Source organism: Medicago sativa, chromosome 4 (assembly GCF_051527215.1).
Source record: "Medicago sativa cultivar Bolivia chromosome 4, Bolivia_mono, whole genome shotgun sequence".
Classification (NCBI taxonomy): Eukaryota; Viridiplantae; Streptophyta; class Magnoliopsida; order Fabales; family Fabaceae; genus Medicago; species Medicago sativa.
Window position 1 is genome coordinate 85,646,879 of NC_140752.1, and position 141,960 is coordinate 85,788,838.

Here is a 141,960-nt window from a genome sequence, read left to right on the forward strand (position 1 = left end):
ACTAACTTAAAACTTTTAAAAGAACTAAACATGCAATTAAGCCAACTAAACTAACTTATTTTTGGTAATAAATGGAGGACATACTTCATAAATGGAGTATACATTATTTATTCTTTATTGGTATGAATGGAATTCAGACAAAGATTTCAGATTATGTCATCACACATGTTGTAGGTATGGGAAGCATTTTATTAGTATTTGATATTAGTTTGACAAAACTATAATTTAGTCTGTGGGCTGAAATTTTGTTGTGACTCAATGAGGCTACTACTTTCTTCTCCGCCTCGGAAATAAGGTCATTACTTTTCCAACTCTATGAGCTTCTCGTGCGTTCTATTTGGATTTTAAAATTCGAAATATTTCAACGTGTTTTTGGAAGTTTTACGGGGTTTTTATGCAGTTCGGATTCTAAAATCCGAAATACATATAGCGCATGAGAAGTTCATAAGGTGAGAAAAGAAACAGTCCGGAAATAAATAACATGAAAAACTACCGAGTTTTGCATAATTTTATCGCACACTTTCTTACAATTTGTTTCGTTCGAATGTGTACTTTCAATTGAAATACTATCTACATTGTTACAAACATTCCACATTTTACTATTTCATGACCTTTGTATGAACAAATAGTTCTTTGATAACATTCCAACATAAAACATTATTTATGTGACACAATTAACTTAAATTGACCAAGTCTTCTGTGTCAACACTTCACCAGAATCAGAACTTCTCTGCCAAAACTTAAAGTTAAGAGATCTTCTTTCAAGCATATTCTCCACCTCTTCCATAGGAAGTCCTTTAGTTTCTGGTACAAAGATAATAACAAAGACAATTGCAGCAACAGTGATGAAGATAAATATCATAAATGTCCATGAAACTCCAATAGCTTCTGTCAATGATAGAAAGGATTGAGCAACAATAAGATTTGAGACCCAATTGGATGTAGATGCCATTCCTCCACATATTCCTCTATATCTTAAAGGGTAAATCTCAGAGTTAACCACCCATGGCACAGTTCCCATGCCAGGTGAAAAAAATATTATATAAAGTGCAAGACCTATTATTGCAAGCCATCCATATTTACTAGGACACCCCCTTGTGTACCATAGTCTATACTCTTTGTGACACTCATCTTTTGTGGTGTCATTGGAAATTAAACATGCTCCAGGTAGTAGCTGCACAAAATTGTGCCAATAGTGTTATAATAATAAAAAAGACCAAGTCCTTGATTGGCTACCCTTCGTAATCTAATTCACCTAAACTTTTGTTTATTAAGAAAATGTTATAATGCAATTCTAGCCCCATTTTCTAACTGAAACATGTTTTTAGTCCCAGTCTCGCAAGTTTCGGGATTTCAACTCAATTTGATGATGCTCATTGCTAATTTGGTTTAGAAACCTTGTTACATTTGATGTGGAATTACATTAATGAAGTTGGAAACCAAAAGTTGTAAGATGGTTTCTGGTCCAAATTAGAAATGTGATTCCACATCATTAATGAATATGAAATGCATAAAAAATAAGTCTCAAGCTAGGATGAGGGGAAAATGTTGGATTAATTGTTTAATTAATCAATTATGGATTGACAATAATCAATTATTATAAGTCGGTGTCATAATATAAATTATGGTCTATTGTGTTAAGCACTAATTATATGATGAATTTGAGTGATTGGGCTTTTGTAACTAAATGGACCGTGATGGGTTGGACCATTTAGATAAGCCCAATGAGAGGTCCCTGCCCTCAGCCGTTTAGCTATTTAAACGTCATCCCATTAGACGGTTAATTATTCTGAATATTGGTGAAAACCTAGAGCTAGACGGAATGAGGGTAGTTACCCTCTCATAGTTGTCGGCGTTGTCTACGGTTATCCTTCATCAACCTAATTCAAAAGGTACACAATCTCTTGTTCTTTTTTTTTTTTTGTTATTGATGATATGCTATAATTTGTATCTAGTGATTCATGGCTAAACCCTAAAATTTTCATCAATTGGTATCAGAGCCAACTAGATACAATTTATGGCTATTGTTATTTGAATCGTAACTTTGATCAAGAAATTCTTGTGATTGTTTAGCCGTACAGTATAATCATGTTATTGTTAAATTAAGTAATCATAGCATGAATCTATACACTGATCGTCTATTATTTTTTATCATATGCATAAATTGATTCATAAATTGATGGTAAATATAATCTTGCTTTGTTGTTGTTTACATTGTAATATTCATATCCTACAACAAAGTTGATGAATGATCTCAATTGATTTATTTTGCCGTAAACAATTTTGTTTTGTGAAATTATGTGAAAAGCGTATCCTTCATTCTATACAGCATACGAAACTGTTTTCCAAAATTAAGATTTGCCAAGAACCTTAATTTCTCAGCCTCTGGTTGGATCAATAATTCTCAAAATTGATGTGTTCTCCCTTTTGTCTCTCAATCGCGATCAAAACGCCTTTTGAATCGTCGATTTCCGCTGCATAAATCACCAGATCGTATCGGGTTAAACACGGGTCGAAAACGACCCGTTTTCTTTGCTCTCCGGGTGTAGAAGAACCGAATTTTTTCTCATTAAAAAAAAAAAAAAAAAAAAAAAAAAAAAAACTCTCTCTTAAAACCCACACGCGTTAGGTGCTTTCTACTCTCTAAAATTCCAATTTTTGTTTTATGCCAAATAATAATAATTATTAGTATTATTATATTTGATTATTTTGGCATAAATTTTGGTATTATTTTGACAATTATAAATATTTTATATATTATTATTTTGGGAATAAATTGTTTCCTAAAATATTATATTCTCTTATAGTAAAATTTCTTACTTTTATTTGACTCTCTGATAAATCTCACTCTCTCGTTTGAGATTAATGTGTCATTGAGAAATTTTTCATCCCCAATTAATTTGTAAATATTATACTATTTTGGGATATAAATATAATTTATCTTGTACCCAAAATATTCGGAAGATTTGATTTATTTTATACCCTTAAAATTTGGGATTTAAATTACTTTTGAAATCTCTAAATATTTGATTCAAATTGATATGAGTATCATATACTCTTTTAAGTCATATATTCATTAGACTTGAGTCTATAATATCCTATGAGAAAATATTCTTTTATGGTAATAACACTTATGTGAAATAGTTTTAAAGTGTTATGATTGTGAAAATTCTTAGACTCAGACTTATATTCTTGCATCAAATATTCTATATTAATATATATTTTGAGATTTGTTGATACCCTCAAAATTATTTGTCTTGTCAAGAATAACTTGACTATTATACTATATATATTCTTGATTTGTGGGTTTCAAAATTTTGTCAAATCTTGAAAAGATCATATATCAATTAAATTGAGAATAATTTATTTCAAATCATGTATTCTCAATATTTGAGCTTAAACTGTTTTGAAAATTCTCTCTTATATTTACTATTGTGAATTTATAGAAGGCTCAATTTTGTTAATTTTAATGCCAAGTATAATTAATTTATATTTTACGATTTTAAATATTCTTGGCATTATAAATATTCTAATGTAAGATATTCTTGAATTCATATTGTCTTAGCATAAAGATCCAAAGTTCACTAATTGATCATTCTTTTGGCAACATATTTAAACTAAGACACTTGTCTTTGATTCTTGTCACAAATTGTTTTGAAGGGTCCTCATAATATTTTGTTTTCAAAATGAAGTATAGTGAGTTGTATATATATGTCATTTATATTAATTGAATATAATATTGACATATTTCTCTTTAATATACATTATGCTTTCTGCTATACTCTCTAATCTAGACCCGTAATTTATTACTCTAAATTTTGTGATAAATACTATTAGTGTGTCTTGTCGCAATTAAATATTTGGATCACAATTATGTTGAACTATGAATGAGGCGTGGTTGCATTTTTTATGCTAAAATTCTACTGATGAATTAAAATTTGTAAGCCTCTTTGTTGTTTATCTGTTAACTATTATCAGAACAACTTATTAAGAATTGAGGCAATTTTGAAAATATTTATCATCCTTACATCTGAATTCTTATATAAATCATATTCATTTATAATTAGAGTCTCACATATGTTTATTTACAATTGCTTATTCTCCATTGATGAATATTTTGAGATGACTATATTATAAGATATTCTCGTTAAGTCATCAACAGTCATTGGCTCTAAGTATAAGGATGAATGTCACACTCTTCGAGGTATGTTGTGATTTAATTATTTTATCCTCTTGTGACTTATTGCTTATTATTGCATATATGAAGAAATTTAGTCTTTCTTCTCTTTTGTTGAGCAATTATGATATTCTATATAGAAGTGAAATCCTTTTTCAGAATATTCTAAACAGAACTCTGTTGTTATATACTATTTTCTTACTATAATGCTCCATTTTGTATTTATGTTCTTTCTAATTTATAGTGGGAGTATTGAAAATTTTATTCTAAGAGTTCTATTCTGGATAACTTAGAAAACCATTTGACACACTTCTATTCCAAATAATAACTTTTGTTATTATACTACTTCATATAAAAGAAATTCTAAAGTCATATTTATGATGTGCTAATTTAAAATATTGTTAAGCACATTTTTTCTATCATTTGAATATGACCGAAGTTGAGTAAATTTAAGTATAATTGTTTATGCATGATATTATTGTATCATATTCTCTTAAGCATAAACATTATTTATTTGTATAATTGTAATCTCACCCATCGTGGGTACAATTATGCGAATTTTGTTAAATAGATTAGCATTATATTGGTAACAGTCATACCCTATCGGTGTGTTGTTATTAATATAATTGTTATTATTCAATGTACCTAAAATGTTTATACTTATGTCAATTATAATACTCTATCAATGTTTAAATTTTGAGACATAAGAATTGTACATTGTGATGATATAGTTCTTACTTATTATTATCCTTAAGGTTCTTGAATGAGATTACAATAAGTAAGTTACCCTATTAAAGACATGTAGAAAATTGTATAAATTTTTGCAATCCAATATTATTACATTTTGAATTAAATTTCTACCTAAATGTGATTTTTTTTTATATATATAAATATTTTGGATTGCTACTATCCCTTTGTTATGTGAGTGACGGACATACCCTATCGGTGTGGCGTTACTTAACATATCATTTTGTGATAGAGAAATAGTTGAATATTTTATTTAAAATATCTTTGAGATTTTAATTCAACTATCATTGTCTATTCTCTATCAAGTGGAAGAATCATTGCTATGTATTGTGTAACGTGATGGACATACCCTATCGGTATGACATTACTTAACATAATCATCCTTTTGTGGGTAAGATAGTTTAACTATCATTCTCCACCAAGTGGAGAAAATATCATTCTTCAACAAGTGAGAAAAATTCTACATGTCAACTAACTATATCTCATAAACAAATATATTTATTTGTTTTTCATATTTTAGATATGAAATTTTTGTTGAGACTTATATTGAGGATATTAGTTATGCTATTGCTATTCTTTAATACTTATGGAAGCTTATGACTATTTTCTCTTATATCCTCAATAATAATAAAATATAAGTTTTGTGTATTTCCGCTGCTTGTAACCTAATTGTTTCTCAAATTTGTGTAAGTATAATTGTAGCATTTGAGTTTTGAGTGAGTTATTAAAATTGTGAACAGAGTCTTATATCCTATTTTTAGAGACTCATCTCACTCATATGATGATAAATTTTTAATCATCATACTCTGTCATATAACGGTTACTATGTTTATAAAATTTTGTGGAATTTTAATTGTGAAAAGGAGATCTTGTGTTATAAAATTCTTAAATGAAAATTTACGTTCTCCTTAATTCTAAATGCAGAATATGTGGTTAACTACGAAACCCAATTCTTGATAATATCTGCCATTGATAAAATATGTATTTATGGGGTTTCATATTATTCTTGAGTTACCACTTGTGTTAATAATTCTGCTATGCTCATGTGCAAAATATGTGGTTGAGTTCATGAAACTCTATTGGCTAAAATTATATAACCACTTATGTTGATGATCTTGCACTAGTAATTGAGTATCCCACTATTGAATATTACATTATTATAATATTTTGTATCAGTGATCACTAAAGAGAATCTCACTTACTCTTGTTTATATATATGTGGGATCAGTGGGAGTGTGTACACAATATTATATATTATGAGCTCAAATGAGAAATCTCACTCTTGTTTATATATATATGTGAGATCAAGAGAAATGTGTACACAATATTATTGTTGTTATCGCCATATACTCTTGTGCACACTATAAAATATGGCATAGCTTAAGAGACTTTAAACTTTAGTCTCATTCTATTATATTGAGATATATGTTAAAATTCTTTTTATCTCAATAAGCATCATAATTGGATGCTTAAGTCAATTTTGTTGGAATATGCACAATAACCTCGTAGCATGCAAATATATATTGTGCTTCTGTTTTACCAACATTCCACATTTTATGAGGTCATAAATAGTAAGTACAATGTATAATATCAATACTCCTATCGAGTATGATATTGTGTTTTTGTGGTACTTATAATTTGAGATAATCATAAATGTTCTTTTGTTATTGACATTCTAGTGGCCACATTAATCCACATATTTTTTCTTTAAACTAAGTGTCTATGTTAATCCAACTTGGGGATTATTGAATTTCCTATTTTGCTTTTATGGATTTTCATAGTCACGTTTTTTTTATAAAACTTGGATTAATTGAATGTCGTAGAACATTTATTGATCTTGACTATATGTAATTACACTCTCTTAATAGGCTATCCCTATAAGTAATTACTATTCGTGTACCTATGTGGATATATGACTTCTGTAATATTGAAAACTCATTGGCAGAACCACTAACCACAGACTTATATATATGAGTATTGTAACTCATAATGATTTGATTAAGTCTATGTTATTTTGGGTTAGTGGGAGTTTGTTACAGCATTTTTTAAAATGCTTGGGCTATTCTTTAGTGACATATTCTTTTTTAATTCAAACGTGTCACTATAGATTCATCATTTGTTAGAAAAGTGAGTCTTTGATCTGTATGATTTATTTTCCCTATCGGATTCAATTTCTGCAGCATTAAAGCTTACTTCTCTTTTGAATGATTAGTGCTTTGACCATACATGTAATTTTAAATTTTAAATTCTTTATGACAAGTGAATTTTTTATTCTTCCAGTAATTGAGTATTGCCATCCAAGTGGGAGATTGTTGGATTAATTGTTTAATTAATCAATTATGGATTGACAATAATCAATTATTATAAGTCGGTGTCATAATATAAATTATGGTCTATTGTGTTAAGCACTAATTATATGATGAATTTGAGTGATTGGGCTTTTGTAACTAAATGGACCGTGATGGGTTGGACCATTTAGATAAGCCCAATGAGAGGTCCCTGCCCTCAGCCGTTTAGCTATTTAAACGTCATCCCATTAGACGGTTAATTATTCTGAATATTGGTGAAAACCTAGAGCTAGACGGAATGAGGGTAGTTACCCTCTCATAGTTGTCGGCGTTGTCTACGGTTATCCTTCATCAACCTAATTCAAAAGGTACACAATCTCTTGTTCTTTTTTTTTTTTTGTTATTGATGATATGCTATAATTTGTATCTAGTGATTCATGGCTAAACCCTAAAATTTTCATCAGAAAAATCCTGAAACTTGTGAAACAAGGAACTAAAAATCCTTGATATAGAAATTGCAGAGGAGACGAAAATCTTGTTTCAGTTAAAATAGAAGACTAGGAGTACATTTAAGCCCAAGAAAGAGGACTAAGTTGATAGGATAAGGTTACCTTATTAGCTCCAGAAGCACAAAAGCCACATTCTGGAGAAGCCTTAAGGCACTTCATACAATCCCATCCACCAGGGTTTAGAGAAGTACTGTAATCGGCGCAAGTATTATTGAATTGGGAGGTTTCGACCGCACTAATCATCGGCGAGTGAGTCGAACTCTCATGGAACACAACAGTCAAAACAACTAGGGACAAAACAACACCAGACAAACTGAACAACAAAAGCTTTTTCCTTCCTGCCTTATCTATAAAGTATATGCTCAAAATAGATCCAAATGCATTCAAGCCAGATGTGACCAATGACAGAAGAAGTGCTGTTTGATTGGATGCAAAACCAGCTAACTGAATAATGGCTGGACTATAGTACATGACAGTGTTGATCCCTACAAACTGTTGGAAAATTTGAAGTCCCATTCCTGCATATAAACCTCTTCTCACTGTTTTAGTTTTCAGCATTTTGATTATGCTTGCTTTATCAGAAGATTCTGCTTCTTTGATTTCTAGTTCAACTGATTCCTTCAAAGTATTAATTTCTGCTTCAGCTTCTTCGGGTGAATAAATCTTTCTTAATAGTGCTTTAGCTTCTTCTTCTTTTCCCTTTCGAAACAACCATCGTGGCGATTCAGGGAGCATAATCATCAGTGAGAATTGTAATAGAGCTGGTACTGTTGCTACTCCTAACATCCACCTCCATGTTCCTGGTGCCTGAATAAATTACCATAACATACTAGTTTGGAATATGAATAAATCACTTCTCTGATTCTCTATACATTTATCAGAATAAACTCAACAAATTTAACGTGCTATATAAGCTTAAATATGACTATCAACAATGCAAACCAAATTGCAGTACTAAAAGCAGAAATCTCAATATTCACAAAGACTAAACACATCACATGTCGTAATATGAACAAAAGCAGTAAAAAAATGTTGAATTGCTGAAACAAAGTTGCTCACTTTTGTGAAGGCCAAGTTGATGAGGTAGGAAAGAAACTGTCCACCAGTGATGAGAAATCCATTGAGACTAACCAATGCACCTCGAACTCTAGTTGGAGAAGCTTCTGAGATGTATAACGGAGAAGCCATTGAAGCCATTCCAACACCAAGACCAACAAAAACTCGACCGACAATGAGAATAGATGGACTCATTGCAGAAGCCATTATTGCTGAACCAATAAAAAAGAGTGTGTCTGCAATTAAGATCGCTTTTTTCCTTCCGAATCGGTCGTTAATCCATCCACCAACTGCAGCACCTATGATTGCTCCAGCAAGAGCCATACTCACTATTGCTTCCTGTATTATTTACATTTTTTGTGGTGCATTTAGCAAACAAGTTTAAAGTTTTTGAATATTTTGTGTCACTCAATGATGGTAAGTACAGGAACAGTTTTTGTTATATGTTTGAAAATTAAAACAAATGAATAGGTAACTGGTCATAGTCATTACTAATTAGTAAGTCACTATTATATGCAATCTTCTTTAACATACTAACATTGATTTGCTAATGTTCATGAGTCCATTAAGATCTTTTTTCTTTCATAGGAAAAAAATGAAAATCAACACAAAAAGTTTGGTTAAACATCAATACCTTATTCTTGACATGTAAATTTAATTTAAAAATCACACAAATAGATAATATTTACACGCAAAACTAAATCGGTGACCACATAAAAAAAATCTTATAATATGAGACGAGACAGATAAACAATATTTATTTTTGTATAAAAAAAACAATATTAATTTTTTTACTGGTACTTACAGCATTCGATAATATTAATTTTTTTTACTGCCACTTACACCATAATATCATATGTTAAATTATTACCCTTTTTATGGAAGTACGCTGGTTTTAGGAGGACTCCTAGGACCACACAGTTAGTTGGCTAATATTTGGTACTATTCCAATTCCAAACACTTATCCTAGGAATATATGAAGGATAATAAAAGAAAAATATTTTTAAATAAAAATTATATAGTTAGACAACACTACATAGTTATTTAAAAAAAAAAAAAAAAAAAGACAACACTACATAGTATTATGTTCTTATGTGTTGTTTTCTAAAGGAGAACTTCATCATTTATTGTAGTTTTATCTAACTCGAGTGATTAGTGTTTACAGTTGTGTGTAGAGGATATTCGATTCACACAAAAAAAAATTGGCTTAATTGCACTTTTTCCTCTATCTTTTGCCAATTGTGCGATTTTGTACCCCATATTTTTAATTGAGCGATTTTGCACCCCATCTTTTTCCCTCTTTCTAGTTTGAAGGCCCCCATGTGTTTTAGTGATGATGTGTCTGATTTTGATGATGTGTCTTCATTTAATTTTTGACATGTGTGTAAATTATATTTTTAAAAAACAAAATAAATCATAAGAATTAAAATTATTAAAAAGTGGTTAAATTATAAAAAAGAAAAATGGAACCCAGATTTGGGGTTAAATTCCTCCGCCCACACCTCCCACCGCCACCGCATCCTCACTCTCTTCTCCGGCACATTCACCTTCTCCGGCATAGTAACTGATGAGATTGTTTAAGAGGAAGGTTTCAGGGTATGAAAGGGTTTTAATGATGTGAGAATGGAGGGTTTTTGCTTTGGTGAAGTTGCGGGTTTCGCAGTAGAGTTTGAGTAATGCACAGTAATGATTTGAGGAAGAAGAGTGTGAGAGTGACATGGATTTGGAATTGGAGTGTTATGTAGAGTGATTGTGAGGAATGGAAATGGATTGAATTGTTCAACATTCAAAGAACATGAATGAATCCAATGGTTTTGTTTGAGTACAGGAAAGCAACAAGGATAATATGTATGCCACCACCATGAATTCAATGGTGTTCCATGAGGGACATGTATTTCTTTTTTATAATTTAACCACTTTTAATAATTTTAATTGTTTCCTTCAAAAAAAAAAATTAATTGTTATTAATCAAAAAATAATAATTAATTGTTATGATTTATTTTGTTTTTTAAAATATCATTTACACACATGGCAAAAATTAAATGAAGACACGTCATCAAAATTTGACACATCATCACAAAAACACATGAGGGGCCTTCAAATCAGAAAGGGGGAAAATGATGGGGTGCAAAATCGCACAATTGGCAAAAGATATGGGTGAAAAGTGCAATTAAGCCAAAAAAATTATATAAATGTCGGTCTACCTACAAAAGCATGTGACATTTTTTATTCTACTGTTTATTTTAGAGAAATGATATTTATACAATCATTTTCTTACTCTTTTCATGTTTCTCTCTTGATTATTTTTGACTAATAAGAAAAAAGAAAAAGTTGGATGTCACAAAAGTTGTACAAATATCAGTTACCCGAGATTTCTATTCCCCTGTTAAATTGAAGCCATTCCAACACCAAGGCTAACAAAAACTCGACCAACACAAAAATAAATTATCTATATTTAAAAAAATATATATCTAGTGAATTTCATGTGATTGGATAAGAACTTAACACATTTTATAATTATTTTTCCTTTTAGCATAAAAACAAAGTAGTTATTAAAAAAGTATATGATAGAAGTTCTAGTATGTGAATATTATTATTATTCTTTCTTTGATGCAACCCTATCTTTTGTGTGCAAGTTGATGGTTCTTTAATAAATTTGTTAACCTTAATGATTGTTAGGGACATTTCTGTCCAATAAGATGGGCAAGATCCAACTTTGTAAAGATAAAAATGGGGATAGAGGTGCTCGTTCAATAGAGAGAGACTTGCATAAGATATTAACATATAAAAATAATTGTCCATAAAAAGATATTTAAATTATTTAAAACTAGTTCTATCTCCCTCATGTAATATGATGTTTTTTAACAAGATGCAATATGATGTTGTTATTTTAATTTATCTATAATATCAAATCAAAATATATGTCAAAATATAGACAGTCTCTCTAAAGTTATCGCCTCCAAAACCCTAAAAAAAAAAAAAAATTACAAATACACACTTGATGTTAGGGGCATTTCTGTCCAATAAGAATGAACAAGCTTTTGGCGTAAAATACTAAAATGTTAAATAGAGTTATAGGTCTCCGTTCAAGAGAGATAGATATAGATAAGATATTAATATATAAAAAAATTGTCATAAAAAATATTTAAATTATTTAAATTTCGTTCATATGGTCTTGTTAACCAGTAACTTCAAGACATTCTTTAAGTATTTCAAATTAGAAAATCATTCTTTAAAAAAGTCAAATAATTCAATTTCTAATATATTAAATACACAAACTTTTATAAAAAAAAATTACCATTTAAGACAATTAAAAAACGCCCCCCGTTAACATTTCCCTTTGTTTAAACAAAAATCGTATGTTTTTTTATATAGAAATGGAGATGATTTCAATGAGGCAATTTTTGCTAGTTTAGATGATAATGATGGAAATGAAGAGTAAGTAAGTACCTGAAGCCATGTCTTTCTATCCACTTCTTTGAAATCATCTCTGATATATAATAGTGCCCCAGATATGACTCCTACATAAATGAAAAAATTAAATAAAACCAAAGACAGAGGAAAACAGGGTAATAATATGGAACAAAATGAACTAACTAACCAGTGTCATAGCCAAAGAGAAGGCCACCAATACCAGCAGAGAAAGCAAGTCGAAGGACATATGGATTTTTCCATGAAAGAGACAGACATTCTCTAAAAGCTGAGATATCAGCCTCTGGTAAACTACCTTCCATCTTGTTCAATAAATTTTGGTAAAATTGTTGAAGTTGGTGATTGATGAGAGAATCAGGGAAGCATAGCAAAGTGTGATGAGAGGAACATTTATAGAGGGAATTGGTTCTTTCTCAATTTTCTAATGGATATACTGTCCTTATATTAGACTCTATTTTAAAATATTACTAGTTACAAACCCGTGCTTCGCACGGGGTGCATTGCTTTTTTCCGGATAATTTTGTTTGCAAACACGTATTTATTAATACTTAAAATTAAAGTGATTGCGAAGATAGATATTATATGCATAACGATATTCTTACATTGATATAAAACTAAAAAAAGCATAAATCATAGCATACCATGTTCAAGAAGGGTCTATTGTGCTGAATAGCTAAAACAAAAGTTATACAATGCAAATTCCAAAGTAATTGTTCATGACGGATTAGAAATAGAAGCACTTGTTGTGCGTGCTTGCCTACCTAGTTTCTAAGATTGTTTCGGACAATCTCAACAAATAATGACTTCGGAGGATCCTCTAGTTCAAAGAACAATCTATCTCCTTCACATAATTTGCTGTCTTTTAGAAATTTGTTCCAATCCTCTCCTAGATATTTTTCATTAGGACCCCTGTTAGAAGTAATAAGCTTGCATTCATATTGTTTTCGGGTATTCCATTCCACTAATGTGATGTTGTGTTGTGTATCTGGAAGCACGTTGATGGAAATTTTATTGGGGAAGTGCTAAAGAGGGAATAATAATATGAATCAGTTAATGGTTAGAATTAGAAAAATTGAATATAAAAGTAGTAGTGTAGGTGTAACTTACCATCATCTGAGATGTCAGTCTGTTTTCCCAAGGCTTAGTGACCTTTTTTGCGAAGTGATACAAATCAGGATCATAATAGTCTTCATCGTCTTCTGAATCTGAATCAATTTCAATGACTTCCTGCTTAATAGTTTTGTTTTGAGAAGAAGCGTTGTTCTCGTTGACCACAGCTGTCTTGAACCTATTGAATTTACCGGTAAATTCGAATGTAACTTTCGTTGGTTTGTTCCACTGAAATGTTGTTGCAACATTTATACCAGATGTGATGAAATTTTGGTTTTTTGATTGTCCGAACCTTACTCTTATACTTATTTCATTTTCATGTATGAGCCATGCATAAGGATGTTTCTTTAGCTTGTTGAAGTAGTGTTCAAAGAATTCATGGCAGACACGAATTTTTCTCTGAAAATGTTCAGAGATATATAGATATTTTAGAACATAACCCTTGGAAAGAAGTAGAATGTATAAAGTAGTTTATTTCTATAAACACAATTTTTGTTGCCAATAATCTTGTATAAGTACACAGCTGAATCTAATTACCATTCATATCATATAAATATTAGAAGTGCAGCAGATGAAATGATCAATTCATACAAAAAAAATTGAACTATTACAAAAATATTTTGTCATATATAAACAGAGCAGGATCACAGTTTTCAATAATTTTGTGAATTGTCTTTAGTTGATTGCAAAAAGCTAACTCATGACATCATATGACCTCAAACACATGATAATTTTTCTTTTAAATGAGAAACTGATTTACTTAGAGATTCTATTGAGTACCTGGTATGGATAAACAATCGATTCAAAGCATCTCCTGAAAAGAAAGAGACAAAAACTTCTGGTTTTTTATAAATCATATATAGTAACTTAAGAACAAATAAATAGAAACAAAAAAACATTTCTATACCCAAAAATGAGCAAATTAAGGAATATTGCACAAACATTAGAAATATTTATCAAAGCCTAACCAAGTTTTGATTCATGAAAAGAGCATATATTTTGTTCATGAGACCAGGAAAACAACGTAATAATTAAGATGAAATTACTAATTGGAACCAAGTTGAATTATTTTTTAAAAAATTTGCTCTAAAGGAGAGATGTTCAAATTACGGAATATTGTTATTCTTCGTAAATTTGAGAACGAAGGTCGCATGCTTTGCACGGGTTGAATAATGTATTTTTCAAAAATTTGGCTGTGAAGGAGAAATGTGCAAATTTTGGTAAATTGTTGTCCTTCATAAATTGTATTGTGAGAATTATGTGACTGTAATCAAGCGCAATTACCACCGAAATACAAAACCATAGCTCAGACTATCCACAGACCTGCAAAGACTCCACTGAGCACCCAAAAACGAATATTGCACAAATAAGAAGATAAAATCGAATAGCAGCTTGTCGCCCTCTTGTCGGTGATTGTCCCTAACAAATTGGAACCAACTTCCTCCCAAGGATTTTTTAGCCTTGTTACGCTCAGTGGTAATGAGGCGGCAATTGTATTTCTGACCGGTAAGCACATCAAGCAACCACATTGTCTTTCTTGTAGTTGTATTTTTCAAAAAAAATAGCTGCATTTTTCACATTCTAGCAAATCAAGGGAAAGAGCAAAATATGAGTGAAAATGCAAACTTAATATTCATAAAAAAAAAGGTCAAAAAAAAAATGTAATGACAATTATTTTTTAATCTAATATAACAATAAAAAAAGGGTCCTTAAACGCATGGTTATTTGATTTTTTTTCTTTCAAAAATGATATAAAGGATGGAAAAAACCTAGAATAAAAGAAAATTGTCAAAGAATGGATGATAATTACTATAGCCATTTTGAACATCAAAATTTACTTGAATCTTGAAATAAAGGGGAATGGAGAGAAGTTTCTTTGTAACACTCTTTAAGGTTCTCATGCAATTTTTTTTTATGGTTCAAGCAAACGTTATAGTTCAAGTATCCGCTAATAAATACTGTTACAAACCAAGTATATGATATCTCATATAATCCATTAGATATTAAGTTGTTAACTATTAGTTACAACAAAGATGTATGATGACCAAGGTTTTTCTATATGTCCCTGCAGCCAACATCATTTTTTGTTTACCTTAAATAACAGTCCAAATTGTGTACTTTGCATTTTTAAAACTTCAATAGTCTTAGATTAATATCTAAAGAGTGCAATATTAGATGTAGTTAGTTGATTATAAGGAGTATTATCTCATCAATATGCAAGAGTACATGGTTAAACATAATTGAATGCATAGTTTGTTAGTTTAACACTCATCATAGATTCTAAAGTCGTGATACATAGACCAATTAACATTTTTTTGATATGTTGCCCTGCACTCATTTTTAAAACTATATGTGTAATTCCAATTGTACTTTGCATTTTTTCATCCGCGAATATGTCTAGATCGCTTTGTCCCGGTAAATAGTAGGGTTTGAAGTAATCCGGCAATAGTTGGTGCCTTAACCATCCTTTCAATTGCAGCTGAACCTCCACTCCGGCATAACTCGAGCAATGCTGCAACTGCATTCTCCTTACCCGTCGCCACTCCTTACTCGAGCAATGCGGTGTTCCACAACGCATCATTCCTATCAATCCAAACAAAGCAAACAAAAAGATGTAAATACAATGATATAAAATTACGTTATTCAACCCGACTCAATAGTCCTGAACAAAGAAAAAAATTGATGGTTCTAGTTAACGACACATTTATAAGAAGCACAAAAAGTTTATCACTGCAAATTAGGAATTGTCTAATTAAACAATAAGTTAGTTAAGTCCTAATACTGCACTAATGGAACATGTTTTAGAAATCTTGATTGTCTGGTATTATTCCCTCAATCTCAGCTTGCAAAAAACAAAGAGAAGAAACCAGAATACTGATCTAGGAACATAAATCATCAAAAAATTTGCTTCAAAATCAATTATAGGCAATAATGTTAATGTATTAAACCACATTTTATTAAGATCCTCTGAAATTTAAAAATGAAAGTAATTTGCTCTAAAGGAAGTATACATGGCCTTAGGTATCCATTTCGCACTACATTTTAGTGTGTTGAATTGCTATATTGGTTGAATGAATCTATTCCCTTGAAATCCATTTTAGTAACATGACTCTCACATTCATTTCCTTTATTACATCCTCTAGAGCAGAAACCTGAAAAATAGATCATGTGTAAGTCTACTGAAACGAACAGGTCATACATTGAGAAGGACTATTGAAATCTGTACCTCGATGTCACCAGATTTTATTCTATTCAGACAAGCTGCCTCAATTTTCCAAATCCTCCTGTAAAACATTTAAAATTTGAGGAGCGTAAAAATTTAGCTTCATTTATAACTACCTAAAATCAGGTTTCTCAATGCAGGCACATTAACTACACCTTTCTGAAGAGAAGTGGACGATATCTCTTACTCTGGCTCTTCTCGCCACGACGAATTTCCTTCAAACTGTCACACAAAAAAATACACCAAATCTCAATCAAATTAACACCAACAACCATAACACATCACAACAAAATTCGCGTTCACTTACTTCAAAGACCGAAAGCACACCATCACAGACTCACAGTTACATTATCTTTTGTTCTATGAGAATCCAAAGGCACAATTTCTGGATAAATTTCTGGATAAAGTTCTATGAGTATATTTATTGTCCACAAACCAATAGTTATTTTGTTCTCCCAAAGTTGATATTCAATAAAAGAAATGTTAAAATATGAGATATATTCCATGACAACAATGACAAAAATAAGCACACTAATAATAATTATTTGGAATTGTAAGCTCAATTAACTCATTTGGTCTCCAGGATAATGAGGAAAAATTCTATCACTAATAGTTCTCAAACTGTGAAAATGTAGAAAAAAACAATTAGGTTGGATTTCATTGACTATGTCTCTTCAAATATAAATTCCAACGGGAAAATTTCAGAACTAATCAACATTGATACCGAAGGAAGTGATGCATAGCACACGAAGAATGCCAAAGTTTCTGCTGCTAAGAATGAAAATGATGGAAGAAGAAAAACCATATTTGCCTAGCTTGTGATTTAAGGCAAACTCTATATCTCACAATATCAATGTGATTTAAGACAAACTCTATATTTCTCAATATCAATGTTAGCTTGAAATATAAATAAGGAATCATGCAGCAAAATATTTACCTACGATAGAAAAATAGAATGTGATATAACAAAAATAAGATTTGATAAAAAAAAAAAAGAAGGTCCGGCAATAAACTATAAACTACTCAGTCATTAATAATCAACCATGTATCAAATTTCTATGAGAGAAAGATAAGATGTGGTAAATTGTAAACTAACAGTAAACAACACAAATCCATTAAAGTCGCTTGAATATGCTGCAAATAACTACTTGAAAGTTGAACATGCATAGTGGAACTTCCACTTTGAGTCCAGTACAAATTTGAATTCTAAAAGCATTAAAGCCACTTTAATATGTTGCAATTACGTACTTGCAAATGGAATATGCATAGTGGAACTTCCACTTTATAGTTTCTAAACCATTCACTATTAAATAAATTCTAAAAGTATCACGGGTAACAGTTCCAGCAATTGCAGAAAAATGAAGAAAACAAAGCTGATGGAACTTTCAATTGGGCTAGAATATGGTTGTGGCTGCTGCCGCATCAATATTGTGGCTGCAATCGCCGCTGCAGATCACAACTTCTAATCTTATTTAAAGGTTATGTTTCATCTCATAATAATCACATAGACTCTTAATAACAAATGCACATTTAATTTCCAATGAAAATTTCTGGAATCAATTTTAAAATAATAATTTAAATTAAGTCTCACTCATCTCTTATCTGTAACAATAGAAATTTTAAAATATGATGGCTAGAATAATACATAATGTTTTCACAAATGAATGCAAAACAATTTCTAGGTTCTGACTTTCTGATTGAAGCAAGTATTTACCTATTCACTGTCATGCAGCTTCTACTCAACTGGTGCTTCATATAAATCTTAGATCCACAACAGAAACAGATTTTACGTAGTAAATGAACATCTTACTATTTGGAAGCTGGTATTGTCAACATCTGACAAAAATAATATCTCGAAGACTATGAAACACTGACACAAACATAGACACAAAAACCAAAAACGACACTGACACATCGACACCACTAATAATTTGAAAAAATGATATGATTTAATGTAGCCACATCAACATGTGTGGTGTTGACGTGTCGTGTCCGACACTCTTCAATCGGAAGTGTCGGTACTAAATAGCTCAAAGATTTACCATTAACTAATTGGAAGACACCGTGAGCTTTGGAAGCAATGCAGGAAAATTTAATGCTTAAACATATAAACATTTATTTTTGTATAGTTTAAAATTGGAAATTTATTAGGGTCCCATATAGCATATTATCCACAAAAATGAAAATTCTGCATTTCATGAACACGACGCATTTTCACTTCTACACTTGTTTTTGGAAGCTTAAAATACCATTTAAACCATTTTTGCAGAGAAAGCGAAGGAAACCAAATGAACACAGTAATGTCTCTTGACAATTGATAAAAGCAAAGCTTCGAAGAGAATCCAAGGACACAAGCTTATCCTAGAAAGACATATCAAAACACCTACATTCTTCTTCAAGTAAATACACCAGAAAATTGTTAAGACAGCTACTTCCATAATACAGTCTACACCCGAGAAAATACTCATTTCTCACAAACCAAAAAACGAAGAAAATCATATTCAGGACTTACACAAAGAAAACTCCTTTGAGGTATCTAACAAACACTTGTAAATAGAATCTGTTCATCCCAGAAATTAAAAACATTGAAAATCATAAATTCTTGAAAAAACCTTCTACAACATGAAACAAAGAATTTGGTTATTTCCTTTTCTTATACCTTAGACAGATCAATAGCTCTTTTTCTAACCACATTTTCATATCATACGCATCAAATAATTGATTGTATAACTCTAAGGTCTGTTGAAAGCAAAATTTAAAGTTCATGCATACATCACTGTCAAATCTCCACTCTCACAACTTATTAATCAGACATATGATATGATGAAAAAGCTGGTAACTTCCCCTTTTCTTTCTTCCTAAACTAAACATTGCATCAATTAGCATCCTCAATAAAAAGCAATCACTTGTCCCTCATTCCTCAGAAAAGGTCACCAATTAAGTACTATTAAGTAATAATCTCAAAGTGTCTACACTATACATCAAACACTCATAGCAATAAAATCTTACCTATCATTGGTTCCTTTCCAAAAACAGATAAACTATCTAGTAAGATGAAGCAAATTCTCTTCTTCATACTTTTAGTACTCTTCGGTCATATCTTTTTTACCACTACTTTAGCTCATTCACCTGCTGCAGCACCTAAAGCTCCGGCAAAACCTGCCCCTGCCACACCAGCTCCTGCAACAGCACCAACAAAACCATTAGTCCCTTCATTACCTCAATCACCCTCAGTTCATGTTCAACATCAAAGAAGGACTATGCTTAAATTTTGGTGGAGGAATTTAGCACTGATAGAAATAGTGAAGGAGACTTGAATAATCATACAAAATCCTCATCACTTCACAGTTTGCTAGCTGACATATTGCTTCTAAAGAAGGCTACCACAAAATGCCAGATCAAACCTCTCCTCAGGAGGATCACCAATGAAGTCAAATACAGCGTCTGCATTTAAGAAATCTTCATCTGCCGTATACCTGCATAATGCATTTGAGATTAAGAAAAAGTCAAATGAAAAGTCACTACATGTTTAGAAGTCCCACACTACGAAGGCAGCTCGGTTGGTGAGCTAAGGGACATTGAAGGAGTTTAAAGTCAGAGATCTCGGATTTGATCCGGGAAACTAACATAACTTACTATTGTCTGCCTATAAAAAAAACATAAAGCTGCTTTCCATTCAGTAAATAGAAATATACCGGCTCTTTGTTACTATACACTTCATCCCAGCTGCTTTAGCGGCTGCTAGACCTATAGCACTGTCCTCGACCACGACACATCTGTAAATAAGAAATAACAACATTTCATATTCAAAAGTTGCACACTACATGCAGTTCAAAAACAAAATTAAGAAATCATATGATTCTAACTTGCTCTCATCCAAATAAAGTATCTGATTGGTTTATTTGTTTTTGAACTTGCACTCCATACACTTCAAATAGGGTTAATAATAAGTTGCTCTAAAATTTTGGTTCAAATAAATGCCATAAAATTCTACTGTTGGTGAATAGGTTTCAGAATGTATATAACTTTCATATCCTAGAATACTCAGCACAACTAATTAACTAATCTTGCAAACAAAATAGAATGAATTCTATTCTATAATGTCTAAATGACGATGACTTCACAAGCAGACAAGCACTATCTTACAAACTAACAGAGATTTGCCATAATCTATATCCTTCAATTCATTAAAACTATCAAGGTTTAAAATAGTTAAATACCATATCCTGCATGAAGTCCCTTCCTCTTGGCCTCCTTCATGCGCCTAGCACGGGAGAGGGAGTGAATCTTAGTTGGCTTCCTGATAATGAAGCCATCCTTAAACAACTTCCTGATGTTTTGGCCTGCAAAGAGAGAGCCACCAAACCATTTAAATAAATTGAACAAAGTTATTGTATCAAGAAAAAGTTAATGTATCAGAGCTGGAACAGGGTAACCATCATCCTCCAGGAAAGAAAATGAATAGAAAGGATGCAAGAACAAACCATCATCTTGTAGATTGCATCATGTAATGCAGCAATTCTCTGTTATATCACAGACCATGGCGCGGCCACAATTTAAAATGTTACACTACATTAGCTAGATACATGATGTTTCAATATCAAGCAAAACTATACAAAGCCAATATAAACTAAACCGTGCACAATTTTGTTGGTAAGTTACTTCTAAATAACTTCAGTTAAATTAAAAATAGGTTCTCACTTTTTACCAAGGAATTGACCCATTCGAGCTTCCCAACGGCCACATTTGTGCAGTGTTACTCCTCTGTACTTCGAACTCCCTCTTGAGAAAACATTGCTTTGTAGACGAAGTGTTTGCACAAACTCCTCTTTCGATAAATTCTTCGTCTAAGTAACAAAACATCGAAAAATTACATGATATAATCCATCTAGTTTCACATTCATCAAGTATACTTGAAAATTCTCTAACCTGTTAAAGATCATCATCATAATCATTCAAATTGAAATTTATGTCAGCACCAACTCCCCTGAATTTAATCGCAGGTCGATCATAGGCTCTGATATTCAAAATTTGGAATCAACTCAACCATAAAAAAAATTAATTACACAAAAAAATTGAAAATATGTTCAAAGATTTACCTAGCAGCAACATGAGCTGTGTTAAATCCACCTACAAAAATCAAATACAAATTTCAAATTTCGTCAAAAACTAAAACAATGCCTAAAATAGTAAATCATATAATATACTAATTAGTTCCAAAATCAAAGAAATTCAAAAACTCAATCATAAATTACAACCAAAACCATAAAACACATATTCAAAATAACTACCTGCCAGTCTCCGAAAATCAGCAGACCGATTAAACTCATGCGGCCGTCGATTATGATGAGAAGGTGACGGTGAACCTCTCCATCTTCCTACTGATCCTAAAGACTCTGAACTCCCCTGCTTCCTCTCTCTCAATGACGAACTTTTTCGATTCAACGGTATCGGTTCCAACGACATCAATAATCAAATCCAAACAGCATATATCCACTACTGCCACAAACAACAACAACAACAACAAATAGATCAAATACACCTCAATTTCACACCAAATCTACAATCATAAACTCAAAAACCAATGCTCACTAATAATCAAAGTAACCTAGGGTTTTAAAACCAAATTCAAATCAATCTAACACCATCTACTCACTATCACCACCACCAAGGCACTAACAACAACATCAACAATAACAAAACATATGAGGACCCGTTTAAACCTCACCATCGATTAAAAACAAAGAAACTAAAAAGAATATCACAGAATATCACAGAAAAGAAACATGCATGAATTAGGTAAGTATATAATCTCACCTTCTCATTTTCGCCGATCACCTTCAATCCAATCCCACCGCCGTTGAGTTCTTCGCCGATCACTCTTCCCTAAACATGCAAGCTAATAGTTTGATGAATTGGTGACCCGTTAATCGGCGGCGACCCGTTAATCGGCGGTGATTTCTCCCTTCGTCCCTCTCCTCTCCCGTTCTTCCTCCCGTCCCCCCTTCTTCCTCCGTTCCCGTTTCTCTCTCCCTTTTCTTTTGTTTTTTTCTTTTTTTCTTACAGCTTCTTATATATAGTGGGGAGATGTTTATTTACTAATTTACAAAAATACCCCTCTAAGGGCAAAATTGTAAAAAGCACAGCCATGGATTTTCCTATTTGGTTTAGATATATATTATCCTTAAAAGAATATATTTATATCCTATCCTATCTACAAAATTTACAAAGTGGATATAAATATATGGTGTCACTTTTCTCTTCTTTCAATTTTACTATTATGTAAACTACTTTATTTAGAACCACACCGTTTTTTATTGTATTAATTGTATGTTTATTTTATTATACAAAAGACTTAAATTATAGAAAAGATAAAATTATAATTAGAATAGTTTAAATGAATGGTATAATTGGAAGATAAAAAAATTTGTCAAAAATTATGTATCCCTTTTTTATATATAAAATATGTTAAAATTTAATCTTTTTTATTTAAATTATGTATCCCTTTTAATCTTTTTTTATTTAATTAAATAATCAAATTTGGGTAGTGTGTGAATTATCCGGCTGTTGAGGACATGTGGTGTCTTCAATTTGACTCCGTGCAACTCCTCACATGCAACCTCCTCATAATGTGACTTCGTGCTCATAACTACTTCGGTTAGTGGTGCTACAAGCATGGAACATCCATGCTCATAGCTACTTCAACTAGTGGCGCGCTACAAACATGGAACACGAATAAAATGACAAATTGTCAAGTTCTATTAAGTTTTGAGTGATTCTTACATCCCATGACCTTTGTAGACCTAGCAAGACTGACTAACTCACATTTGATTGATTATCAAGTCATCTAACCTTCAATCAATTAAGAAGAACCCACATTACCCTAAATCCTAAATCGGAATATTTGCCTATTTCGGCTAGCAAGTCATTTATTTTGAAGTGTAAACAAAATTATAAAGAGTGTAATTATTACTACAATTCAAAATTCCTTACTTATCTTTCGTTCGAACTTTGAATTAGCAAAGACTTTTTTCCCTTGTGAACCAGAGGTTAATACACACACACATATGATTTTTGTTGGATGAAGTCTTAATTATATAGTGTAGTTTGAGATTGGGAATAGTTGTGGATCATCTAAAAACAAAATGATTGAGCGAAATTCAAAAGTGTCGTCTCTTAAGGTTTCGAGGAAGAAGACCTCAGCATCGCCATGCTATCCACCATTGTCGCGATTCGAATCTCACAATTGGGTTGTGCTCTTGCAATTCGAGTTTCACATTATGTTTTGCGTTTGTTACTCTACTACACTTTGTTTCATCGTTTTGCTTCTATGATTCGTGATTCAAACTCTCTATTGGCTCGTGATTTACGTTTTGTTACTAATCTTTGTGGGTTGTTTTCAATTTTCTTTGGTTCCCAATTTGCCTTTGTATTTTGTGTTACTATGGTCGGAAAAGTTTGTGTGTGCCCTTCTATGAGTTGCGTTTCGTTTTCATGATTGAGTTTGCAGTGTACAAAATGAGCTCTTGTTCTGATGACGTGAATATCCATGGAAAACCACGCCCAAAGCCATATGATGATGGTGACAATGGCAAAAACACCGCCGTGAAAAAGATCTCTTTCAAAGAGAAATTGCTAGGAATGCAAAAGACTCTCCCAAAATGTTTGTATGTGGATCCGTAGTAGAAAATCTTTTCAAGATCGATTTGGTGGAAGGAGACAGATTGAGAATGAACTCATAAATCCATGGAAACATGCCTTCTTTGTCAAGTTTTCGGGAAAATCAATTATTTTCCAACCATGAGAGATAGTAGAAAGTTGTCTCCAAGTAAATTTGTGTGATAAGCACCACGTTGCCTCTAAGTAATATAGGACTATGTTTAGAAAGTTGTCTTCTTCCTTTTTTTTTTATAATGTTTAATTTTTTATTACATCAATTATTTCTCACTACAATCTTTAATTATTTTACATATTTTTTTCTGACTAATAAGTAAGCAAAAAATATTATAAAACATAATTTATTTTGGCTTATTCAATCACCCGGTCCCTTAACTTAATTGATTGTCTCAATTTGGTCCCCTAACTATAATTTGTACCAATTTGGTCCTCTATGTTTTGCTATGTTACTAGTTTTAGTCCTTTCTGTTAGTTTCTCTCAAAAAAAAAACGTGAATAGAAAGGACTAAAACTAGTAACGGAAGAAAACATAAGGGACCAAATTGGTACATAAGTTAACATTTTTTTTGAGAGTAACTACCAGAAAGGACTAAAACTAGTAACGAAGCAAAACATAGGGGACCAAATTGGTACAAATTATAGTTAGGAGACCAAATTGAGACAATCAATTAAGTTAAGGGACCGGGTGATTGAATAAGCCATTTATTTTAAAAACTAATACAAATTCTTTAAAATTCAATATTACTAAACTTATAAAAAAATACTCCCTCCGATACTTATTATAAGAAACAGTTGACTTTTTAGATTTATTGTGTAATTAATGTATGTAATCTACTCCCTCTGTCCCTTAATGTAACCTCCCTTTGCTTTTTTCACATTTCTTAAGAAAAGCTGACAATGTAATTATTATGTCTGTTTTGTGTGTTAATATTACCATATTGTCCTTTATTTGTATATGTATTAAATTTGACTTTTTAAATTTCAAAACAAGTTAGTAGTATTAATTACAGTTATGTTTAAGAAAAAATAATAAATGCATCTAGTAATTTGAAAATGAGTTTAGATTTAGGGACAAAAATAAAGTCAAATGGATGGTTAGATATAGGGATGGAGGGAGTATATTTATAACAAGATACATCAATTAATCAATGAACTTAAAAAATCAAATGTTCCTTATAATAAGGACAAGAGGGAGTATATATATATAATGAAGTGTACAAAAGTTATAAAGTTGAAGCTGCCGACTTGAAATCAGAAAAAACCAATGTATACGAAAATTAAACGACAAACAACATCCTTGGATTTTGATAGAAAAGAAACCACAGTCCAAAATAGCCACCCTAGCTTTGACAGAAAATCATTTTCCGTTATAAAAAGAGTATATATCTTTGGCAGTGCATGTGTATAATGGATACATAAAAAAAAAAAAAATGGATCATTCAACTTTGATGCCTAGCGTTTGTTTTGACATGCGTTTCTAATTGTCTTACTCTTGAAAGCGACATATGGTTGAAAGAGAATGGAAAATGACATACACGTGTTGATTTCAAACGAAGAGAAACTCTTGTGTGAACCAGGACCAAACCTCATTTCTTGGTCACAATCAACGAGAGAAGAGAGAAGAGAGAAGAGAGAGAAAATGGAAACAGTAAAGAAAGAAAAAAAAACTCTATGTGTGACCAAACCTCATTTCTTGGTCCTGGTTCACACAAGAATTTCTCTCAAACGAATTACAAAATTTCTTATAAAAAACTTAAAAATTAATTTATGATTTTTTTTGAAAGGAAAAAATTAATTTATGATTGTTAAGGACAAAAGTTTAACACACACGTCGACAGTCTAAAAAGATATCATAGGTATACATAAATAAAAAACATACTATGTTGACGAATGAACGGGAAAGGTGAAGTTCGACTTTCCAAATGATCACACATGTTTGACTTAAAATGGGGTATTGAATGAGTATTGACTGTTAAAAATTTACTATAAGTGTATAGTTCAAAGTGCTCTATGATCATGATAGCAAATTGGAGCCACCCGGCCCAAAGAGACAGACCCATAAACCATATTGGTTGAAGGACTTCCATTTTTGATTAAGCTAGAATTACTTTATGTTTTTCTTTTGGTTTATTTAGCAAAGAGAGAGTGGCTAAGGCCCATATGCTGTAATTCAGTAAGCCCAATTGTAGGGTAACCCTAAGTATTTAAACATTGTATCTCCCAACAAGTTGGTATGAATGAATCAGACAGCTTCTTATTTTATTCTTTCTTTTTCGCCGTTTTCTTCTTTCTTTTAGTATTATTTGTTGGAACAAAATGTGTTTAACAATGAACCTTAGAAAGTTTTGTTGATAACAAGGTATTAAAAATTGTAAATTGGACTAGCTAATATTTGTTCAAGTGTACAGGACCACAGTTAAAAAGTTACATCATTAATTGGTTCTGAATGAGCAAATAAAGAGCAAAAGAAAATGAAGCTTAGACGATTCTGAAGGCAATACGCTCCTGAAAGTGGAAAGCGCTCCTGAAGTCAAGCTGCTCCTGAAGATAGTAAAAGCGCTCCTGAAGAAATAGTGCTCCTGAAGAATAGTGCTCCTGAAGACAAGAAGTCCAGAAGCCACATTATCAGAAGCTGGATCATCAGAAGCTACATCATCAGAAGCTGAAGAAGCTGCACCATCAGAAGCTGCAGAAGCTGCCTCATCAGAAGTCATTTCACCAGAAGCTAAAGATCAACTGAATTTGCAAAAGATTCAAAGATTGAAGAATCAACATTGCAAAAGCTGTCTATTGGATTCGAAAACACAGCGGAAAATTAGTGGAACATTGCAACGGTCATTTCAAAGGTGTTTGAAGGCATGTGCTTGCAATTTGGACGAAAGCGTTGACATTGTACTATTGTACGAACTGTACAACCACCTTCTCCACTACTCTGTTTTGTGTCCACGCTACAAGACAAGAAAACAGCTCCAGAATACGGCTTCGCCTGCATAGATGTTCCTTTGGATAAGGAATGGATTTCAAATTGGTTCTTCATAGGACAACAACCAAATCAGGCAAAAGATCATTGGTGAAAGATCAAGCTTCAAACAATGACTCTTTGGTGTGCTGGCAATTTCACAACGTCTCTTTCACACCTCTATATAAAGGAGTGAAGACTTAGAGTTTTGGCAATGCAAGAACGCTGAACGAAAGACTCACAACATTTTTACAAGTGCCAAACCTCTGCTGAAATTGTTCTGCATTCACTTAGAATTTCTGTGTCTCAAAGTCATATCTTAGAAATTCTTAAGTTCATTGAGTCTGTATCTGATTTGTATTGTGAGCACCTCTGATTGTATATCAAGTGTTCAACCTTAAACAATTTTATGTGTAATTTTGTTTAGTTAGGAAGTCTCTTGCAGTTGTGCTTGAGCAGGAAGTCTCTTGATTGTGTTCTTGAGCAAAGGAAGTCTCTAGCTTGTGTGCTTGAGCAAAGGAAGTCTCTTGCTTGTGTGCTTGAGCAATTGTAATAAGATATTACTCTTAGTGAAATCTCCTTGGAAGTGCAAGGGGGACTGGACTACTTCCGGATTGTGGAAGGAACCAGTATAATTGCTTTGTGTCGTTCTTCTTCTCTCTCTCTGTTTTATTCCGCTGCATTTAGATTCTGATTATCACTTCAGAAGCTGTCTCACTTAGCTTCTGATCAGTGTGTTCAGTTTTTAGGAGAATTGAAGAATTTTTTAAAACACAATTCAACCCCACCTTCTTGTGTTTTTCTCACCTTCAATTGGTATCTAGAGTCTGGGTCTGTTGTGAAACACTTAAGCGTGCAACAGTCAAAGATCTGAGAAAAACATGTCTACTCCTCCTCCTACTGGTTCTGGTGATACTAGCTATAAAAATGTCTCACATGATTATAGTGATAGTAAGAAATCCAGTGTTGGAAAGATTCCAAAATTCAATGGAGATGCTGAAGAATTCTCTTGGTGGAAGACCAACTTTTACAGTTACATCATGAGCCTAGATGAAGAATTATGGGATATTCTGGAAGATGGTGTTGGTGATTTAGTCCTTGATGAAGAAGGAGCTGCTGTGGATAGAAAGAAACATACTCCAGAACTGAGGAAACTCTACAAGAAGCATCATATTATCAGAGGAGCCCTTGTCACTGCCATACCCAAAGCAGAATACATGAAGATGAGTGACAAATCCACTGCTAAAGCTATGTTTGCTTCTCTCTATTCAAACTATGAAGGGAGCAAGAAGGTCAAGGAAGCAAAGGCTCTCCTGCTTGTACATCAGTATGAGTTATTCAAGATGAAGGATGATGAAACTATTGAGGAGATGTACTCAAGGTTTCAAACCTTAGTTTCTGGGCTACAGATTCTAAACAAGAGCTATGTTGCTTCTGATCATGTAAGCAAGATACTCAGAAGCTTACCTGCCAGATGGAGACCAAAGGTGACTGCCATTGAGGAAGCTAAAGATTTAAACACTTTAAGTGTCGAAGATCTTGTTAGTTCTCTCAAAATTCATGAGTTAAGTCTTAATGAACATGAGTCTACTAAGAAGAGTAAATCAATAGCTCTTCCATCCAAAGGCAAGTCATCAAAATCTCTCAAAGTGGTTGAATCTGAAGAGGAAGAACAGTCAAGTTCAGATTCTGAACCAGATGCTGCTGAAATGGCCATGCTCTCAAACAGACTTCAGTATCTGGCCAAGAAGAACATAAAGTTTCTCGCCAGAAGGGGTAACTCCAGAAGCTCAAGGAAAGAAGATCAGAAGGGATGCTTCAACTGTAAGAAGCCTGGACACTTCATTGCTGAATGCCCTGATCTTCAAAGAGAAAAGTCAAAGGACAAGTCAAAGAAGTCTACATTCAAACCAAGCAAATTCAAGAAGCAGATTAAGCAGAGTTTAATGGCAACCTGGGATGATTTGGGTAGTGAATCTGGATCTGATAAAGAGGAAGCTGATGAAGATGCAAAGGTAGCTGTTGGGTTGGTAGCAACAGCAACTTCAGAAGCTGGATCAGATTCAGGCTCAGAAGATGAAAACGAGGTATATTCCAAAATTCCTAGAGATGAACTTGTTGAGTCACTTAAAGAACTTCTTACACATTTTGAAGTAAGAACCAATGAGTTGAAGGATTTAAAAGAAAAATATGCTGATTTGGTACAACAGCAAAAATCAACTCTATTGGATCTGAAAGCTTCTGAACAAGGACTTAGGGGCTTTGACTTCATCTGTAAAACATATGAAGATCAGCTCAGGTTCTTATGTCAGAAGCTACAAGAAAAGTGTAATGAAAAATCTTTAAGTAACCATGAAATTGCTCTTGAAGATTTTATTATATCTGGCATTGACAGAAGCAGAGTAGCTTCTATGATTTATAGCATTTACAAGAACAATGGCAGAGGAATTGGTTTTCCAGAAGTGAAACTTGAGAAAACCAATCTAAAATCTTGTTGTGAATGCATCAAGGAAGGTCTGAAAACCTTCTTTGTACCAGAAGGGGCTGAGTTGGAAACTGTTGTTCAATCAGAACCTGAAGCTTCTAGTTCTAAGGCTAAGATTACTTCAAAGCCAAAGAACTCTAAGTCAAAGGCTATGATCAAATCTGATTCCAAGACTTCGAAGGTTAGGATCCTGAAAAGATCAGAACCTATTCCTCAGAGTCTGGTGAAACCAAAATCTGAGGCTCTGAAATCTAAGTTTCAGAAGAAGACAGCTACTGCTTCTGAAGTACCAAAACCTAAGGTGATGGTTAATCAGAAGCAACCCAAATCACAGCACAAGGTACAAGAAGTGAAGAGTAAAGCCTTAAGTACTAACCTTCCAGGACCCATAGGACAATGGGTACCTAAATCTAAAAATGTCAATGATGCAGGTATGTCTAAGAGCAGTGCCAAAGCAAAGATCATGGTACTTAGACAGCGGTTGCTCAAGACACATGACAGGAGACAAGTCCATGTTCCTCAGCCTAACAATGAAAGAGGGAGGAAATGTGAAGTTTGGAGGCAACCAGTCGGGCAAGATCATAGGTACAGGAACTATTGGTAATTCCTCTACCTCAATTAATAATGTATGGTTGGTAGATGGTCTTGAACATAACCTTTTGAGCATTAGTCAATTTTGTGATAATGGTTATGATGTGCTTTTTGAAAAACCCAACTGTACAGTAATCAACAAGGAAGACAAATCCATTGTGTTCAAAGGAAAGAGAGTTGACAATGTCTATAAAATCAATTTTTCTGAACTGGCTGATCAGAAGGTGATTTGCCTACTATCAGTGAATGATAAGAAATGGATGTGGCACAGAAGGTTGGGACATGCTAACTGGAGGTTAATCTCTAAGCTTAGTAAGTTACAACTTGTGAAAGGGCTACCAGACATTGACTATCATTCAGATGCACTCTGTGGTGCATGTCAGAGAGGGAAAATTGTGAAATCATCTTTTAAAACCAAAGACATTGTTTCAACCTCAAGACCTTTAGAATTACTCCATATTGATTTATTTGGACCAGTGAGTACTGCATCCTTATATGGAAGTAAATATGGATTAGTCATTGTTGATGATTACAGCAGATGGACTTGGGTGAAATTCCTGAAAAGTAAGGATTATGCATATGAGGTATTCAGTAACTTCTGCACACAAATTCAAACTGAAAAAGAGTCAAAAATTTTGAAAATCAGAAGTGATCAGGGTGGAGACTTTGAAAATGAGCCATTTGAAGCTTTTTGTGAAAAACATGGAATCATCCATGAATTCTCTTCTCCTAGAACTCCACAACAAAATGGGGTTGTAGAGAGAAAGAATAGAACTTTACAAGAAATGGCCAGAACCATGATCCATGAAAACAATTTGGCTAAACATTTTTGGGCAGAAGCAGTGAATACAGCATGTTATGTTCAAAACAGGATTTATATTAGACCTATTTTGGAGAAAACAACATATGAACTCTTTAAAGGAAGAAAACCCAATATCTCTTACTTTCATCAATTTGGATGTACATGTTACATTCTGAACAACAAGCTCTACCTAAAGAAATTTGATGCCAAGGCCCAAAGAGGAATCTTTTTAGGTTACTCTGGAAGGTCAAAGGCATACAGAGTGTATAATTCAGAAACACTCTGTGTTGAAGAATCTATGCACGTTAAATTTGATGACAAGGAGCTTGAAGATAAAACTTCAAAGCAAGATGAAAGTTTTGCAGAGATACAGGTTCCTGAAGTTACTCCAGAACCTGATCAGATAGCTGAATCTGATGATAGTCCAGAAGCTGAACCCACATCAGAAGCGCAAGATGAAGCTGCTTCTGATGAAGCACAAGATGGCTCACATCAAGAAGATCCTCCCAGAAACACATTCAAAGACAAGTCTTCACATCCTGAGGAGCTAATCATTGGAAACAAAGATAGTCCAGGAAGAACAAGATCACATTTCAGACAAGTAGAGTCAATGATTGGACTAATCTCAATGATTGAACCTACAACAGTTGATGAAGCACTTTTAGATGATGGATGGATCCTATCTATGCAAGAAGAGTTGAATCAATTTCAAAGAAATGATGTGTGGGATCTGGTACCCAAACCTCAGCACAAGAACATTATTGGAACAAAATGGGTATTCAGAAACAAGCTGAATGAGCAAGGTGAAGTAACAAGAAACAAAGCCAGGCTTGTTGCACAAGGGTATAGTCAACAAGAAGGCATTGATTACACTGAAACATTTGCTCCAGTTGCAAGATTGGAAGCAATCAGGTTACTTCTTTCCTATGCAGTTAATCATGGCATAATATTATATCAAATGGATGTCAAGAGTGCATTTCTAAATGGTGTCATAGAAGAAGAAGTGTATGTCAAGCAACCTCCTGGATTTGAGGATATTAAATATCCTGACCATGTTTTTAAACTGAAGAAATCACTATATGGCTTGAAACAAGCTCCCAGAGCTTGGTATGATAGACTAAGTAATTTCTTAATCAAGAATGATTTTAAAAGAGGACAGGTTGATACAACACTCTTCAGAAGGACCCTTGGGAAAGATATTCTTGTTGTGCAAATATATGTTGATGATATAATATTTGGTTCTACTAATGCATCTCTTTGCAAGGAATTTTTTGAGTTAATGCAGGATGAATTTGAAATGAGCATGATGGGAGAGCTGAAGTTCTTCCTGGGCATTCAAATTAATCAATGCAAAGATGGAGTCTATGTTCATCAGTCTAAGTATACAAAGGAGCTTCTGAAGAAGTTCAAGCTTGAAGATTGTAAAGTGATGAACACTCCAATGCACCCTACGTGCACCTTAAGCAAAGAAGATGAAGGAGCTAAAGTAGATCAGAAGATGTATAGAGGTATGATTGGTTCTTTGTTATACCTCACTGCATCTAGGCCAGATATTTTATTCAGTGTATGCTTGTGTGCAAGATTCCAATCAGATCCTAGAGAATCTCATATGACTGCTGTCAAGAGAATCTTCAGGTATTTGAAAGGAACAACTAATCTTGGACTCCTTTATAAGAAATCCTTAGATTATAAGCTAATTGGATTCTGTGATGCTGATTATGCTGGTGATAGGATTGAAAGAAAGTCAACCAGTGGCAATTGTCAATTTCTGGGTGATAATCTTATATCCTGGGCTAGCAAAAGACAAACAACTATTGCTATATCTACAGCAGAAACAGAATACATTTCAGCTGCAAGTTGTTGTACACAACTACTTTGAATGAAACATCAGTTGGAAGACTATCAGATAATTGCTAACAGTATTCCCATTTATTGTGATAATACTGCTGCTATTTGTTTGTCTAAAAATCCAATTTTGCATTCAAGAGCCAAGCACATTGAAATCAAACACCATTTTATCAGAGATTATGTTCAAAAAGGAATTTTAGATATACAATTCATTGATACTGAAAATCAATGGGCTGATATATTTACTAAGTCTTTAACTGTTGAAAGATTTGATTTTATAAAGAAAAATTTGAACATGCACTTTGTATCTGATTAAATGCTTGCTTGCTCCTGAATAGGATTTTAGGTTTTGAAGTTAGTTCAGAAGCAGTAGTCCATCAGAAGCTCTTTATTGAGGTTCTGAGGAAAACTCGCTTCTGATAATGATGACGTCAGCATCTGAAGTCCAGAAGCTGGATTTATTGCTTCTGAATAGTTGAATTAGTGGAAACGTTGGGAGTTACTTTTTAAAAGTAACTTCTGGCCCACTAACTTGGTAGTTACTCTGTGAACTTCTGACGTGGCCTGTATGTGTTGGTGTATAACTAAAAGGGCAATGATGATTTAATAGCTTTGAAAGTACTTTTCACGCGCCCCCAATTTGTCATTAATGTTATGTTTGTTTGTCTCTTTTGAATTGCAAACGTTTTTACTCTTAAACACCTTTTCAATTCACACACTACTCACTCACAACAAACACATTTGCTCTCAAACCTCTTGCGAAGTAAGCGCAAAAACCTTAGAACCCTAAATTCTCTAAATCTTCTTCAATCATCATCAAATGGCATCATCAAGCTCGCAACAGGAAGTTTCAGACTCTTCTGCACGAATGGTTCCTGAATATGACTACAGAGGAAGAAGTATGAAACTGGAAGAATGGGAACTACAGGTTCAAATAGAAAATCCGGTGGATTTTGAATCACTCGCCTTCCATGAGTGTTGGATCAGAAGCTACTATGAAAAGCAGGAACTTATGCATTACTTCAAGATGTTGAATGGACCAACATACGAAGCATTGGTTAGACACTTCTGGGTGAGAGCTAAGGTTTATGACAAAGCTGCGTCTATAACTGAAGAAAGTCAAATGGTGTTGATTTATCCCGAACTGGAAGGGAAGACCAGAGAAGTAATGGGACTAGAGTCATTTACAGGTGTTGAAATCAGGTCAAGTATTTGTGGTATTCCAGTGAGAATTGCAGAATGGCAGATAGAACCTGTACTCCATAGAGAAGCCTCTGGAAAATACTCTGGAATTGATCTCTCAAGTACAGCTGAAGAACGCTTCTGGAAAGAGAAAGTAAACTTGGCTCTGTACAACTCCATGCAAGCAGGAAAGTATGCTGATCTGAGCATGGATAAGAAGCTGCTTCTGAAGATTCAGAATGAGGACTTACTTCCATGTGGTGGAAGTGAGAAACCCAATTTTGCTCAGAAGGTCTTTCTCCAGCACTTCATTAAGAAGGAGAAAGTGAACGTGCCAAAATATATGTTCAAGTACTTGATAGAGTGTCTGAAACAGAGTCAGCTGCAGAATAGAACATGGGTACCTTATGGAAGACTCTTGTCAGAAATATTCTATCAAGGAGGAATCTTGGACAAGCTAAGCAGTGATGAAGCCTTCACAGATGAGTTGCTTGATACTAAAACTGGAAAGTTCATAAATGCACAAACCCTCAAGAATATGAAGTTGATCACTGTTGTCACCAAGCTTCAAACTGATTTGAGTGAATCACTTGCTAAGTCTGACCTTAAGAAGGACTTTCCACCCATCTGCAAGAAGGATCCTCTTGAAGTGCAGATGTATTATATCAAGGAACACTTTGAGGCAACCAATGAGAGAATCAGATTGGAAGATGTACCAGAGGAAATGTATGGTGGTGCTCTGCCATGAGCCAGAGGCAGAAAGTCAAAAAGGAAGATGACTGCAGAGCAATACCTAGAGGTTGAAAAATCTGCAAAGAAGTCTAAAGTCACTTATGATAAGCTTAACATTGGTGGTTCTGCAATGCCATCAATTGAAGAAGTGGCTGAAGACATCAACTCTAGCGTGGTCCTGAGTATTGGTATTGCTCTTGATCAACCTGCAATACCAAAGAAGAAAAGGAAGCAAGCAGTAAGGAGGACCAAGGATTTTCCTCTTATTACCAAGAAGGCTGAAGCTGCTACTAATGTGTCAGAAGCTATTGGAAAAGCTATGGAGATTGCGTCTGAACTTCAAGAGAGGGTAATAACAGAAGCATCACAACTTCTTAAAATTCCTGACACTGCTGAAGATGATCAATTAAAGTCAGCTGATTGTTCAGAACCCTCTACAACAGGTAATATCTTCACGCACTCAGAACCAATAGTTCATGAGATATCCAGTGACTCTCCTTCACCCTCTTCAAAATCCTCATCATCATCTTCTGATTCTGATGATGATAAACCTATAAGTCTTCTGTTTCGTAAGCCAGTAAAAAGCCATTCAACATCAACCAAGACCAACAAAAAGTCCTCTCAGTCAAGCACTTTTAAGCCAGTTGGTCATATAATCAATCAGAAGATAGAAAAAATGGCTGAGCAGAGAGACAGAGTCATTGATACTATCCTCCGCCATCACCCTCAACCTCTTAACATTCAACCCCTCAACATGATTGCACCAGTAAATGTTGAGTCAACCTCAGAGAAAGCCTCTGAGACAACCCCAGAAGCAGCTGCTTCTGATAAAGTTGTTTCAGAAGACCCCCCACAACAAAAACCTTCACCAGAAAAAGCCTTTTCACCCCCTACAACTTCATCACCCCCAACTGTTCCTGAACCATCTGTTCTTGAACAAGTCACTCCTCAAAAGACCGTTCTTGAACATATTGTTCCTGAACAACCAGTTACTAAACCCATTCCTGCACCTGTATCTGAAACTGCTGCTCCTGAACACATTGTTCTTGAGCCAACCCCTGCTTCCATAACTCCTTCACCAGTACATGTTATCAAGATCACCCATCATACTGGTGTATGTGATATGGACACAGACTCTGAGGATGATCAAGATGATCATGCCTCTGATATGGTAGTTGACCCCACTTCTGACCAACCATCAACTAGCCAATCCTTAACTACAAATGACCAATCATCATCAAACCTACCCATTGTACACTTAGCCCCTCCAAAACCCTCTAAACAACCTTCACCTCCCGCCATTTTCCTGGATTCTCAAGTACTACAAGATGTGTGGGAAGATATTGCTTCTGAAGTTCTCAGACTGATAGCAGGCAGAAATGACTTGGGTCATATAATAAGCTATCAGAAGCAATGGAAGAGGATAAAAGAAAGGGTCGTCAACCTGATTTCAGCTTTGCATGATTCCTGCATTGAGGCTCAAGAGCAAGCCAAGCAGAAGCTGGAAGATTGGTTGAATGGAATAGAAGAGAATACTGGAGATGTTGAAGTTCTTGGTACTTGGGTGAAGAATCCACTAAGTATCAGAGGCGGAGAACCTGATGAATTCCTGCCTAAGGAGCTGCATCTGATTATTCCTTCTGAGATCCTGGAAAAGATTGATGCACCTAACCTGGCTCTAGCTCAGGAGAACAAGGTGCTCAAAGAAGAAAATGAAAGGCTTGAAACAGAGCTACTAGAGCAGAAGCTGAAGATATCAAAATTGGAAGCTGATATGCAAGAAGCCAAGATCAGAGAAGACAACTACAGAAAAGATATGGACAAGAAGTATGCTGATGTTCAAGAGCTTCTGAAGAAGATTTTAGAGAAATAAGCCAAACCCATAGTTGCACACTTTTAGATTTTTTTTTGTGTCTCTTTAGGCTTTTAATATTCTTTGATCATCTCTGCTTCTGATTTAGTTCTTTTCGCTTCTGATATTATAAGCTTCTGAATTCTTCTTGCTTCTGAATATCATTAACTGTTTATATCATGTGTGTTGTTATTTCCTTTGATAATAATGCTTGCTATGACCTGTTTATTTAATTTTTGAAGATGGTCAAAATGCTTTAAATTTATTTGAATTATGCTCTGAACCTTTAAACTTATGTTTTTCTCATCTCTTCTTTTTGTTTATGTCTTTTTGCTAATGACAAAAGGGGGAGTATATGTGATAGTATTTAAAGGCTCTGAGCCCCCATTAATTAATATTTGAAAATTTTGAAAATTTCTATCCTTTTTTTTGTTTTTAACCTTAAAACGGTGTATCAAAAAGGGGGAGTATCAAATTTCAAATAAAAATTAATTGAACCATTCTTCTTATCTATAAGTCAATTCTTTCAATTTTTTTAAGCTCTGATATTATTGTGCGAAAAATGAATTTAATTAACCTGGATAGAACTTAGGGGGAGCTTACAAACCTCACCTTAAAAACTATCAGACTCAGGGGGAGTTAGAGCTTACAAACCTCAGACTCTGAGCTTACAAACCTCAGAAACCCCAAAGTCAACTCGTTAATTAGATTAACAACAATTGACCAATTTTAAATACTATTGTTTGTCATCATCAAAAAGGGGGAGATTGTTGGAACAAAATGTGTTTAACAATGAACCTTAGAAAGTTTTGTTGATAACAAGGTATTAAAAATTGTAAATTGGACTAGCTAATATTTGTTCAAGTGTACAGGACCACAGTTAAAAAGTTACATCATTAATTGGTTCTGAATGAGCAAATAAAGAGCAAAAGAAAATGAAGCTTAGACGATTATGAAGGCAATACGCTCCTGAAAGTGGAAAGCGCTCCTGAAGTCAAGCTGCTCCTGAAGATAGTAAAAGCGCTCCTGAAGAAATAGTGCTCCTGAAGAATAGTGCTCCTGAAGACAAGAAGTCCAGAAGCCACATTATCAGAAGCTGGATCATCAGAAGCTACATCATCAGAAGCTGAAGAAGCTGCACCAGCAGAAGCTGCAGAAGCTGCATCATCAGAAGCTGCCTCATCAGAAGTCATTTCACCAGAAGCTAAAGATCAACTGAATTTGCAAAAGATTCAAAGATTGAAGAATCAACACTGCAAAAGCTGTCTATTGGATTCAAAAACACAGCAGAAAATTAGTGGAACATTGCAACGGTCATTTCAAAGGTGTTTGAAGGTATGTGCTTGCAATTTGGACGAAAGCGTTGACATTGTACTATTGTACGAACCGTACAACCACCTTCTCCACTACTCTGTTTTGTGTCCACGCTACAAGACAAGAAAACAGCTCCAGAATACGGCTTCGCCTGCATAGATGTTCCTTTGGATAAGGAATGGATTTCAAATTGGTTCTTCATAGGACAACAACCAAATCAGGCAAAAGATCATTGGTGAAAGATCAAGCTTCAAACAACGACTCTTTGGTGTGCTGGCAATTTCACAACGTCTCTTTCACACCTCTATATAAAGGAGTGAAGACTTAGAGTTTTGGCAATGCAAGAACGCTGAACGAAAGACTCACAACATTTTTATAAGTGCCAAACCTCTGCTGAAATTGTTCTGCATTCACTTAGAATTTCTGTGTCTCAAAGTCATATCTTAGAAATTCTTAAGTTCATTGAGTCTGTATCTGATTTGTATTGTGAGCACCTCTGATTGTATATCAAGTGTTCAACCTTAAACAATTTTCTGTGTAATTTTGTTTAGTTAGGAAGTCTCTTGCAGTTGTGCTTGATCAGGAAGTCTCTTGATTGTGTTCTTGAGCAAAGGAAGTCTCTAGCTTGTGTGCTTGAGCAAAGGAAGTCTCTTGCTTGTGTGCTTGAGCAATTGTAATCAGATATTACTCTTAGTGAAATCTCCTTGGAAGTGCAAGGGGGACTGGACTACTACCGGATTTTGGAAGGAACCAGTATAATTGCTTTGTATCGTTCTTCTTCTCTCTCTCTCTCTGTTTTATTCCGCTGCATTTAGATTCTGATTATCACTTCAGAAGTTGTCTCACTTAGCTTCTGATCAGTGCGTTCAGTTTTTAGGAGAATTGAAGAATTTTTCAAAACACAATTCAACCCCCCTTCTTGTGTTTTTCTCACCTTCATTATTCAATTTGATAGATAGCTTCAGAATTGAGCATCATTGGTGCTTTCATCACACATCCCAATGCCTCCCAAACCAACCATACCTACCCCTAAAGACTTAGATGACGCCCACACCTTCAAAACATTCAAGCTGCTATCGGAGTCACTACCCACACCTTCAACACTCGCCTAGACAACCAAGATGCAATCATGGATTCCATATTCACTGCCATCACCAATATGTTGCATGAAAGATTCGCCGCTCTCACCACTAACAACAATCAATCATCCCCCAACACAACCACAACACCATTACCCACTCCAAATCAAGATTCAACCACCACCAACAACCCCAACCTCACAACCATACCTGTATCTCTCCCAATTAACCTCTTCCACTCACGACAAAGCCAACCAACAATTAACCCTACCGGTTACCCCCCAACACCGCCACACTCAATCACAGGCCAGTATTATCAAACCCCACCTCATGGGTATTCGCAAATTCCACCGTATCAACCACAACCCCAAATGTTTTCACCGTTTTTTCAAACCCACCCCTTCCCAAATCCGCCATTCACAGCGCCACAACCAACCTACCGGACTCCGAAAATTGAACTCAGTGGATTTGATGGTACTGACCCACTTGAATGGATCTTTCAGGCAGAGCAATTTTTTCAATTTTACAACATACCAAATGACAACCTCCTCGCTTTTGTATCGTTTTATATGAAAGGAGAAGCCTTGGCTTGGTATAAATGGATGTATCACAACAATCAGCTGACAGATTGGCCGACTTTTTCCCGCGCTTTGGAGCTGCGTTTTGGACCCTCAACGTACGAGAACCACCAAGCACAGCTGTTTAAACTTAAACAAACTGGCATCGTCTCTGAATACCAAGCACAATTTGAGAAGTTAGGTAACCGTGTTTTGGGACTGCCCTCTGAAGCTTTGTTAAATTGTTTCATATATGGTTTATCTTCTGAAATATGCAACGAAATTGCCATTCAACGTCCCTTTACCATAACCCAAGCAATTGGCCTAGCTAAACTCATTGAGGCCAAAGTCAAAGATACTAAGCCCAAATACCCTAAGCCCTTTACACCATCACCATCTACCTACAAACAGCCCACTACTATTTCCACTCCCAATTCCACTTCCAATTCCACTCGACCTACATCATCCACCAACTCCACAACTTCGCCCACACCAACTCGCATACCCATCCGTCGTATCACCCCAGCACAAAGAGATGACCGACGTGCTCAAGGCTTATGTTACAACTGCGATGAAAAGTTTGTTCCCGATCATAAATGTTCAACGGGACGCTTCCTTCTCCTCATGCACGACGAAGGTGACACCGAAACTGTGGAGGAACCATTTGAGACCGAGCCTCCAACCGACAATGAGGAAGTCATTTTCCAGCTGAGCCCCCAAGCTCTCACGGGGAAGTTCTCCCCTCAAACCCTCAGATTCCAAGGCCTACTAGATGGACTTGCTGTGTCCGTTTTGGTAGACACCGGTAGTGATCACAACATTCTCCAAACCCGCATTGCTACTCACTTATGCATACCATCAAAACCTGCCTCAAACTTCTCCGTAATGGTTGGAAATGGTTCTCACCTTCATTGCACAGGGTTTTGTCCGGATGTCCCAATAACAATACAAAACCACCTTTTCCACATTCCATTCTACCTTTTCCCAATTGAAGGAGCTAGCATCGTCCTTGGAATGAAATGGTTGCAAACGTTGGGACCCTTACAAGCAGATTTCTCCATCCCAAAGATATCATTCCACCACAATAACACTGAAATCACCCTTACAGGAAATCCTAAACATTCACCCTCACAATCCACCTTTACTCAATTGTGCCATCTCCTGACATCACACTCAGTAGCATCCCTCCACATCTTGACCTATCAACAGCACCCCAATCTCCACAATCAAAATCCAGCCGACCTACAAACCACCACAACACACAATTCCACCAAAACCTCTCCAGAAATCCAAAACCTTTTAAATTCTTACCCAACTGTCTTTACTGAACCACATGGCTTACCACCAAAATGTCCTCATGATCACCACATCCCTCTCCTTCCCAACACACCACCCGTTAACGTTAAACCTTATCGGTACCCTCATTCACTAAAGGAGGCCATGACCACCATCATACAAGACATGCTACATGATGGCATTATTGTACCCAGCACCAGCCCCTACTCTTCGCCAGTGTTACTTGTCCGCAAAAAAGATGGCTCTTGGCGTTTTTGTGTAGACTACCGAGCCCTTAATGTCGTAACCATCCGTGATCGCTTCCTTATACCTACCATTGATGAATTATTCGATGAACTCGGTTCTTCATCTTTGTTTTCAAAGATCGACCTTCGGTCGGGCTATCATCAAATTCGAGTGGTACCAGAAGATACTCACAAAACGGCATTCCGCACTTTTGATGGTCATTATGAGTTCTTGGTTATGCCATTCGGCTTATCCAACGCTCCTAGTACCTTTCAATCGGCGATGAATGATTTCTTACGGCCTTATTTACAACGGTTTGTTTTAGTATTTTTTGATGATATATTGATTTCTTACGGCCTTATTTACGACGGTTTGTCCTAGATAATAGATAATGTTGACATTTTATTAAGAGTTTCATGTTGACTAAATAAACTATTCAACCAATTGCTTTTTTGTTTTTATATAGTAGACTAATTAAAGAAAGTTGTCATAAAAATTGTCACAAATGATTGTATAAATATCACTGCTCGTTATCTATTGAACTATATGTGTATCCTTCATCCCTTCTTATGTTCTGTAATTTTGGGATAAAGCAATTATGTTTTACTTAAGTTTCTGGTCATACGAATGTATCAACAACAAAATTTATATTACAAGATTACATGTGATTTAAATAAGGTTGTTTTATCATTGAAGTGAAAAGCTCAATACAAATTTAATATAAACCCTCTATTTTGGGGTCCCTATATGGAAGGAAACCCATATTTTTCTCAACAAACTCTCGCCGTCTCTCTTTCTCCCTACCATTTTCCAAGCCTCACAAAATCTATTGAACTAAAAAAACAAATCAAAGGTGATTTTAATGTATCTAACTCCTAAATTAGAAAAATGTACACCCCTTTTCTTTTTCCATCCTCCATAACATGCCAAATTAAAAAAGTTTCACATAATTGAAACAATAAACCAAATTAACATGTCCTCAACTAAATGCAATATCATTTCAATGTCACACGACTTATGTTAAAAAAAAAATGGAAGTAGAGATAGAAGAGCTTGAGATAATTTCACGTTCATCAGGTTCATTAAGAATTCCAAGCAACTCCTCAATAGAAAGAAGAGATTCAGATATCAATGACAACTTACATTACATAAGTTTAAAGGACATTATGTGCAATACACCAACAAGATGTTCATTATATGAAGGAAATGTTTTTGACTCGGACATTGCTATCAGGAACGAATTGGTTAAGCGTGCAGCTTCGGTTTATTTACAATCTACGGCCCTATTGATGACTAGAAACCAAAATTATATTGTAGTTTTCTGGGAAAGGGTAAAGAGCGAAGTTGTTTCATGGTGGAGGCTTTTTGGTGGGAACTCAATCAGGGCTTGTCTTTTGCCTGTTTTTCAGTTTCTTAATCACATTAGGAGGTTTCATTCATTGCCATGAAATTTGGTAAAGGAAATGCTCTATTTGATCATAAAATAATTTCTACGGCTTGACCCTTTGAAGTTTAGATGGCATTGTATATAACATTATAACTATTTGAAGTTTAGATGGCATTGTATATAACATTATAGTTTTTTTTTTTTTTGGTACAATATAAATCAATCGGGGGATTATATAACATTATAGTTATAATATGATAATCATAATTCATAATTAGCGATATAATTTTTTTTTCTTCTAATAAATAGTTAAAATTTATTTAGTTACGCCCTTTTTGATGAAAATATCTCTACTTTTTTTCTTTTCAAATTTTCAACAATTATCATTTCATAACTTATATTTTTATTCATCTCTTCTTTCTTTCCCTTTTTCATCTTCTTGTCTCCCTCTCATTTTTCTCTTTCTTTGTCTTTCTCGTTCTCTTATTTTCGGATTAATTAAAACTCATTTTCTCTTGTCCACTTTTGCGTTTCATATTTTTCGCAAGTTTTATGCGGAAAAAAAAAAATATGCCCTCCATTTCTTTTGTCGTAGTAGGGAAATATTCATGAACTAAGTTCACATACACGACATTAAATGAGTTCACAAAAATGAACTTGAACTGAATTCACGTTAGGTGTGTGTGTGTCTCTCTATATATATATATATATATATATATATATATATATATATATATATATATATATATATATATATATATATATATATATATATATAGGGTGTATCAAGTGAGAGCACTAGTTATAATGAGAGATGAGAGGAGTGAATATTGACCATTGGATTTAATTGCACAGTTCAGATTTAAGTGGTCATTAATCTTCATGCGTCACTGAATTTACACATCTCACAGTCCCACGCGGCTCTTGGCCTTCTCTTGTTTCAGATCTCATCAAGTTCAACCATGATTTGCATTTTAGTTGCCTACAATTTGCATGACATAGATTTCTTAGTTTCAGATCCTCTTGGCCATTTTCTTTCTCTTCTCTCGTCTCAAACCCAATTCCTTTTATCTCATATTTTTTTTCTTTCTCAAACTCATACTATACTCATTTATCTACCCAGTCGCAAGTTAATTGAAAGTGTAGGTCCAGATCACAAAACCCACTTAAAAGAGTAAGGAGACACCAAATTGATATAAAATAGTAGTTAGAGAGGTTAGTTGTTTCTGACTATACATCAGGTTCATATTAAATTGACAAAGAATTGAATGAGGTTAAGTTTAGGGAAAATGGTGAAAATCCATCGTTGTTTCTAATTGATTAAAGAAATCCATGACTTCATCGTTTTTTTAAGGAAGCTTTCTAATTCTTGGGTTGTTTTTGTGCCATATCTGAAGTTGAAAAATAAGGGGAATTTAATGGATATAATGAAAACCATAACAACAATTTATAACATATAAGGATTTTTTGTTGATTCCTGTTAGAGAGAATGAGAAAGAAAGCAGGAAAAAAAATCATTAAAGGGGATGGTTCAAGGCTTCCTTGCGTTTCCGAGAGAGAGAGAGAGAGAGAGAGAGAGATGGGAAGGAGAAGGATGTAGCAAAGATAATCATGTGCAATTACTTTTAAGTTGAGCTTTTGAATCTGAACCGTGCAATTAAATCCAATGGTCAATATTTACTCCTCTCATCTCTCATTATAACTAGTGCTCTCACTTGATACACCCTATATATATATATATATATATATATATATATATATATATATATGGGGGCTGTTAACTTGCACCCACCTAAAAACACTAAGGTGCAAGTTAACAAGCTGCACCTACTAGTTATTTACCAAAACACCCATGTTTTTCTATTATAAACAAATATTATTTATGCTATTTACAAAAATGTCTTTTTAATTAAAATAAAGTTTAATAGAGACAAAATGGTGTTTTAGTAAAGTACAAGTAGGTGCAGCTTGTTAACTTGCACCTTAGTGTTTTTATGTGGGTGCAAGTTAACAGCCCCCACTGTTAACTTGCACCCACCTAAAAACACTAAGGTGCAAGTTAACAAGCTGCACCTACTAGTTATTTACCAAAACACCCATGTTTTTCTATTATAAACAAATATTATTGATGCTATTTACAAAAATGTCCTTTTAATTAAAATAAAGTTTAATAGAGACAAAAGGGTGTTTTAGTAAAGTACAAGTAGGTGCAGCTTGTTACCAAAAAATCATTAAACACTCTTACATTTTTAAGTTGACATTAACTCATTCTTACAAAAGTGATTTTTTTTTTTTAGGGATCTTACAAAACTGACTTGTAAAGTGAAGAATGTTCATTATTTATAAACACTAGACATATTATATCATTATGTAATGTGGGACTAAATACATTATTTCAAATTCAACACAATGAAGGTGTTGAAGGCTAACATGAAGGCAATTCAAATGCTCAATTAGGCGGCTAGGAGCGGACCGCAATCAAAGTGAAATTTCCAATAAATACATCATTTTCTTTCTATCTCTCGCTTTTCATTAGATAACTAATTTATCATCTATCACACCACTTTATTTATTTCTATCTCTCTCAAAATGTATACACCTCTAGAGGTGTACACCAAACATTTTCTATAGCAAATAGCCAATAAATTTTATAATTTGTATGCCTTAATTAATTCAAGGGTTAATAGGCTTTTACCCCCCTGTAATATAGGTGACTTTTGGTTTTGCCCCCTAGGAAATTTTTTTTTTTAGATTCCGTCCTCGTAAAATGAAGATTCTTTGGTTTTGCCCCCTGACCCCAATGAGTCAGCAGAATCTCCTACTTGGCACGTGACGTCAGCAGATTCTGCTGACGTGGCGCGCTGACTGTATAATTATTTTTATTTTTTATTTTTTTTATTGGGATACACGTGGCATTTTTATTTTTTTTTTTAAAAATATTTAAAAAAAAAAAAAATTCTGAAATTGAAAAATTAATAAAAAAAATTAAAAAATTCTGGAAAAATTAAAAATTAATAAAAAAATTGAAAAAAAATATTAAAAAATTCTGGAAAATCGAAAAATTAATTAAAAAATTCTGGAAAATTGAAAAAGTAATAAAAAAATTGAAAAAAATATTAAAAAATTCTGGAAAATTGAAAAATTAATAAAAAAATTTAAAAAAATTAAAAATTCTTGAAAATCGAAAAATTAATAAAAAATCTGGAAAAATGAAAAATTAATAAAAAAACTGTAAAAAATATTAAAAAATTCTGGATTTTTTTTTTAAAGAAATTAAAGAAATCTGGAAAAATTAATCAAAATAAAAAAGTATCTGAAAAAATTTATAATAATAAAAAATGATTAAAAAAATAAAATAATCTAATAAAATGAAAAATAATGAAAAATTTCTGGAAAAAATTTAAAAAAATTCGAAATTTTCAAAAAAAATTAAAAAGATTAATCATTTTTAAAAAAAATGAAATTTTTGAAATTTTCATTCGTATTTTTCGAAATTTTGATTAGTATATATGCATTCATCACTTTAAAATTTAGTTTTGTATGGTTGTATTAGGTCTAGTTTAAATTTGAAGACATGCAATTGAAATAAAACGAACCAACATGTCATAACATTAGTGAATGAGAAAGCTAGATTAATAGAGTTCGATATTGCACCCGATAGAAGAACAACCGGCAAAATTCCAGGAAATACTAATTAGTTGTAATTTTTAAATGGTCGAGAAAAGGGAAAATAATGGGCGATAATAGAACACATGAATCAACGAATGTAGTAGACATTGTTGAAAACAAAATTTCGAAAAATACGAATGAAAAATTCAAAAATTTCATTTTTTTTAAAAATGATTAATCTTTTTAATTTTTTTTGAAAATTTCGATTTTTTTAAATATTTTCAAGAATTTTTTCCATAAATTTTTTATTTTCCAGAATTTTTTCATTATTTTTCATTTTTTTAATATTTTTTACAGTTTTTTTATTAATTTTTCGATTTTCAAGAATTTTAAATTTTTTTATTAATTTTTCAATTTTCCAGAATTTTTTAATATTTTTTTCAATTTTTTTATTAATTTTTCAATTTTCCAGAATTTTTTAATATTTTTTTATTAATTTTTTATTTTTTTTCAATTTTTTATTAATTTTTCATTTTTTCAGAATTTTTTAATTTTTTATTAATTTTTCAATTTCTTTATATTTTTTAAATTTTTTTTATTAATTTTTCAATTTTTTAAATATTTTTTTAAAAAAATAATAAAAAATGCCACGTGTACCCCAATAAAAAATAAAAATAATTATACAGTCAGCGCGCCACGTCAGCAGAATCTGCTGACGCAGCGTGCCACATAGGAGATTTTGCTGACTCAACTGGCTCAGGGGGCAAAACCAAAGAATCTCAATTTTACAAGGACGGAATCTAACAAAAAAATTTCCTAGGGGGCAAAACCAAAAGTGACCTATATTACAGGGGGGTAAAAGCCTATTAACCCTTAATTCAATATATCAAAATTTAGATAACTATTATTTAATAAAGTATTGTTGACAATAGCGATATATAAATATTGATGAGACCCGTTTTTTTTAATCTTTATGATATGTTAGGTTAGAAAGATTGAAATATTTATTAATTAATTATATTAAAAAATTATAAAATGAGTGATGTGTACGTGTGAAATTCACTTAATTAAGTTCTGAATGTTGTTATAGTGGAAATACAAATGGCAAGCAATATTGATACAATTTTAGTAAAACAGTATTCATGCTCTTTGTAATTTTGAATTAATAAAAAAATAAAATAAAGCAACTTTAAAAACTTCACTATGACATTTTTTTCCATCAAATAAAGTTTAGGTGAGTTGAGCTTCGGCGTTCACTAGGGTCAAAACAAATCACAAAACTCAAGGACCGCTTGCAAATATATTTAAAAGTCACCTACCAATGAGCTCCTCACAAGGACAGCGAGAGTTGAACTACGACATTGCAAGTGTGTCAATTTCTTTTCGATTGAGTCAACCTTCATGGATACTCTCACAACTATTTTAAGAAAATAATTATAATTTAGGAATATTATCCTTCATAATATTTTTTTATTTTAAAAAACTAACTGTATATTCCATGATAAATTTGAAGCCTAGCTTTGGAAAATATTTTATATTCCATGATAAATTTGAAGCCTTTGGAAATTATTTACACATAAAATAATACTATTACTTTATTGCATGAATGCCCTATATATACCCCCTCCCCTCTCTCTGGTCCTATCTCTGTATCTAATCATTTGTAACAATGTGGGTTATGAAATCTGGTATGGATATTGAGTCTTCATCAATTTCATCCACAACACCATTCATGAACATGACTCCTCGAGAGATGGTCACCCACCTTGCCTCCTCCAATGCCGTTGTTGTGTTCAGCTCCACCGACTGCTGCTTTTCCACCGTCGCCAAGAACCTCCTCTTCAGCCTTGCTGTAGGCCCCACTATCATCGAGCTTGATCGGCACGCTTCCGGCTCCGCCATCCTTGCTGCCCTCTGCCAGCTTTCTGGTGAAACCCGCCAGCCACTCCCTGCCGTCTTCATCGGCGGAAAGTTTCTTGGAGGTGTGGAGATCCTCTTGGCCAAACACATCAATGGCACACTCATTCCTCTTCTTAAGGAAGCTGGAGCTCTTTGGCTTTGATTAATTTTATTTTATTTCATGTTTTATTGCTTGCTCAAGGAAAAAACATATAAATATATTATATGTAAGCTATGCAACTTTGTTATTTAGGATTTCAGGCAATTAGCATATATGATATATATTTATATATGTAGTTGTGATTGTGTCGATAATGCATGTTACAAAGATTTCATAGAGTACTGGGTATTTTTTAATCCTTATTTGATATAAATTATTAATTAAGTGTATCTTGTTTACTCCTAGATTTCTAATACTTAACCCAAAAATGTTTATCCTTACAACTATTGGAGTTGGATTATTTGTCTCCATTTTCAAATTTTTGCTTTTAATCAGAGTTGGCTGAACACATATGAAGATGTAAGACAAATTTTAATATGAGGTCTTTTTAAAAATTGTAAAAGTATTTTATTAAAATTACTAAATTTTGTTTAAGTTTTATATTTTAGGTATTTTAGAATACAATCATTTATTACTTTTTAATTGATTGTAAAATAGTCAATCGATTTAATATTTGTTTGGAAAATATTAATTTTAGATAAGATTTTATTAATTTTAGTTTAGAAAATTGAAGAATATGAGGTTTTTACTAAATAAAATATTTAGATATGCTTTTTACCATGAATCAGCCTTGATTTTTATGATATATTAAAATTGAGAACAGTTGGTTGTACTAATGGACGATCTTATGTACTTACGTAGTACATTTGTTTTCTTCATAAAGAAATTGCATAACAAATACTATGAATTAATATATAAACACACACATATTATGTATGTCGTAAAGTTTTTTCACTTCTATTCTATTTGTTTTGGGGAAACAAATGAGAAAAAAAAAATATTTGACCGCCGGCATCGGAAAGGTTTAGTTTGGCCAGAAAAGCCATGAAATTAACATGCAGTCCATAAGAGAGAATGTGTGACGCCACATGTACGTATGAGATCATAGTCATAAGTGTGTACAAAAAATTTCTTAAAAGATTTAACGCCGTTGTATTTTCAAGTTGGATTAGAATTCATCACATTTTGTTATGTTAGAAAAAATATCTTACCATCTCATTCAAAATTTCTTGAGTGAGTGTAAATATGCTTGTGTGTGTGACAATTAATGAGTAATGATTGGAATAATTAATCATTTGTGTATACAATGTATGTGATGAACATATGAAGGACATGACATGTTTGTTTACCGTATAGATATGCATATCATGCCATGCGGATTGCAAAGAAAAACCGTTTGGCCTAATCGGGGAGTATCTGTTTTGCTTTTTGTTCTGTTATAAGGCAAAGACTGCACAATGACCTCATTGCATGTTAAAATAACATGACTCACAACAAAATACATAATCGTTCTCTAAGATCCGTACTTCAAATTCATCAAAGAGACACAAAACTAGCTTATATATATTAGAAAATTAATTGTATTAGTGAAAAATATATATTTAAGTATTGGTGTAGAATAAACTACAACAAACATAAAATTGTATTAATACAATTTTATCTCAAAGAAATTGAGGTATATATTGAAGAGAACAAATTATTTGGCATAAGCCATAAAGGATGAATGAGCATCTATGCCATATATAAGAGAAATGATCACGGTCAGTCCGTCACAGCAGTGGAGTATGAAAAACATTTAGACTACTAATAACAACTTTATTTCCTATGTTTGTCCTCATTCGTTTTTGAAATTATCATTGGAGTAATTTCATGTTTCATGCTTTTTCTTTTTTTGTGGTAAATCGTATACTACGTCATGAGTTGGATATGAAATTTGACCGATGACTCTTCAATATTTCATTTCCCATAAATGGAACTAAACCATATAAACCCAACGGAATGCATGTTTGAATAGCTTTGAACAAGTGTAACAATTAACTTTAACATTCCACCCTTTTTTCACTAGTTTAAGTGAATTTTATTTTATGCAATGATATGAGAAGTGAAACATCCAAAATAATCCATAGTATTCCTTTAAAAAAAAAAACATAGTATATTGACTATGACACATGAGATTGGGGGGCATGCATCTCATGTAAATTAGTTTCACGGAAATATATAATAATAAGAATTCATTTTCTAAGTTTATTAAATACTAACTAATGTGTATGTGATATATAATATAGACCAAATACATCAATTATTCAAAGAATTTAAAAATAATTTATTAAATACTAACTAATGTGTATGTGATATATAATATAGACCAAATACATCAATTATTCAATGAATTTAAAAATAAAATTAGAGATCAGAGGTAGTATATATATTTAATTGATTTTAAGATCAGAGGTAGTATAAATACTTAATAGTTTGTGATATGTTTGAATAATGGATATTCTTACTGAAGTGGAGAGGCAAATTTCTACATGAAATTGTGATTATTCTCTCTAAAGTAGTCCAATGATTTTTGCTAATTCGCAAATGCATCCTTAAAATTAAAATGTGTAAATCAAAATGGTTCTTTCCTTAACTTCTGTATATCATCATATGTTGTGATATAATACAATGAACATGTGACATTCTAAGTGATTCGATAATACAATGAACATGTGACATTTTAAGTGATTTGAAAACCATTTAAAATTTTAGAGATGTTTGCACTAATATGTAAAATTCAGAAACTACTTTCAACAATGCTCAAAATTTGAACTACTCAATGTACGAGTTTTCTAATTCTTTCTTATTCAATGAAGATTGTGTACAATTTAGTTTGCACTAACCCTGTACTATTTCCAGTATACAAATGTGACATTGTAATCAAAACCCAGCCACACCAAAGCCTGGTTCTAATCAACGGTTGAAACTTGAAAGTACTGTAATTAGCAACTGCCAACATCGTTGCTGACCACCAACTATATGTTGGTATTGACCGTCAGAACTGGTCACCTCCCAATTGGACATCTACGTGATATCATGATCATCCCATATTATAGTGACATCTACTCCCTCCGTCCCTATATCTAAGCACTCATTTGATTTTACTAGACTTTTGACCTGTGCTATCGCACGGGTCTATTAAAAAACACAAACAAACTTGATATTTCAATAAAAATAATTTTAGTAAGCTATAAATTTACCATTTTCTATTCTCACTCGTCAATTCTTGCCTTGAATATTCCTTTTAAAAAGACACCAAACTATGTTTGTTTGAACAATGCAAATAACCCAAAATCCTTCCCAAACATACAAACTAATTAAAATTATTTAGTCTTGGTGCACAAATTTTTTTTTTTTTTTTGCACTTTCTTACTAATAGGAATTCATAAAACTGATCTACATCCACTGTATTTTCATTTTATAGAAAACATAGTTCAATTGTCCTTAGATTTTTTTCAGTTCAATTGTCGTCTAGCAAAATTTTTATTTTTTCTTTTAATTTACGGCTTGTAGATCATAATGGTTGCTTAGTGGATCATATTTGAGGTTTACTACATCAAGTTCTAAATATCATTTGCTCAATGGCATCAAAAGTCTAGGACATGTGCTCTAAATATCAAGTGCAAGTTATAATGCCAACATCTAAAGCAGGAAGAATATAATCTTTGCATAAAACACAGACATGCAATGGACAAAACATATTTGAGGTTTACTACATCATGAACTAAAATGTCTAAACACTTTGATTTTGCAGATAATCCTTAAGTCTTCTACTTTATTTGCACAGTTCAAAGCAACATATAAATGAGCCTTTATATACATTATGTGCAATAGAAATAAATCAAAAGTAAGCACAACAAAATCATCAAGTGATTCCACGCTATCAGCAGACCGCTTTCCCAAAGATTTGCTAGTTGGAGTCACAGCCGAATCAGCAGCAGCAACTTCGTCTTTGTTACTTGAATCAACCACTTCAATATTTTCTTGCATGAGAAAAGTGATGCATATTTTATTTGCTGCTGCTAACTACAACCTTTATAAACTTTGCTAACTACAACCTTTTTTTAGAGATCCATAGTTAATATACTCTCAAATTACTCCACCATTTAGTATTGAAGACCCAAAGTTGTTAGCCTCAGTTTTTATTACACTGTGACTACTCCTTTCCGATTCTACTACACTGTGACTGCAGAGAAATATTTCACAAACTGTGGTACCTGACAGCAGCCAAGCAGCTTGATCCGATGCCAGGAAATATCAACCTTCCTTACCACTGCAAGAACACTGGTGCAGCAGAACGGAACAGCTGAAGATGACACACCACAAAAAGTCGAGTAGACTATATACCGCATATATCCTAGAATTTCACTCTTCACAGATCCATTCACAATTAGAGGACATGATAATTGATGCAGCTCTAACTCCCTTCACATATGCAAAGACTGGAAACCCCGAACAAATTTACATACAAATTTCTCAATAGTTGTTGAACAAAGCTCAATCCATACTAACAAAACCAGACCATAACTTCTTCGCACACCAAACATATGCATCGGAAATTTATAATTACCTACCAGGACCTAGGCACGTTAAGGATTCAGTCGCAAAATATAATAGAAATCAACTAAAACATATATAATAGAAATCAACTAAGACCCAAGTGGAGATAGTCACAAACAGAATAAACAAAAGATAAATCCAAAACTAAAAAAAGGGATAATAACAGTTTTTCACCATGTTAATTAAATCCAATTTTCCATTCTCAAAAGCAACTTACTGGTGCCTATTTGAACATTACTCAATCAAAATTCAATCTCCATTCATGAATGACAAATTTCAGCCTAAGAGTTTTCCTTGCCCAAGATGTCATTGTTCAAATGCACCAACTATCTCCTTGAACCAATACCTGCACTAAAACAAATTGATTAAACACAGGACCAAAATAATGACACACAAAAGTAATAGTTGCAACAAACAAAACCAATATATTCCATATGCAATCAACAATAATCAATTTAAGAGATAATAGCAAATTAGATAGAAATGCAATTCAAAAACTCATCATATTATAAATAACCAAAAATCAAATTAAACAAATACTCTCACTCTTATTACAACCCCCAATTTGAAAAAACCCTGAACTGTAAAATCAACAAACAAAACTCACAAAATTCTTATGAACAACAATTACCTTAGTTTTAATAGAGGCCAAAAAAGCTATTGCAAGCCACTTTGAACAATAAAGAAATTGACAGGGAAGAAACATATAAGATGAGGAAGCGGAGAAATTTTAAAGACTAAACAGTATATAAGTTTGAAATTAGTTGCATAAAGCATAAATTAAAAAAAAAAAAAAAAACTGACATTGATTTCACCACGATCTCTATCCAAGTAGACATTGGCATTAGAACGATTTCCATGTTCATTGACTTTAACCTCCTCACCGAGCATGGAAAGACATTGATTCCACTCATTCAATTCCTGGAGGCACTGGGCGGCGAGGTAGCGGAAGCGGAGGTCACGGAGGACGATTTTGGAGGCGTTGAGAAGGTAGAAGGTGCGGCGGTAGTGGAGGCCAAGAAATAGAGACTGTGCATGTATATATATGTCTGGGTCGTTAGAGAGAGAGAGAGATGGTTTGTTAAGGGAAAATTGCAAATCGGTTTCCAGAAGAGGAAGAAGAAGCTCTGGTTCTGGCTCTAATTTTGGTTCAGGATATTTTTGGAGTGGGTGACAATTAATGTATCTGACAATAAGCCACTTGAGTCTTGTGTAGACAATTAGGTAGTTATACAATTAATGTGGCATTCCTTGAGCTGTGCAGAGTTTTGAGAGGGAAATTGGGGATTAGGGTTTCAGTTATGCTCATCAGACTGCATAACATTTATATTGGGGAGTAAGATTTTTGTCTCTAAATGTAAATCCCTTTTCAAATTACTAGATGCATTTATTAATACTCCCTCCGGTCCTTAATATAAGAAAAAAAAAAACAACAAAACAGTTAGTTTTTTAAAATAAAAAAATATTATGAAGGATAATATTCCTAAATTATAATTATTTATTTTGTTAAAATAGTTGTGAGAGTACTTTCCATCCTCATCTTTATTCCTTAAAACAAATTGATAACTCCATTTTTATTACTCCCTCCTAATTTTATGTATAAATAATCAAGTAATGTCATCAATTTTAAAAATGTGTATTATATCCCTCTTCAAAGCTATAAGCTAGCTAAAATATTACGAGGGAGGCCAAATTAATTTATGTTATAAGTTAAAAAAATTGAGGGAAAGTTAAAATGTTTGTTGTAGAGATTGAAAGTGTCAAAATAAAATGAAAATAAATCTAACAATCAATTGATAATCTTTTGATTTTATTGTTTCTACTAATATTTGACCCCCAAAAAAAAAACTTATTTGAGATAGCAAAATATATTACTAGGGTGATCAAATATAAATTTTACCTACTTATTAAAACCAAATATTTTTTTTCTACCAAAAAATAAAATAAAATAATTTTTTTGGGTAGCCGAAATCACCCCAATCCTATGCTCCTGACTATAATACTAAGACACCTTCATTGCTATTGTTATTAAAACAAAAACATAAAACAAAAAACAAACAAGCATCATTTCTTTTGAGTCCTCGTGAGCTTAGCTCAGTTGGTAAGAACAATGCATAATGCATAATATATGCAAGGTCCGGGGTTCAAACCTCGGCCACCAAAAAAAAAAAAACATCATTTCTTTTGAGAAATTTGAGCCCTTCATTCCAAAATCTCATTCAACTTTAACAAAGAGGTGGCGACGGCCATAGAATGTTTTTCAGCGAAGATGCTGTGTATTTTTTCTTCATAGAGCAGATATAAATATAGTGTGACCATTCTTGTTGAGAATATAATTTCCAGTTATATCCTTTCAAGAATTATCAAGTGATCATTTTTGTGGTGTCACTCATTTTCCCTACTATAGAAATTAAACTCTCACTACATAGGCTATAATGTGAGGTAGTGCTAACGTATCTCATTACTCCCTCCATTCTTTTTCTTTTGATGTTTTAGAGTTTTAATTATATTCCAAAACTTTTGATGTTTTAGTGAATTTATTATTGTTTTCTCAAGTTTACCCTTGTTGGAAAACACCATAAACTATTAAAGTAGTTGTGACCTTTGGTTTATCACATGTGAATTTAATGATAAATAAAGACATTTTAGTCAAAAACACATAAATATTTATATACTTTAATTACTCCTTTTCTGTTAAAAATGAAAAACGAAAATACAATAATTTGAATGATTTATTTTAAGATTATCCGTCAGCAGATCAAATTCACACAAAAGGAACACTTTCAAGAAAATCTCTCTACACAAACTACTCATTGTGTGTTTGGATACACATTCCATACAGAATTGCTGACCCAGCAGAAGGATTCAAACTTATTCAGCTGATATGCAAAGCTTTATCCCCTTTTGCCAGTAATGCCAACATTATAGTAGGAATATAGGCATAACCTAATTATATGTCTAGCTATAGTATAATTCCATAGAACTTGAGGCCAGCATATGATCAAATAAATTTTTAATTAGGATTTAATAATATTCATATCAAGTAATAACTTGGTCGGAATAAGAAAATTACTTGAAATTCTACTTATAAAAAGTCCATAAATAGAAAATTTAATTTGACCACAAACAAACCAAAAGTTAATGAGATTTAACTATGGATCTTAACTGCCATATCCAAGAGTACATGATCCCCAGAGCACAGTATACAGAGATCAACATAAGGGGAAGAAATGCAAGCTTATCACCCAAAAGCAGAGGGTGTAAAAATTGGCCCCATATCTCTACAACTACAAGACCAACCAGATATATCTTCTCAATCAAGCCAATAACAAAACCATTATTCCTCACATCCGCACTTAAACTACCTTTAGATTCAAATTGGCCAGCTTTTTTCTTTGTGTGAGCAGTTGACACTCTTGTTTCAGCCCTGTCGTAAAACTGTGCTGAAAAGCCAGACCACATCAAAATGGAGTGAAGAAGCAACAACAGAATTTTGATAGGATACTCTTGTGCCTCAAAGAGTAGTGGAAAAAGAGAATAGCAGGATACTGCACACACAAAATATCAAAAAAAATTGATTAGAAACTTCTGCTTCTTTTTTGCATCCATAAACATTCTCACTCATCATAACAAATATTTATCGGCAACTGAAAAGTATAATTGCTTCTTGGTTTTCCTTAATCGTTTATTATGCTTGATCAATCTACTTTACAGACAAGTTCACTCTGATAAAGTTTTATCCAACTAATTTTAAGTTATTATCAGGAATGCAAGATCAGAACCAACTCAAACTCAGACATTACAAAAAGAGATAGTAATTTCACCCTCTTCACAAGACATCAATACCCTTGTGTGAAGATCACTTTAATAAGATCATAAGGAAAGATGGTCACATAGCAACCAAGTAATAAGAATCATCTGATAAAAGTTTAATAGAAAAATGGTCACAGAACAACCCAAAAATAAAAATAAGAATCTAAACCATAAAAATTGTCAAGTTAATCCAAACTTTATTTTAATAATTGGTTATGGACCTCATTTTCGACAAAATTATCAATGGGAATAAGAAAGTTTAGGGCATAAATGACATGCTTTTGTTCATGTTACTTTCATATTAAAGAAAAAAAACGGAAGAAAAAGATAACATTATAGGTTAGCAAACAAATTAACGAGCATTAGTAGCGTACCTATTGACAACAAAAAGTAATGTTTTGCATCCTCCGGGGTTTGTGCTGCAACAAAGGCGAGTGGAATTACAAAATGGAGTGATGCCTTCTCATGCACATGCCACCCAAAAAGAAAACCACAGGTATACGCATATGATATCCATCTAGTAATCCTTTGTGGCCGTGGATTCTTCCAAGCCTTGAAAAGACAAGGAGATAAGGCAAGCAGAACCATTATAAATGTCACGGATGGAGTGATCTGCATATTAGTTTACAAGAAAGTGAATATTTTAACGAAACATTTGAATGACAAAAAGCGAAGTGTTAAAACTAAACACAGACATTAACCAGTTATCAAGCTCAGTTGCGAACGTCAATTGAAAAGATCTCGGAAGTCACAACAGCTGGCCAAAAATGTGTAAAATGTAAAAGATAATATTATGCATTCTACTACCAATTATAACATAATATTTCACAGATATCACTTCTTAACATAAGCCTGGTGCTCATTTTGAGCTACCAAGTTCTGCCTGTACTTGAATGACAAAAAGCGAAGTAGTAAAACTAAACACAAACATTAACCAGTCATCAAGCTCGGTTGCAGACGTCAATTGAATATATCTCGGAAGTTGCAACAGCTGGCCAAAAATGTGTAAAATGTAAAAGATAATATTATGCATTCTACTACCTATTTTTTTTTTTTGAAGAAGCTAAATTAGCGCACCTAAATTGACACCGGTGAGAATCGAACCTGAGACCTCGAGGAGGAGCACACTCCCAGGTCCCAAGCCAATACCACTAGGCCAACCCAAGTGGGTTTTCTACTACCTATTATAACATAATATTTCACAATATCACTTCTTAACATAAGCCTGGTGCCCATTTTGAGCTACCAAGTTCTGCCTGTCATTTGAACATTTATATTTATAACATCTCGATCTTGTTGGGGACAAAATTGAGAGTTTTCTCTTATATTTTTTTTATCAATGTTTCTATTTTTGGTCAATATGAACAACCAAAAATCAAGCTCAGTAACTAACATCAATTGAACAGCAACATCTCAGGCGTTGCAATGGCTAGCTTAGAGTATGTAAAATGAATTAAAATTATGCATTCAACTGCCACCAATTATAATGTTTCACGAATGTCATATTTTGATGTTGAACTGTAGCTATTTTGAGTTACCAACTCTCGGCTGCGATGTGGCAACTTACATTTATAAATCTATATTTCTATTCTTGGAAAATGGGATGAGGATCATTCTGTAAATCAGTTATACTTTTCAACAAGATAAAAAAAATTCAATCTGTATGACTTGGTCATGGTGCATGATTACAAGCTTGAAGTGATTAAATATAACAACAGCGTTCTCCTAATACTAATGAAAAGCAGGCAGTAAATAAGGCATTCTAATCATGTATTCTATTCTTTTGCAAGAAGGGGATCAGTTTAACATAGATGATAATAATCCCTTGTGTGCTTTTTTTTCCTTTCTATTTAGCAATTAACAAATTTATTCAGAGAACAGAAAAACATGAACGTAAAACTTACCCGAGGTAGAACACTAAAAGGGGAGGAATCACCTACTAGCCCTGCAGTGAATGAAGCTGCTGGTGTCTGGATATTAAACCCAAGTTTTCTGAGTAGGAAGGCGAGTCCTTTGTCTGACATGATATAGAACACCCAAAAATTTGGGGCCCAGTATGCATGGCAAAGCCCCCTGCCAAATGGAAACAATCGTTGGATGACTTGTTGTATCTGCAATTCATAATTTGAATAATCCAAAAAAATCAATTATGCGAGGAGCATATGAAATTATTCACTTTTACTGAGTGAAATGAAGTAATACAAGAATCTAACAAGAAGGGATAAATGTCATTCAATCGCACATGAGCATGCAAAGTCGGTAGTTGACAATTGGAAAACTAGTGCAAAGATAGTATAACACTTTGTCATGCAATAATTTTATCTGGATACATAACTCATAAGGTTATTTAATTTAGGTTTGTTGTTATGGCTAATTGTAAGAGCTTACAGTTATGATTTTACCCCAAACAACTTTCATATCTTCGAACATTTATTTCTGTGGTTAGCAATTAAATGTTCTGTTACATCCCACACATTCACAAGAGACCTTAGTGAAAACTGCTGAACTTGCAGGGTTCGATTAGTTTCAATGTAATACAATATCATAAACTAATATTCCTATTTATACTTGAAATCAGGTCAGGCACTAGTACTACTAATTGAGTAACAACATAGTATTTGAACATCAATAAGCCTTATTCCCATAGAGTGTCATGATGTAACTTAATGCTCCTTAACATTCATCTACCATATCATTTCACATAGGGATTCATTTTTAATTTCAAATCTTGCTCATCAGAGCATGTGGAGGTTGTCATCCGACATACCCGATATCCACAAAACAAGGGAGAAAATGGTATGGTAATCAACAAAACTACTAAAACTCCTGTAAAACTTTTTTCAGGAAGTAGAAATCAATTTAGTGCAAGAATTTAGAAATGGGGGAAACAACATCAAATATGGGCAAATTAATGATCAACAATGAATTAGTCTAAAAATCATATTTACCTGTCCAAGATGGAAAAACGGCCCAAATGCGGATGCAAACACTGCTGCAACTAAACCTCCCATAATCAAGAGTCGACTAAAGCCTTTTACAATTCCACCCCAACAATAGTGCCTCAACAAATAAACAAAATACACAGGCGCTGCCACTGCAAATAAATGTTTAAAGCACAGAAGAACAGCAAAAACAAAGCCACCTAACAAATCCCTTCCTTCCTCCAAATACGAAAGTGAAATCAACAAAATCCCAATGAGAAATCCATTGTATTGGAAATGCACATGGTCCACTATTAAAAGCATCGGTGACCAAATAACCAACGACCAAATCAACTTTTGCTTTCTCGAATCCAAATTCCTAGTAAGTCTATAAACCCCATAAAGAAGAGACAAATCAGAAAATATGACAGTAAATCTTTGGAAATAAACCGCCGTATTCGAGCTATAATTCAAACCCTCCTGAAGGTGCACTATTTTAGGATCAACAAAATGAGCAAAAATGGATAGAAAGCGTTCGAAATATGCAAAGAACGGCGGGTAATCTAGAGTCCACGGACTGGTCTCGTCAAAGTACCACTGTGAAAGAGGAAGGGAATGTGTCAATGCCAGCCAATTGCGGTGCACCTCAAAGTCTGTACTACGGTAAGACGGGAAAAGGAGAACTTTTATACAGGCAGCTAAAAGAAAAAACCACCAGAGAGTCGTTTTCGGGCTACTAGACTCGTCGAGTTCTTTGAAGCTTAGTTTCTCTTTTCCCATGCTGGAATGTTGTGTATTTAACGAAGAAGCTCAACGATACCGTTTTTATATAGTTAAAGATGAGTTAACCCAATTTGGTCCTTCAGAATTTTCTCCAGCACGTCCCTGACAAAAATAAAACTCAAACTCAAATTGGTCTGACATTTCGATACGGAGGATAAATTAGTTCTTGATTCATTATAACAGATGAAATATGTTTGCATAAAATAGTTAGGAACCATTGATTGGAATATGTAAAAGTAAGTATATAACATGTATTGAGGATTGATGCATATCTATTAGTAATACAATTAGAACATTGATTCGCGCGCTACAGAAGAAAATGTGAAGGAATTCTTACAGTTTCTGGAGACCGGTGAACAGCTCCGGCGAGATTTCCGGCGGTTGGTTGAGGTTGTCTCCGATCTAACTTTCGTATAGGAAGGGGCTGACCATTAAACCCCAATCTATACCCTGATTCAGAAGATTCTCCGGCGACGGCGAGGGCGATGGATATCAAGAAAGTTGAGAGAGAGAGAGAGTGAGTGGCGATGGATGGTGACGGTGAAGTTCTCTGAGGAGGAGAGGGAAGTGTATGAAAACTGAAAAATGATGCTTAGTTGAAAATTTTAATATTCGCGTAAAATTAAAAAATTATAAAAAAAAACAAGGAAATATCTTTCTAGACACTGAATTTTGAGTTAGTTTTTTAAAAGTTTTATAGCATTCTTACTCTTATGAGTAAAAATAGGGTAGGTCGAACCGGACTTTGTAGGTTTATTATCTATCATAGACTCATTTTTGAGGTTTTGTTTATCCTTTTTAAAGGTACGTTGATGTATAAAAGTCTATTTTACACTACGGCCTAACAATATCTATAAACCTACTACTAAATAGGTCAAAACTTATGAAAGTTTAAAGCACACAAATAATTCTGCTACTAAATAACGAAATCTTACAAAAGTCTAATCACACTAATATGTATGCTACTAGATAACCAAATTATATGAAGGCTTAGGTTTGAGAAAAAAACTTCAACAATATCAATAATGGAAGTATATTATATATAAAATGCTTAATATGCCGGCCAGACGGGTTTAATAAGCTTTCTTTTGTAAGCCTTAGTCTCGCCTATTTAATTAAATAGACTTCATAAAAAGTTTTCATGTAACCTTTTTATTAAACGAGCTCGGTTGATCTAGGCTTTAAATAGGCTATGTCGTAAGTCTGGCTTGTTGCCTCGATATATTTTGATTTTTCAACTAAAACATGGAAAATTGCAATTTTATTCCGAGTAAGCATACACTTATGGGTCAAGTTTCATTCTCTAGTTTTTTTATCATGCTTTTTTTTTTGTGGTGGTCAGGATTTGAACCCCGGACCTTGCATATTTTATGCATTGTCCAAAACAACTGAGTTAAGCTCACTAGGATGTTTATAACATCATAAGAACCTCCACCATTAAATTTTAGAGTTTAGAGTTTTTAATAGAGAGAAAAATTAATTATGAATTGTTTAAGATATTCATGGTTCAATTTTTATTTTGAGATTTTCCATTTTTTTGAGTTTTTACGCTTTAAAAATTCGTAATTAATTCATCCTTGTCGAATTCTCATTTTACGTGGAAAGTCATATTTTGATGTTTTAAACATGCACGTAAAAAATCATAAAAACAGTTCAATCGACATGTCACTTTTATAGACTTTACGTCTAAAAAAAAAAATCCCATTCATGCAATCTCAAAAAGGGTACGTATTTTGATTCAAAATGAAAATTAAAATTTGTCTTCTTTTTATAATTGTATTCTTTGTTCTTATTATCATCGTATTATTAGTAACAGAAGGTTCAATTTTTTTTTTAGTAACAGAAGGTTCAAGCCTTAAAAAGTAGAAACTAACATAACTCAATAAAATTTATGTATATATATAAAAAAAATGTTTTTGTTTTTTGAGGGGAAGTTGATAATCTTACATATATACAAAGAATTGATCACAAAATAATATGTATATATAGTTAAAATTTTATCAGAGGATAAATTTGATTTAGAGGAAGGAATCATTGACACAAAATCAACTTTCAAACAAACTTTTTGAAATTTGACTCGGTGAGACGAAGGATTCATTATCTATAGAATTTTTTTTTTTTTTTTGTGGTGGCCGGGAAATTTGACTCGGTGAGACGAAGGATTCATTATCTATAGAATTTCTTTTTTTTTTTTGTGGTGGCCGGGATTCGAACCTCGGACCTTGCATATTTTATGCGTTGTCCATACCAACTGAGCTAAACTCACGAGTACGCACACGGTATCCATAGCATTTCAATTTCAATTGAGTATCACCTTATGGATTCTTATTTGAGGTTTATTTCAAGTTGTTACCTAAAAGATATTTTTTGCTTACTTTCTTTTTCGGAGTTGAATATTGGCATATGATGCCAAAAAAAGAATTAAAAAAAACACAAACAAACTAAATTGTTACTGCTGATCCCAAGAAAATTATCATTCAATATGAATTAAACTAATATGATATAATTAGTAAGTACACATTTTCTCGTGTGCAAAAGCACTAGCATATTCATAATAATATGTCATCAACTTAATTTAATTAGGCCACTGACATATCTGTACAATAAGAAGTATGATACACAAGAAATGAAAGTGGGCACAAGAAACAACATTCTCTTTGGCATAATTTGGAAGCTCTCGGATCCTTCTTCAATGATAGGCTCCAACCTTGGAAATTTAGAAGAACATTTCTTAGGGGTTCTGATGAGAGCAGGAGCTACCTCACCACAATTTTGGATGCCTCTCATATTCATCTTCACCATCTTCCTTACCATATTATTAATCAATCTTAATCACAAGTTGTAATTGACAAAACTAACCCTTGTTCTCTTGCCCTTTTTTTGATCAAAGAAACTCGATCAGCCTTAAAAAAATGTTGATTAAAGTTGTTATTGGGGTTGGCTCAATGCAAATAGAGAAATGGAACCATATATTTATATATTTTGGGGCAGTGAATATTTAGTTGATGAAAGCCACGAGAGTCATTGGTTGAAATTGGTGACAACTCATTAATGTTTATTTTTTTACCTAAAAATGCCTTTGTTTTGACTGAAATAGATTTCACAGCAAAGCATTTTATGACCAATCTAGAAGTAGCATAAAAATAGCAAAATGACTTTAGGAAACATTCTTCTTTTTGCTTTGGTGAAAGACTTAAGGAAACATTAGATTAGGATATTATAAATATGGTGTCTACAACTCAATTTATCGTATTTCTCAAAAAAAAAAAAAACTCAATTTATCGTAAATATGACAATATATCGCTGTATATGTATATAATTGGATTTATTTTACGTGTCATCTTTACAGGTGGAGTATTATTTAATTTTGTTCCACTGTATTTTCTTTCTTTTTTGACAGAAATATTCTGAACTTTCCTATTTATTATTTGAAACAGTCACAATAATATTTGTCTTCGCTTTTCTGTTGTGTTTAATCGCATATTTATTTTATCAAATCTACTCTTTATTTTTATATTATGAACTTTCCTATTTATTATATCAAACTATCATAAAAAACTAGCGTTGAAACAGTCAAAATAATATTTGTCTTCGCTTTTCTGTTGTGTTTAATCGCATATTTATTTTATCAAATCTACTCTTTATTTTTATATTTTTGAAATAAAAATTTAACTAATATTGCGCAGCTTAAAATTTGCTCAATTTAGAATTCGATGAAAAATTGTCCAGCTCAAAATTTGACTCAAACCAAAGATATAATGATGAAACGAAAATTAAAATAATAAAAATTTAAGAAAGAGATTTATCTCAAAAGTTATAGTAAAATTGTTGTATAAGTATCATTTATCATAAAGAAACACCGAAAGAAGTCAATTTATGCAAACGTGTTATCTTTCCTATGGATATCAAAAACTTTAAATGTAAAATGGAAGCTAATTGAATGCACTTGCTATATTTATTCCAAATAACTAAATTAACCTATGAAAAAAAATGTCCTACAAAAGAAAAATCACATTTCAATCAGAACTTATTTCAACCTATTTTATTAGCCTGGCCTAACTAATTAAACTTAGCTCCACTAAGTGAAACATTAATTTAGAAGAAACTTGAAAAGAAATCAGTTTATTCATACGGGTGTTACCAAGCGGAAGTTAACTTTTGGCAAATAATAGTATTTTTGCTAATGCCTCAGCAAATTAAAAGTGTCAACTGTAGTGGATCAAATAAGCTCTTCTCGTAGAGATGGTTTTTGGCTAGGGGCAAATGGTCTCACCGTTTTTAGATTATGAATGATGTGTGGCTTCCCTTGAGTGTTTTTTTTTGTTAGAGAAGATAATCAATGTTAATTTCTTGTTATTCTTAGTTCATTACCGAGCTTGGGCTTAGTGTAGAAGTATCACGTTTACCCAATTTTTATTTTGTTAAGTTGGAGTACTAATCATACAATTTTTTTTTCCTAAAGAAAATCAATGTTAATATGTTAATTTGTTAGTATTTGTTAGAGGTAAGAATTGAATATATGAGATTCTTCTTCAAAAAAAAAGAATTGAATATGAGACCACTTCCGTCACCAAGTTATAACTCTCACCCACTCATCGTACTATATAAGATCAATAAAAATCAATGACTCAGACTGGATCAATTGTTGAACCTCTCGACTTCATTCACTAACTTATACGTCATCTAAAATAAAATATAAAAAAAAAAACTGTTTTAAAAAATCAATTATATTTGATCTAGATTAATATATTTATTTTTTAGATACTTTTCTTACATTTCTATCCAGAAGGGAATGCTATTTTTCTTCTTACTAACAAAGTAGCTGCATGCATGACTCTCTTTATGAAATAAATACAAAGTTTGGCAGTATTCCTTCTTATCAACATTTGCACATGACTCCATTAATTTTCCACTCCCGACTGATGCAACGATTGCTTCTAAATGTGGGTATCTAAGGTTTGGATAAAAAAAAAAATGCTATACAAATTTTGTTTGAACTTAATTATTGTGCAGTTATTATCTCGCTTTGCATGATTGTATATACTCTCATTAATACGGCATATACATTTGAGTGATGTTTACGAGCATCATGGTTATTGGGTCGGATGCTAGCTATAGAGCAAAGGAATTAAGACCGTACGCTTATGTTCCATTTGATTCCATGTCTGGTCTGGTTAGGTAGCTATGGCACTCTTTCTTACAAGCTGCAACCAGCAATGTTTGAGATGTTACTATATTTTAGTTAACAGATACATGGGACCTTTTACAATTTTTGATACAACTCATAAATGAGAAAAAAATTTAGAAAAGTATATCACATTACCAAGTATATATGGGACTTGAATCGCATCCAGTAGTTTCAAATTGTTCATGTTGTAGTCTATCTCGGTTATTGATTTAAAATCAAGCAGTTCATGACGTCGGTCAATAAATCATTTTAAATTATTTCAGCCACTTATTTAAGATCAAAGGACCTATATTTGTAACTGCACATAGAATTCAAATCGCTATATATGTGGAAATCTTTTTTGAGTAACATAGAAATCAATTCAGATCGAGAATTATAAAGAGCAAATTGAGTGAATATATCCAAGAACATTGAATTGGAAGTTATGCATCTTTATCCAAAATGACCATTGAACAGGTGCTAATTGTCGTAGTCCAAATTAATGGTCCACCACATTCACATGTTTTTGGGTATATTCGTTCCCATGTGATTGTGATGATGATATATGCGAGAAGCTAATGGAGGATAGAAACTAGCTATATAAAATTAAAAACTTATCTTACAAATAAATTATGTTCAGAATGTATAAATTAATTAATGTAGTAGAAATAAAAAAAAAAAAAAATTGTGAAGGGTATTCATTCATACATTATTAGCTCAAAAAGTTTTGAAAGCTGTGTGCGGGTGATTGAGTGAATTCTACAAATGCCCTGAATGACACGCTATTTTTGGATAAAATTGAAGGAAGCTATGGACTTTAGTTATGACTTATGATGGCGAAGGAAGTGATAGATATCTTTTTTAAATGGGGAATTAGTCACTTTAGTCCCTGAATGGGAGATGATTCGTCACTTTAGTCCCTGAATGAAGAGAAATTGCAAAACAGTCCCTGCATGGTCAATTTCAGGGACTAAAGTGACTAACGGAGTCTACATTCAGGGACTAAATTGACTAACGAAGTTTGCATTCAGGAACTAAATTGACTAACAAAGTCTACATTCAGGGACTATTTTGCAATTTATCTGCATTCAGGGACTAAAGTGACGAATCCCTTCCGATTCAGGGACTAAAGTGACTAATTCCCCTTTTTAAATTTGTATTTTCTTTTGGATTCAATAGATATGAAAACAAAACAAAAAAATAGAACAGTTTTACATAAACATTCAATAAAAAAAGTCACTATATTATATTGTCATATAACCCACCATAAAAGTAGTTTCAAACGGATTTGACATGAAAAAATGGTGATCTCTTTAGTATAAAACTATTTTAAAGAAAAAGTTTTGTTAACGAGTGTCCCCGGGACACTCTTTAAGCATTTCTAATGAAAAAATTATTCTTTAAAAATAGTAGAGACTTCAATTTCCAATGCAATAAATGCACAAACTTTCATAAAATCTTCCCACTTTTGATGCTTAAAGAGTGCCCCGGATGCACTCGTTAATATTTACCTTAAAAAAAATAGTATATGTCCATTAAACTCTTCTTTTGATCATAAAAAATGGTCTTGTTAACCCGTGCCCCGGGTACTGGTTAAGGAAGCAAATGTAGTAATATTTGACTTGAAAGCTGTGTAATCAATGCATTAAAAGATTAAAAGGTGTCTTTTTTGACTTTCACTTTCTTCTTTTAGCTTCCTTAACCAGTGTCCCGGGGGCACTCGTTAACATTTTCCCATAAAAAATAATTTCTTTTAAACTTAATTGTTAAATTTTCCAATAAATTTTTATTTTTTAATTAATTAGTACTGAAACTGAATGAAACACATAAATAACAAAAGTTTCGACCAAAAATTGAGTGTGTACGAGATGATTTTTGCACTCGTTGATTTGCTCTATGTCATCCCCAATATCTAAAAGGATATTACAATCTCCATCCAGCTTTTGACACATACCAAACACTGTCCCACAATAGAAACAAAGTTTTCTAAGTTAGTATGTCATCCCATTTAATAGCAAAAGCTGGAGGCGGCACTAAAAAATAAAAATTGATTTAACCCTCAAAGATTAAGACCCTTGACTTAATTTAAGCCTAGTTAATTACTTCTAGCCACCCTTTATAAATTGAACCATTCTTATGCTTCAAACACATCAAAATACAAAACATTTTCAGCTCAATTTTCATTCCAAATCTATCTTTTAGCAATTACACATTTTTTCACAATTAAACACTTGAAATTTGTTCACATTAAGAATGGCAAATTCTCGGATTGCAAGGTTTTTCATGGAAGTGGCACCACCACAATATGTTTCTGTGATGAGGCATAGAACATCAAAGATGATGGAAACAATTACCGAAGAGGATAGGGAAATTAGCTCACATGATAGTCTAATTTCACTACCTAAAAGTTCATCTGCAATTTCAGCTTCATCTTCAGCATGTGCCTCTTCTACCAATGCAAGAGTTAATACTAGGTACTTTTTGAATGAAGTTCATAAAACACTCTCTAGTTTGAACAATTGAACCACTTTGAGGCATATAAAGTTGCTACATGTTTCTTTTTGTTGTTCTTCTCTTCTCTTTTATGTAATGATATTATCCTGTTCAACGTTTTATATGAACAAGGATAGTTAAGACTTGAGGATGTAACGTAACATTATGAATTCCTGCATATATATTTTGCTATGTGATGTACATAATTTTGTATCAATAAAAAAAACTCAAATCTACCACAAGTTTTGGCATACATATCAAATGTGTAATAGCATCTGTGTTAACACATCCATACCTTGTATCAACTCTCAGCTTCGCGGTTATTAGATTTACCATTACCAAACCTATTTTCTATGAAACCTTGTTTGTAGCAAACAAAATTTTGTTGTATAATTTCTTTGTTTGTTGCGAGCAACACTTGACATAACATCACTGATTTCGGTCTGACTAAATTTTAAATTGTACATGTTTAGGGTGTTCAAATTCAAACATGTACAAGTTAAAACTGCAAACTGATCCAAGAAAATCATAAGCTGCCCAATACAAAATATGATTATATGTGTTTGGTTGTCCAACAACCGATCTAAAGTCAAGTGTATGAACTTGGATCAAATTGAATCGTTTATTTTTAATGAATCATTTGAACCGAACCGAACCGAACTGCATGTCATTTATTTTTTATTATCGAATTGTTCTTGTCTCATATCCGATCAATACCGCACCACGAACACCTCTTATCTTTATAGAAAAGATGCACAATCATATGGGAGAAGAGAATGGGGACAAATATAAGTACATAAAAAGAACCCCCAATATTTCAATATTTTTTTAGGTACTCCAATATTTCAATATTTTACCCTTTGATTCACAACATTCTGATGAAATAACAAGAAACCAGTTAAAATGCAACTGTTTTCGATATATTGGAAAATTTGTCTGTACATACAAGTATTAATATCCTCAAAAAGACAGTTTGGCATGCATGCGGTGGTATAACAGGAATGTTAAAAAGTAGTAGTCAGCACTCCTAGACCGTTTGTTTTTAATGACAACTATTAGTATGTTAATTTTTTTCTTTTCTTGTCACGACATGAACCCTAGACCTTCAATTCCTTAACACGTAATTCAAACCAATTGAGTTACCCAACCTTTTTAAGAACAATACTATATCTAACAAATAATTAAATCGGTGCCTAAGAACAATACTATATCTAACCAATAATCAATCATTATCTAGCTTCTCATCCGAGTTGTCCTTCAGACTCTCCGAAAAGTCACTTAAGTACGATCCATCCGGTTTAAGAATTCATATATTCTAGTTGCTGGATGAAAAATGTATGTTCATAGATTATTTTTTATTTTTTTTTTGAGGAATGTTCATAGATGGTAATAGAGAGAAACATGTCAGACAAGCACTTGAATGTTATATGAATAATTAATAGTTATAACTTATAATGACAACTCAAGCAATGCATAACATAACCAAGCTCAAGTTTAAAAGAAAAAAATTGATAACTATTGCAATTTTTGTAATAAATTTCTCACAATAGTGTTACTCTTGGTCACTAGTATCTTGGCCTTGTGAAGGAAAGTGTCTGCAATTTTGTTCAAGAGGAAGTCCAGATGGAACAGATCCTTTTAAATGTTCTGACAAGTAAGGAATCGCATTCTTTAAGTCTTCACCAGTTATAAAATTGCAGTCATCACCCTGCAGACAAAGTCTAAAATTTATTATATATATTCTAAAAAAGATACAAAATACATAACAAATGCAATGCATGGTACAAATGGCTTACCTTAGCAAAAAATTTCACACTACCATCTAATGGAATCTCTAGTGTGTCTATCAAACCATCTTTTCCAACATTGATGTGTCTCTTTCCCTTTTTAACGATTCTTGCTTGCTTCAAAACAAACCCTAACAAAGTAAATGAATGCTCATGAGTTTGTAATTATATAATATATACAATACCTAAACATAATAAAGTAATTAAGTGAATGCTCAAGAGTTTGTAATTATATAAAATATAACATATAAGAAAAGATAAAATAAAATTAAGAAAGAAAGAAAGAAAGAATTAGGAAAGAAAAAATTAAGAATTGAATGAGAGAAAAAGAAGTGTACTTAAATTTGCTTCACTCGGTGGTGGCGGCTGCGTTTTTGAGTTTAACAAGCCTTTCTTTTAAACCGTCCACTTTCGGTGTCAATTTTATTAACAATTTTCTATGTTTTCTGGCTAATTTCTCGAAGGAGCTAATTGTGTTTTCCACAGAAGGAGTATTGTTGATATTGTTGGGTTTAACAAGTGATTCTTTGACACGATCCAGTTCTGCTTTGAAGTCTATTGAAAAAATTTCATGTTCTGCAGTCTCTTCCTCCAAATCGCTAATTGTGTTTTCCATAGATGGCATTTTGCTCGTCATGTTAAGTTCAACAAATAATTCTTTGAAACGATCCACTTTCGCTCTCAACTCCATCGACAGTTTTCCATCTTCTCTGATTATTTCCTCCAAGGTGCTAACAGTGTCTCCATTGTAGTTGTTTGGTGTGAAACCCTAACCCTATTTCTAGTGCTGCGCTATTTATGTTTTACTTTATTCTCGGATGTATTGTATTTACTATTTAGGTTATAGGATAGGATAGGTTATAGGATAGAATGGTGTTCGCATATATAGTCTTACCGCTCCCTTTGTCCCATTTTAAATGACCTAATTTGAAAATGTATATTGTTCATAATACATGTTTTGAGTCTATTTTTCTACTAATATATAAACACAAAATAAAGCATATAAGATGTTCTTGGATTCGTTTCGATAAATATTTTCAAAATATCAAATTTGCATAATTTTTTAATAAATTATTAAAGATATTTAAGTTTGAAATTCTGCATTGACATACGTAACATGATCAACCAAGTCACATAATATGGGACGGAGGGAGTACTATTTAGTCTTGTTTGATTTAGTTTTATTTGAAAGAGTTTGATTTGATTTATTTTTATGTGTATGGGCTTTGGCAATTGTTCTCACGTATAAATAAGGATCTGTATAACCTACCAAAAATAAATAAATAAGCATGTGTAACAAAAAAGAATATACCATATTACTTCAAAAAAAAAAAAATACCATACATTAGTCCTGGTCTTCGGTGTCTCTTGATTTAAATTGAGTGTTAAATATGTTTTTAATCTTATGAATATTTCAATTTTTTTCATTTTAATTCTACAAAATATATTTTTTTTACTTTTGGTCTATCAAAAATCTTATAACATCACTTGTGTTCTTTACTTTTACGTCAATGTATCATTCGAAGTTTTAAAAAATTCTTCACAATCATGTTTAGAATATTTTAAGAATTTCTCTAAAAAAAATTAACTAAGCTTTAATTAAATATGATTTTTTATGTTTTTTATGCTTAAAAAATCATATTAAAAATTAATAAGATGCAATGATATATGTATTCTAACCCTTGACAGTAGAGCATATTGTGAGTTCTAAGTGCATAAACTAGGATAATAAGTGAAAAATCCAACTTATTTTGATTGAAAAATTACTATTTACTCTCTTAAAATCATTCTTTTTGTTTGATAATAGTTTCAATTGTGTGACTAAAACAATAGTGTCAAAAACATTTGTTCAATGAAATTAAAGAGATACTATTTCATTTAAAATAATAGTTTTAGTAGTTTTATATGGACAAGTTTTACTGGCCCATGTGTATTTATAACCCTAACAATTGTTAATTTGAACGAAATAAACCATCAACTTTTTTAATATTTCATTTTTATAGATATTTTTCATATGTAAAAAAAAATTAAGAGAAATTTGGTGTGTTATAGACACACCTAACCATGCACTGCATTCGCCCATGCTTACACAACGAAGCAGGCATTGAACATATGAAGAAGTCCTCAACCGCACCGAAGTCGATATATAAAGTCAAAGTACAGCAAGTTTCATCGTTGTGATGACAGACAAACACAAGTAGTATTATGGCAAATTTTTGCTTAGGTGCATCTAATTTAGTGATTCATATGGTAGTTCTCTTGACATTTTTGCCGTTGCAATTTCTTCTATTATATGAACCGTGAAAAATTAAGGCTTAACATCTTTTATTTGATGTCTCATGCATTCAATTTTTTAAAAGTTAAAATATTGTTTATCTCAATAAAAAAAATTATGTTTAGTCTTTTTGCACGTGCCTTAAGACCATATAGATTAGCACAAGTCTTAAATTAATACTATCGAATAGAAATAAATAATTATTATTTTGTGCATGTAATCATTTATATATTGTTATTAGCTTAAAAAGTTTTGAAAGTTGATCATACGAGTATAACTCAATTGATATAAACACTGCAATATGTAGAAGTTTGGTTCGAAACTCAAATTTCTAACTATTCACCTTGAGTTATGAAATTAAATTCTACTAGTAAATAGACTATTTAAAAAGAAGAAGAAAAATTGAAAACTATGTATCCACCACCACCACAATGAATGTTGTGGCCGGTGATTGATTGACTTCTGCATATACCCTGAATGGCATGCCAGTTTTGTGAGAAAAAATGAAAGAATCTATGATCTTTAGTTATGATGGCAAAGAAAGTGAAGACATAATGTTGGGTTATTCTTGCGATTCTGGGATCAAAATTATCTATTTAGGTGTCAATTTATTTTCTTAGACAGATCCATTCAATAAAAAGTCATACATTATTGAACATTTTTTTGAGTTTGTATTTTCTTTTGGATTTAGTAGATATAAAAAACTTATGTGGTGTTTATTACTTTGTTTATAGACAAAAAAAAAATTAATTAAAACAGTTTTACGCTCACATTCAACAAAGAGAAATAATATTTATACAACAATTTTGTGATTAGCTTTGAACAACTTCCTGCTCAAACTCACATCTTATATTATGTTTTTATTCTCTCTCTTTCTTTTCTTTTCCTCTATTATTTTTGACTAATAAAATGAAATAAAAAAAAAAGATTGCTATAAAAATTCTCATAAATTATCTTATAAATATCACTGCTCTTAATCAAAATTCACTGTATTGTCGCATGAGACAGTTTCAAATCAGTGGTATGACATGAAATAACAATTATCTTTTTTAGTGTAACATTTTTTTAAAGTACTATCCCTAAAAAAAAAAAGTACTAGAGCATTTCTAATAAACTCTTTCTTTCTCTTCAAAAAATTTTAACTGTTTCTTTTATCATAAGAAAAAAAAAACTTCTTTAAATTTTAATTGTTAATTTTCCAATGAATTATTTTTTTTTAATTGATTGGTAATAAAACTGAATGAAACATGTAAGCAACTAAAGTTTCAAACAAAAACAGGAGTGGGTGTAAGTGTGAGGGCTTCCTAAAATAATATAACTAAAGATCTGTTTTCTTAATGCAATATCGCGTCCAAAAAAAGGTGTAAATTTGATTCAACTTCATATTTACCCATAAACTTATTATTGAAGAATTACTAAAAAAAACAATTATTACTAAGATCTATTTTTGGAGCACTTATTAAGAAATCTAAAAAAAAAATATTATATTGAAAAGAGCAAATGTCTTAAAAACAATTATTACTTGTGATTGATTCACTTGTGAATATACAACATCCAATACGTTTAATTTCTTTTTTTTTTTTTTTGGTACAAATACGTTTAATTTCTTAATATCTTGAAAACAATTATTAACATTATAAAAACATTTTTTTTTTTAAACATATTAACATTATAAAAACATGCAATCGTTCATTGCACACAAAAAAAATAAACATGTAAACCAAGTTGATTTGGCTCCAGTGGCAAGGAGCTCCTTCCAAAATGTACCCGGGGAATACCGGGTTCGATTTCCAGGAGGAATAACGTTTGGCCAGTGCGCATGCTTCTACGTGTGGGTCGGACACCGGTGCGAAAGTCAAAAAAATAAATAAATAAACATGTAATCGTAAATATCAGATGATATTTACACTTGGTGGTCTGCTGACTCTGATCTATGTCATCCCCAGTATATCATCCCATCATATTTGAAATGAGAAGATATTTTATCCATTGTGAGGATGAAATTAACACAAGTGGATGGAGTACACACGTACCTCCCCTACAACCAACTCAAATGTTACACTTGTCAATACCTTCCAACATTCAAGTAAACATGCTTAACCAAATCTGAAGCACCTCAAAAATAGTCAAAGTCGCTTAATTTAAGAGTAATGATTTTTGTCCAACTTCTTTTTTAACAGTTTCTGTGATATTTTTTTTTCGCTTTTTTGGTTAAAAACAACGGAGAAAATAAAAAAGAGATAAGAATATAAAATGAATTGTTTAAAAGTTGTTAAAAATGGTTGTATAAGTATCAGAGCCTTAAAATTTACAACTGTACGATTAAAAAACTTACCATATAATCGCTGCAAAAAGATGAGGAAAAATTATTATAATGTAGTAGAAATTACCCCATCAACGTCCAAGTCAATATCATTTCCTTATATGTAGAAACGTGGAAGAGTATTAAACGGCTACTACACTAAAATGTCCCAATGAAAAGTGCAAATTGGAACTTAATGTACCAAACAAAAACCATTATCTTAGAGGATAATAGAATTTCCATCCAAGTGTTGACACGTACCAAACAGTTTGTCCCACAATAGAAATAAGTTTGTATCACATTTAATAGCAAAAGCTGGAGGCGGCACTAAAAAATAAAAATTGATTTAATCCTCAAAGATTAAGACCCTTGACTCAATTTAAGCCTAGTTAATTATTTCTGGCAACCTTATAAATTGAACCATGTTCTTATGCTTCAAACACATCCTCTCAATCCTCAATACAAAACATTTTCAGCTCAATTTTCATTCCTATCTATCTCTTAGCAATTACACCTTTTGTCTAATTGAACACTTGAAATTAATTCACATTAAGAATGGCAAGTTCTCGCATTGCAAGGTTTTTCATGGAGGTAGCACCACCACAATATGTTTCTGTGATGAGGCATAGAACATCAAAGATGATGGAAACAATTGCTGAAGAGGATAGGGAAATTAACTCACATGACAGTGTAATTTCACTACCTAAAAGTTCATCAACAATTCCAGCTTCATCACTTGCTCCGTCTGCATGCGCCTCTTCTACAAGTGCAACTGTTAATACTAGATACTTTCTGAAGGAAGTTCATAGAACACTCTCAAGTTTGAACAATTGAACCACTTTGAGACAAACCAATAAAGCTGCTATATTTCTTGTTTTTTTGTTCTTCTTTTATCTTTTATGTAATGATATCCTGTTCAATGTTTTATATGAACAAGGATAGTTAAGACCTAAGAGCTTAGTGTAAGATTAAGGGTTCCTGCATCTGTATTTTGTTTTGATGTAAGGCTTATTATTTTTTATCAATAAAAAAATCAAAACTACCACAAATTCTAGCATGCATATCAAATGAGTAAATGTCCTCTTTCTGCATTGACAATAACAATATTACTTGTTGAAGTATTTTATATAATTTAAAAAATGTCAATCAATTATGGTGGTGCAAATATGTGGCGTGGGCAACAAATCCTTTTAACACTGTAACACACCCTGGCCTCAAGTAAAACCAAAGAAACAAAATTATGTGTTGATTATAGTCAGACACACACACTTTAACATAACAAAGGATGCACATGACTGGTGGTTGAAGATGGAACTCGTATAAGAATTAAATTAGCATTGCAGTGCACGTATATGGTTGGAATAAGTAGGACTGCTAAGGAAATAACCTCTTGTTTAAGCTTATTTAGAATCAACACCTCTTGTTTAAGCTTATTTAGAATCAACAACAGAATAATCATGTGATCATCACTTTGAAGGACATGGAATTATTTTTCATAAAGATGTATAATTCATATTTATTTGGAATACAACACCATTGAAACACTAAGAAACGGCGATCTCATACTGTCAGCATTTTTTGTCAGAAAGATCCATAATTTCATATTTTTCATAGTCACATCTTTTCATAGTCACATAGTTTTTTTATGGTGACCGGGGTTCGAACCCCAGACCTTGCATATTTTTATGCATCGTCCATACCAACTGAGCTAAGCTCACGAGGACAGTCACATAGTTAAAACAAAGCTAATAATTCCATGCAAACTTTTAACTGAATCTACACTAAAAAGTGAAAAATATAATAAAAAAAAATAATCCTGCAGATTTGGATGAGCACTTATCATCGTTATTGATACATACATAATGGTATACATCTACCCCGTCAACAAAATAATCAACTAGTGCAAAAGACCTCAAGAAATACGAGAAATGGAACACCACTGGGAATATTCCCTGATAACACGAGTTCAAGCCCTGAAGATTTCAGCCTGTCATTTCCATTGTAGAACTTAGAACTCTCATTGTTAGTTGAATATTTCAAGGGATTACTTTAATGTTTTGAAGCTAACATGCCTTTCCCTTACGTGTTCGTGAATAAGCTGCTATTCCTATTAAATATATCTTTTTCCATTCACTGTGCTCAACTAAGAAGATTCTAATTCTTGGGTTTCTTTTGTGTCTTCGAAATTATCTCCTTGTATTTTGTCAATGCTGCCAACAAAAATAAATAGAAATGACACTGACTTTATAAAACATCAAATCTGAACCCAAAACAACATAAAGGAAAATAACATCAAGAAGCGTCGAGTTAGTCCAAGTCCATACACGATATAATTTATCTTGTTTTAGAAATTTTCTCAAGCAAATAAATGTAGTGAACATAGAAAAACGTGTGTAAGCATATACCCCTAAAATGCAATCAAAATATTTACCTGATTGGTAGGTAGTATTGAGTGCTTCAATTTGACTGGACGGAACAATATGGTCCAGACAAGAACCACCCTCAGCCTTTCGCATTAACTTCTTAAATCGTCGAACCTGGAATGGAATAAGATTTGACGAGTTCGAGAATGATTTAGGACAGTATATTTGTGATCTGTATAGTATTGACAAATTATATAATTCACAGTCATTACAGAGAAATTGGGACAGTTCCTATTGTGGAAAAAGATGGTGGAGTCTTCTCTAAGGACATGAATAGAGAAGACTCGTAAAAAAACCAGTATGGGGTGTTAACCGAGATAAATCAAATAGTTAGAAGCAAATGGATATCAAGAAAAATAGGTCAAACAATCATGAGAGATTTACAGGTAAATACCTAAATGGTCTATCTTTAGATTTTTAGATTTCATAAATGATAGCGTTTTATGATGCCAGTTAATTTTATTTCACATATCCAATCTCACTTTAAGATAAAAAGTTTAGTTGTTTTTAATATAACACCGCTGTCAACATATTCTAACAGTGATAGCCAAGACTCAATTACAGAACGACGATTATTGAACAAACACAATTAAATACAATTTTTTTTTGACAAAGATAACAGATCATACATAACTTTATTAAGAAATTAAAAAAAAAAAAAACACAAATTGGTATAATTATAAATTCTAATGCTAAGGAAGCTGACAAGTTGAACAGATTCCGGATTGTGATTCAATTGGGCCCAAAACCTCATTGGTTTATTGAAGGAGAAAGAATGCAGTTTATTCAAGGAGAAATAAGGCATGTTTGCAGATCAATAAGACCAAGTTGAAAGTTCTACAGTGTTGTAATGAAGGAGATTCTCTTATTGTGTAATAAGATACCAGGTTCCTATTAGAGACACCCATTAAAAATCGCAGGAGTCATTAATCTTATACTACTCCCTCCGTCCCGGTATAATTGACCTACTTTGGTTTTTCACACAGATTAAGAAAAGTGTATAAATGAAGGGGAAAGTGGAATATATTGTATTGGGAATGATAAAAGTAATATTATTTAGTGTTATATTGTATTGGGAATGATGAAAGTTGTATTGAAAATTGAAATGAGTCAGTTATTTTGGGACACTTTTTTTTAGAAAATGGGTCAGTTATTTCGGGACGGAGGGAGTAGTATACAACTTTAATTAATAAGTAAAATTTTGATGTAAAAATGGAAGAAGTAAAGCTTAAATTATAGCTTCTTCTATTTGCTCTAGTGCTATGAAATGAGGATCTAGCATAAAACAAGGAACGTGTTTGAGATGATAAAACTTCATACCTCATCTTCTGACATCAATGTGAAGCAACGCCCAGTCTGGCCAGCTCTTGCGGTCCTTCCCGCCCGATGAACATAAGTTTTTATGAATTTGGGCACGTCATAATTAATGACATTGCTTACCCCTTCAACATCCATTCCACGAGTCAATGCATCAGAAGATACAAGCACTTGAACCACCCCTTTGCGGAATTCGTTCAATGTCTTGCTGCAGAAAATTAGCAACTTTTTTTCAGGTCAAGGACCAACCCTCGCATGTTCTATTTACATTGGAAAATTATCACTTCTCTTTCAAAGTTTTCTTTGTAAGTTTTTTACTGAAAGTTAATTTGGGCAAAAGATATGCTAATCCAAACACACTAACCTCCAAGACCTGAAGTTCTTTGGGAACAAGTTTTGTATGTAATCTAAACAAGTGCACTTAGCATACATCACTCGAAATATCTACTATTTATCATGTGTCAATAAAACTTACCTTCTTACACGTTGATGTTGTAGACCAGAATACTCCTTGATATTTTTCAGATCTTCAAAACAATTTAGCATTTGGCAGAGACGATGCGTTGAATCCACAGATTTTGTAAAAACCAGGCACTTTTCTTCTCCCAGGGATTTCAAAAGGGCAATTAAATATAAAGGCTTGACCTTTTGTTCACAAATCTACAAAAATATAAATCTAATTACAAGGTAGCTGCAGATTATGATTCATCCATTTTTAAATTAAAGAAAATACAGATGGGTGTTGTCATTGTCTGTGTGTATATGCATATATGTGAGCGTGTATTATATATAATATGCCAAATTAATAATCAATGGTGAAAGAAGAATCAAAGTATTCTCATCCAACCATCTATTAATGGCAATTTGAGTGTGTTCAAACAATAAGACTATTTGACTGTGTTGCAAATAGTTCACTCAGTGGGTACGCTTAGATGAGCTACTCATATATTGAATTCATAAAAATACAGCATTAAAAAAAAAAAAAAAAAAAAAAAAAAAAAAAAAAAAACTACAAATAGTAGCATACTCCAGGAGGGGGGAAGTGGAGTCAAGACTTGTTCATTTCTGCACTTGATACTCAACTGAGCTTAATAGTAGATTTTGTGATCATATAAAAGATCTTCACAAATATAAAAAGACCCATGCGATGTCATACCAGTTTATAAGATTCCAAATTTTCTGGGAGCCGATAACGCATTTGTCCAGCTTTCAATAATAAAGGGTGGTGCAAATTAAGCTGAATAAGTCTGCCTGGATCCTGAGTTAATGTCGCAGAAAGAACCATCTTTGCCAGCCTGGGATAAGGCTTGTCCTTGAACCCCCTCTCAACTCCACTTCAAAAATAAATATCATATAGATAAATAAACATGTATATGTGCACTAATATAAAGGCAGAAATAACTATAGACTAACTAAAGATTCATTTGAGTTTCAAAACTATAATCTCATTACTGACAGTTCCAAAAGATTAAATCTAGAACAGAGACATGCTGTTACAATATTAGCGTTCCAAGTACTATTTTCAAGAATTCAATGGCCTACTGAGCTATTATTAATGTCACAATAAGAAGTATAAAAATTTAAAACCATAAAACTGGCTTTACATTATGACAGTTTGTATCTGTAGAGACCGGCTTTGTCTAACATGCACAAGCAAAATGGTCTTGCACCATGCACAAGTGACTTTTTCACCATCAAATCAAAAAGTCAAATCATTTCTCATTTAATTTAATGGTGGGATTTATTGATCCAATGGTGAAAACTAGCTTGTGCATAATGCAAGACTTGTCTAACTTGTGCACCTTAGAATTGGCCGTATATACAATATAGCAATTTTACCATAATAGAAAAATTTCTAGGTGTGGAACAAAGAGGTGACATTTTAAATCACATCATTTGAAAGAATAACCAACAACTTATGCATCATGGATAAGCAACCAATGGAGTATAGCTAGACCAGGCAGAAGAATAAAGCTTCGTGTTTGTTTTCCAACTTGATCAGAATTCAGTGGCATTCGCTTCTATTAGTTAATCATGAAATGAATGTTTCAAAAGACAAGCGAATAACATTTGAACTCACCATCTTCTTCTGGTTCGTAGTGCACTAGCAGAACAGGGGAAAAAAGAAGCAGACGGTTGGGAAAAACCATCATCATTAGATTGGATCAGTTCAAGCACAGTTGGCAACCATGATTGGTATGCCTCACGAAGCAATCGATCTGTTTCATCAACCACCTGACATTATTTCCCTCATTATTATCATATCATATACAATAATATATCACTGCCATAAAAAAGGTAAGGCTCAAACAAAAACAAACCAAATTTAAATACTTTCAAAATTAATTGTATAATTAAAATAAAAGCAAAAATAATGAGAATTTAGACTTACAAGATAACAAAGATGCTCAAGCGTGAAGCCTATGGTAGTATTAATGTGATCCATAAGCCTACCAGGGGTTGCTACCAATATGTCAACTTTACTCTGAAAGCGAGGAAGTGAAATGCAATGTGGATCATAGCATGTGCCTATATCACGTGCCGGCATTTCAACGAGCTCAGAAATCTCATCGGCTAAGGATGATTGTCCGACAGCTAATCCGACACGCAAACCTAACGGAGATGCAACGGCGTCAAAGACTTGTTTGACCTGTAAAGCAAGGTCGCGAGTGGGGACCACAACCAAGGCGCGGAGACATTTGGTGACACGGCCTGATAGCATCTGCACTAAGGGGAGAGCGTATGCTAGGGTTTTGCCGCTTCCGGTGGGGGAGTTAACGCAAATGTCTCGCTCAAAATTGCCGGGGCCAACTGTTTCGTGCCAAACTGCAACTTGCACTGGGAATAGGTTTGAGATTCCCATGTCCTCCAACGCTGACTTCAACCTGATAAAAAAATTGTGAATGAAAATAAATAAAAACATGAAGTAAAACAGAAGTAACAGTGCAATAGAGTAATAGTACAATACTTAGGGTGGAGAGAAGGGACGGAATGAAGAGGAAGTTGCTGAGTGAGAGTGACGTCGACAGGGTCTCGCATCCATGGCAAAGCGGGAATACTCTGTTGCATTTCTTCGCCCATTTTGTCCCTGTTTGGATAAACAGCATATCGCATGAGAGCTTATACAATAGATAAGCTATTCGCATTTGGGTGTGTATATTGAAAAGTGTTTGAATGTACAACTACAAAAGCACTTATAAAGTGTGGTAATTTTTAAAAATTAATTTTTTACTAACCACCTATTGAAATTGCAGGAATAAATATCATGATTAATCACAGAATGGTTATAGAAATTCACCAATCACCGTAATACAATTAAAATTGAAAAACTCGGCAATCACATGTCATTTAAAATTATGTAAAATAACATAACTATTCAATGAATGAATCTGTTATAAACTTATAATTGAATACATACAAATTGAACATGGGAATGAAGCAAGCAGATATACATAATGAAAGGAACAATCGAAGAAATGGAAGAGATAGGGTTTGATGAAAGCTGCGAGCGGACCTGGACTTGCGAAGGTGAAGAGCTGGGAGTGGGCGGACGGACGGGGAAGGGGTGCCGCACGAGAGATGAAGATGAAGAGAGGGTTTAGTTCCTCTTGCTGTTTTTTGACCTGGGGTTTAGGGATAAAGATTCACTGCAGTCACAATTTTACACCGTCAGTGCAGTAAAAAGATAGTCATCATTTGATTTATCGGGTGTTCTATTTGTTGCCACGTGTACTCCTTTTTTAAACCAGTTTAATTGTTATGGAAGAGAGGAACAGAAAAAGAGACAAACAAAGGTCAATTTAAAACAAGGGTTAAATATGTTTTTAGTCCTTATAAATATGTCAACTTTTTGTTTTACTCCCTCTAAAAAATTTCTTCAGCTTTTGATCCCTACAAAATTTCCCATCTTCACTTTTAGTCCCTCCTTTAAAGTAAACTCATATGTAGAGTTCATATTTTTTAATAAAATTTTGCAGAAAAATTCATAATATTATCATAATCTCTCCCAAAAAATATTAGAATTTTTTAACAAAACATGAATTTAATATGAATTTTTATATTATTTACTGTTTGAAATACATATTTAATTTCTGTTTTATTAAAAAATTCTAATTTTTTTTACAATATTCTACACACTTCTGCACAATTTCATTAAAAAATACAAAAATTAACTTAAAAGTAGGGACAAAAAGTAGTGATTGAAAATTTTATAAAGACTAAAAGTTGAAGGAAAATTTTAGAGGGACTAAAACAAAAAGTTGGTATATTTATAAGGACCAAAAACATATTTAACCCTTAAAACAATTAATTTTTTTTAATAAAAACAATTAATTTTTTGAATAAGAATAAAAAGAATTGATTTGTTTTTGAAGGAATAAAAAAACAATTAATGTTATATTTTTTTTTAACGGCATAATGTTATATTGTTACTAGTACTTGGACGCATGCAATGCACTGGAAGTTAATTATCTCATTGATTAATAAATGTGATAGTTGATAATGATTTTAAATAATAAATGTCACATATTATCATAAACAATATTTTGATCAAACTCGTTAATTTGTAAATATTTCTTAGTAGTTTCTCTTATAGGTTTTCTATGTCTTCTAATTCCTCTTGTAACATGATTATTCTCTATTTGATCTACACTTATTACTGCAAAAACTTAATGTATTCTCTCTACACGTCCAAACCACCTCAACCAACTATCCACAATATTTATAATATAGGTGCTTAGACATGGCAACAACCCCCCCCCCCCCCCCCCCCCCCCGAATTTAATGGGGAAAAGCCAATTTAACTGGGTGCGGGTGCGTGGGAAATTTGGATTTTTATTTGCCCCGCACCCGCTTTTTGAAATTTACTTTATTAAATTTTTTAATCTTAATTCTATAAGCACCAACCTATTTTAATATATTATTACTCTCTAGAAACATACTCCCTCCGTTTCAAAATGAGTGTCGCTTTAGCCAAAAAAAATTGTTTCAAAATGAATGTCGCTTTCAGTTTCCAATGCAATAATAACTTTTTCTTTTCAATTGTACCCTCCAATTAATACTCTGAACACTACTTTCAAAGTATTACTTTTAAAACTAACCAATAGTTAATAAGGATAATTTGGTAAAATAACCATTCTTTTTCTTTTAATCATTGCATTTCTTAATATGTGTGTAAACACCTAAAACGACACTCATTTTGAAACGAAGGGAGTATTTATTATAATTATTTTGCTCTTTTGAAAAAAGTTTATGAGAAATTTAATTATTAATATAATTATTGTTTTTTGTTGCTATGAAAAAATATGCATTTTTTAAATATTTTATAAAAAAATATAGTTTTCGCATGTGGGGGCGGGGCTGGGAGACTCGTCCCCATTGGGGCGGTGTTCAGCTTTTACCCCCGATAAGGTTTGGGGACGGGGGCGGGTGCATGGAAAGCGGGGACGGAGACGGGAATGCTTAAACCCGCCCCCAATCCGCCCCGTTGCCATGTCTATATGTGCTGCCTCAACTATCTATATGATGTTGTCATTTCTAATCTTATTCATCTAGTCTTACCACACATACAACACAGCATCCTCATCTCCACGCACTAACTTTATTCTCGTGTTGGTTCTTAACCGCCCAACACTGTGTTTCATAAAACATCGTTCGTTTGACAATTGTCTGGTATTTTTTCACATAAACTTAAACGATACGTCTGTATCACTTAAAACAAACGAAGCTCTTTTCCATTTCAACAATCTAACTTGAATACGATGATTTACATATGCTTTTAATTTCTTCTTCATTTTGTATTATCAATCCAATATATTTAAACCGTGTAACTTGTATGATATGATCCCAACTTTCACCTCTAAAGTAGAACTACTTCGCCGTTTGCTGAAACTACATTACATGTACTATGTCTTGCTTTTACTCAGATGAAAGTTATACTCTTCTAAGATTTGTCTCCAACATCCCATTTAAATCATTGATAATGCTTCCGAAAAACAAATAATAAAATCTTCGAAGTAATTTAGACTTCATATCATCACATCAAAAAGATTGTTGATAAGAATTATTTAAAATCTCTTGTTGACTCCATTACAATATAACAGAACAAAAAATAGAGATAAATAAAATAAAAACAAATGCATCGATGAATGTAATTACCTCTTAAAGAAAAAATTTCAAATTTATACAAGATAGTATATTTATGTTCAATTAGTTAAAATAGATTATACATACATATACATACATATATATATATATATATATATATATGTGTGTGTGTAATTAATTAATTAAAATTTTAAAACTATTTTTTACCCCCAAAGGTTGTTTAAGATTAGTTACAGTTGGTATAAAAGTACAATATTAACGTTATATTTGCCTCCAAAAGTTGTGCATGGAACTTAACAACTTTTATGTATAAGATATATATTTGCCTCCAAAAGTTGTTTATGGAACTTAACAACTTTTTTTTTTTGACAAAAACAAAATGATATTCATTAATTCAAATTGATAGAATACATCAGAATCAAGATCGCTAAAAACGTAAAGGATGAAACTGTGAACAAACTCACAACACCCAAGTTAATAGCATACAACGGCAAAATGCCTACAAATAATATGATAAATTCTAAATCACCAGAATACTCTTGCTTCTGGATCTGCAACGTTGACGTCCAAATCATCGATTGAATTTGTGATTGACTGAAGCTGATCTTTCAATATGAACCAACGAACACCGCACAAGACGACGAACAACACAAGGTCGCACTCACAAAAAAAACACAAAAGAAAACGCTTGATATTTGTGAAAATCACTTATTTAAATCGAAAGAAAGGGGAAAAAATATGCAGAGGGGTGATTTTAAGTCAAAAAATGACCTAAAACCACCCCTCCTCGATGAGTGAAAGAGAAGGAAAACTTAGAGAGAAGTTGAAGTTTCACTCACTAAAAAACTAGGGCCAACTTAACAACTTTTATGTATAAGATATATAAGGTAGTGGAAAAATAATAGAGAATTTACGTTCAATAAGATAAATAGAATAGAAAATATAGGTTTAATTAGTTAAAATAGATATAGAAAGAGAAAAAGATTAGAAGGAAATTTGCAACAATTTTTCTCGCTTCAAAAAATTGTCTAATAGACTACAAAAATTTATATATAAGATATGAGATCATTTTCTAACATACTAAATGAGCAAAAGATTAGGAAGGAAATTTGCAACAACTTTTTTAGCTACAAAAAGTTGTTTAAGAGACTTAAGAACTTTTATATATAATATGTATAAGATATATAAGGTAGTGGAAAAATAATAGAGAATTTACGTTCAATAAGATAAATAGAATAGAAAATATAGTTTAATTAGTTAAAATAGATATAGAAAGAGCAAAAGATTAGAAGGAAATTTGCAACAATTTTTCTCGCTTCAAAAAATTGTCTAATAGACTACAGAAATTTATATATAAGATATGAGATCATTTTCTAACATATTAAATGAGCAAAAGATTAGGAAGGAAACTTGCAACAACTTTTTTAGCTACAAAAAGTTGTTTAAGAGACTTAAGAACTTTTATATATAATATATAAGGTATGCTATCATTTTCTTAAAAAAATAAAGAAATAACAAAAAATTAGGAAAGAAATTTGCAACAAATTTTTTTTTGCTCTAAAAATGGTTCTAAGAGACTTATATTAGATCATTTTCTAAAAAACTAAAAAAAGATCAAAAAATCAGGAAGGACAATAATATGTTGATGCAGGCCATAACGATAAAGTTTCTATTGTTGTAGTGACAATAATACGGTGACAGATTTTCTCTTTGCATATTATTTTTGGTAGATAGACGAGATGACAAAACCATCATAAACTCACACACATAAAGTGGAGGTACCGGGGTTCGAACCCCCGTCATGACGTTCGACCTAACAAATTTCGTATTTTTATCAGTTGAATAAAGACTTATGAGACTACATATTTTTATTTTACTTCGGTTTTTACTTTTAACCCATAACAATAAAAAAAGGAAACAAGGTTTGGGTTAAATCATCCTCTAAAAAAAGACTTGGGTTAAATCACATGATCGTGTAATTCATTCGTTTGTTTGTCATGCTATATTATAGATTTTTGGAAAATTATTTGTGTACATCCTTTATCCATTATACACCTAGAGAGACATGAATAGAGAGAATGACATGATAGATGTAAGAAATAAGTTATGAGATGAGAAATACGTGCTAAATGTCGTAAAAGTGATACAAGTAGGCATGACAATGGGCGGGGTGGGGACGGGTTTTACATTCTCTGTCCCACATTCGATTCTCGTATACTTACCCTTTACCCTACCCATACCCAACTGGGTTGAGAAATTGAACATCATCCCCGACGGGTTTGGGTATCCCAGCCCCATCTGCATCCCCGTATTGGATAATTTTTTTTAATAAAAAATAGAAGTTTTTTTTGCAACCCCTGGAGAAATATTGTAATACGTTATCCATCAATATGCTCCCTTTAATATTTTTTAAACCGATTGATTTAGTTGTTCCTTTAAATATCAATGATAGTTTTTATAACACGACAATTATCAAACAAAATAATATGACATATCAACATAAAATAATTTTTTGCATTGGGGACGAGTTTGTGTATTGGTTTGGGGTGGGTACAGCGGCGGAGCCCTTCATGGGCTGGGGTGGGCCACGACCCACCCGGAAAAATTAAAAATTTTATGATTATAGGTATGTTTTGCGAGATTTTATACAATTTTGTGTCGGTTTTAGGTTTCAGCTGATCCAAATTCTCGCAAAGTGGTGTAGTGGTCCATCCAAAAAATTTAAATAATTTAATTATAGGTCTATTTTGCGAGACTTTAAACAACTTTTAAACGGTTATAGTGTTTATATATTATAATTAAAATTAATTTTAGTGGCCCACCCGACTTTTTTATTCTAGCTCCGCCACTGAGTGTGTACCTATATACCCGTTACCCGTATTTTGAAATCGAAAAAAATTCAAACTCATATCCAAACTCAAACTCAATAAAAACGGGAAAAACCGTCAAATTAAATTTGGTTAGGCAGATAACCAAATTTAATTTGACGGTTAGTGTTCAGTTCATTGCCACAAAGATGATGTTTTTGAATTTCGGTGTTTTTGAGTTTTGTTTAGATGCCTAATACAAAGGCAAGTAGTATTGAACTTAAAAAAATTGCTTTTCTGGTTAAAAAAAGAAAAAGATTGCTTTCTTTACAGGCACCATAGGTTTCGTAATCGCAGTGGGGGACCACGCGCTGACACTCGCTTTATATCGCTGCAGCTGCTATTCTACTCTTTTCCACAACGAAATTTCATTTGCTTCGAAATTTGTAGAGAGAGAAAGAGTTAGAGAGAGAGTGATCATGAGGGAAGAGGTTATCAGCTCCGGCGGCACCGTTGATCCCACAACCGCTGCCAGGTACAATCTTCTCTCTCTCCCTCACTTCCGCTTAATTCTTCTCAAATTAGGGTTTCGTTTTGCTTCGATTTCTAGATTCACGCCACAATTGTTTTCAATTTTCTTTAATTCGATGGTGAAATGCTACGAGATTGCTGTCATTGTTAGCTTCTGCTTGAGAATTAGATCTAATTATGGAATAATTGTTTTATGCTGGTTGCTTTAAGTTGATATATGCGTTATGCATCACTTTATTGACACCGTTGTACATTTATACTTACTATATTGTATTAGTTAATTTTCTGTGTATATTTATGTCTTTATATTGATTTAATGTTGTTGGAGGTGGTCCTCCAGGTGTCTGTTTAGTGGTAAGAGTTTGACTTCATAACCTCGAGGAACATAGTTCAAATCCTATATGAGACAGTTATAAAATGGTCATTAGTGCCACCGTTATTAATAATAAGGAGAATTTGGACATGGTTGAGAAGTAGGATTCACTTAAGTATCCTAGTTGGGTGGAACAACTTGATTGGTTTGTGCCATAATCACTTTGGTCGCTACCATTTTCCTCAACCCCTTTTGGATTACGTTATCTTCTTCCCATACATGAAACCCTCCCATGGTGTAGTTATTATTAGGAACTGTTTCGAGATTCCACATGCGAAAGTGGTGCTATTTATTGTTCTTTAGACATGAACTAATGAAGCTAAAGTTCTATAACTGTCCTACCATATATTTCCTTTGGGAGCCTCACTTGTTTGATTTTCCGCACACCAGAGGCTAGATTCTTATCTATTCTGTCTTCTTGGTGTAAAACATAAAGTTTCTTAATTTTTTTTATGAATATGAACTTAATACATATGTGGTGATGTATGACTAGAGATGATCCTTTAAGGTATTTTTATTTAACATTCAATGTTGTTTTGTCTAGATGTTAGTCATTTGACTAACTTTCTCAAATGACTGATGATTCATTCATTTTATCAGTTCTGCTGGGGCATCCTCCCCAACTGTTCCAATGAATGTTGGCAGCATAGATGGGTCAAGTCATGGACAAGGCTCTAAAGCGGCTTCTTTATCATGTGTTGGTTCACAACCACCGTGGACTTCGATAAGCACAAGTGTCGGTGGTTCTGCTTTTGGTTCATCACGATCTTCGTGTAGGCCATGGGAAAGGGGTGATTTATTAAAGCGTCTGGCCACTTTTGCTCCTTTAAATTGGTCTGGGAAGCCTCAGGTTTGGACTGACCATGGTCTTATATAAATATTACCGTACTCACAAACAGCTCTCACACCCAGTTTCTCTTGTGATAGTATTTGTTTATGCTTGTCACTCATAAAACAAACTTAGTGTTATGCAATCTAAGGATTCATTATTATGTATGATTTTTGTTTCATCATGAATGGAATATTAGTCTTTTTGCTTCATATTTCTTCCATTATGATTATTTTTTCCTTTGAAGGGTTTATATTTATCTCGAGAATCCAGTCATATCACTGGGTGCTTTTATTATCTTCCAATGCTCTACCACCCCCATCAGGGGGCCTCACTATAACAAAAAAAGAAAAAGATAATGGGGGCTAAATCTTCGTGGCATTGTGCAGTTCATTCGTTTCTTTGGTGTATTTGGGTGGAGAGCAACTTACATGTTAAGATTGTCACTTGCCTGTAAGCTTATTATGGGAGGGGATTATATTAATAGTTTGTCTTGTCTTTGGTGTTGTGCTTTTGTATTTTCAAGAGTGGGGTGTTTCTGAATCTAATGTTTAGAGAGACCGGGAAGCCGCCACATATTTTATTCTTTCATGTCATATCTCTATTTCCGTGTTCTGTAGAATATCTTATCCTCTCCCTACTTGTACTTCCTCTTTATTTTGTAAATTTCTTCCATTATCAAATTGGAGGAAATTTGTCTTTTGTGATTCCTTTAGGCTGTTGAAAAAATAACAGATTCCTGGCACTCAAAGCTTTTGACCTTTTACGTGTATACGCAATATGTTTTAGCCTGAAAAAGGGAAAAGAAATAATTTTTTGCTATTATTTATTTATCTGTAATTACTTTCTGGGAAAAAATATTTACTTTTGTGATTTTCTGAACAAAATCATAATCAAGCTTTCGACAAAAAAAGTGATGCGAGAATGTATTCTCTTATCTAAGTTTCTTCCCTGCACATTATTCCTTGTTTTCAAGTTCTTTTTTCCATGAAACAGGTTTCATGGTCCGATTATTTTGCAGTAATTGAAAGTATAATATAAATCTCATTTGCAGTAATTGAAAATTTGGCAGTATGCACGATTATTTTGTCATGTTGTTTTCTCACTTATTTGTCTGAACTCTGAACAGAAATTCCTTTTAACATATCATATTCACATAAAATTAACGTCTGATAAATTATCTCGATTTGTGATGCATAGACTTATGTTCTGGAGTATGTGTAGATAATATGTTACATTTGCTAATTCCAATGTTCTAAGTAGATATGAGGCAGTCTCCAGAAATCTCATATCCTTAATTTCGTCCAGGTCATCGATTCATTGGCTTGTGCTCAGAAAGGTTGGACGAATATTGGTGAGGACAAAATTGCCTGCGAGTCATGTGGTGCATACCTGAGTTTTACATCATTGTTATCTTGGACAGTTGCTGAAGGTTAGTGCTTGCACATTTGCAATTTAAGTTCTTTCAGCCATTCCATTGTGATTCCAAACTTCATCATTTCTCTAAAATGAGTGATTCCAAACTTCATCTTTTCTCTAAAATGAGGCATGTTAATATAAATAGGATGTAGAATAATTACGAACATTTAAAACCATAGAAAGGCCTATTTAGATGATGCGTATATCAAACACATGCAGAAGTCAACTTGATGAGAAGAGGATCTTGGTATAAATTATAGAATGAAATTCATCAAACTAAAACAAAGGGCTTTACCTTCAAAGGAACACCGATATTAATTTTTAAGTGCTTCGAATATATAGAAACTCATTCCTTAATGAATTAAACGGAACATTGCAGCACTGTTGCCTATACAAGGTTCCTTTGGTCAAAACCAATTTAGGTTAATGCTTTTTATTATTTCTTTTCGATGAAAGTCAACTCAAGGTTTAAAACATATATTATAGTTCGTCAATATGTCTGAAATTATTTTACAGGATATGATCATTTGTTTTTTTTATTATTTATCTCTGGTGTTCAGCTCATGTCATGTCTGTATCAAGGAAATATGATTTCTGATATGTAAAGTTACAGGGCTTCATTCTTACATTAACAAGTGTATCACCCTGTGTTACTTGTTCTGTATTTCTGTTTATCCATTTTCACGTCTTGGTGCATTATTTATCCACTGCCAGACCCCAGTTTCATTTTCCTGGTCTGATATATTTTTTCCACAAAAAATTGTTTAAAATTTGTTGAGTTCTACAGATTAATGCAGAGACACCCCTTCAAATATCTATATCAGATTTGTTAGTTTTTTGTTGGTTCAGAACTAGTTGTTAATTGTTATGGTTGGAATTAACCTGCATTTAGCACACTTTCTTTCAAGGTTCCTAACTTCCTATAGAATGTATAACACGGCTTGAAACAAAAATAAAGATAGATTGTAAATATCTGAGTTGTGTATAAGATGGATTTATAATCTGCATTTAAGCAATTTATGTTCACCTCCAAACCTCCAATTATTTAGTTTTTATGCATTTTATTTGAAACAGACAGATATAATCATATTTTGAACCAGTTTGTCAAGAAATTTTTTATCCGATAAGTAAGATAAAGAAACATCTCTGTTGTTTTTTATGTTCATCATCTGTTTTAACTTATTTTTTTAATGTACTGGCCAAAGCTCAAGATGCCAGTGAATCCTTTGCCAGGCAGCTGGATTCCGGGCATAAAGCTAATTGCCCTTGGAAAGGAAACAGCTGCCCAGAAAGCCTCGTGCAGTTCCCTCCAACTTCTCAGTCTGCCTTAATTGGTGGGTACAAGGATAGATGTGATGGACTCTTACAATTTCACTATCTTCCTGTGGTAGCAATCTCTGCAATTGAGTTGATGCGTGTTTCTCGAGGCCCACAAATTGAACGCTTTCTATCACAGTCTCAAAATTTTATGTCAGGAACAGACTTTAAGCCTGAGAATATATCAGAGCTGGAAAGCTCTCAGGATGAGGCATACTGCTCATTTACTCGTGTAAGACATTTTCACATTTTATTTATATTAGTAGTTTATATGATACATCTATCGCTTTGCTACTTAGTCATATGCTTATTTTCTCTACATGTATCTTCCTTTTGGCAGGCACAGAAGCTTATAAGTCTTTGTGGGTGGGAACCAAGATGGCTCTTGAATGTTCAAGATTGTGAAGAGCACTCTGCTCAATCTGAAAGAAATGGATATTCTTTTGGTCCAAGCAAGACTCAACTCCGTCTTGCTCAAGATCCAGGGCCAAAAGCAGTTTCTACTTCTACTAAAATGGATCCCAGAAAGGGAAAGGAACCATTTAAAGAGTCCAGACTTGACTATAGGTCACCTATGCTTGACTGCAGCTTATGTGGTGCTACAGTTAGAATTTTGGATTTTTTGACTGTTCCTCGTCCAAGTCGTTTTGCACCCAACAATACAGATAACCCTGATACCAGTAAAAAGATAGGATTAACCCGTGGAGGAAGTGCAGCTAGTGGAATCAATGGTTGGATTGCAGCTGATGATGCAGAGAAAGATCAAACTGAAGATCGTGATGAAGTTGCTACAACAAATGAGGGGAAATCGTTGACAAACACAGATTTGGATTTAAATCTTACCATGGCTGGGGGTTTTCGTTGCACTCCTTTTGGCAGGACAGCAACATCTGAAAATATGCATGATGTAGACATGGGAAGGGATTTAATGATAGGTCAGCCTTCTGGGAGTGAGATTGGGGGTCGTGCAGCTTCATATGAATCACGAGGACCAAGCTCTCGTAAGAGAAATCTTGAAAAAGGTGGAAGCTCTGATGACAGGTTAGTTCTTAGGTCTCAGCATCAGGCTGATAGTGTTGAAGGAACTGTCATCGACCGTGATGGTGATGAAGTTACTGATGGCGGACAATATTCAGCCGGTCCTTCAAAACGTGTTCGTGACTCTGATATTTTTGACACTTATTGTTCACCTCTTCAAAGAGATTCATCTGGCGCTGGTCCAAGCAATTCATTGGGCTTTGAGGGTTATGTTACTGGCAATCGAGTTTCTTCATTCCATCAAGGTAGTGACGGCTTAATAGGAATCCAATCTGCTAGAGATTCAGCCCGTGCATCATCTGTCATTGCAATGGACACAATATGTCATAGTGTGAATGACGATTCAATGGAAAGCGTTGAAAACTACCCGGGAGACCTTGAAGAGGTTCATTTGCCCTCCTCTAGCACCTATGGCAATGTTGACATGAACGAAACGTCTGAGCTGAATAACAGCAATGTAGCTCAGCAAAGCACTTGTTTACAAACAGCTCCTGAAGTTGTCCGTGGTGAAGTGGGAGTTAGCAGTACAAATTACGGGGAAGAAAATTTTAATGCAGAAACTGTGACTGCTCAGGCTCGAGATGGATTTAGTCTTGGCATTAGTGGAGGAAGTGTTGGAATGTGTGCTAGTCATGAAGCTGAAATCCATGGGGCAGATGTATCTGTACACAGAACTAATAGTGTTGTTGGGGACATGGAACACCGAGTAGAAGATGCCGAAAATCAGGGACAGACCGGTGAATCTGTTCCGGATCCAGGTCTAATGGATGAGATCATCCCAGATGATATAAACAGAGAATATCCTGTTGGTGATAGCCAGGAGATGATGTCTCACTCTGCAGGAAGGGCAGACAGTGGTTCAAAAATTGGTTGTTCTACAAAGGCAGAATCTGTTGAAAGTGGTGAAAAGATTAGTCAAAACTGCAAACTTCCACCTGCTAACAATAGTCATCCATCCCAATCTTGCAATGCTAATATTTATTCAGATTGTGGAACTACTAAGGAAGAGATCATGAAGGATGGTAAATCATCTTTCACCAACAATTGTGCTCTAGTTGGGTCAGATTTTGCCACTGCAAATCGTATTGGTAAGCTCTATATTTTGATGATCTCGATCTTTTTATGTTGTTACCCTCTCTGTTAGTGCTCGAGAAGGTAGAATTTAGAATTTAAGAAGAATCACGAAGAAGAATTGAAGTGTCAGAAAGAGTAAGAAATATAAATTACCAAAGAAGTTCATTAGAGTGTCAGTGAAAGGCTACAAGTTTGAGAATAGAAACCTCCAAGTACAAACTGACTTTGACAACTCTCATAACCACTAACTTTTGTTTCTCTTTTATAGTTAGGGTTTTATTTACTAATTTAAGGCTTTTGCAATTTATCCCTTTAATTGCATATATTGCTCTCCTATTTTATACTGCTCTACCACTACTTCCAACTAAAACATGTAAAATCAATTTTAACATCAAAATTGTCTGAGACTTCCGATGCTTTGTGGCATTGAATGCAGGGTGATAAAATGCCAACAAAAGCATATGTGTTGTATGGTAAAGAAGTGGATGTTGTGGTAGTTAGGTGGAGTTGTGAGCTGATAAGAAATTGATGCATTAAAGAGAAAATAAGGGTATCACAAATTGAGAAAAGAGTGACAGAAGCCCCATTAAGAGTTGGGCTAGCCATTACATATGAGCTATATTGTTGCTGGGCTATCATTGATTGGAAGTGTTGGGGGTTATAGTGTATTTGACGGAGGCAAAATATGTAGTTGGGCTATCGTTGATTGGAAGTGTTGGGGGTTATAGTGTATTAGATAAAGGGAAAATAAAAAGAATAAAGACTTGAATAATGGTCATGCTTTGATATGATTGATGATTTTTAAGGATTGAGACGAAATCTTCATTTATTGTTGAACCTGAATCAGATTTTAAATCAAATAGGGAAACAAATCATAATAACTAAGAAATGTGAAAAAGTAATTTTAGACATTCTAAAATAAGAAATAAGTAACTAATCCTGTAAGATAATCTAGGGTTAAGATAATATCAAGATATTATATGGTATTTTCATATTATCGACCTGGACAAAGACAATTGTATGCAATATGGTGTTGAACCATTAATGTGGAACTTACAGTTACAGCTGTTCAGAAATAAACGTTGGATTCCTTGATTTTGTAATTTCTGTCTAGGCTTCTGTTCTTTATTCTATTGGTTCCAGGGCCTTTTAGCTATTTTTTTATACTCTGTTCAGATTTTGATGGATAGGCCTCTCCCTGTCACACTTATCAATTGGTACATATTTTCGTCAGAAAACCATTGACATTGTTCATTATTTAGGTCCTCCAAAGGGAGATAATAACTATGAAGAAGCTGTAGAATTTGATCCTATCGTCTATCACAACCAGTATTGCCCTTGGGTAAATGGCAATGTTGCTGCTGCTGGCTGTCCTAGTTCTTTTCCAGGCACTGGTAGTGATGCAATTGCACTATGCGGCTGGCAGTTGACTTTAGATGCTTTGCAATCAATAGGGAATGCAATTCCAACAGTACAGTCTGAGTCTGCTGCATCTTTGTACAAGGTTGTCTGTCTTACTTCCAATTTTGTTTTTCCATCTTTTACCCGGCTATGAATTTATTTCATCGTGCTCAATAAATTGGAAGCTTGGTTTTCTTGTGCAAACTACTTTTTCATCGATACATCATTTGTTTATTATTGGTTACCATTTGTTTTTCATACATTACATGTTAAATTTGATTTTTGGATATACATAAGAAAAGAGGATAGAAGGTCTAAATATTATTATTGTTACTAGTAAAAAATCGCTGAGGGTGTTTACAATATATGTATGCTATATCAAATCTATCCTTATTAAGGAATGATAAGGTTAATATCTGATAAAATGTATACAAATCATATTTGTCCTAATTACATGAAACTGCTAAGAAAAATTTGTACAATAATAGAGTCATTTCACTAGGCTTGTCTACAAATATTGAGAGATTCATTTCACTACCCATAAAATTGTCTCTCCTGTGGATCATGCATGAATTGACTACTCATTTTAATTGTATAAGCTATGTTTTCCCACAAGACTTAGATTCAGGGCCTTCAATTTTAGTTTTAGGCTCTGAGCATCACTTCCAATCATGTGATTCTATTCTATGGTGCACTAGTGAATTGACCACCCGACTTCCTTAAGAAGATCAAGGATCCACGTCCTTTAGGAGATAGAAAGATCTTGTTTGGAATTTAGTTGCTAACTTCTCTCTTAGAAGTTGTGTTCAACCTCATCACCTTCAATGATAATATCTTCTATGCAGACATGTTTTATAAAATCACCTAGGCCTGGGCTGTACGTCAAGGATACCATAGCCTAACTGAACCTCTAAAACCAAGCATTGAGACCCGGATAGATTGCTTGAGCCCATATAAGGCATTCCTTTATTTGCCGCATACCTTGTTTCCTCCATTGTTGGAGTCATGAGTTCCACATATATCTCCCCATGTCTCCAAGCCGAATTGCATTTTTAACATCAAATTGGTTTTAATTCCAACCATAGTAGTTGTTGCCAAGGAGAGGATAATATTTATTTTTGTCACTGGACCAAATTTTTTGACATAGTTAATCTCATATATCTGACTGCGACCCTTTACAATTTGGTTTTCCTTATACTGGTCTAGAACACCATCAAACCGATATTACAGTGTATATCTATCTACAATCACCCTGCTATCTTCTCTGGCTTCTCAATCCCACATCAATTTCCCTCCGACACTATCATCTTTTCATTCACGGAAACTACTATGTCTATGTCTGCCATGTGTTCAGAGTAAATTAATTCATTTATTGTGTATGTTTCTTCTAATTACATTAAATTAATCCATAAATGTTTACACCTTATGTTGATTAATTTTCACGTGTTCATGTTTAATCACTTGAATCTCTTCAGCAGAATGATCCGCAAGCACCTCGTAAAAAGCTCCTACACAACCACTCCATGAGCAGAAGTCATGGTCAACTCTGAGATTTTGTTCCAGTATTCGGCGTTTCCATTTCTTTGTAAGCGGGTAATCTCATAGGTTAAAAAAGTTGATAAACAATGTGGTTTTGCTTTACATTTTTCAGCTTAAACTCTGCTATGCACCGCCTTCTCCAACTATATTTTTCTTGTCCTAATGTTTTTGCAGGATTCTAGGTATATTTATCCAAACTACATATGGTATTCTAGGCATATTTCGAAGTCTCTCTAGCCAGTGTTTGTAAGGTTGTAGCAGACATGTTGCTTTTCTCCTCCTTTGCAGAGAGAGCATAGAGATCTCTCCCATTAATCTATATAAGACTAGATCTATTATCAAATAACTATTTGCGTCAAAGACCTGTAGTTTGAGCGTTGAATTGTAAATACTGAAAATGCCAGTTTTTTTAATTATAGAATTGCGATTAGGCCTTTGACCCTTTTCAATCAATGCGAGGAACGATCATTGGGAATTTTCTTATATATATTTCCCCATATTTGTTACAATAATAAAAGCTGTACATTTTACTGATGAGCCGGTTAACAGCGATTTGGATTTCCTGCTGGATGCTGTAGCAAATCTACACCGCCTGATCCCAAATGGATAGTTGAAATCGTTTATATAATTAATTTTACTGATGTATAATTGGAACTGTACGATCTCAAATCAAAGATTAAGATCGTCTAATGTGTCAAAACTGTGACTTGCTACTGCAGGTATTCCAATTCCGGTTAAGAGGATGTGAACACTCTCATCCACTTATTGACCGATGTGATTATGAATATCAAATTGAAATGAATTTGTAAATTTTTTAATAGAAATGAGTTTTTGATTTTTATTTAGATATTTTGGGTATTCATAAGCGTCGTTGAATTTGTTGCAAGAAAACTGACTGTTTTTCGGTCGGTTTAAAATCTAATGGCTGTGATCCTGAACATGACTTTTGAGTACCCACTGTTCAGAGTAGTAAGTGGCACGAGAAACAACCTAATAGTTCATATCCACTGTTCAACGACGCATAATTATCTGCCCTAGGAAAAGTCAATTCTACAATACACCCTTGAACTCTTGAAGTGATATAAATTTAAGGCACTATAGTATAAAATTGAAATCTTCCATTTTTTATATTTATAATGAAAATAAATTCTTCCGTTCTGTTAAAGTTGTAAAAAAAATAAGGGGTGGTCCTAGAAAGTAGAACTGGAAATCAAACCACTATATAGGAGTTAACAAAGGTAGGTTTGGTAAAAAAAGACGAAGTGCAGATGTTCTATTTTTTTTTTTTTTTTTTTATAACACAAACTCTTCCTAATATGTGGCTAATGGGATGACATTACATGCAATAAGGGTTATATCATATGGTTCGAGAAGTATAGTACAAACTAATTCTTGCTTCCATGTCCATCATATACAAATCAAATACTAAACCCAATCACATTATTTTATATTAACTGCCTAAAGAATAATAATACCCACTATAGCATCCAATAACTTAACTTTATAATACAAACATAGAACAAACAGTGAATCCATCAGAAACTATTTGTACAAAGGAGCTGATGTTTTCAAATCTCCAAATGTAGAGCCAGGTGTTTGTCCACAACTTTCACGACAAAACTGAGTCATCAATGACCGGTCAAAAGGAAACATTTTCAGAAATGAATGCAGCCCATGCATCCTGTTCATTCATTTTTACTTAATTTCAGCATTGACACTCATTCAGTTAAATTTAATTCAATTGCATGATATTTATTTATATAAATTTACATACCTGAAGAATGGAGAAAGCCTGCTCTGCTACGTACTTGTGTAGGAGTGTTGCTCCTTTTTGTTGCAGTTTGTCTGGATGTAGGCATAATCTTGCTTTCTGATAAGCCCTCTTCACCTGTGATTTTTCCATTAGACTCACAAGAGGAATAGTCTTCCAGCCACTCTCAGGCCATAGAATCTGATAATGAAAACACACAACAGTGGGTCAAATTTATTGTTATCTGATTAAGTTAAGGGGCATAAAATTAAATTAATGAAAATTTCATAAATTATGAGTAATTAACAAAAAAAATCTTACATGATGTAGTGTTGAAAGCAATAGCCGGATGTCGGTTTCTTTGCCAGATGACCACATTCTTATGTCTTCATCCAACTTTTCTGTTTGTGTCTGTTGTTTCTGCTGAAAAGAATAATAGAGATACCATTCTAAATATATTTCTTCTTAAGGAAAAAAACATAGAAACAAAGGAAAATCCAAATACAAACCATTGTCTTATATTAACAACGGGTAGAATCTTTAACTACTTCAGAAAATATATAAGTTGAAATCACTATCTATAATTTGTATTCTCTTCTTAATCATAGTTTATGGATTGTGTTGATCAGACCCTTTGTCCAGGCATCATGCAAATAAGAATATATTCTGCCATTTATTATTAGTATTTTGAACTATCTTCATCAATTAGTAAAATGTAAATTTTTCTTTTCTTGCCCCAAGTTGGTAAAGCAACATCATATTTCAAACATTTATTCAATAAAAAAAGAATCTGATTAAGCTTTGTATCAGTTATTAGCAATATATAGTTTTACCTTAGGAGGTTGAACTTTTCCAATTCCATAATCATGGTATTCACTTGCATCAGGACTTCCTGCAACATATGATAAGGAACAAACATGAGATAAAAATATGAAGTAGCTTGCTTTTGTCTTTTTCACCAACAAAATTTGTTAACCTTTGAGAATTTTTATATGGTTAGCACCAACACTTCAGATCGAAAGTGTGTCCCGTATTTGATACTAACACAAGCAGTTACATTAATTGACTTTCATTTTCTTAAACTATTACGAGTATCCATGTGTATGTATCAGTGTTGTGTTCAATGTCTGTGTCAGTGCTTTGTAGTTTTTTACTATCAGTTAAGATAAATAGATAATCAATCACCTTGCATTTTAACAGTCTGTTCATTGCCATAATTTCTCCCTCTTGACTTTTCATCGGGGCTTCTTGATTGAAACTTCTCTTTGGCCCATGCAATTGCTTCATCAATGTCTGATGCTTCACAATCTTCCCTTCTGAGGCTGGAGTTAATTTCTATGACATAAGAGCTCATAACATCGTCATCATCGCTGTAATCATCATCACTTTCACCATCGTCATCCTGTTGTTCAATTTGTTCTGAAAGCACAGGATCATAAACCGAACATTTAGACTCAGATGGGGAATTTAGCTCCCAGTCATCGGCAAATACTTTGACGCCTTGATATGAATCAGATCCGAGACTAGTAGTTGCGGGGGAGGAAACTAATTTTGAGAATCCATGAGGAGAGCTTTTGAAGTTTGACTTGTATTCATTATCCTCGTGTTGAACTCCAAATGAATGATCATTGCATGAAAAAAATGACACCCCTTGTTTACTTGGATAGTCCTCAGACACCATAGCTGATGAGTTCCATTTCAACGGGACACTGGTTGGCCTATAGTAACCAGAAGAAAAATATTAACATACTAACATTTGTCATTTAAAAAAAAAAAAAAAAACAATCGTTCTCCAACTTCATCAATCTCTGCGACATCTAACATCTTAATTCTTAAACAGTTTGTATATAGTAAAATTCTCTCACCACCACTTTGTTTAAAGGGTATAAATGTCAATTAGCAAAATATGAAAAAGAAAGCCGTTAACAGTACCTTAGCTTTGAAGCAAAAGGAGACAGTGGCACTTCCTCTCCCATTGTTGGCCGGCAAGGACTTAATTCCTCCGAACTCAGCGCCGACGATGAATTCGCCTTCGACAGAGACCCCGACCGCTCTCTTGATTTCCGGTCATCGTCCGACCCGAATATATCATTGAAAAAGCCTTCATTTCTCACCGGAATCCTGAACACAGGCAAGCTCAGGTCACTCTTCTCTACCGAAGGTGTGAACTCCGGCAGCCGGAAAATTCCTTCGTAAAGAGAGCCGGAGCTAGAGCATTTGTGAACGAGGAGGGATTTTGGCGGGCCTCCAAAGACATCGGAGTAGTCATCACTATCAACAGGCTCAGAATGGGAAACGCCGGAGCTGGAGTCGGAGAAAATGGACCTGGTCCTCCGGTAAGGTGGTCGGTCTTGCACTGATCGCCGGCAAGGGTGACCAAACAATGTGCTCGTACTCCGTGACTTGTTCATTTCCGGCGAAGTTCAACGATGTTGTTGCCGGAATATTCGCCGGAGATTTAGCCTTTTATATAAGTTTTTAGTTTATAAAATATATTGTTTGATATGGCGCGTAGACTAGTTATATAGAGGTAGTAGACTAGAGTGAGTTGAAAAACTTGAAAAGATACACAAAGGGGGAAAAGATAAAAAAGTTGGACAAAAAGAAGATTTGTGAAAATATTATTAATTAACTTTTAGTCTTTTCTTGCTCACTGCAAATTTAATGAATCTATGATATTACATTAAATTATTTTTATGTAAATTGATAAAAATTGTTTTTATTTGTAAGTGTATTTGCAATAAAACCCATCTGTTAAGACAAAGAGGTATTAATTTAGGTATTTTTTTTGGTCCTAATGCCAATTTATTTTGATCTATTTTAGTTTAATTTTTTATTTTTTTAATTTATACATTTACTTGTAATAACAAACTGTATGATTTTGGCCTGTTTTTATCATCAAATGTTTGGAAACATTTGAAACTTTTGTTTTTTTGCGCTTTATATACACATCATTAAATATATTTCAACAATGAGAAATGTTAGAAACACGTTTCTTCTAACATTTCATCCGATACATATTTTCTTTGTAGATTAAATCAATATGAATCTCATACTTTAAAAATGAGTCTTATATAAAGTGGTGAAATTCACATGAGTTTTACTCAATACGAAGGTGAGTATTAAAAAGTGCTAAAATGAAATTGATCCAACACTCATTGTTGGAAATCAAGTGTAAGTGATAATGTCCCACATAAAACCATTACCTTATGATTTTGGGTAAGAGTGTGGTGTCTCTCTCTTAGCGGGTCCTAGACGTTTAGCTCATTACTACTTCAAGCACTCCCCAGACTCCCCAACAAACTGGTATCAGAGCCTAGTTAGGCTTGCTGGGGGAGTGGGAGCGGGATCCTAGTTGTGTGTGATAATGTCCCACATCGACTAGAAATGAAGGTAATGTTGGATATATAAGAGAGGAGACCCATAAAGTCATTGCCTTAGGGTTTTCGGAAAGAGTGTGGTGTCTCTCTCTCTCTTAGCAGGTCCTAGACGTTTAGCCCAGATATAAAAAACTTTACTCTTGTATCCCTCTTATAAAAAAAAACCAAGGAAGGAGAAGAGATTACTCTTGTATCCCTCTTATCCCTCTTATAAAAAAAAACCAAGGAAGGAGAAGAGATTACTCTTGTATCCCTCTTATAAAATATCCCTCTTATAAAAAAAAACCAAGGAAGGAGAAGAGATTACTCTTGTATCCCTCTTATAAAAAAAAACCAAGGAAATAAAAAAAAACCAAGGAAGGAGAAGAGATTACTCTTGTATCCCTCTTATAAAAAAAAAAACCAAGGAAGGAGAAGAGAAAAATATTATTCAGGTATCGTACTTCAATAATATATTGAAGTGCGATACCTGAATAATATTTTTCTCCTTCCTTGGTTTTTTTTTTTATACTTCAATAATATTAATACAAATGTAAAAAAAAACATCAAGAGCTTAGTTTGTTGGTAAAAAAGCATGTCTTAGATTCAAAAGGTCTTGAGTTTGAACTCACTAATGCCTTTAAAAGAAGGTAAATGTAAATAAAACTAAGGCATCATAGTCTCACCTTAAATTTTAATTAGCATAAAAAACAAACTAATTTTGTATTGTTAATGCACATTATTTTATATGATAATGTGGCTCAATACTTTGAGGGAGAGACATACAAGTTGCAGCGATAAGGATGTTGTTTGTTCAACTTCTCCACTGAGAGAATAATATTTAAAATGAGAAAACATATAAAAACAAAATGACAACGTTGTAGTTACAGATAAAAACATATAGCTAAAACAAAAAATGATTTCATATGCTTACTAGACCTTTGCATCATTTGTTCATATGCTAGCATTATTTTTGCTTTTTTCCTAACGGTTAGTCGGTTAGTGATAATTGGAGTAAAATGGAATTGTGTGTTAAACTTCCTTTCCTTACCTGGAAAGTGTGGCACAGTAATAGTCTCATATGCTCGAATAGAAAGTCCCGACAGACAAGGAAAATACTTGGGTGACATAATATCACTGTGATATTAAATCTGGGCCACACAAGTGTACTCATGGATGTGTTGTGTGGCCCAGATGCAAATGACAGTGTGTGTTGTGTGGTTCAGATTTAATGTCACGGTGACATTATGTCATCCAAGTACTGTCCCCACAGACAACATCATAAGGGGGGCTATGCTTTTCTTTTCTCTCTTTTGCACTATGCTTTTGATTTCATTCTTTTTATATTTTCTGGTGGGTCATGGAATTCTATGTGACCCTTTCGGTTGTCTTCATGCAACGAGTTTGTCAAACCGTGATTTTTTAGAATATGTAAATTTGAACTAGAAACAAATGAGAGAGAACATGACCATACCATAGGTGAAATCACATAAGAAAAGCAACATGATAGCATGATTAAAAGTATTCTAAGATTTTCGTCATTAAATAATTGCTTTTAACCGTGGACAACATGTGTGGATGAACAAATAAAAGGTGGAGAAAAGTTTGCCAGAGAAGGATGATTGATACTTTTATTTTTATTTTTTATATATTGAAAGGATGATCGATACTCAAAAGGAGACAATGCATGCCTTATATAGATTTGTGATCAAAGTCCTTTACTTATTCTATTTTAGAGATCATAATCAATGCTTTTGGATTTTGAAGTGAAATACCACCAGCTAATTAAGCTAGTGGCCAAAATGATTATATGGTTTTGTATTTTTATTATAATTTTCATTCTTCTTTTGTTTGGATGTCTAAATGATATTGATATGTCTAAGAAGAGATGGACAGGATCCCCATCATGTATTCTTTTGTATTTTAACTTCTATATTAATATCATGTCTCTTTTTTTTCTGTGTGGTGGAAAATCATGCGTTTACATTAATTTTTTTTTTTTTATAAAATACGTTAAAATATTAAATGTACTATAAATATTCCATCTAAAATTAAATATAAGCAAAAAAAATTTACCACATACATCAATTTTTCAATTACTCTTTTTGCTTATATTTAATTTTGGATTTAACACGTAACATAATTATGTATCAAGATTTATTTTTTTTAATATGTAGTGACATTTTCAACATCTACCCCAATTGCTTATTTTAGGCCTTTGAAATTAAATTTTAGGACATCTCATCGACAAATCTGTTGTCACCAATAAAAGCTTTCCAAGAACTAATGAATTTCAATTGATCTTTCTGACCCCTCTAATCGATTGATGTTCAATTTTTAGGCAGCTCAATAGCGGTGAAGGACAGAGATAGAAATAACAGCTTCTACAGTTACTTATAATTTTGATTAGAACAATTCATTACTACTACAGAAAAGCATCCTCAGTATATTACAATATATTACAACATATAAGATAGAATAAGGTACCAATATTGTAATACAAATATTGCAAATAAAGATAGATGAGAAAAGTCAAATATGTTAGTTTAAAAAGTATTTTTTTTTTTGACATAAAACAAACGACATTTATTCATTCAAATTGATAAAGTACATCGATGCAATACAAATTCGCTAAAAACAAAAAGGATGAATCTGTGAACAAACTCACAATATCCATGTTAATAGCATAAAACAGCAAAGTACATAAGCCTGCAAATATGACTATATTAAAATCTCCGGAATAGCCATGCCTCCGGATCTGCAACGTTGATGACGCCAAAGTCATTGGTTGGATTGGATCGAAGCTGATCTGACAATTTGAACCGAACAAACACCTGAACAAGAGGAAAAAGACAAACAACGTCGCACAAAGACGACAAACAAAACAACGTCGCACTAAGACGACGAAATCGCAAAAAGAAAACCTAATTCAATGTGAAAATCACTTATTTGAATAAAAGGAAGGAAAAAACGATTTAGAGGGGTGATTTGGGGTCAAAAATTGACCCTAAATCACCCCTTTTTGATGGATGAAGAGAAGAAACTAAGGTTTCACCTGACAACTCACAAAAGAGAGAAAACTCACACACAAACAAATTGGCAGTTTAAAAAGTATTTGTAGGATAACTTATATGACAATCAAAGATATACAAATAAAAATAGATATTGACACACAAACCAAAACAATAAAGAGAGAAAGTGTAAAAACACAATATGAGCATAAAAGATAAAGTTATCATAAAATAGTTATACAAATATCATTTCTCTATACAAATATTTGAGTTGAAGACATGTTTCCAAAAGCTTGAATACTAAGATTACAATGATATTGCACTTAGTCAATTGCCAATTTAAATGGAAGTATCGACAATTTGTTAAAACTAAAAATAATAAATCTTCGAATAAATTCACAACATTTAACATTTTATTCCTCACAAATTTCATTGATAAGAAACTACTTTCAATCGTTTTATAGTTACCTTACATAAAATCAAAATTAGCTTAAAAGTAAATATATCATTTGATGCATAAAATCAAAGTTAACGGGGCACTAGCCCCCAATCCACTTAAGATGCATGCATGTCCTGCGTAGATTCGGTTATAATCAAACTCACATCATATCATATTATTGGATTTAATTAAACTTATTATTAAATTCAGATTTAATATTCCATCGTACCAAAATTTATGATTGAATTAGAAGTATATAACCAATCCCGTCCCTTCTACATGATATAACATGTGATTGTTTTCCTAAGTAAATTAAAATAGTAAATACTTATATATATATATATATATATATATATATATATATATATATATATATATTTATATTTTGACAAAATACTTATATATTTTGAAGTTTAGTTGGATATCGATATACCCTTTAAACAAATTCATTTAAATTTTATTTTTTTAAATAAATTAATATAAAATATGACATGACATTAAATAATTATCACTTTTCTCCCTTAACTTTCAAGGTGTAGCGATTATCCCTTTGGTTGTACCTATATATCATGTAATTAGGTGTGAAAAATGCGTTTAAGCATATCATTTATTACGTGGGTGAGTTTAAAGATATCATTGCTATTTGCTAGTCTAGCCCTTTAGAAAACACGACCTTTAACGTTACGAACATTGCACAAGATTTTTTTTTTTCCTTGACTCTTTTGTACATGAAAAGTTTAATACCTTTAATCACACTGCATGCACCAAAAGCAATCAAAGCATGCGTTTCTCTTAATAAAAAACAAAAAAGTCTTGCATTTCACAACCATTGTCTTCCACCTTTCCTTGTATTATTTATCTCTCCTATCTTTTGTGATGGTTGACACTTCAACTTAGTGTGTGTTTGGTTCAACTTTGGATATAATTGATTATAACAGAATTGATTTTAATAGAATTGATTCTGACAGAATTGATTGTGAGAGAATTGATTTATGTTTGGATACAATAATGCAGAATTGATTAAACAAAATGAATGTTGTTTGGATAGTTTTTTTTATCAAAATTGATTTTGAATGTATAATTACTAAAATAGACATAGCTAAATTCAAGTAAATGTGCATAGTTGAATGAATATGTAGATCAATATTAAATGTAGATATATTATTTAATTTAAGTAGATCAATATTACAAAATATTTGTTCATATATTTTATATTTTTTGATCAAATATATTTAAGTTAAATAATACTAGAATTAGTTGCAAAAAATGATAAAATATAGCGTAAAAGAAAGGTAAAAGAAAAAATACAGTAAATCTGAATGGGGACACCGTAAAGGAAAATCCAAAATTTGGTAACTCATGACCATAAACATTTTTCGGGGGCCAATTTGGTTGGTTAAGTTTTCTGATTAAATTTGGTTCATCAAATTAATTACAAAGCAAAAAGAAGAAGAATTGATAAAGGGCAATAAAGAAAAAAAATAGGTTGTAATAATTAAAATATTAAATTTAATGTAGAATTGATTCTAGGAATGCCAAAAGCTAGGAATTGTAGCTTCAAGGAGAATTGCTTTTGGAGGATAGAAGCAATTCTGAAAAGCCAAACCAAACAGCATTGAAAACCCAATTTCCACTTCCGAGGTTTGTAGAAGTGCTTCTTGTTCTGAAAAGCCAAAACAGACAGACCCTTAATTGTAACATGTTACCAAGGCTGGATGGCAAACCAAAACATTGCGAATCTCTTCAAAACTATCCCTACGTATCAATGCTCGAATTGATACAAAAATTTGCCATTCATGATCAATCAGTAGCAAAAAAGTTTAGCAAATAACTAGGTCCCAGTCATGAGATTTGGCTCAAAGGGGAGTCAGGACTAAAGAATGACATCTTCTTTACTCTCTCAAACGTGTTGCTAAAAGACTCCTTCATACACTACAAAAAAAAAAAAAAGACTCCTTCATAAAATCTATTATGACTAGGTACATTCATTTATTAACATACAAGACCAATTTAAAACTCAAAATACTAAAAAGACTAATCTAACACAAATGTTAAACTTGAAGGACTTCATAATGTATTTATGGATTATAATTAAATAATTTAAAAGACCTATCATATATTTTGACAAGATTAAATAAGAAAAATATGTGGCCCTTGGCCCTCTTTTTGTAAAAAAATGATAAAGTTGTGCATAAGCACCAATAATGCAAGAAGACCTCTAAACCCATTTGAGACGCTTTATTTTTATTTTTTTTAGGCCAAATGCATCTAAAGGTCCTTTAAGTTTTTTCGTTTTTCCTAAAGTGGTCCTTTAAGTTTCAAAAGTCCCAAACAAGTCTTTTAAGTTTCAAAAGTCCCAAACAAGTCCTTTTAGTTTTTGAATCGTTTCAAACAAGTCCTTTTAGCGGATGATGGTGATGATTCAGATGATAGCAACAAAGAGCATCATCCAACCATTTGCCATGCCTAAAAAGATGACTAATTTTAAGTGGGTGTTAGGAGCCAGATTTGGTACCAAAGATGAGTTCAAGGAAGCAATTACCAACTATGTTATCTACAATAGGACTTGTTTGAAACGATTCAAAAACTAAAAGGACTTGTTTGGGACTTTTGAAACTTAAAAGACTTGTTTGGGACTTTTGAAACTTAAAGGAGCACTTTGGAAAAAACGAAAAACTTAAAGGACCTTTAGATGCATTTGACCTTTTTTTAAATATATGAAGTTCTACCGAAAAGAATCAACAAATCAGAAAAATGAAAATTGAAAACGACAATGTAACCAAAAGAGTTTTGTTTTTCTTTGAGTAGACCAGAGATTAGGGTAAATTATTTTAGAGTTTTTCTCGTTATAGTTTTGTATGCTGATTGTATTCCTTAATTTACTTATGTTGTTTTTTCGATCACAAATTTTGGTGCTAGCATGCTTAGAAAATTCTTCTGATTACAATGCAAGCCTCATGTAGGTGATATTTTTGGTTCATTTTGATTTTAGTGACGAACTTTGATATGGAGCAGTTGATTTCACATATGTTTGGATGAATAATGAGTGTCACATGAGTTTTGCAAAATCACAGGAAAACCGTGATTTTCTTACAACTCTAAAGTGTAGTTTTTACTAAGATTGAGGTGACTCGCCAAAATTATGTTGAACTTATTGTCAATCATTTTTCACACAGCAATGCTATATTAAGCGAGAGAAAACGTCACGAGGGCATAGCGAAATTGAATGGACCAATAGAAAACCAAGGCAAGCGGAATTCATGGGAGTTGGGTTGAAAAAATGGGAGCCTATAAAAAAGTGGAAGTGAATGGAATACACGTCGGGATCAATTCGCTAGATATCCTTTCGCGAGATACATCATTTCCCTTTTTCACATTTGCAACAACTTGGAAAATAAGTTTCCTCTTTTGCTTTAACATTATTATTGCTGAAGATTACAATCAACCATTTTTTACACTTGGATTCAATCAATGCAAAATAATAACACTAATTTTTTTTTAATGATTGCGTTTAAGTTTTCATTTTTTAATAAGAAAATACTAGTAAATAATTGTTAGATTAGTAATTTCCCCTTCATCAAGTTTAAATTCGAATTCTCCACCTCCTTCAACTCTTAAGTCAATCCAACCACTTGCCTTTTTTCATTTGATACTGCTTTGTAATAAGAGGGGTATTATGAGAACATATTATAGGAGGATAAAGCATTCTCCCTTTTAATGTTGGCAAGTATTCATGATTGTGAAGCTCATCCACCTTGATCAATTGCTTTAGTCTTTCTGATACATGTTTTTAGTTTGTAAATTCTTTAAATGATTTAATTTCCTGATGGTTAAATGGTTATATCTTTAATTTTACAGTGTGTTGAAACTGTGGAGAGGTCGAGTCCAAAGCCGACCCTATTGTTTGAAATAGAGATGACAATTTAATCTAAATACCAACCCTCCATCCAATTATAAATTCATCAAGTTCATCCACTAAAAAAGAAGTAGAATTCACCCCAAGAAAATGACATTGGGTATGAAGTTTCCACCGTCATCATTTAGGAACGATTAATATCCGTTGAAAAAACTGTGGAGCACATAATATGAGTTCTCATTTTCAACCATTTTCTTTTTCTGTACGTATCAACAAGGAGTTAAACCTCTAACCACATGTTTAAAAGGACTAAATCCATTACCACTCGGACCAATCCATCGTTAACGGATTGAATAGATATCTATTTATTGAAAATATTATAATTGATGAATAGATCGAATATTTTTGTATAAAAAAATGAATTTGATTGCTAACGGATTAGTGGATTGTTTTAATCCATCTATAACCGTTTAAATCCAAATTTAAGAGACTCATGAGTTTGATGAACATAAAAGAGGACAACGAATATTTGAGAGAATGGTCTAGAAGGTACAATCGATTGATCCTAATAGCAGTACCATGTGTTTACAAATAAGATTAGAATGATTACAAAATAAGTAATACTTTTTTCTTTGTGATAACTTTTCAACCAAGGAAATTCATTATCAATTCATTGTTGTAAGGAAATGATTTCATTTACAAACAAAATTCATAGCCTATTTTTCACCTGTCCCTAACAACTCCTATGCTCCTATAAGGTTATAACCATATAGATAAAAGGCATTTATGATTCTATATGAGACAAAGTTGATGACTTTTTGTGATTGAAAGTCCCTTATTTTTCTGATTGAAGCTTGAAAGCTGATGCAGAACAGAAGCAAGGGTTAGCAAGCGCTAAACTTAACTGATAAACAGACAGGTTGCAAGCGACAAACCTATCAAATAAGAGTTTCTGGAATCCACCGGAATTGAGAGAAAAGTCTCGAATATTTTTATTGAATGAAAAAAAAAAAAGTCTCTTGGGCTGCATAAGTTTTGTTTAAATACTAAAAGAAATAACAATCTCGTATGGATCGAAAAATAACAATACGAAATAAAATAGAAAGTTATAGAAAACGCTGAAATATTATAAGGCAGTTTCGGGCCTTCAGACAACCTCAAATGACTAAAATACCCCCTACGTCATGGTGAAGCGATGAGTTTTGCACGTGAAGTCCAGGGCTTTCCGAAAAAGTATAATTCAGGTCAATCGGACATATGCAAAATCTGCACCATTCCGATTGAACATTTCTTGCGCGCCACTTCGTCTTCAATTTGCACTGCCAGCTTGTCTACATCAAAAGCTGTATCCGAAGAACTTCTTAATCTACACCTAATTTGAAGTAGCTGGGTGGAAAACTACAGTTGATAGTCAAGATTTTTGTGGTCTATCATGTCTGTTGACTGTGAACTATTAGTATATTGCTCTCCATGATGTCAACAGAAGTGATCAAATTTGTGTGCATCTACCACAACCATGCAACTCGTGAACATGTTGGAAATGTATAAAGTTCTTTAGGGTCGTTTTTTTAATCAAGTTATGGGTTTGAAGTATTAACGGGCTTAGCCGTTAAGTAATATCCATTAGAGATTCTGACTAGTCATCTTTAGCGGACATTTTTCTTTCAGACACTTTTATTTTAAAGACTCAAACATGAGACATTACTTAAATGTTTGATGTACTATATTATCCACCTAAAATGAGGATGTACTACATAACAATTTTTCTTGTACTTATAACTTGATGTAAACATATGTTTTTTTTATATATTTTTGGGTACAATGAATATCATGTCAGCAACTTGAATGAGTCAATACTCAATACACGTGATTATCCAATTTCAAGTCCCAAGTCGCTTTACATTTTATATATATATTTTAGGGCGAGGTCTAACATGAGGGAGCCAATAGGTCCCTCATGTGATGAGGGAGCAAAAGATGCTTTTTTTTTACCTTAGGATTAACACAATGGATTGGATCTACTCCACCTCAGCAAGAGAGCACCTACACCTCTCCACACTCAATCAAAACAGACCACACTTTATCTTCTTTGATGTTTCTCTCTCTTAAGTTTTTCCCCATTTTACAACCTAGAAATCATATGCATACACAGTCTGTTAAACAAGGCCACTAGGTTTTGACCTTTTCTCTGTTTTATCAATTTGATCTTGCCATTGGCCTTATGCATGATAGTACTATCTTTTCTTTCACTCAAAGATATTTTCATGAACATATAAATCCTGATATGAAATTGTACCTTTGGTTCAGGAAATTTACAGGCTACTAAAACTGCTGCGTTAAAATGTGAGGAAGCAAATTTTGAGCAGTTCAAACTTATGGTTGGTGATCAATTATCAGCTGATGATACACATCGCATGAATAATCATCTTGCTAAGAACGAAGTTTTGGAGCATTGAATATTTTGTCTGTGTTCCAATCACAACTTGGCCACAACTCTTGGAAGTTTAAATCGCTAATTGTAAAAACTCAAAATCCATCCAAAACGTAGGGTTTCCGATTTTACTGTGAAAAGTTGTCATTTCCATGAAAAATAAATATTTAAACGCGTTTTTTTAAAGAACCCTAAAAAAAAAAATATGTAATTAGCTTGTTGATTTGAAAAATAAGCTTTTGCTTTCTTTATGCCATTCAATTCCAAACAAAACTGCGTAAAAATGGTTGAATTTCATTGTGTACCAAGGGAGATCCATCCGGGTCGATTCGCGGGTCAAAAAACCCGTTTTAGTGCCTACGGGCGAAGAAGATGACATTAAAAAAACATAAAAAAATAAAAATACTGCCTTCGCAAAAATCGAACTGTTACCCCATGACAAATGAATTACCCCATGACAAATGAATTCTAAAACATGTCCAACCGTACTGCGATTACAATTGTTAATTTGATAGATTTTTAGTATATTTATTTACTATCACCAGTTTTGAATTGTGACCAAAAATCAATGATTTAATTCATTTAATTTTTGGTTTCTATATAAAGCAAATCTTACATCGATACAAGTCTAAATAAAATTTATATGAACACACGTACATTAATGATAAAAATTAAAAAACAGACGATATTAAGTGATGTGACTAAATTATTATTTTTAGGGTTAATTAACTTTTTGGTCCCTATAAATATCTGCAGTTTTGTCTTTATTCCCTATAAAAACAAATCACACTTTTTAGTCCCTGCAAAATTTTCCGTTAGTGTTTTTAGTCCTTGTTAAATTAAAATTTGTTTAATTATGCTTAAACTTCTAAGTTTTTGAAAGATTTTTTACAGACATGTTCATAACATCGTAAGACACTCTATTATAAAATATTTTAGATTTTTAACATGTAATGAATTAAATATTAATTTTTCTAAAAGCCAAATTTTCAAGATTATATTAATGAACATTTGGACCTAATAATAAAATTTTGACTTACTTTTTTGCGGAGGAACTTTGCATGATGTTCTAAATAATTATGTAAAAAATATGTTAAAAATTTAAAAGTTTAAGCATAATTAAGCAAATTTTAATTTTACAATGACTAAAACTTGTCTAACTGTGGAACCGAAGCATGTTTAGTCGATCCCCCCGTTGGATGTGGCCCTCACAGAGTTAGAAGGAAGCATAAACTTGAATTTCTCAGATCAGAATCCCGGACACGTGTCTACCGGACAAACTATTCCTTCAGAAGCCTAGTCAACTAGGAAGGACAACTCCCTAGTGACTAAAACATGTCTAACATTGGAACCGAAGCATGTTTGGTCGATCCCACCGTTGGATGTGGCCCTCACGGAGTTAGAAGGAAACAAAAACTGGAATTTCTCAGATCGGAATCCCGGACACGTGTCTACCGGACCAACTATCCCTTCAGAAGCCTAGTCAACTAGGAAGGACAACTCCCCGGTGACTGAAACGTGTCTAACATTGGAACCGAAGCATGTTTGGTCGATCCCACCGTTTGATGTGGCCCTCACAGAGTTAGAAGGAAGCAGAAACAGGAATTTCTCAGATCGGAATCCCGGACACGTGTCTACCGGACAAACTATCCCTTCAGAAGCCTAGTCAACTAGGAAGGATGGCTCCCCAGTGACTGAAACACGCCTAACATTGGAACCGAAGCATGTTTAGTCGATCCCACCGTTGGATGTGACCCTCACAGAGTTATAAGGAAGCAGAAACTGGAATTTCTCAGATCGAATTCCCGGACATGTGTCTACCGGACAAACTATCCATTCAGAAGCCTAGTCAACTAGGAAGGACGGCTCCCCGGTGACTGAAACGTGACTAACATTGGAACCGAATCATGTTTCGTCGATCCCACCGTTGGATGTGACCCTCACGGAGTTAGAAGGAAGCAGAAACTGGAATTTCTCAGATGGGATTCCCGGACAGTCGTCTACCGGACAAACTATCCCTTTAGAAGCCTAGTCAACTAGGAAGGACGGCTCCCCGGTGACTGAAACGTGCCTAACTCTGGAACCGAAACATGTTTCGTCGATCCCACCGTTGGATGTGACCCTCACGGAGTTAGATGGAAGCAGAAACTTGAATTTCTCAGATCGGATTCCCGAACATGCTTCTACCGAACAAACTATCCTTTCAGAAGCCTAGAAAACTAGGAAGGATACCACCCCGGTGACTAAAACGTGTCTAACATTGGAACCGAAGCATGTTTAGTCAATCCCACCGTTGGATGTGACCCTCACGGAGTTAGAAGGAAGCAGAAACTGGAATTTCTCAGATCGGATTCCCGGACACGTGTCTACCGGACAAACTATCCCTTCAGAGGCCTAGTCAACTAGGAAGGACGGCTCCCCGGTGATCGAAACGTGCCTAACTCTGGAACCGAAACATGTTTCGTCGATCCCACCGTTGGATGTGACCCTCACAGAGTTATAAGGAAGCAGAAACTGGAATTTCTCAGATCGGATTCCCGGACACGTGTCTACCGGACAAACTATCCATTCAGAAGCCTAGTCAACTAGGAAGGACGGCTCCCCGGTGACTGAAACGTGCCTAACTCTGGAACCGAAACATGTTTCGTCGATCCCACCGTTGGATGTGACCCTCACGGAGTTAGATGGAAGCAGAAACTTGAATTTCTCAGATCGGATTCCCGAACATGCTTCTACCGAACAAACTATCCTTTCAGAAGCCTAGAAAACTAGGAAGGATACCACCCCGGTGACTAAAACGTGTCTAACATTGGAACCGAAGCATGTTTAGTCAATCCCACCGTTGGATGTGACCCTCACGGAGTTAGAAGGAAGCAGAAACTGGAATTTCTCAGATCGGATTCCCGGACACGTGTCTACCGGACAAACTATCCCTTCAGAGGCCTAGTCAACTAGGAAGGACGGCTCCCCGGTGATCGAAACGTGCCTAACTCTGGAACCGAAACATGTTTCGTCGATCCCACCGTTGGATGTGACCCTCACAGAGTTATAAGGAAGCAGAAACTGGAATTTCTCAGATCGGATTCCCGGACACGTGTCTACCGGACAAACTATCCATTCAGAAGCCTAGTCAACTAGGAAGGACGGCTCCCCGGTGACTGAAACGTGCCTAACATTGGAACTGAATCATGTTTCGTCGATCCCACCGTTGGATGTGACCCTCACGGAGTTAGAAGGAAGCAAAAACTGGAATTTCTCAGATCGGATTCCCGGACAGTCGTCTACCGGACAAACTATCCCTTCAGAAGCCTAGTCAACTAGGAAGGACGGCTCCCCGGTGACTGAAACGTGCCTAACTCTGGAACCGAAACATGTTTCGTCGATCCCACCGTTGGATGTGACCCTCACGGAGTTAGATGGAAGCAGAAACTGGAATTTCTCAGATCGGATTCCCGAACACGCTTGTACCGAACAAACTATCCCTTCAGAAGCCTAGAAAACTAGGAAGGATACCACCCCGGTGACTAAAACGTGTCTAACATTGGAACCGAAGCATGTTTAGTCAATCCCACCGTTGGATGTGACCCTCACGGAGTTAGAAGGAAGCAGAAACTGTAATTTCTCAGATCGGATTCCCGGACAGTCGTCTACCGGACAAACTTTCCCTTCAGAAGCCTAGTCAACTAGGAAGGACGACTCCCCGATGACTGAAACGTGCCTAACTCTGGAACCGAAACATGTTTCGTCGATCCCACCGTTGGATGTGACCCTCACAGAGTTATAAGGAAGCAGAAACTGGAATTTCTCATATCGGATTCCCAGATACGTGTCTGCCGGACAAACTATCCCTTCAGAAGCCTAGTCAACTAGGAAGGACGGCTCCCCGGTGACTGAAACGTGCCTAACATTGGAACCGAATCATGTTTCGTCGATCCCACCGTTGGATGTGACCCTCACGGAGTTAGAAGGAAGCAGAAACTGGAATTTCTCAGATCAGATTCCCGGACAGTCGTCTACCGGACAAACTATCCCTTCAGAAGCCTAGTCAACTAGGAAGGACACCACCCCGGTGACTGAAATGGTCTAACATTGAAACCGAAGCATGTTTAGTCGATCCCACCGTTGGATGTGACCCTCACGGAGTTATAAGGAAGCAGAAACTGGAATTTATCAGATCGGATTCTCGGACACGTGTCTACCAGACAAACTATCCCTTCAAAAGCCTAGTCAACTAGGAAGGACGGCTCCCCGGTGAATGAAACTTGTCTAACTCTGGAACCGAAGCATGTTCCTTATATTGAAAATTCCTATCGTTGAAATTTAAGGTTCTACTTTGTTCTCAATCCTCTTAGATCTTATTTACGGTTGAATTAATTATATAAAATAGAAATACGATTGAATTAATTATATAAAATAGCAATACTTACAACTTGCTTAGTTGGACACTAGTGTTAGTAAACTACTCTTAGATCTTATTTTATATCTTAAAATAAAATATAAAATAATGATATTCGGGCACACATACAAAAATGATGATAAAGTTAAATATCATATCTCTTTTAAATTTTATCATTCATGTATGTCTGGTCATATAAATTTTATTTAGACTTGCTCTATATAAAAACTCAAAATAAAATGAATTAAATCAATGATTATTTAATGTTAATTCAAAACTGTTAACAATAATAAAATATATTAAAAATCCCATCAATGAACAAGTGAACGGGTAGTGCAGTTGGTAATGTTTATTGTGCTCATGGGAATGGTCGCAGGTTCAAAACCTGTTATCATAATTTTTAATTTTTTAATTTTTTGAACTCATCTTCTTCGCCCGTGTACTATAAAACGGGTTTTTCGACCCGCATTTTGACCCGGTCGGATCTCCCTTATTACACTATTAAATTCAACGATTTTTACGGATTTTTGATCGGAATTGAAAGGCATTAAAAAACACATACTTATTTTGCGAATCCACAAGCCATTCACAGATTAAGGTTCTTGAAAAAACGGAAGTTACGGCATTTCACAAAAGCCAATCACAGATAATTTTTTTAAGGTTTTTTCACTGTTTATCAATCAACAACTGGCTTGGCATTTCAGCCCATATTTTGATGATACCATACCACCTAATTACAATGGCATTTATTTCAAAGGTATTGTACGTTGTCCACTAATTGGAGATTCTGATTACCTAGTACAGTACCGCTCCACTAATTGATTACGAACAATCTCATCTTTACATAAAATGCTTGTCACGTAGCCCTTCTCCGCTCCACTAATCTGTGATTTATAAATTAATAATACTAATAATAATTATACCAGAAAACTAGAGAGATTTGCAATTTGAAAACCGCAAGATAAGAATTGAAAGAAAAATTGACAGTGTGCGGGTTTTCGGAATGGTGGAGGCCTCTTGGACTGCGGCGGCGAATGGAAGGGGATGGAGGAAAGCCACTGGGTTGGGTTGTGCAGAGAATAGAGCTTTCTGTCAACAAAGGAAAGGAGAAGAGAGGAAAGGTGAGGAGAGAGAGGAGAGAGAAATTGTACTTAGAGACAAGAGGGTTGATATGTTTGATTGAGTGTGGAGAGATGTAGGTGTTCTCTTGCTGATGTGGAGAAGATCCAATCCATTTATTTAATCCTAAGGTTAAAAAAAAGCATCTTTGCTCCCTCACCAGATGAGGGACCTATTGGCTCCCTCATGTTAGCCTTCACCATATTTTAGGTCGTTTACTTGCAAAACAAGATGGCCAATTGAACTACTCAGTCTATTCTCAAAGTCAAGATTTTGAACAATTCCACGAAGCAACCTTAGTACTGATGTCATGAAATATGTTGTGACTCATATGGTAGGAGACAAATTAATTTCAAAGACAAAATAATATTTTTAAATAAATCAATAGAGTACTGAAAAGGAGAAGAAAAGAGGTAATTGAAGAACAGTATACAAAAGAAGATCATGGTTACATGCTGCATAGATTTTAGCAACAAGGATTTGGAAATAAGCTTCTTTGTTTTCAAGCCAACTGTAGTAATTGTTGACCATCTTATTCATGAAATCAAACAATTTTCCTCACGTGCTGAGAATCTTGGTTGTGTACAAAGCTCTATACTCAAGAGTATCCATGGAAATATGGTATATATATCTCCATCTTTCATTTCTCTAGTTTTTTCAAATTTTCAACTTCTAAGTCATACTGTTTTAAGTTTTCTTAGATTTTGGTTCATAGTATTAAATGAAATTGTACTGATACTAGATCATATGGTTTGGAGCATGGCAAAAACGGTCTTATGATGAAAAGGATAAGTTGACAGCTGACCTTGTAAGTATGACACCTCACTACTACTTCACATTTATTGCTTTTCCTTCTTGTTTAGTCCTAAAGTAGAGTTTTTATGTACTTCTACAACCGTGATGAGGAATGTTACTTATTTTTGGTCATGAGGGTGGTCAGTCTAAAACATTAAGAATTTATAAAGCATAGAATACCACTCTCTTCAATTTAGTGTTCTGGAACTACGTATATATAATAAATAGTCCATAAAGTATATATAATCTATCAATTTAGTCTCTAAAGTATATAAAAATCTGTCAAGTCAATATAGCCCTTAACATCTTAATAGGAGGGACTTTGATCCACATCTCTTTATGGACATTTTCCCATGTATAAAGTCATGCCAAGGAAATTTAATATTCTTTCATGTAAAGAGTGATCTTATTTAACATTCATGATCAAAGAAACCTGTTATGCATTTCTACTTTCCTAATATGACAGAATATCTAAAACTGACACATTAACTGGTATATATGAGTCAATGATGTGATATGATGAATTAGTTGATCACATTTTTTATCTCTTTTTTTCTTCAATTTTCCTCTTGCAGCTATCAATGCTAATGCATGTAACAAGAATGGCTGTCTTGGTTGAACACTATTTCCTCAATGCATATGCTGGAGAATCAAGAGATGGTTCTTCAACTATAAATTTTAGTACAGGTGATATAATCTCCATGAACTCAATAGTCACAAATATCAAAGACCTTAATGATTTGTGCTATGCAATCCTTGCAATATTTAGGTCACGTTTTTCACAAATAGAAGGCAAAAATTCAGGACTTTGCTTGAAAGGCCAAAAGTTACCTAATGTTATATGCATTCATGTGTGGAAGTCACTACAGTTTTGTTACTCATGGATTCTAAATCCAGATTATAGAAATTGGATGATTCCTTATCTTGAACGGTTCTCCATTAACATGATGAAGTATGATATTTTTCGAGTGGTATATGTTAGTGGTGACAATATAGTTAATCTTCCTTGTGATTATAATGTTCAGATGTTGGAAAATGAAGAAGAGAGTAGACATGGACATGTTATACAGAACTGAGAATATTATATATGCTACAAAGATTTGTATATTCTTGTATATTTTTCTTGTTAAATCAATTTATGGATTTTGTGTTTGGAATGGCTTCAAATGGTACATGTGGTTGAAGGTCTAAGATGTATTTCGTCCTAATGTAACATTTTTGTGAAATTACTATTTTTATTTTTTTATATAAATACATGCTTAATGGTTTATTTTCATTGGTACAAACAAAATAAGAAGTAATTTTCACCAAAATAAAAACTAAGGTAGTTCAAATACATTTTTCAACACAGACTTTATAGGAGAGAAAAGGTTCAAACAATCTAGTTATTTTTTTCTTTTCAAACGATATAGTTTCAAGACTTACACATTAAGAGTGAGGAAAAGAGGTATTGTGGATTCAAATTCATTCTCCAATACGTCAAATGTTTCACAATTTTTTATCATCCCGGTTGCACTTATGAGACATAATTACGACTTCTTTAAACAATGATTTTTCACACTTAAACTTTTATTTTTTAGAGGTACTTCAATATTTTTTTAAAAGCTCTCTTTTATCAACATTGTTTATAAAAATCTATAGATTTACAAGATTTTTTTTTTTAAATGTTGGGAATCAATTACTCGTCTCAATTGATAAGCCTCATAAGTTTGAAGTTAACCTAAACAGGTCTTAAACTCAAACTAGATATAGCCATGAGTTCAATGGATTGACATTGACGGAGTAATTTACACCGACATCTATTGACAAAAGTAAGATGATGTTATAAAATAGTATATTCATCAATATTGAATGTTAATGTAAAGCTAGTTTACACCTATATTTAAATTCAACAACCATTACATATTTTATTTTTGGCTAAAATACAAAACTTTTTAGATTTTTTTTCCTAAACTACTCCCTCCGTCCCTATATGTAAACACCCTTTTATTAAAGGGAAAGGGTGGTTACATATAGGAACGGAGGGAGTAGATTTTTCATTTTTCCGAGAAGGGGTAAACAAAAAATTAGGGATGGCAAAATGGATGGATTAGATGGATCAAAAAAATTCATTAGTCCATTACAATCTGCTTTTTTTTGTTGAAAAAAAAAAACCATTCAATCCATCCATTATTAGATTTTAATGGATGGATATCTATCTAATAAAATGCTTTTTCTTTTAATTTGTTTTGCATTATTATTTAGTTAATAAATTGGTGCAAACAGTAAAAATATTCAACCCAATATAAGCCTAAAACAGATTTTTATATCAAGCCCAAAACATATTTTAAAATTAAATATATACACTAAAAAAATTAAATATATATTAATAGGTGGTGGTGCACATGTGTTGACCGATGGCCACCACCATTGACCACGGCACACGGTGGATCATTAATTTGATTCTTACATCCATTTAAGTGGACATCGCTTGAACTAATGCAAAAATAATTCCGGTGTTTCCATAATAAATGTTCGAAAACATAAAAAAGTTGAAAATGAAGTAGTAGTTTTGAGTTTTAAAAAAATAAAATAAAATAGCAAACTAAACGAGTTTGCTCGTCTTTGTCCTTTGAGCTAAATGGGCTTTCTCCCGAGCCAAATGTACATATTGGAACATAGATTAGACAATTGATCTTCTCACACACTCAATTGCTCTTCCACACGAGTAAAAGACTATTATATCTCCAGTGGCAGTTAACTCCCACCGGCTTTCCAATGTAAGAGCCAGCGACAGTTAACTGTCGTTGGGGTATGATGCTCTTTTACCAGTGTGGGAGAGCAACACTAGTTTATGGTAGGTGAGAAAAGCAATTTTTCATAGTTTATGCTAGGTAGGCTGATGTAACATGTTCACATGTGTTTTTTTAGTTGTTGGGTCATTGTCACCAATAACCTTTAATTTGAGTAAGGAAAGTTATTTTCGAGCCCTCCAAACTGCTCACACACCCTACCGTTCGAATCCTAAAATCCGAAAAATTATGTGATTTTAAATCTTTTTCGCTCATTGGAAACCTAAATTCTGATGTACTATAGTGAGGGAGAGAATGGGGGGGGGGGGGGGGGGGGGGGGATAGAAGAAGTGGTCTTAAGAGTTATTACTACCTTGATCGGGGTAAAAGAGAACCTAAAACAAAGGAATAACTGAACCATCAGGATGAATCGTGCTAATATGTGCACTCTTACGGCACTTGTTAGGTAAGTAAAAATTTTTTTTATTGAAAACAATAATTTAACATTCAAAAAGTTGGATACATACATGTTTTGACACCATTTTCTTTGATTTATTTTCATTTTAATTTATTTCTTTGATAATATTTTCATTTTAATTTATTTCCTTAACAAGTGAGGGCATTTTTTAGCATTATTCTTATTTTTATTGTTGAATCTTGACTAACTTGTCTTATTAGTTAGACCATCCACAACAGAGCACCCTAAATTAGGTGCTTACATTTATTTCATATGTCTACATCACTCATTTCACGGTAATACTTAATAAGCACCACTTTTCTCCAACCCAGCACCTCAAAATAATTTATTAAATAGGTCCCACAAATAATTTTATATCATTACATTTTAACAACATTTATTTATTTTATTAAGATTTATTAAATGCGACCTATGAAAAAATGAAGAGAGAGAGGGTGCTTCCATAGCCACCCTTCTCCATAGCCACCCATATATTATTCTCCACAATGGAGGTGCCTATTTGTTGTGGTGCTAAGTAGGTGAAGCACCCACCATTGTGGATGGTCTTAGATACTTGGTGTCACTTAAATGCATTAAACGTTAGTGTACTTTATCAAAAGTCATTTTTCTCTCGAATACAAATGCTACTTATTATGAGACTTCATACACCCCCTAAAAAAAATGAGACTTTATAGATCATAGGTATTACAATTATGAGAAATGATATTTTGACAACCACTTTTTGATAATTTTTGGACAACTTTCTCTCTCATACTCACATGATGTTGTTATCCTATCTCTTCCTTTTTCTCTTTCCATTGTTTTTGACCAATAAGAAGCGAGAAAAACAAGTTGTCAACAAAGTTGTCATCAAATGGATGTCAAAATATCATTACTCTACAATTATAGGATGGTTTTACGATATACCACTTTAATGAATTACTATTATCAATTATGGACTAATACTGAAAAATCGACCAAAATTCTATTGATGATTGACATATGTCATCAAAAGTAGAAATTCCCAGTTTTCCTTAAAACGTACTGCTTCAACTAATTTGTTTCCACTTTTTTTCTCAGATTGAATCAAGTCTCTTTCACAATCATATGAGATGGAAATGAACATGAACTTCTACTTCTACATTCAGCGTCATTCATTATTATTCTTTTACGTAATTTTCAAGAAATAATTCATAATAAATTACCTACAAAAGTGGTCAACACTAGAAATTACTTCTAATTGTATATTTTGATGGCACCCGTGTTTTAATTTTAACCACACTTGTACATTTTGATAGACATAACAATATGATTAGCTATACTCATTTTTACAAATATCATATGAATAAAGTACATTGAGTGTGTGTTTGTATACACGGCCACAATGCACGGTGAGTAGGATCTCCAATTTGGAGCTTTACAAAAACACCATTGAGACTTGAGAAAAAATTGCCAAACATAAAACCAAAACCAATTGAGCATTGAATAGAATTAAAACGACTTTAATCCCCAATAGACAATGATTTTACTTTACATCATGTTGAGGCAAGATAAAAAAAACTAATTATCAATTTAGAGTTGAATCTTAGACCCGCCAAAATATTTATACCATTGAATATTTTCAATCATTTTAACACTTGGCTAATTTGATATATTGAAATATTATATCCAAATGTCACACTTTTTAAGGGCACCTTTTAGTTGGTAGCTTAATTGTCTTCATTCTCTTTTATGTGTAAACTTCATTTCTTATTAAATAGTTGGGGTATGCTAATGATGTTTTTTTGTTTATATGCTTGCAAAAGTTTGAAAACCATCATTGACTTCAAAGCCAACCCAAGAGAAAATCCTTATTACTTGACAAAAAGGGAATTACTAGTAAATATTGCATGAGAAAGCACTTTCCACATCTAAACTGCCTGATTTTTCAAAGATTAGGAAAAGAGAAGCAATCAAAGGGTCCCAAAATCACAAAGCTATTACTCCTTTTTCCTAGTCAAAATTCAACTTTTTAAATAGGGCCCACAGCAAACTTAGTATTCTGTCTTGTGAAATCATTCCCGCAAAGGTCCCACGTGAATTTTTTCTTTTTGTGGGTGTACGGTAATATAATGCAGCTTTAGAAATACTGTATAATATATTGTTCTATTTATATATTTTTCGACAAATTGTTCTATTTATATTGTTTACTGTAAAATACATTTTTTTTTGAAGGATTGCTTACCGTAAAATATATAATTTCATTTTAATTCAGTTGAACACATGTTTCTATGGGTCACGGGAGTATAAGATTCGACAATGAAACTGGTCGGGATGATTGTCCTACGGCAAGGGCAAAAAATGTGTTTGTTTGTGGAAGATGGTACGTGTGTTGGTCAGTTCGAAAGAGCATAGGGGCAACAATGAACTAAAGGGATGGCCATCAAGGGATGATGCATAAGTTATATTTTTGTATGTCTTTCATTTAGCGTATTTTTAGTTGATGTGAGTGACACCAATTGCCATTTACATTCGAATTCCCCGTTTTCTGTGTAAGTGTGAGTACCCCACAACACCTTACCATGCAAGCAACAACAAGCTAATGATCAAGTCTCTTGAGACATCTTTACATCACATCTTCACCAAAAATTTTAAAAATTGAGTATATAGATTGTTACTTTTAACAATCTATCTTTTGATGGGTCTCCCACATTAATTACTATAGTTGCACCGTTGAGACCAATTAACGGTGCACATTGAAAGACAATCGCACGTCACAAAGACTTTCAATACAAGAGTATATTGCACTTGTTTGTTTGAGTCCACTACATTTCCACATCACCAAATTCGTACCTCAATTTTTGCAAGTGAGTGTTATTGTCATGAATTTAAAAAATTGAGTGATCGGAATACTTGATTTAGAAATGGAGAGATCAAAATCTCGAATTGTAGAAAATATTGAGATTAAAACTATAAATTAAATATCTTGTTACCACGTTTACTATTTTATATCTTTTGATGGGTCTCCCACATTAATTACTATAGTTGCACCGTTGAGACCAATTAACGGTGCACATTGAAAGACAATCGCACGTCACAAAGACTTTCAATACAAGAGTATATTGCACTTGTTTGTTTGAGTCCACTACATTTCCACATCACCAAATTCGTACCTCAATTTTTGCAAGTGAGTGTTATTGTCATGAATTTAAAAAATTGAGTGATCGGAATACTTGATTTAGAAATGGAGAGATCAAAATCTCGAATTGTAGAAAATATTGAGATTAAAACTATAAATTAAATATCTTGTTACCACGTTTACTATTTTATAATGATTGTGCAATTATTTTCACTATGAATGCATTCTTTAAACTCTTTACTAAAATAATGTTTATGAATTATCTTATGTGTAATATTGTGTAGAATTAAGATTCTTTTCTGTTCTTGACAGTGGAAAACGAAGAAGATATCCAATCAAATTAACACGTCCCAAACTCAGACCATGTCCATGTGCCAGAATCTAATGTGAGAAAACGACTTTGCCTTAGTTTTGAGATATTGCTGACAAGATTTGCTTTGCTTCACGATAAGTCACACTGTATAAGGAAAGGAAAGATACTCAAAGTACCATTCTCATCAAACCAAGTACGTACACCCCCCAATCATAATATAGTCAAATTACAGTACACACTACACAGGGAGTTGGCAATGGCAGAGAACCAAAAGAAAAAATATATGAAACATTTTGTTTTTGAAGATACATATCAAATGTCTTCTGTCTCAATTTTTAAATAAAATAAGAATAAGGTGATATTATCAAAAAATTATCCAAATACAAAGGTATTTGGAGTAAAATTTAGTTGACTGTGGACGCAAAAATTAATCACTAATGCTATGTTTGGATCCAGTGATAGTGAGTGGAAAGATAGCACAAACGAAAGAAAGTTTATTGAACATTGTGCTTCCACAGTTTGGTTGTTTTGTAAGTGAGGAAAGAAAGTTTCATTTTGGTGGGGCCCATAACAAAAAACCTTCCGTTCAATTTTGGGAAGAAACTAGAAGGGGACATCCAATAAAAGAAAATGACCAACCAGTCCTTTCTTTTGAGGCACATTTTTTTACATCACGTGCTCTATTTTCTTTATATTTAATTAATTCGCTTAAGTACTATAGCTTCAGGCATGCTTACGACTTACCATTCCATTTTAAATACTCATTAATTTTTTTTTTTGAAGAAAATATGCTTATAGCATTTCATTAGCAATCAAATTGTTTATACAATCCGGTATTTCAATATAAGTTCGGAAGCTAGATGAGGAAAATACTCATTAATTTTATGTTGTTCTGTTGTTTGTTTTTTCAATTTTAGTTGATCACAAGAAAAAAAAATATACTACTTAGTTAAAATATATTATTTCATTTTAAAGTGGGGTAATTATGTCATTTCCCAAATTTATATCTTTCTTTCCTTTCACTTTCTTATCACTTTCATTCATTTCAAACAACTAAACAATCATCCTACTTTCCATTCACTTTCTACTCACTTTCAATCCTTTCTCATTCTTTCCTTTCACTATCTTTCCTTTTACTTTCTTTGGTCATCCAAACATAGCCTAAAAGAATTCTCCTATGAGAAAAATGAGAGAAACAAACAATACTTCGTTCAAAATGACTAAAAAGCTAATAGTGAAAAGTTTGTGTATGCTTAAAAATTTATTCCGCATACATTAACTTTTCGACTATCCTTTTTATTTATATTTAATTTCGGATGGAGTTTTTGAAGGTTCGATAACACACACCTCCACATGGGTTAAAATTCTTAGACTTGTCCGTTTGAGAGGTTTTCTATTTTTTTTTTTTAAAAAAAAAACTAAATGTCCCATTATGGATTGAATTAGTCTCATATTCTAGTGAAATTCTCTCTATTTTTCTTAATTGTTTCATCTCAACCTTACATTTCAATATCATCCTTTCTTTATAATATTATATATCTATTTATCTCTCTTATATTTAATGGTGTAGATGTAACAATTAAGAAAAATGGAGAAAAATTTACTTGAGAAAATTTCTCATATCAAAGTCATGACGTCTCATTGTTGATTTTTTTAAGAAGCTAAAATTATATTAGATTACCAAAGAGCCTAGACTTTTTAGCACAAGGTGTGAGAAAAAGAAGACTAAGTCAACAAGTTAGGAAGTGCAAATAGGGACCAAAAAGAGAAAGAAAGATACAACGGGTAGCACTTGGGTGACATAGAGTTGGGTGACATTGGCCAAACACAAGCATTGTGGCATTGTGACATTGTGATTGGCCAATGTCACCCAACTCTATGTCACCCAAGTGCTATCCCAAATTAAGCAATAGTTTTCAAGCATGATATTGGATTAAGCCACCAAGAATAATAATCAAATTAAGAGAAAGTAGGGTAATTTGCTTTCAAGCAGCTTAAATAAAGAATGCTCCTTATGCTTGAAAATTCGGCTGTTTCTTTCCCTCCAAATTACCCAAATACAAAATAAGCAAAAAAGATGTTGAGTTAACGGCTGATATTTAGAAAATCCTCCTAAATAACCAAATTGACGTAAATAATTGGTAATGATAGCTGGACTCACATAAACAAAACCAAACCATTGCAAAACCATAGGCCAAATTTACATCCATTCAAATAGATGATTTTTTTAAGTCACCTAAATAGATGAATAACTTTGGTATTTCCTGTTAATTAATGTTTGTTTTTCTCATTTCTTACACTATACATGGAGTACAATGGTTAGTTTTAGCGTTCTCATTTTCAATCCGTTAGTTTTAGCGTTCTCATTTTCAATCCGTTAGTTTTAGCGTTCTCATTTTCAATCCAAATTAAATGATTAGGGAATATGTTTAGTTTTTATATTTTATTTTTTGTTAGGCAAAATTAATGTTACTCCTCTTGTTTTTCCCTCTGTTCATTTTTTATTCTCTATTTTAATAGGGGTTTATTCTCTATTTTTATCACCATATATATATATATATATATATATATATATATATATATATATATATATATATATATATATATAATAAAAAAATAGTTAATTTAAAAAATTAAATTGAGAGAACTTAACTAACACTACTACAAAATACCCCCCTTTAATAGCATTCATTTTAGCGTTTAGTAGCGCTTTTGAAGCACTAAGAAAGCCTCCTTTATTATAGGTCAGAACAAACGCTATTAAATATCAGTGTTTCAATAGCGCTTTCAGAGAAGCGCTAACAAAGCCTTATTTTTGTGCTATTTTTAAACAAATGTTTCTTAGCGTTTTTTAGAAAGCGCTATCTTAACCATCCCCCTTTTTTAGCGCTTTCAGAAAAGCACTAATAAAGACGTGCTATTATACGTTTTTATTTTTTTTAAATCCTGCATTCGAAAGTTCAATATTGCAGCAAATTAGCAAATCAGTCAAACATCTCATTGCATATCCATTGATAAAAAATAAACACTAGTAACATGTTCATCGAAAACTCGGTTACAAAATAAATCTCATATATTAATCAATCCTAGAGAAGAACATCTACTTTACAAAACTAAACAAATTGTAAGGTCAGCGCACATATAGCAAAAGTAGTCGCAACCAACAAAAAAACACCCAACTGGAAAGGTACTCATGACAAGCAATCCAACGTCTAGTGGTTATAGCTACCTCTAACAAATGATTTCCTGTGTCATATGGAAGAAAATTTTAATTCTGTATTGTTCGATTTCCAGCACATAATCCATATGCCCAAGATTTTATCTCTCTACCTTAATTATGATAATTTATCCTTTAACCATCAATCACTTTTCATTCAACTTACTTTTAACGGGTTCCACTTCCGTGCCACTAAGACGCACTATGGCAGGTGACATTAGCCAATCAAAGTGTGCCATTTGGCACATCTCATTTAAAAAAATGGTTTAATGGGAAAATCTAGAAACAAAACAAAAATTCCAGTCGCCCTCCTCCCCCTTCCTCCTTGCAACAACTCACCATCAACAAGTTTCAGCCGTCGTCCATCACCATCGTCATCATCAGCTTTTTATCTGTCGTCATTTGCCGCCTCTGTCGACCGTTGTTTCTCCAGTCACTCTCCGTTGGAGCAACTTAGGCTCTATTTGAGAGTTTTGAGAGGAGGGTAAGGGAAAACTTGTAAAAAAAAAGGAAGAAGTGGAAAGAATGGAGAGTTATGAGAGATGATGACTTTGGGGGGTTTAATTTTATTCTTGATATAAATTTTTTCTAATTTAAGGGAATTAAAAAATTGTATTGGATGAGGAGTTTTGAGGGGTTTATGTAAGTTTTCAAATTCAATCTATGTTGTTATAATATTTTCAAAACAAAAAACACTCTCAATTTTTTTGAAAAATTTCTCTATTTTTTATTCTTGGCATGTTATTAAAAAAAAATACCCTTTTTATTTTACAAAATTCAACATAACATCTAGTAGCATCATGGTAGGACTGTATATATGTTTCAACAAAACACAGCAATAAGGACTTGCGTCAATAAAACAAAAAAAATAAGGACCAAAATTGTGCACGAGCTTTATATATAGCCATTTTCAATATGCGTGTGTAGAAAGTGGTCAAACATGTACGCGTTCAATATGTCACATACCAAACAAAAACGAATGAAAAGGAAGACCAGATGGTCAAAACCTAATCTTGGTTGCGCATCAATGATACTATACACGGGCATGGCAATACACCATGTGTTCGTTTTTTCAATTTTAAATAAGTTAAAGTGATGATTTCACGTGAATATAATCAACTTACTTTTTCATTCAAAAAAATAGTAATAATCTATTTATTTTCCACAAAAAATAGCACAAATGCGCAATATAATGTAATGTATAATTTCGATCCTTTTTTGTCTTTCTAAAAGGCGTATAATTTCGATCTAATATTAGGATAGCTTGTGATTTTTTTTTTTTGAGGGAAGCATAGCTTGTGATTTGATTAGTGTGTTATAATGTATTTTGTTTTTTCAAAAAAGTTAACAATGATAAAGCATTTTTCTTGGGCTCCTAAAATGAGCAAATAATATTAAAGTGGAACATAAAGTAAGTCTATGACCTCCATATGATTTCTCTAAATATATTCTTGGAGCTTTTAAATCATATGCATGGATAACATTAAATATGATTTCTTCATGAGGAGTAACATGGTAAAGGGATATATATACTTTTTTAAGGCAAAAAATGGATATATGTTGTTGATGATCAAGGGGCATATATGAATTTATTTTTTCATAAATGGGCTGCTATCAAAAAATTCGATTCATATTTTAACATGTCTCAATTACTAGGATAGTTTCTAGAACTTTTGAATGATATCCAAAGAAATTTAAGGCTTTGTTTGGGAGTTTGAAGGGGACGGGAAGAATAGGCTTTGAGGGGTGCAAAATATGAGGGAAAATAGAGAAATCTTTTAAATTTTTTAAAAGAGTAGTTTTTTAGAGAAAGATAAATTAATGCATACGATTACTATATTTTTAATTTTAAAAATATCATAACAACATAGATTAAATTTAAAGAATTGATATTAACCCTCCAAAACCCCCCAAAACCCTCCTCCAATACAATTTTTTAGTTCCCCTAAATGAGAAGGGTTTTGTATTATGAAGATAAGTTAACCCCCAAAGCCCTCCCCTCCCATTTTTCTCTATTTTTTCCACTTGGTCATTCCTTTTTTCCCAAGTCTTCCCCTCCCTTCCTCTCCAAACTCGCAAACAAAGGCTTTGAAAACGTGGGATCTTTGGATTATTTGACATGGAGAAAGGAAACCAAATTCAAAAGATGGTAATGGTATGGTCCCATGAAATGAAAATGGATTAGGTAATGACTGTGGTCAAAGAAGAAAGGGTGAAAGAAGGAGCAGTAGGAGTCCACATTATAGAATTCCAAACCCTTCAGTGGTGTCTGAACCCCTCTTTTGGCTTCTGTGCAATATCTGACACTCTCTAAATAATTTCATATTCCCACTCCCCCTCATATCAAATTAAATTAAATAAATTACAGTAATTAAAAGGGAAATGTTAACGAGTGCCCTCGGGACACTCTTTAAGGACTATAAGTAGTATGTATTTATGAAAAAGTATGTAATCAATGCATTGGAAATCGAAACATTTAACTTTTTTTTAAAAATAATTACTAATTTTAAAATGCTTAAAGAGTGCCCCGGGGCACTCGTTAACAAGACCCACATTAAAATTATGAAGTATGCTTTGGTGGATGTGTTTGCAGTAGTATCTTTGACTGACTAAGGAATATTTTCATACATCATATTTCACCTGTTTTGAAATAAACGTTCAACCTTTTTTCCATGTAAATTAAGAAAATAAATGAATAAGTGAAAGAATTATTATTAGTTGTTCCCTCGATCTCTGATTATAAGCTCTGTTTATAAAATGTTATCCCTAAACATAAACTCATGTAAATTGTCCTCGTGAGTTTAGCTCAATAAAATGTTATCCCTAAACATAAACTCATGTAAATTGTCCTCGTGAGTTTAGCTCAGTTAGTATGGACAATGCATAAAAATATGCAAAGTCAGGGGTTCAAACGCCGGCCACAAAAAAAAACTCATGTAAATTGATTATTAGATAAACAGTTATGTTAACAAGTGTCATCTAATAAGTGTTTTCATGACACTTGTTAAAAAAAAACTAAAATAGTCGTTTTTTTTATTCATCATATTTTTAATTTTTAAAAAAGTTAAATTTATCATTTTTCATCGTTTCTCAATAAAATATATTTATTTTTGTTCACTTAACCGATATTTTAAATGCATTCTTTAAAATCTCTCTAATTTAAAAAATTTTAATATGTATTTTTGCTATAATTGAGCTTGAAGAAATATCATCATCTTTATATGTGTCAAAGTATGTACTTCCTCCGATCACTTTTATAAACGAAAAACAACATTTTAAACTCATTCAATAGTTAATCTAAATATATTAGCTATACAACGAATCTAAAAAGTTGTGTTTTTTACTTACAAATATGATCAAATAAAATATTCCTTCTAATAATTGACACTTGATGAGTAAAATTTGTTGTACTCCCTAAGAGTACAATTTGGAGTACCAAAATCTAGTGTCCTTCGATTCAATATAAAAAAAAAAATGCTAATATGTGTTCCAAGAGCATATGATAAGGAATTTAAAATAGAAATATTTGTCTTAAAAATTGTACATTCAACATTATTCAACTTTTTAAAGTCAAAGTTTTGTTCTTTTCTATGAAAAACTTCTAGTTTTAGATTCCTTAACTTGTGCCCTAAGGACACAAGATAACAAGACAAAAAAAAAAATTCACACAATCAACTACTCCTCTTAGACCATATACAATGGGAAAATTTTTTCAATACCCTTCAACACCCACTTTTTCAATTCCCAACACTCCACATCATTTTCTCTCTCTTAATTCAACACCCATTCAATTTTTATCACTCCAATGGTAAATATTCAACACCCTACCCCACCACTTTTTATTTCTTATTCTTATTTAATTTTTGTTTTTATAATTACATAAAATTATAATTATCGATTTAAATTAAATTAAAATAATACAATTAATTTTTTTTAAAAACAATATTTATTGAAATATTTTTTTTTCTTAACTTAAAATGCAATACAACAAACTAAGCACGCGACACACAAATAGCTTAAAATGCAAGACAACAAACAAGCACACAAAACACAACTAATTTATTTATTCTGATACAAATCATCTTCAATCACGAAACATTCCAAACTTTGTCCATATGTGCTTCACGAGATCTGCTTGCAATTCGTGATGAACATTTGGTAGCTAAATGGGTAATCAGAAGAATTTTGGGTGTTGAATTGATTGTTATTGGGATCCATTTCACTAATCAAAGACTAAAACTTTAAAAGAAAGACTAATAATGAGATTAAGAGAGTGAAAAACTCGATTTTTTTTCTGTGTCCAAATGAAATGATCCAAGTCTCTATTTATAGAGAAAAAAAAATCACGAATTTTGGTAAAAAAAAAAAAAAAAAAAAATTATTTGCAATGAAATAATTGAGTCCAAATTATTAAGAAGATAAAAATCCAAGCAGCCAATCAACGCAAGCCACGTGGCATTATCTTTACCCCTTCCCTTTCTCTCACCGCGTGCCTCTGCTTCTCACCCTCCCTGTCGGCGCGTGACGTGCACGCGCCAGTTTCAGCCATTCCCGCTCGGCCACGTGGCAGTTCGCACAGTATTTCAACTTACTGAATTTTTTCATCCTCTCTTTCCTCTGCATAATATTCAATAGGGCATTGCAATGGTTTCAATAGGTTGAATTGTTTTTCAACAAGCCCATTGTAAGTGGTCTTAAAAATAATAATTGTTTAAGGTCAACAATTGTTATCCACGACAAAGAGGTATTGGTTACGTGGAAAGAGTTTAATTATGTAACATTAAGAAAAAAGCTTCAATCTCTTGAAGGGCAAAAGTTATTATGCATAAGGAGATCCTTATGTACCGTGCATAATTGCTTTTTACACCCAACATAATTGATTTCTACACCCCAAGTGAAAAGAATTATTTGGGTCCACTATAAAATCTATTTATTTGTGGGCCTAATAAAGCCCCATATTATAATTTTTTTCTTAACAATTTATTTATGCAAAATAGCTTATTCGAAATAGTTTATTTATGCAAAACAACTTATTAGAATGATTTTTTAAAAACCGCTTATTCAAAACAACTTATTTATGCAAAACAGCTTATTCCGATTAATTTTAAAAACCAACTTATTCAAAATAGCTTATTTATGCAAAACAGCTTATTCGAAACAACTTATTAGGATCACTTTTTTTAAAACCGCTTATTCAAAACAGCTTATTTATGCAAAACAGCTTATTTGTTCAAAACAGCTTATTCAAAACAGCTTATTTATACAAAACAGCTTATTCCGATTTCATTTTAAAAAACAACTTATTCAAAACAACTTATTTATGCAAAACAGCATATTTATGCAAAACAACTTATTCAAAACAGCTTATTTATGCAAAACAGCTTATTCGAAACAACTTATTTATACAAAATAGCTTATTTGTGCAAAACAACTTATTTATACAAAATAGCTTATTTGTGCAAAACAGCTTATTCAAAACAGCTTATTTATACAAAACAACTTATTCCGATTTCATTTTAAAAAACAACTTATTCAAAACAACTTATTTATGCAAAACAACATATTTATGGAAAACAATTTATTCAAAACAGCTTATTTATGCAAAACAGCTTATTTGAAACAACTTATTTATACAAAACAGCTTATTCAAAACAACTTATTTATACAAAACAGATTATTTGTGCAAAACAGCTTATTCAAAACAACTTATTTATACAAAACAACTTATTCCGATTAATTTTAAAAACCAACTTATTCAAAATAGCTTATTCGAAACAACTTATTAGGATCACTTTTTTTAAAACCGCTTATTCAAAACAGCTTATTTATGCAAAACAGCTTATTTGTTCAAAACAGCTTATTCAAAACAGCTTATTTATACAAAACAGCTTATTCCGATTTCATTTTAAAAAACAACTTATTCAAAACAACTTATTTATGCAAAACAACATATTTATACAAAACAACTTATTCAAAACAGCTTATTTATGCAAAACAGCTTATTCGAAACAACTTATTTATACAAAATAGCTTATTTGTGCAAAACAACTTATTTATACAAAATAGCTTATTTGTGCAAAACAGCTTATTCAAAACAGCTTATTTATACAAAACAACTTATTCCGATTTCATTTTAAAAAACAACTTATTCAAAACAACTTATTTATGCAAAACAACATATTTATGCAAAACAACTTATTCAAAACAGCTTATTTATGCAAAACAGCTTATTTGAAACAACTTATTTATACAAAACAGCTTATTTGTGCTAAACAGCTTATTCAAAACAACTTATTTATACAAAACAGCTTATTTGTGCAAAACAGCTTATTCAAAACAACTTATTTATACAAAACAGCTTATTCCGATTAATTTTAAAAACCAACTTATTCAAAATAGCTTATTTATGCAAAACAGCTTATTCGAAACAACTTATTAGGATCACTTTTTTTAAAACCGCTTATTCAAAACAGCTTATTTATGCAAAACATCTTATTTGTTCAAAACAGCTTATTCAAAACAGCTTATTTATGCAAAACAACATATTTATGCAAAACAACTTATTCAAAACAGCTTATTTATGCAAAACAGCTTATTCGAAACAACTTATTTATACAAAATAGCTTATTTGTGCAAAAACAACTTATTCAAAACAACTTATTTATACAAAACAGCTTATTTGTGCAAAACAGCTTATTCAAAACAGCTTATTTATACAAAACAACTTATTCCGATTTCATTTTAAAAAACAACTTATTCAAAACAACTCATTTATGCAAAACAACATATTTATGCAAAACAACTTATTCAAAACAACTTATTTATGCAAAACAACTTATTCGAAACAACTTATTTATACAAAAGAGCTTATTTGTGCAAAACAGCTTATTCAAAACAACTTATTTATACAAAACAGCTTATTTGTGCAAAACAGCTTATTCAAAACAGCTTATTCCAATTTCATTTTAAAAACAACTTATTCAAAACAACTTATTTATGCAAAACAACATATTTATGCAAAACAACTTATTCAAAACAGTTTATTTATGCAAAACAGCTTATTCGAAACAACTTATTTATACAAAACAGCGTATTTGTGCTAAACAGCTTATTTATACAAAACTGCTTATTCGAAACAACTTATTTATACAAAATTGCTTATTTGTGCAAAACAGCTTATTCAAAACAACTTATTTATACAAAACAGCTTATTTGTGCAAAACAGCTATTTTGCACAAAATAAGCTATTTTGCACAAACAACTTATTCGATTCCTAGGTCGCCGATCCCAAACGGAATTGCAGATCATCCCTATTCTTCTGAGGTATGCGTGTATTGTAATTCGTGACAAGTTTGCGTGATTGTGAACTTGTAGAGATTTCGATTTTGAATTGCGGAACGCTATGCGTGAAATTGTGTAGATTTATAATTATGAAGATGTGGTTATTGATTGCAAATCTCACAAGGTTGTTGCTAAAGGAGAAAAAGCGGATCCATTGAAGGTTCTTGAAAGAGTTCAGAGGAAGAGTCATAGACAAGTTGAGCTTCTTTCTCCGATCCCAAAACCACCTTCAGAACAAGAGAAAAAAATTGAAGAGAAAGAGAAACCTAAGCCAGAGGAAGAAAAGAAAGCTGGAGAGGTAAATTAATTATTTTTTTTTTCTTTTTAAATTTATCTAAATCTGTGATGGATCATTTTTATCATTTTTTATTTTATTATATGGTGCAGCCTAAGGTTATGATAGTGATTCTGAAAGTTCACATGTATTGTGAAGCTTGTTCACAAGAAATCAAGAGACGCATTGAGAAAATCAAAGGTATGTTACTGTGTTCTGTTTTGATTGAAATTCATATTTTCTTCACTTTTATTTCATTCACTTGTTTTGGTTCAATTCTCAGGTCCCATCCTTTCAGGAATTTGTCAACTGTTACTACCGATAATTTTGTGTTTGAATTCGAATCTTGCTATGATTTTCAATTTTGGTTACATATAGATGATGGGTTTGATTGGTTTGGTGATGAAGTTTGCTGGAGATTTTCAAGTTCCTTTGCATTCTTGATTTTTGGAAGAAAAAGGACGACGTTGATTGTGAAAGGACGACGTTGAAGAGGAGGAGAATTGGGAGTAATGAGTTGGAGGGATTAGGGATTGATTTGAATTTAGGAAAATTGATGATGGACTTGGTTTGAGAAATTGTCGAAATCAAATTGGGAATTTTTCTGAGAATTGTGATTCTGTTGCTAAGAATTCAAAGTTGGTGCTTGAATCTGATGGTTTTGAAAATGTTCTGTTATGGTTAGAAAATTCCATATGTTTTTTATTTTTGATTGTGATATGCACCATGTTGGATCAAAGAAAACCATTAAGTACATCTAATGGTTTTGGAGTACAACTCACATAAACCATTTCCACAGCAAAATGGTTTTGGAGTACAACTCACAGAAACCATACCCATAGCAAAACCATTAAACAATTAGTTTGGTTTCGTGTAGAACACTATCAAAACCATTAAACCACACTTATGGTTTCAGTAATAGTTTTTATTTAAAATCATTTGTCAATAATAATTTTCACTATTCTTTTATTTTATTTAGCATTTGACAATTATTTTTCTTTCACATACAAGTCTATTAAAACCATTAAAGCGCGATTATATTTAGACAAAGTCAGAAATTCGTTTTACAACGTAAGAAATAAAAGAGAGATGACGAGGCTTTACAAAAAAAGTGGTTACTTATTGATTAATTCACATTAGGTTATAAGTGTGTACTATTAAGTGGTTACTTAATAATGATTTAAATGTTTATCACAATTTTTTTATTACAAAACCATTTTCACTGGAATTGGGAAATGATTCGATGTGAAATCTGTTGGTATAAGCTGGAATTCAGATTTGATGAATTATTGAGAATGTTGTGATGAATTGTGTTGTTTATGATCAATCTGGTTCGGATCTGCTGTTAGCATTACTCACGGAAACCATTTTCATTGCAAAATGGTTTTAGAGTCTAACTCACGGAAACCATTTTCACTGCAAAATGGTTTTGGAGTCTAACTCACGGAAACCATTTTCACTGCAAAATGGTTTTGGAGTACAACTCACGGAAACCATTTCCACAGCAAAATGGTTTTGAAACCAACTCACAGAAACCATAGCCTTAGCAAAACCATTAGACAATTATTTTGGTTTCTCATAGAAGACTATCAAAACCATTAAACCATAATTATGGTTTCAGTAATAATTTCAGTGTATAACATCTTAATCATCATTATTCAAAACCATCTAACAATAATAATCTTATTAAAAATCATTACACATTTATCTTGGTTTCACATACATGATTATCAGAACCATTAAACCATAATTATGGTTTCAGTAATAATTTCAGTGTATAACATGTTAAACAACGTTCCAGTAAAGAAACTCATAATACATACTCATTTCTCTCTCTAACTCATAAAAAGCTTATTCAAAACAGCTTATTTTGTGCAAAATAGCTGTTTTGCACAAACAAGCTGTTTTGTATAAATAAGTTGTTTTGAATAAGCTGTTTTGCACAAATAAGCTATTTTATATAAATAAGTTGTTTCGAATAAGCTGTTTTGTATAAATAAGCTGTTTTGAATAAGCTGTTTTGCACAAATAAGCTGTTTTGTATAAATAAGTTGTTTTGAATAAGCTGTTTTGCACAAATAAGCTATTTTGTATAAATAAGTTGTTTCGAATAAGCTGTTTTGCATAAATAAGCTGTTTTGAATAAGTTGTTTTGCATAAATATGTTGTTTTGCATATATAAGTTGTTTTGAATAAGTTGTTTTTTAAAATGAAATCGGAATAAGCTGTTTTGTATAAATAAGCTGTTTTGTACAAATAAGTTGTTTTGTATAAATAAGTTGTTTGGAATAAGCTGTTTTGCACAAATAAGCTATTTTGTATAAATAAGCTGTTTCGAATAAGCTGTTTTACATAAATAAGCTGTTTTGAATAAGTTGTTTTGCGTAAATATGTTGTTTTGCATATATAAGTTGTTTTGAATAAGTTGTTTTTTAAAATGAAATCGGAATAAGCTGTTTTGTATAAATAAGCTGTTTTGCACAAATAAGCTGTTTTGTATAAATAAGTTGTTTTGATTAAGCTGTTTTGCACAAATAAGCTATTTTGTATAAATAAGTTGTTTCAAATAAGCTGTTTTGCATAAATAAGCTGTTTTGAATAAGTTGTTTTTGCATAAATATGTTGTTTTGCATAAATAAGTTGTTTTGAATAAGTTATTTTTTAAAATGAAATCGGAATAAGTTGTTTTGTATAAATAAGTTGTTTTGAATAAGCTGTTTTACACAAATAAGTTGTTTTGTATAAATAAGTTGTTTTGAATAAGCTGTTTTGCACAAATAAGCTATTTTGTATAAATAAGTTGTTTCGAATAAGCTGTTTTGCATAAATAAGCTGTTTTGAATAAGTTGTTTTGCATAAATATGTTGTTTTGCATATATAAGTTGTTTTGAATAAGTTGTTTTTTAAAATGAAATCGGAATAAGCTGTTTTGTATAAATAAGCTGTTTTGTATAAACAAGTTGTTTTGAATAAGCTGTTTTGCACAAATAAGCTATTTTGTATAAATAAGTTGTTTCGAATAAGCTGTTTTGCATAAATAAGCTGTTTTGAATAAGTTGTTTTTGCTTAAATATGTTGTTTTGCATAAATAAGTTGTTTTGAATAAGTTGTTTTTTAAAATGAAATCGGAATAAGTTGTTTTGTATAAATAAGCTGTTTTGCACAAATAAGCTGTTTTGTATAAATAAGTTGTTTTGATTAAGTTGTTTTGCACAAATAAGCTATTTTGTATAAATAAGTTGTTTTGCATAAATAAGCTGTTTTGAATAAGTTGTTTTGCATAAATATGTTGTTTTGCATAAATAAGTTGTTTTGAATAAGTTGTTTTTTAAAATGAAATCGGAATAAGTTGTTTTGTATAAATAAGTTGTTTTGCACAAATAAGTTGTTTTGTATAAATAAGTTGTTTCGAATAAGCTGTTTTGCATAAATAAGCTGTTTTGAATAAGTTGTTTTGCATAAATATGTTGTTTTGCATAAATAAGTTGTTTTGTATAAGTTGTTTTTTAAAATGAAATCGGAATAAGCTGTTTTGTATAAACAAGCTGTTTTGCACAAATAAGTTGTTTTGCATAAATAAGTTGTTTTGAATAAGCGGTTTTAAAAAAAGTGATCCTAATAAGTTGTTTCGAATAAGCTGTTTTGCATCAATAAGCTGTTTTGAATAAGTTGCTTTTTAAAATGAGATCGGAATAAGCTGTTTTGCATAAATAAGTTGTTTTGAATAAGCGGTTTTTAAAAAATCATTCTAATAAGTTGTTTTGCATAAATAAACTATTTCGAATAACCTATTTTGCATAAATAAATTGTTAAGAAAAAAATTATAATATGGGGCTTTAATTTAGTGGGCTTGGTGGAAGCTTTTTTAAGTGGGCTTTGAAATTTGGGGCTCTATTGACACCTCTACTTATTAGAATTAAGCTTTCACTTGAGGTGTAGAAAGCAATTATGTTGGGTGTAGAAAGCAATTATGCACGGTGCATAAGGATCTCCTTATGCACCATAACCACACCCCTCTTGAAGCATCTTTAATAGTACTCTTACTAAGAGATAGTATAAATGACCTTACCCATACACATCACTAATTCATCATTTTTTTTTTATGTTAATATCTACTCCCTCCGTTTTAAAATGAGTGTCGTTTTAGGTGTTTGCACACATATTAAGAAATGCAATGATTAAGAGAAAGAGAATAGTTATTTTACCAAATTATCCTTATTAACTATTGGTTAGTTTTAAAAGTAATACTTTGGAAGTAGTGTGCAGAGTATTAATTGGAGGGTACAATTGAAAAGAAAAAGTTATTATTGCATTGGAAACTGAAAGCGACACTCATTTTGAAACAAATTTTTTTGGCTAAAGCGACACTCATTTTGAAACGGAGGGAGTAATAAACATTCATTCATTTCAATTGAATAACTCTTAAAAAAATATTAAAGGAATCCGATTAATAAATTTACATTATTTTTTGAAGAATACATTTACATTATTACATTTCAATAATAACATCTTTTTAAAATATGATGAACGAAGTTGAATCAAAATATACAATAGAACACACAATTTATCCGATAGAGAGATGGTAGAAGCCTTACATTTCAATAGCAAACCCTCCAATTTCTTCTTCAATTTGAGCAACTAATAATATTGGACAAAACAACTTTCATTAGAAATGCTCTTATAAGACTTTTTTTTTGAATAAATTGTCGTATAGTACATTTATAAAATAATTCTTAACAACACTTCAATTAATAATAATTTCCTTCGTCTCCAATATTATTTTTTTAAAACAAAACCCTCGCAATTAAACCAAATTGTCATCTTTTATTTTAGTTTTTTAATTAAGAAACACTACCAAAAAAAAAGTTTTTTAATTAAGAAAAGCTTTTCCAACCGAGATTACCGGGATAATTTGCGGGCCACCAAGACTTGGTTGAGTGCTTTCATTTCACGTGTGTTCACCCTGTTTGAACTTTGAACGCCGACTAGTATTAATGTGTATTTATTAGTATTGCAAATGAGAAGATTATACTATCTCGTTTTAGGTAAAAACAATAATTAATACTACTTATACAAATAAATTATTTAAATGGGACCGAATGGCGCTGTGCATTGGCACCGGTATGGGATGTCTTTGTTTTGAATTGACACTCCATATGCGTCGTGAAAATTTGAGTTCACTGGTATGAAAAATCACGAGGGAAAAATCATATGGAATAAATCAAATGGTTAAATAATTATGTTAGCTTAAATGGATTAACTTTTTTTTAAGGAAATCAAATTGATAAACTTAATTTCCTAATATTTTTTATTTTATGCAAAAATTAGTACTAAAAGTTTAATTTCACTGCTAACTACTCCCTCCGTCCCGGTATAATTGACCTACTTTAGTTTTTCACACAGATTAAGAAAAGTGTATAAATAAAGGGAAAAGTGGAATATATTGTATTGGAAATGATAAAAGTATTATTTAGTGTTATATTGTATTGGGAATGATGAAAGTTGTATTGAAAATTGAAATGAGTCAGTTTTTTTGGGACACTTTTTTTTAAAAAATGGGTCAGTTATTCCGGGACGGAGGGAGTACACAAGTAAAATACTTTTAGAATGAAATAATTGGATGATGCAATTTTTATTTTTATTTTTAAAGTATTGAAAATTTAGAATACCCGTTCAGTCGTTAAAGAAGACAGACAAAAGTAAGTAGTGGGTGCCATACAGTATTTTATGTCTCTAGGCACTGTAGGTATTTTCTCTCCAAAAAAGGTACTGTAGGTATCTGTCTTTTTTCTTCGTCTTTTAATAAATAATAATTGGTATTTGTGAAAAAATGTACCGTGGGTAAAATAATATTCCCTCTTTTATTTATATGTGTCTCTTTTTGGACGTGAACAGTTTTAAAGAAAAATAATTATTTATTTCAATTTTAATGTAAAATAATACTAATAGAATTGACGATAATAAAGTATAAAAGAAAAATTAGATGTATTAACATGTGTTCAAGTGTACATGTCTATAGAATTAAATTCAAAATATTAAATCAAGTTTGATCCTGAAATAACAAGATTTTGAGCACGTCTAAGAGCATTTGAAATTTGCGAGAAGCTGAAGTTTTGGAACAAACTCTAAAGAATACTAGTATCTGAAAGACTCAGACTCTAAAAACCAGAAGACTCTGAAGACCATGTCGGCATCAGAAGTCTTCGACTAGTTTTGTTGTCTTATGATGGAATTTCACTATCGACTGTGATAGTACAATTTGTATTATTCTGACCACGTGCAGAAACAAACAAAGAACTACAATGGCAATTGGAATGAAACAAATAATTCTTTTTGAAACAAAGAAATTTCAAATGACCTTTCAAATACATTAACCAAATCAAGAAACATTCAAATATTTTTTATGAAGTTTCTCAAGGACTCAAATTTATGCATTGTCAGTCTCTAGTGTCTTTCAGATTTCTCTCTATATAAGAAGCTGAAGACTTGAAGAACAATAACAACTCTTTGAACTTTTGCAACTGTCCTTACTATCTCAAAATCAAAAGCGCACAAACACTATAATAATTTCTTATAAACTTTCATATCTTAGAAGTTCTCATGTCTTAAAGCCCAATCTGAATTGTATTGATTACACCTATGATAGTATATCGAGTGTAAAGCTCAAACAATCTTTTATTTGATTATGTATTGTAGAAGTATCTTTCAATTGTTAGAGTAGATGAAATATATTTCTTGTGTGACTGAGCAACAGAAGTCCTTTGTTTGTGTACTTGTATTTCGAATTTTTAGTGATTATAGTGAAAATCCTTTGAAAGCGCAAGATAAGTAGACTACTCTCAATTTATGAGAGGAACTAATATAAATGTTGTGTGTCATCTCTTTCTTTGTGTTTGATTTTATCCGCTGCATATTGTCAACTTCGAACTGTGACTAGTTTTACAAACGCTTAATTTATTTATT

At 32.8% G+C, this 141,960-nt stretch overlaps 10 protein-coding genes and 3 long non-coding RNA genes across 27 annotated transcripts; 6 read left to right on the forward strand and 7 right to left on the reverse strand.

Annotated features, from left to right (window-relative positions):
- Positions 1-477: 477 nt before the first annotated feature.
- On the reverse strand, positions 478-12,624 carry LOC146933067 (putative inositol transporter 2). Its single transcript, XM_085704808.1, has 5 exons — positions 12,379-12,624; positions 12,228-12,298; positions 8,781-9,116; positions 7,824-8,528; positions 478-1,174 (listed from the first exon to the last, which is right to left on the reverse strand). The coding sequence occupies exons 1-5, from the start codon at positions 12,509-12,511 to the stop codon at positions 680-682; spliced, it is 1,740 nt and encodes a 579-aa protein (XP_085560934.1). The 5' UTR covers positions 12,512-12,624; the 3' UTR covers positions 478-679.
- Positions 12,625-12,854: 230 nt separating this feature from the next.
- LOC146933068 (uncharacterized) lies at positions 12,855-14,848 on the reverse strand. The gene is made up of 4 exons (XM_085707806.1): positions 14,643-14,848; positions 14,100-14,157; positions 13,317-13,718; positions 12,855-13,231 (listed from the first exon to the last, which is right to left on the reverse strand). The coding sequence occupies exons 1-4, from the start codon at positions 14,846-14,848 to the stop codon at positions 12,971-12,973; spliced, it is 927 nt and encodes a 308-aa protein (XP_085563932.1). The 3' UTR covers positions 12,855-12,970.
- Positions 14,849-15,470: 622 nt separating this feature from the next.
- On the reverse strand, positions 15,471-22,716 carry LOC146933069 (uncharacterized). Of its 10 annotated transcripts, none has more exons than XR_015007324.1 (14): positions 22,360-22,716; positions 21,834-22,038; positions 21,642-21,672; positions 21,472-21,559; positions 21,244-21,389; positions 21,027-21,065; positions 20,763-20,885; positions 20,238-20,318; positions 19,870-20,018; positions 19,552-19,722; positions 16,698-16,764; positions 16,546-16,603; positions 16,331-16,471; positions 15,471-15,902 (listed from the first exon to the last, which is right to left on the reverse strand). It is a non-coding gene; the product is annotated as an uncharacterized LOC146933069 (long non-coding RNA). The 10 variants fall into 10 exon arrangements; XR_015007322.1 differs by having other exon boundaries at positions 21,027-21,111; XR_015007326.1 differs by lacking the exon at positions 21,027-21,065 and having other exon boundaries at positions 19,947-20,018.
- A 16,397-nt stretch (positions 22,717-39,113) lies between these two features.
- On the forward strand, positions 39,114-41,522 carry LOC146933070 (uncharacterized). Its single transcript, XM_085707807.1, has one exon. The coding sequence runs from the start codon at positions 39,114-39,116 to the stop codon at positions 41,520-41,522; it is 2,409 nt and encodes an 802-aa protein (XP_085563933.1).
- Positions 41,523-47,795: 6,273 nt separating this feature from the next.
- Positions 47,796-48,351, forward strand: LOC146933071 (glutaredoxin-C9-like). The gene has a single exon (XM_085704810.1). The coding sequence runs from the start codon at positions 47,807-47,809 to the stop codon at positions 48,197-48,199; it is 393 nt and encodes a 130-aa protein (XP_085560936.1). The 5' UTR covers positions 47,796-47,806; the 3' UTR covers positions 48,200-48,351.
- A 3,368-nt stretch (positions 48,352-51,719) lies between these two features.
- LOC146933072 (uncharacterized) lies at positions 51,720-53,933 on the reverse strand. Of its 2 annotated transcripts, none has more exons than XR_015007331.1 (3): positions 53,441-53,933; positions 52,854-52,982; positions 51,720-52,646 (listed from the first exon to the last, which is right to left on the reverse strand). It is a non-coding gene; the product is annotated as an uncharacterized LOC146933072 (long non-coding RNA). The 2 variants fall into 2 exon arrangements; XR_015007330.1 differs by having other exon boundaries at positions 51,720-52,656.
- Positions 53,934-55,751: 1,818 nt separating this feature from the next.
- Positions 55,752-60,733, reverse strand: LOC146933073 (ALG6, ALG8 glycosyltransferase family). Its single transcript, XM_085704811.1, has 5 exons — positions 60,491-60,733; positions 59,398-60,255; positions 58,354-58,560; positions 56,824-57,061; positions 55,752-56,184 (listed from the first exon to the last, which is right to left on the reverse strand). The coding sequence occupies exons 2-5, from the start codon at positions 60,148-60,150 to the stop codon at positions 55,775-55,777; spliced, it is 1,608 nt and encodes a 535-aa protein (XP_085560937.1). The 5' UTR covers positions 60,151-60,255; positions 60,491-60,733; the 3' UTR covers positions 55,752-55,774.
- Positions 60,734-75,908: 15,175 nt separating this feature from the next.
- LOC146933074 (DEAD-box ATP-dependent RNA helicase 1-like) lies at positions 75,909-81,527 on the reverse strand. Its single transcript, XM_085704812.1, has 9 exons — positions 81,432-81,527; positions 80,886-81,005; positions 80,310-80,802; positions 79,998-80,152; positions 79,074-79,251; positions 78,393-78,577; positions 77,921-78,125; positions 76,609-76,714; positions 75,909-76,387 (listed from the first exon to the last, which is right to left on the reverse strand). The coding sequence occupies exons 2-9, from the start codon at positions 80,996-80,998 to the stop codon at positions 76,332-76,334; spliced, it is 1,491 nt and encodes a 496-aa protein (XP_085560938.1). The 5' UTR covers positions 80,999-81,005; positions 81,432-81,527; the 3' UTR covers positions 75,909-76,331.
- Positions 81,528-87,246: 5,719 nt separating this feature from the next.
- LOC146933075 (uncharacterized) lies at positions 87,247-96,884 on the forward strand. Of its 4 annotated transcripts, none has more exons than XM_085704813.1 (8): positions 87,247-87,364; positions 88,334-88,583; positions 89,871-89,994; positions 91,187-91,530; positions 91,639-93,424; positions 94,673-94,914; positions 96,287-96,404; positions 96,525-96,884. In XM_085704813.1, exons 1-7 carry the CDS (start codon positions 87,309-87,311, stop codon positions 96,359-96,361), a joined length of 2,877 nt encoding a protein of 958 aa, XP_085560939.1. In that variant the 5' UTR covers positions 87,247-87,308; the 3' UTR covers positions 96,362-96,404; positions 96,525-96,884. The 4 variants fall into 4 exon arrangements, with proteins under 4 accessions (XP_085560939.1, XP_085560941.1, XP_085560942.1 ...); XM_085704815.1 differs by having other exon boundaries at positions 96,287-96,396; XM_085704816.1 differs by having other exon boundaries at positions 96,290-96,404.
- An 802-nt stretch (positions 96,885-97,686) lies between these two features.
- On the reverse strand, positions 97,687-100,597 carry LOC146933076 (uncharacterized). Of its 2 annotated transcripts, none has more exons than XM_085704819.1 (6): positions 100,033-100,597; positions 99,286-99,818; positions 98,934-98,992; positions 98,422-98,520; positions 98,125-98,301; positions 97,687-98,031 (listed from the first exon to the last, which is right to left on the reverse strand). In XM_085704819.1, the coding sequence occupies exons 1-6, from the start codon at positions 100,509-100,511 to the stop codon at positions 97,990-97,992; spliced, it is 1,389 nt and encodes a 462-aa protein (XP_085560945.1). In that variant the 5' UTR covers positions 100,512-100,597; the 3' UTR covers positions 97,687-97,989. The 2 variants fall into 2 exon arrangements, with proteins under 2 accessions (XP_085560945.1, XP_085560944.1); XM_085704818.1 differs by having other exon boundaries at positions 98,422-98,523.
- A 10,095-nt stretch (positions 100,598-110,692) lies between these two features.
- LOC146933077 (uncharacterized) lies at positions 110,693-111,452 on the forward strand. The gene is made up of 2 exons (XR_015008415.1): positions 110,693-110,938; positions 111,073-111,452. It is a non-coding gene; the product is annotated as an uncharacterized LOC146933077 (long non-coding RNA).
- Positions 111,453-117,023: 5,571 nt separating this feature from the next.
- Positions 117,024-118,658, forward strand: LOC146933078 (uncharacterized). Its single transcript, XM_085704789.1, has 3 exons — positions 117,024-117,332; positions 117,454-117,519; positions 118,082-118,658. Exons 1-3 carry the CDS (start codon positions 117,156-117,158, stop codon positions 118,580-118,582), a joined length of 744 nt encoding a protein of 247 aa, XP_085560915.1. The 5' UTR covers positions 117,024-117,155; the 3' UTR covers positions 118,583-118,658.
- A 16,049-nt stretch (positions 118,659-134,707) lies between these two features.
- LOC146933079 (heavy metal-associated isoprenylated plant protein 7-like) lies at positions 134,708-135,966 on the forward strand. The gene is made up of 4 exons (XM_085707808.1): positions 134,708-134,713; positions 134,803-135,021; positions 135,111-135,198; positions 135,376-135,966. Exons 1-4 carry the CDS (start codon positions 134,708-134,710, stop codon positions 135,486-135,488), a joined length of 426 nt encoding a protein of 141 aa, XP_085563934.1. The 3' UTR covers positions 135,489-135,966.
- The last annotated feature ends 5,994 nt before the right edge of the window (positions 135,967-141,960 follow it).

Excerpts from the sequence above, each read along its gene's own strand:
- LOC146933067 (XM_085704808.1), bottom strand. The coding sequence starts at position 12,511 with ATGGAAGGTAGTTTACCAGAGGCTGATATCTCAGCTTTTAGAGAATGT. Across the intron at positions 9,117-12,227 it reads ATAGAAAGACATGGCTTCAG|GAAGCAATAGTGAGTATGGC; the intron begins GTACTTACTTAC and ends TAAATAATACAG. Across the intron at positions 1,175-7,823 it reads GTGCTTCTGGAGCTAATAAG|CTACTACCTGGAGCATGTTT; the intron begins GTAACCTTATCC and ends AATTTTGTGCAG.
- LOC146933068 (XM_085707806.1), bottom strand. The coding sequence starts at position 14,848 with ATGTGGTTGCTTGATGTGCTTACCGGTCAGAAATACAATTGCCGCCTC. Across the intron at positions 14,158-14,642 it reads GCTCAGTGGAGTCTTTGCAG|AAGTTTTTGTCTCTTTCTTT; the intron begins GTCTGTGGATAG and ends ATAAAAAACCAG. Across the intron at positions 13,719-14,099 it reads CGATTGTTTATCCATACCAG|AGAAAAATTCGTGTCTGCCA; the intron begins GTACTCAATAGA and ends GAACATTTTCAG.
- LOC146933070 (XM_085707807.1), top strand. The coding sequence starts at position 39,114 with ATGGATTCCATATTCACTGCCATCACCAATATGTTGCATGAAAGATTC.
- LOC146933071 (XM_085704810.1), top strand. The coding sequence starts at position 47,807 with ATGTGGGTTATGAAATCTGGTATGGATATTGAGTCTTCATCAATTTCA.
- LOC146933073 (XM_085704811.1), bottom strand. The coding sequence starts at position 60,150 with ATGGGAAAAGAGAAACTAAGCTTCAAAGAACTCGACGAGTCTAGTAGC. Across the intron at positions 58,561-59,397 it reads CGTTTTTCCATCTTGGACAG|ATACAACAAGTCATCCAACG; the intron begins GTAAATATGATT and ends TATGAATTGCAG. Across the intron at positions 57,062-58,353 it reads CTTTTAGTGTTCTACCTCGG|ATCACTCCATCCGTGACATT; the intron begins GTAAGTTTTACG and ends ACTAATATGCAG.
- LOC146933074 (XM_085704812.1), bottom strand. The coding sequence starts at position 80,998 with ATGGGCGAAGAAATGCAACAGAGTATTCCCGCTTTGCCATGGATGCGA. Across the intron at positions 80,803-80,885 it reads GTCCCTTCTCTCCACCCTAA|GTTGAAGTCAGCGTTGGAGG; the intron begins GTATTGTACTAT and ends TTTTTTTATCAG. Across the intron at positions 76,715-77,920 it reads CATTGATGTCAGAAGATGAG|GTTCGACGATTTAAGAAGTT; the intron begins GTATGAAGTTTT and ends ATTCCATTCCAG.
- LOC146933075 (XM_085704813.1), top strand. The coding sequence starts at position 87,309 with ATGAGGGAAGAGGTTATCAGCTCCGGCGGCACCGTTGATCCCACAACC. Across the intron at positions 88,584-89,870 it reads ATTGGTCTGGGAAGCCTCAG|GTCATCGATTCATTGGCTTG; the intron begins GTTTGGACTGAC and ends AATTTCGTCCAG. Across the intron at positions 94,915-96,286 it reads CTGCTGCATCTTTGTACAAG|CAGAATGATCCGCAAGCACC; the intron begins GTTGTCTGTCTT and ends GAATCTCTTCAG.
- LOC146933076 (XM_085704818.1), bottom strand. The coding sequence starts at position 100,511 with ATGAACAAGTCACGGAGTACGAGCACATTGTTTGGTCACCCTTGCCGG. Across the intron at positions 99,819-100,032 it reads CCTTTTGCTTCAAAGCTAAG|GCCAACCAGTGTCCCGTTGA; the intron begins GTACTGTTAACG and ends TGGTTACTATAG. Across the intron at positions 98,032-98,124 it reads AGGCTTTCTCCATTCTTCAG|GATGCATGGGCTGCATTCAT; the intron begins GTATGTAAATTT and ends ATGAATGAACAG.
- LOC146933078 (XM_085704789.1), top strand. The coding sequence starts at position 117,156 with ATGGTTACATGCTGCATAGATTTTAGCAACAAGGATTTGGAAATAAGC. Across the intron at positions 117,333-117,453 it reads AGAGTATCCATGGAAATATG|ATCATATGGTTTGGAGCATG; the intron begins GTATATATATCT and ends TACTGATACTAG. Across the intron at positions 117,520-118,081 it reads ATAAGTTGACAGCTGACCTT|CTATCAATGCTAATGCATGT; the intron begins GTAAGTATGACA and ends TTCCTCTTGCAG.
- LOC146933079 (XM_085707808.1), top strand. Across the intron at positions 135,022-135,110 it reads AAGAAAAGAAAGCTGGAGAG|CCTAAGGTTATGATAGTGAT; the intron begins GTAAATTAATTA and ends TATATGGTGCAG. Across the intron at positions 135,199-135,375 it reads ACGCATTGAGAAAATCAAAG|ATGATGGGTTTGATTGGTTT; the intron begins GTATGTTACTGT and ends GGTTACATATAG.